Genomic DNA, 144,179 nt, shown 5'->3' on the forward strand with positions numbered 1-144,179 from the left:
TTCTCCAGGTAGTGCCCATCCTCCATGCTATTTTTGACACTCCCTTGCCTGTTTGCCCAGAAAATGGGCAATTTTAATTTGAGATATTTGGCTCCCATTGATTTTATTGAGTTTCAGGATCAGCATACTTCTTTGAAGTTTCAGGAACCCTGCTTGAACCGAACCCAGGACAGTGACAATTTGTCTCATCACTATATGACTGTAACATACTGTGATGAACATCAGATGGTGCTATAACAAGGTACTGTATGTGCAATCCTGAAATCCGCAGTTCTTGAATAGGGACAAGGCTGATGCTATTGTTGAATATGGAATACAGTTTGGATTAGGTAACCATATATCCTGTTTCCTGCCTCCAGATGTTAAGCACTTAAAGTACTATAGTAAAATATTATATGATCCCAAAAGCTTAATCAGAAGATCGGATTTCTGCAGTATGAACCGTAAATAAAAGATAATGGTAGCAGCCCTAAAAAAAATATGCTGACACATAACCACAAGTCAGGGACATGGAGAATCATGTCAAGATGTTCATTACTTACCACAAAATATACAATTATTATTTGAAGCAAAATTAGCCAGATTGGGGCAGTTACACATCTTATAACAAAAAACAAAATGACAGTGAGCCAACTGAACCATTACAGACCTGAAACTATCAACCAGAGAGTGAGCATTTACTGCTGTGGATTAAGATATGTGTAGCAGATTTTTTTTTAACTCTCTCAAAGTACAAGAGATAAAAATAATGAAGGTGCTGATCTTGCTTTAAACAAGCAGATTGGTATAGAAAGATCCCACACCACAAATAAATTAAATTCCTGAAGATTTTGTGTCTGAAAAAAAACTCTACTGTTTGTATCAACAGAATATGATTTAATATTACAGTATCTATGGGTTTCTACACACAAATTTCAGTCCTAAATACACACAGTAAAATGAACAGATTGAAAAATTGGTCAAAAGCTTTCAAGCATACCTTAGATATTTCACAGCTGAGTGGTTTACTTATATCACCCCCACTTTTTTATAGGAAAATGTTTGTCATTAATTATCATGAAATTAAACAAATAATCACTGTACTTTGGTGGTCAATGGAGAAATTCTCCCTTACAGTAATAGTAAAATTGCCTTTTAAAACTGATGGTAAATATGGTGCTCCTTTACATTAATGGCCAACAGAAAATTGCCCATTTACATTGGGTGACAGTAGAAAAGTCCCCCCTTAAATTGTTGGTCAATGTAGTGCTCCCTTACTTTGGTAGTAAGTGATACAATGTCACTTTATATTGGTAGTCAGTGGGAGAAGAAATTCTTTAAATGTATAGTCAGTGAGAAGAATGCACACTTACAAACAGGTATTGATTGTTGTCATCACAATATCATCCATTGGTGATACACTGTTGGCTCTGGCTGAGTATCATTGGCATAGAAGTACCTGCTATAATTGCAACACTCCATTTATCATAATCTCAGCAATAGAAAGAGAATAACTTAACAGCACCAAACATATTTCCTTTGTCTTGTCCTACAGTTGCACAGCACATAAAATACTGCATTACAAATTATTAAACATGCAAAGTTATATTTGACTTTCCATTGAAACTAAATACCAAATTTTAGTTTTGTAATGGCTACTGCACTAGGATAGAACTGGTATTTATTTTGGGGATATCTCATTACTAGAATGCCAGAGAAATGTAAAAAGCTGACATGTTATTCATTTTGCCAGGGACATTCGAAATCATATATACAGTATCACTTATTATTTGTAACCATTTTATTCCCACTACTATCTGATTTTTGTTTTATCTGGTAATATTGTGATAAGTGAATCAAGTTCAATTTATGGAGGATTCAGCTAAATCTGTTTGAAATTTGGTGAACTCGAACTTAGCAGTGCAATTTGCATAAAGCCTTGCCAGTGGAAATATCTTGAAATCCACAGATTAAAAACTTTGTTGGCTGCATTAAGCACTATTCCCCTCTACAGACCCTAACAAAATTTAAACACATCTACCATTGTAATAGGTCAGCCACAGGAACAATCTCTATTATAACTCCCTTTTAGAACAGCCCCCTATTACCTTTATATGTGGAAATGTTGGGAGAAAGACCCATTGTAGGCAATTTGGATCATATTTAGGAAATTGCTGCTCATTGCTCAATAAATGAATTAGCAATCAAATCTAATTACAAATGAATCATGTGCTGTTACATGCTCCCTCAGCATGCTGTTTTTTTATTGTTTTGATAAAAATGTTGTTTTTTTACAAAAGGCCAAGCCTGCGGCAGCAATTTCTATGCATTGTACAGATGTGCAACTTTGCAGGTAGTTTAAGGGGACCCCCCAGGCATGACATTTAAAGGAATTTTTCACTTTTTTTTTTTTTTACTTGAAGCAATGAAAAATTACTGCCCCTTTAAAAACGGTACTTTTTGAAATTTGTTTTTCACTGATTCGTGTCCCTCAGGGCTGTACCCAAGTCCACATACCTCTTTTATGCTCAATAACTTGCATATAAGCCTTCAAAATGGCACTTTTGTATTAACAAGTTCGAGTCCCATAGACTTGCATTAGTTTGACGTTCGCGTTCGAACGTTCATTAGGTTTGAACATTTGACTGCGAACCGAACACGGGGGTGTTCTGCCCATCAATAATGATAAGACACTAGAATGGTGTATATCAATTGGTCCATAAACCTCTGGAGAAAGGTATTCCAAAAAAACAAAAGGAGCTACAATAAGCCGGAAACCTACAGTCTATATAAATAATCATTTTCTAGTGAAATGTTTATTCATGGCAGCCAAACAAGTTCTAGCAAAAGCATAGTAGTCATATAACCTCTTCAATTGGCCAAGTGAAAGTAAATTGATTTCTCCTCAATGAGAAAATGGCAGCATCCGTCAAAACATTGTCTCTAAGATCAAACAGATTTGGATGCCCTAAGTTGGTCATTATACCCCATATGATTTTGATTGAACACTGTTGGAAATCTGATGAAGTAGTCATTAATCCCAACAAATAGGCAATAAGAACCCAACTCAAACTCCGTGCTCCTACATAATCTGTCTTTAACACTCCTTTCTAGAACCCTCTATACCTCCCAACTTTCTTCTATTATTTTACTTTGACTTACCACCAGGGGCTAACTGATAACTCATGGGGCCCCTGGGCAATAGGGGATCATGGGGCCCCTGTGTCCTCGCCCAAACTCAAAAAAGCCTATGAAATAGGTGCCAGGGGCATCTCATGGGGCCCCCTACTGACCCCAGAAATTCTGAAGGACCCTCTGCACACTGGTATATACCCTGTCAAGCAGACTATGTAATAAATAGGGATATTTAGTTCACACATATTGCAATACATGCTTAAGCTGGCCAACTGCGTCAAAGTAATCCCTCTATGGCCAGTCCTACTCTGCCTTGCCTATGCAAATGCTACTGTGGACACAATGCTAGCATAGGGGAAAAGACACAATGTGAAGAGCTACAAGGTTCAGGTCTGGCTACTGACCCAACAATACAACAAACAAGAGATCCCTGTGCTCAAATCCCAACAGCTAGTGCATGCATTTATCCATCAGGTGCCAAAGGAGTGTAACCACATATTAACACTAGAAATTCTGAAAGACCCTCTGCACACTGGTATATACCCTGTCAAGCAGACTATGCAATAAATAGGGATATTTAGTTCACACTAAATGTATTGCAATATGTGTGAACTAAATATCCCTATTTATTGCATAGTCTGCTTGACAGGGTATATACTAGTGTGCAGAGGGTCCTTCAGAATTTCTAGTGTTAATATGTGGTTACACCCCTTTGGCACCTGATGGATAAATGCATTACTAGCTGTTGGGATTTGAGCACAGGGATCTCTTGTTTGTTGTATTGTTGGGTCAGTAGCCATACCTGAACCTTGTAGCTCTCCCCATTGTGTCTTTTCCCCTATGCTAGCATTGTGTCCACAGTAGCATTTGCGTAGGCAAGGCAGAGTAGGACTGGCCATAGAGGGATTACTTTGATGCAGTTGGCCAGCTTAAGCATGTATTGCAATATGTGTGAACTAAATATCCCTATTTATTGCATAGTCTTCTTGACAGGGTATATAGCAGTGTGCAGAGGGTCCTTCAAAATTTCTAGTGTTAATATGTGGTTACACCCCTTTGGCACCTGATAGATAAATGCATGCACTAGCTGTTGGGATTTGAGCACAGGGATCTCTTGTTTGCCCTACTGACCCCAGGCCCTCAGGCAGTGCCCGAGTTTCCAAATGGTCAGTCCGCCCCTGCTTACCACTTAAAGCTACAAACAATTTCATATGGGGAATGGTAGATATCTATGAGCTTTCCCTCCCTCCTTCTTTTAGCTCCTTCAGGAACCTCTTTGATTAACTGATAGTTGAATACCATTATATACATCCTGTCAGGAATGGACTGGCCAGCAATAGTGGGACTCACCTGCCTTGTGAGCTGCAGTACCAGGGCTGGCCAGCGGGTGCTCCCAGCAATCAGAGACTCAACCTTGCAGCCAGTCAAACACCTGGAACTAATTATACTGGTGTATTTAAGGGACATTCAGAGCTGCAGACTCTGCCTTGGTGTGGTTTTCCTGGATCCTGTTTCCTGTTCCTGCTCCCTGTTCCTGTCTGATTCTCTGCTGACCCTGCTCTGATCCCTGGCTTTGTCTGACCATTCTCCTGCTCCTGATCCCTGGCTTGTCTGACCATCCCTCTGCCTGACCCTCTGTACCTCGCTGTCTGCTACCTGCTGAACCTGGCTTGTGACCCCGACCATTCTCCGCTTGCTCCCCCTGTACCTACCTGCCCAATTGATATTGACCCGGCCTGCCTGACCACGCTTGCATTGTATGTACTGTTATCTGTGGGTGGTTGGTTGGGTTTGTTTGCACTGTGTTATGTTTTGGTATTGCACTGCGTTTATGTTTGTATTGTTAGTGTTAATAAATTATATCGTTTATAACATATCTGAGGTCTGCGTTTCCCTGCGTCAGTCACATACCTCTGGTCATACCCGGGAGCCCTGACATTACACCAAGGCCAATCCTGACCAGAAGTGGCTGCACAGGGAAGCCATCTTGGTTTGTTGATGGGAAGGATGGATCTGGATGAGGTTGCGTATTTATATCTGCTAGTGTTTGATGACAGGGAGTATGCTTATCAGACTCTGAAGGAGTATACCCGGGATGAACTGCTAGAATGTATACGGCTCACTCATGTTCTAGTAGATCAGGGCACAGAGTTCTCTGAGGTGCAGCCATTGATTGAGGTTTGTGCTGAGTTGGTTTCGTCTGGTACCCCCGAATGCAGGGATGAATTTTTGCCACCATTTAGTGCAGACCAGGTAGAGTCCCTGATGTGGTTATTAGAGGATGATGTGGATTACTTTCTGGAGCGTTATTCCACATGTTCACCACAGATACTAAGAGATTGTATAAACGCAGTGCAGTCTTTGGTCAGACAGGCTTTGTGTAAGCTGAGCTTTGTTCAACCCATACTGCAGACATGGACAGATTTGTTGCACCCAGCCTCAGTCAGCTTACAAAGACCCAGTCCTGCTTCTAATCTATTTCCTCAAAGCTCTACTCCTGTATACCCAACAGCACCTCCAGTTACAGCCCAGTATACTTGGCTATCTACCGCATGTCAGTACCCTGTTCCCACTCGCTGCACCTATCCTGCCTTTAACCCTGTAAAGAAGCCCTCTGTAGCGACTGTTCCTTCCCCTGTTCCATCCTCCAGCTCTTCTCTGTCTCCAGCTGCTCCACTCGTTTGCAGACCTGCGTTTACTTGCAGTGCTCCAGTAGTTAAAACCAGAAAAAAGTGAAAATTCTTTCCAACCAATACCATCCTGCCAGTATCCAAACTGGTCAGCCTGCCGTCCGAGAACCTGCCTTCCGTGACTCAGCCTGATGCCTCTATTCAGCCTGATGCCTCTATTCAGCCTGATGCCTCTATTCAGCCTGATGCCTCTACTCAGCCTGATGCCTCTACTCAGCCTGATGCCTCTACTCAGCCTGAAGCCTCTATTCAGCCTGAAGCCTCTACTCAGCCTGAAGCCTCTACTCAGCCTGAAGCCTCTACTCAGCCTGAAGCCTCTACTCAGCCGGATGCTTCTACCCAGCATAATGAACTGATCCAGCCTGATGATCCTATTAGGCCAATTGACTCAGAGCCTGCTGTCGTACCTGGTGACTCGGTGCCCACTGCCTTGCCAGATGACGCGGTGCCCGCTGGTGAGCCAAATGACCTGATGCCTGGTGACCCAGTGCCCGCTGTAATACCTGGTGACCCGATGCCCGCTGTCGAGCCAGACGATCCAATGCCAGACGACTCGGTGCCCGCAGTCTTGCCAGACGACTCGGTGCCCGCAGTCTTGCCAGACGACTCGGTGCCCGCTGTTCCGCCATTTGACTCGGGGCCCGCAGTCTTGCCAGACGACTCGGTGCCCGCAGTCTTGCCAGACGACTCGGTGCCCGCAGTCTTGCCAGACGACTCGGTGCCCGCTGTTCCGCCAGTTGACTCGATGCCCGCTGTTCCGCCAGACGACTCGGTGCCCGCAGTCTTGCCAGACGACTCGGTGCCCGCTGTTCTGCCAGTTGACTCGGGGCCCGCAGTCTTGCCAGACAACTCGGGGCCCGCAGTCTTGCCAGACGACTCGGTGCCCGCAGTCTTGCCAGACGACTCGGTGCCCGCAGTCTTGCCAGACGACTCGGTGCCCGCAGCCTTGCCAGACGACTCGGTGCCCGCTGTTCCGCCAGTTGACTCGATGCCCGCTGTTCCGCCAGACGATTCGGTGCCCGCAGTCTTGCCAGACGACTCGGTGCCCGCAGTCTTGCCAGACGACTCGGTGCCCGCTGTTCTGCCAGTTGACTCGGTGCCCGCAGTCTTGCCAGACGACTCGGTGCCCGCAGTCTTGCCAGACAACTCGGTGCCCGCAGTCTTGCCAGACGACTCGGTGCCCGCAGTCTTGCCAGACAACTCGGTGCCCGCTGTTCCGCCAGTTGACTCGGGGCCCGCAGTCTTGCCAGGTGACTCGGTGCCCGCAGTCTTGCCAGACGACTCGAAGCCCGCTATTCCGCCAGTTGGCTCGGTGCCCGCAGTCTTGCCAGTTGACTCGGAGCCCACTGTCGTGCCTGGTGACTCGGTGCCCGCCGCTCCGCCTGGGGGCCCGAGACCTGTCGCTCCGCCGGGGGGCCCGATGCCTGTCGCCCTGCCTGGGGGCCCGATGCCTGTCGCCCCGCCTGGGGGCCCGAGACCTGTCGCTCCGCCGGGGGGCCCGATGCCTGTCGCCCTGCCTGGGGGTCCGATGCCTGTCGCCCCGCCTGGGGGCCCGACGACTGTCGCCCCGCCTGGGGGCCCGGTGCCTGCTACTCCACCAGGGGGCCCGGTGCCTGTCGCCCCGCCTGGGGGCCCGATGCCTGTCGCCCAGCCTGGGGGCCCGGTGCCTGCTGCTCCGCCCAGTGGCCCGGTGCCTGCTGCTCCACCTGGTGGCCCGCTGCCTGCTGCTCCGCCTGGTGGCCCGGTGCCTGCTGCTCCGCCTGGTGGCCCAGTGCCTGCTGCTCCGCCTGGTGGCCCGCTGCCTGCTGCTTCGCCTGGTAATCCGATGTGCCTCTGCCCAGAGTCCAGCCCGATGTGCCTCTGCCCAGAGTCCGGCCCGATGTGCCTCTGCCCGGAGTCCGGCCCGATGTGCCTCTGCCCGGAGTCCGGCCCGATGTGCCTCTGCCCGGAGTCCGGCCCGATGTGCCTCTGCCCGGAGTCCGGCCCGATGTGCCTCTGCCCGGAGTCCGGCCCGATGTGCCTCTGCCCGGAGTGCCTCTGCCCGGTGTGCCGCTGCCCGGAGTCCAGCCCGATGTGCCTCTGCCCGGAGTCCAGCCCGATGTGCCTCTGCCCGGAGTCCAGCCCGATGTGCCTCTGCCCGGAGTCCAGCCCGATGTGCCTCTGCCCGGAGTCCAGCCCGATGTGCCTCTGCCCGGAGTCCAGCCCGATGTGCCTTTGCCCGGAGTCCAGCCCGGTGTGCCTCTGCCCGGTGTGCCTCTGCCCGGAGTGCCACTGCCCGGAGTCCTGCCCGGTGTGCCAGTCTTTGATATCCCGCCAGTTACCAGACCCGGGCGGTGGAACATTTTGCCCAGCTAGGACTGTTTGGAGCGTCCTGAGGCCGCTCTTCGAGGGGGGGTACTGTCAGGAATGGACTGGCCAGCAATAGTGAGACTCACCTGCCTTGTGAGCTGCAGTACCAGGGCTGGCCAGCGGGTGCTCCCAGCAATCAGAGACTCAACCTTGCAGCCAGTCAAACACCTGGAACTAATTATACTGGTGTATTTAAGGGACATTCAGACCTGCAGACTCTGCCTTGGTGTTGTTTTCCTGGGCCCTGTTTCCTGTTCCTGCTCCCTGTTCCTGTCTGATTCTCTGCTGACCCTGCTCTGATCCCTGGCTTTGTCTGACCATTCTCCTGCTCCTGATCCCTGGCTTGTCTGACCATCCCTCTGCCTGACCCTCTGTACCTCGCTGTCTGCTACCTGCTGAACCTGGCTTGTGACCCCGACCATTCTCCGCTTGCTCCCCCTGTACCTACCTGCCCAATTGATATTGACCCGGCCTGCCTGACCACGCTTGCATTGTATGTACTGTTATCTGTGGGTGGTTGGTTGGGTTTGTTTGCACTGTGTTATGTTTTGGTATTGCACTGCGTTTATGTTTGTATTGTTAGTGTTAATAAATTATATCGTTTATAACATATCTGAGGTCTGCGTTTCCCTGCGTCAGTCACATACCTCTGGTCATACCCGGGAGCCCTGACACATCCATACATGACCAATGATCATTCATAATTGTTTTATTTTAAAAGTGGGTGAGTCTTGAAATCATTCTCAACAAGAATCCTGGGATAATGTATCACATGTGCTGCTCTATTTCATTGTATGTTTAAAATCTTCAATAAAAATTGTATTCAAACAAAGATATGCAAATTATTTAAATAACATACTTGGGGAAAACCTTTAACCTCCTTGGCGGTATGATTCCTTCTGATTTTTTGTGCTGAAAGCGGTACCATTTTTTCGCATGGAAATAGTTTTTTTATTGTAGGCTGTAATTTTTAGGAAAATTTCCCCACAAATCATTATCACTCAATTCTGCAAGTGGTTCTGATTTACTATCGCTGTTCTCTAGCCGGTCTAAAACCGCTTTTGACGTAAAGGGACGCTTTTTGGACGCCATGGACTTTTCTAAGTTTCCAGGCAGAAAGAACAGACAAAATGCAGGCAGGGCACAGGACAGAGCACTAGGGACAATATGTATGTGAAATGGGATGAAACAGCAATGTTTTACTATTTAAAATTGAAAAAAAAAATGACATTTTTTAAATTTTTTAAATTTCCCGCCGCCGGCGGCACCGGTACGTCCCGACGTCACGGGGACCGGAACACAGAAGCCGGATGCCGGCATCGGCCGGAGGAGATGGCCGGGGACGCTGCAGGGGACACATCGTGGGAACGAAGGACAAGGTAAGTGCTGCAGGGACCCCCAGAGTAGCGCCGCATGGTAAGCCCGAGTGTAGCTCGGGGTTACCGCTTGTGGTATAGAAATTTTACCCCGAGCTGCACTCGGGAAAACCGCCAGGGAGGTTAAGCTGTATCTGGTACTATGGATCAGTATGATTTTCACTGACAGTCTCAACAACAGCTTACATTATCAGAACGTTTGGTGTTGGAATTGATTTTTTTTTACAATTATTTTGGCTTATATATAACAGCAGCACTCCAATATGATTAATTTGACTGACAGATAAAAGTTCCTGATCTGACTGATGTTAAACTGTTCTGCCGCCGAACAATTTCTATCACGCTAAGAATTAGAAAGCCACAGATGATACAGTAGTGCAAAACTGGCCAGTAGCAAGACATTTTAATGAGGGAGAATTGGCCAAAATGAACTAGAGACAAAAAGTAAAGGTAAGGGTTTTAGTGCAAGCATTAAGAGACTTAGATGATAGAGCAGTGTAAAATAGGTCAGTAGTAGGAAAGTTTTTTTGAGGCATAATATGCCTAACCAATGTAAGCCTAACTTTTATTTTATCTATAGGAATAGCGGATTGTGAGATAATGTCAGTTTCGGTGCACACTGTTCTTGCACTGTTTATTTTTCTTTCAAATGATGAATCTGTGTACTGCAAACAAATGGCAGCTCTAAGAACATACACTGCTCAAAAAAATTAAAAGAAACATTTTTAATCAGAGTATAGCATCAAGTCAATTACACGCTAGGGATATTGATCTGGTCAATGGCAGTGGCAGAGGGGTTTGTTAATCAGTTTCAGCTGCTTTGGTGTTAATGACATTAACAACAGGTGCACTGGATGGGCAACAATGAGATGACTCCCAAAACAGGAATGGTTTTACAGGAGGAGGCCACTAACATTTTTTCTCTACTCATCTTTTCTGATTGTTTTATACTAGTTTTGCATTTGGCTAGGGTCAGTGTCACTACTGATAGCATGAGGCGATACCTGGACCCTACAGAGGTTGCACAGGCAGTCCAACTCCTCCAGGTTGGCATATCAATACATGCCATTGCCAGAAGGTTTACTGTGTCTCCCAGCACAGTCTCAAGAGCATGGAAGAGATTCCACGAGACAGGCAATTACTAGAAGAGCTGGACAGGGCCATAGAAGGTCCTTAACCCATTAGCAGGACTGGTATCTGAAAGGAGGAACATGATGAGCATTGCCAGAGCCCTACAAAACACTGGCCAAGAGCTCAGTGATGCCCTGGTCCAGATCTGGGAGGAAATGCCCCAGGACACCATCAGTCATCTCATTAGGAGTATGCCCCAATGTTGTCAGGCATGCATACAAGCATGTGGGGGCCATACAAACTACTGAGTACCATTTTGAGTTGCTGCAATGAAATTTCAACAAAATGGACTAGCCTGCTGTATCATTTTTCACTTTGATTTTTGGGGTGTCTTTGAATTCAGTCCTCTGTAGGTTGAAAATTTTTATTTCCATCGAACTATGGGGCATCCTTACATTCCTAACACATTACCCAGTCCATATCAGTATCCAGCATGATATTTTTCCTCATTGAGATCTGATGTGCTTTGAAAGTGTTCCTTTATTTTTTTGGAGCAGTGCTATGTTCAGTACAAAGTGGTACACTTTAAAAACCCCAAATTTATAAAAGACCCTACCAAATTAACATCAAAATCAAGAAAACTACTATAAATAAAACACCGTAAAACCCCTGAAACAAATCTCACTTTTTTTTTTAAGAAAATCTTTAAAAAAAGGAAGTTTAACCTAAAAAAATACTCATTAACATACAATTAAAAACATAACTCCAAAACAAATTAATAACCCATATAATACCCCTGGAAACAAAAGCCCATTTTCTTTAAGGGAAGCCTTGCTGCAAAAAAATGTGATTAAAACATAAAAATATATCCCCCCCATACAAAAGCCCATTTTCTTTCTAAAGGGCAGTCTTGTAGCAAAAGATTTGCTATGGACAGGAGAACAACTAAAAGTCACTAACCTCAAATGAACAACAAAATAAAAATTAAAGCTAAAAAACAAAAAATTTAATTAAAAAGGACAATTATAGGGTTGATTGTCCGAACTGCTAGCAATCAGAATCAAAGTATAGTTTTCTAACTGATCCCAGTATCTTCCTATGTAGATTGTCAACTTTCCATATCACAGCTTCTAAAACACACTCTAGCTGCTTTGTGTCTTCCTTTTATAGTGAGGGAACTGTCTAATCCAAAGGCTCCCTTATTGGCCCTTCTAAATTTGCTGGTCATAGTTCAAAGGCCATGCAGTACATTATAGTTTAAAAAATTCTTCTGTCTGAATTTGCACATAAATTAACCAGGACTGCAAATCTCAAATTTGCAGGATTTGCCTTAAACCCATACCCAAACCCAAACTATATTCTTAGGAAATATATTACTGTACTATATTTAATAAATTAGATATATCATTAAAAACTAATATTTTAATGCAATTTTTTACCTTTTACACAGCATGATACGGTGTTTTGGATACCAAAGTGTCCAGTAATGCTCAGTGAATAAGATAAAATTAGAGTTTTTAATTAAGGTTGCACAACAAACATTATTGTTATGATAAGTAAGCTGATGTAATAAACATTGATTTGTATAAGGATTAACAGTAAAATTAATTTTGATATAAAGATTTAGAAGAATCTTTTTATTATGAATTATGTTACCCAGCTATATCAATATTTAATTATAAAATTTAGCACTAAACCTTAATTGTACATGGAGCTACCTTTAGTCTATTTTTTTTAAATAACTGGCATTCTGAAAATATTCCATATTGCTATATTTTTAAGAACAAATTTGTAAAAAGTATTATAAGTAATTCAGTCTGGAATATACTATCATTTTGATCAAAACAGGAATTTTGCTATAGTACTAATGGCAAAAAAGATGTGGTGCTTTGGTGCACAATACTTTACATCACAAGTATGCAGTGATGTGCTTCCAAGAAAGGGCAGCACATTTCAGCAATAGGTGTACACTACAAATTACAAAAAAGGCCCTAACAAAGTAAATACTGCAAGTTATCAAATAAATTAATAAAATATATAGATTATATTTCAATTGTATACATATGCAAGTGTGAAACTGCAAACAAAATATAGGAGGAACTACAGAAAGCACCCGAGAGAGGATATATTAGCAATAAACTGTACTTAATTAGAAAGCTACACCACCCTAAGCCAATGAAAGGCCAGCACATGAAAGACTATACATATGCACTTTAGGTGGAACACCTGCAAGCTATAGGGGAAGAAATAAAAGACTTTCTTTTAGCAACACTTCTACTCATTTGTATTGCTCTCAATGGTGAACGTACAATGGAATATGTTAAAGGTAAGTTTGTGGATGAATATAAGTGAAAAACAGAAAATTCTCCTGCTGCAGAATCTGCACTAAGAACCAATGACTGCACTAAAAGTAATATGCATGAAACAGATGAATGTTTGAGTACAAAGGGGCCATGTAAAGGCAAACTACAGAATATGATGATCTAGAATAAATCAACAAAAGAGACAAGATAAACAACAAAAAGCAAAAAATAAGTTCACCTTTCTGAAAAAAAAAATAATAATAAAGATACATGCACACATTTTTGAAGGAAAAAAATACATTTGTTATGTTTGTAACAATTAAACAGTCCGTGATCAATGGACCGCAGGTGCAATGTCAGGCTCCTGCAGACACATCCTCCAGCTTTCTTGCTCGTTCCACTGTACTGACTTTCTGTTTGAAAGCTGAAGGAATTGCCAGTGGACTAAATGGGCACTCATCAGAGCCTTGGCAGTCTACTAAGAACTACAAGCCATGGTGGCAGACGGGACTGGTGGCGTCTTCATTCACAGATTCCTGTCACAGGGGTGGTTAGGAGGAGAGGAGGGTCTGCAAAAACATGTTTGATGTTATATATATATATATATATATATATATATATATATTATATTAGCACACAGGGAAAAGTCAATACTGTCCCAGCAGTCCCAGCAGCTGGAAAACTAAGCCCCGCTGGGCATATGAAAATACTGTATGTGCTAGTCTTGTTCTATATGTTAGATGTTACACCCTAAAGACAGGTGTAACAAGTAACATATTTAAAAGGTGAACATATCCCTAAATAAGAAAAAGAAACCACTTGAAATACTAAGTATGTCTTTTACCCCAAAGAGGGAGCTTCACTATTTTTCACCTGGTTCATTGACTTTGGAGCTACAAATCAAATGACCAATAGTAAAAAGTATTTTCTTAGCTGGATCAAAGCAAAACAGAAGGAATTACAACAGCTAACAGACAATATATGGTCTCAAAACAAATAGAGAAAGGTTATCTACCCTTCTCTCAGATAGATACCCATCAAATGTATACTATTTTTTTCTATTATTGAAAGTAACCTAATGTCAATGAAGAAGCTAAACCAAGCCATAAATTATAAAATGTTATTTCCTTCCACCAACGGTCAGTGTTGATGGGTGAATCCCTTCCACAGAGCTATTGTGTTCTGCCGGTAGGGTGCCTTCCCAGCCTGCAGAACACAACGATCACTGCTAGCGGCTATATCTTCTGCCAGTAATCACATGTATAAAATCTGATGGGCTGGTTGTACCCAAGTTGATAGATGGATAGACCAGCTTGCAACCAGCTTGCCCATAGATGGACTCTGCTGAACCGGCTGAGGTTCGATCCATGTACGGCTGGCTTTACCAAGCAAAGATATGTAGTTACATTCTGAGATAAGAGCTGTATTATCACAAAATGAAGAAACATATTAGCTAAAGGAAAACATTACAAACAAAGTAAATCAGCTGAAGTGTAATTAAGTGGTTAACTATGTCAAAGAGAAAAAACATTTGAACTGTATTCAAACCAGGCACTCTCATCTTGGACACAAGATGTAGATAGATAGATAGATAGATAGATAGATAGATAGATAGATAGATAGATAGATAGTACAAGCTGATTTACCAGAGCCATTTAGAAGCCATTTACCATGCCATTTTATTTTTTAAATCATATTTTCCAGTGCTGAAATGCAGAGCAACAAGTGGTGAAAGACATGCTAAATTTAAATGTGGAAGTCTGTCTGGTCATAGTACACAAAGAGCGTTTTTAAATGTTTAAAGTACATGATGAAACCTACAGTATGTCTTTGTGCATAAGGTATCAAATTACTTTTTCTGATCATGTAACTGGGCTAACAGGTACTGTAACTGTACCTGGTGCATCCATAATTGCAACTCATGGAAATTTAGGAGACCATTTATGGTCAATGATATCACTCAGTATGCTCCATGCTGTGTTTATTTTCCTGCAGTGCAGTACCTGGTCAGGACATTTTCTGTATGGAGTTTTCATGTTCTCCCTGTGCTTGTGTGGGATTGACATAATCATACATAAAAATTGCAACACCCAATGTTTTATTCTCTAGGGCCTCTGCTGTAAAAAACATATAATGTTTGGGGTTTCAAAGTTTTTTCATGTAAACAAAAAGTGTCAGAAAAGACTTCAAGTGGTTATAAAAGTGGGTGATGTGTGGCATTAGCTTCTAATGTTGGCCCTGACATTCCAGCATACTAGAAGCAACGCCCCAAATGACTTATTTTTCTAAAGTAGACACTCCATTGTATTTGTTAAGGGGCATGGTGAGTATTTTGCAGTTCTCATTTGTTGCCACAAGCTTTTGGAAAATGAAGAAAGAAAACAAAAATGTATTTTTTCTTTTCTTTTTTCAAAACTCTCATCGTGCCTCTTCTACCCTTCTCTCAGATAGATACCCATCAAATGTATACTATTTTTTTCTATTATTGAAAGTAACCTAATGTCAATGAAGAAGCTAAACCAAGCCATAAATTATAAAATGTTATTTCCTTCCACCAACGGTCAGTGTTGATGGGTGAATCCCTTCCACAGAGCTATTGTGTTCTGCCGGTAGGGTGCCTTCCCAGCCTGCAGAACACAACGATCACTGCTAGCGGCTATATCTTCTGCCAGTAATCACATGTATAAAATCTGATGGGCTGGTTGTACCCAAGTTGATAGATGGATAGACCAGCTTGCAACCAGCTTGCCCATAGATGGACTCTGCTGAACCGGCTGAGGTTCGATCCATGTACGGCTGGCTTTACCAAGCAAAGATATGTAGTTACATTCTGAGATAAGAGCTGTATTATCACAAAATGAAGAAACATATTAGCTAAAGGAAGACATTACAAACAAAGTAAATCAGCTGAAGTGTAATTAAGTGGTTAACTATGTCAAAGAGAAAAAACATTTGAACTGTATTCAAACCAGGCACTCTCATCTTGGACACAAGATGTAGATAGATAGATAGATAGATAGATAGATAGGTAGATAGATAGATAGATAGATAGTACAAGCTGATTTACCAGAGCCATTTAGAAGCCATTTACCATGCCATTTTATTTTTTAAATCATATTTTCCAGTGCTGAAATGCAGAGCAACAAGTGGTGAAAGACATGCTAAATTTAAATGTGGAAGTCTGTCTGGTCATAGTACACAAAGAGCGTTTTTAAATGTTTAAAGTACATGATGAAACCTACAGTATGTCTTTGTGCATAAGGTATCAAATTACTTTTTCTGATCATGTAACTGGGCTAACAGGTACTGTAACTGTACCTGGTGCATCCATAATTGCAACTCATGGAAATTTAGGAGACCATTTATGGTCAATGATATCACTCAGTATGCTCCATGCTGTGTTTATTTTCCTGCAGTGCAGTACCTGGTCAGGACATTTTCTGTATGGAGTTTTCATGTTCTCCCTGTGCTTGTGTGGGATTGACATAATCATACATAAAAATTGCAACACCCAATGTTTTATTCTCTAGGGCCTCTGCTGTAAAAAACATATAATGTTTGGGGTTTCAAAGTTTTTTCATGTAAACAAAAAGTGTCAGAAAAGACTTCAAGTGGTTATAAAAGTGGGTGATGTGTGGCATTAGCTTCTAATGTTGGCCCTGACATTCCAGCATACTAGAAGCAACGCCCCAAATGACTTATTTTTCTAAAGTAGACACTCCATTGTATTTGTTAAGGGGCATGGTGAGTATTTTGCAGTTCTCATTTGTTGCCACAAGCTTTTGGAAAATGAAGAAAGAAAACAAAAATGTATTTTTTCTTTTCTTTTTTCAAAACTCTCATCGTGCCTCTTCTCAAATTCTTCGGAGTATCTACTTTCTAAAAAGGGGTCATTTAAGGGCATATTTCCTCAGGTCACTTCCTCACTCCATTGTATTTGTTAAGGGGCATGATGAGTATTTTGCAGTTCTCATTTGTTGCCACAAGCTTTTGGAAAATAAATAAAGAAAACAAAAATGTATTTTTTGTTTTCTTTTTTCAAAACTCTCATTGTGCCTCTTATCAAATTCTTCAGAGTATCTACTTTCTAAAAAGGGGTCATTTAAGGAGGGGGGTGTTTGTATTATCCTGGCATTTTAGGGGCTCCGAAACTTTAGTGAGGAAGTGACCTGAGGAAATATGCCCTTTGAAAGCCTGAAGGTGGTCAGTGGATTTTGGGGACCTGTATGTGGCTAGTCTCTCACATGTGGTATCCCCATGCTCAGGAAAAGTATCAGAATGTGTTTTGGAGTGTCATTCCAAATATACACATGGTATGTGTGAGCAATCTATCATTTATGTGCAAACATTGTGTTAAACAAAATTGTTATTTTCCAAAAATGTGTGGCAAAAAAAAAAATCTTTCATGAAGTCAACACACCACTCAACAAATTCCCTTGGGTGTCTACTTTCCAAAAGAGTGTCATTGGAGGGGGGGGGGATGTTTGTATTGCCTGGCATTTTACCACCTCAGGAAATGTGATAGGCAGTCAGGAAGTAAAATCTGCATGAATTCCAATATATATATTATAGTTTGTAGACACTATAAAATTCACTCAAACCTATTAATATACGTGTATTGGGATTTATTTTACCAAAGACATGTACAAGAATACATTTTGGCCTACATATATGACTAAAATTGAGTTTATTGGATATTTTTTTATAACAGAAAGTAGAAAATATGTTTATTTTCAATGTTTTCATTTATATCACAAAAAATAAAAAACCCGGTGGTGATCAAATACTACCAAAAGAAATCTCTATTTACATGAAAAAAGTTACTCAAATTTTGTTTGGGTACATCATTACATGACCATGAAATTACCAGTTGAAACAGCGCTGTGCAGAGTAGCAAAAATGGTCTGGTAAGGAAAGGGGGAAAACCTTCCAGGGCTGAAGTTGTTAAAGCTTACTAGTTTATCTGTGAATTTCAGGGGCAATGGTACTTTTCATACCAGAAACCCTAATTTAACGATATAAGTGAAACAGCAAAATAAATTTGATGTGATGATTGTGATTGGTGGGATAAATCACTACCTTGATTGTGTTTCCTATTTTGCAGTGAAGTGTCATAATTAGTGACAGATGAGACAGTCACATATTGTAAAGATCCCATATTACTATTTTGTGCTTTTGTGCTTTTGTGATCAAACCTTTCATCTCCATTACTCATTGATCATTACATCAAATTTATTACATCATATTTTTTGAATTTCATCTAAATGCATAGTATTTTGATATCTGTGACATCAGCTGCTGGGTGTTGCTTAAGCCCCCTTCAGTCTCCCTGGAGATACATGTGTGTAGATGTGTGGTAATATACAGTATGTGAAGAATAAATTATAATACTATGATAATCTGTGGTATAGTATATAATATATACTAATGTGGTTTTTATATTATTTGTAGGTATTCTCCTATACTTTTCTGATGAAGCAGATTGTGTATCCAAACACCTACCTTCATTCCCCTTGTGATCGTTTTTGCATATTTAGAAGTATACAAAATAATTCCAGTAGATAGTTTCTTTACCCATTGTGGAAAATGAATTTCAAATGTGGTTTTACATTTTTTAACATTAAAGTGATGTATTTTCCCATCATCAGACTATTTACTCACATATAGGGGTTGATTTACTAAAAACAGATAGACTGTGCACTTTCCATTTCAACTTGCACTCATTTTCCCCAGAGCTCAGTGAATTTGCTGAAGCTTCACTTTGCAAAGAATACCCAATCATATGCAAGGAAAAAAAATAATAATGTTTTTCTTGAACATGATTGGATGATGAAAATCAGTAGAACTTCACCAAATTCACTAACCTCTGGAGAAAATTAGTGCAACTGCACTTTCAAAGTGCACTGTCTACTGTATTTTCTTTATTAAATTAACCCCAGAGTATTATGTGTCAATAACTACATTACTACCACTATTACTACATCATCACTGCTCAGACTTCTGCCCCACCTAGCATCCCTCACATGAAAACCCCCTCAATACTCCTCTCCCTTGACCTCGCCACTGTCCAGACCTCCACCCCACCCCACCCCACCCCACATTCCGCACACTAAAACCCCCTCAACACTCCACTCCTTGGACCCTGCTACCACTGAAGAGGTCACTAAGATCTTCTCTGAAGCTCACCTTACCACCTGCCCTATTGACCCTGTCCCCACACAACTCCTACGATCTCCCTCCTCCTCCATCCTACGCTCCCTCACTCACATCTTTAATCTCTCCCTCTCTACTGACACATTCCCCTCCCCCCTGAAGCACGTACACATCACTCCCATACTTAAAAACCCTCCCTGGATCCCACCGACCTAAACAACCTTAGACCCATCTCCCTGCTGCCATTCTCATCCAAACTCCTTGAGCGATTAGCCTATAATTGCCTAAGCTCCCACCTCACCGACAACAACCTCCTTGATCCCCTACAATCTGGCTTCCGTCCCCTACACTCCACCAAAACCGCCCTACTCAAACTCACCAATGACCTGCTAACCACCAAAGCCAATGGCCACTACTCAGTGCTACTACTCTTCGACCTCTCTGCGGCTTTCGACCACCCCCTCCTCCTCCTCAAAAAATGGTACTCTTTTGGCCTCAGAAACTCCGCTCTCTCCTGGCTCTCTTCACTGCCACCTCCCCCTCACTCCCCCTCTCTGTTGGGGTCCCCCAAGGTTCTGTCCTCGTGCCCCTTCTCTTCTCCATCAACACCTCCTCCCTTGGTCAACTGATACACTCCCACGGCTGACAAATTCATGCAGACTCCACCTCCGCAACATCTCCAAAATACGCACGTTCCTAACTCCTGAAACTACAAAGCAACTCATTCACTTCCTTATCATATCACGACTTGACTACTGTAACTCCCTCCTTGCCGGCCTACCCCAACACAGGATATCCCCGCTTCAGTCTATCCTGAATTCTGTGGCCAGACTCATCCACCTTACCAACCGCTCCGTATCCGCCACCCCCCTCTGCCAATCCCTCCACTGGTTTCCGATTGCCCAACGCATAAAATTACAAATATTAACATTGACGTACAAAGCTATTCATAACACTGCCCCAAACTATATCACTGACCTGGTTTTTATATTATTTGTAGGTATTCTCCTATACTTTTCTGATGAAGCAGATTGTGTATCCAAACACCTACCTTCATTCCCCTTGTGATCGTTTCTGCATATTTAGAATTACCGTATTTTCCGGCGTATAAGACGACTTTTCAACCCCTGAAAATCTTCTGAAAACTCGGGGGTCATCTTATACGCTTAGTCGTCTAAGTAAAAGTCGGGGATCGTCTTATATGTCAGGGCGGCACTTTTTCGAGGGGCGGCGCCGCGCCGCCCCCCCTCCTCCTCCAATGGACACTAAGTACAGGGGTGGGCAGAGGGGCTGCTGTACCTTACCTGGCTCCGGTCCCACGACGATCCGGTCCAGGAAGCGCGGCTGCTCCTTCTTTCAGTTCGGCCGCTCGATGGTCACGCGGCCGCTCGGCTCCGCCTCCTCACCGGTGATTGGGCGCCAGCACTGGAGAGGCACACAGGCGACCAATCACCGGCGAGGAGGCGGAGCCGAGCGGCCCCGCGAAAATCGAGCGGCCGAACTGGAAGAAGGAGCAGCCGCTCCTCTCCCCCACTGACACTAATGATAGGGCACTATTCCTCCTCCACACTGACACCAACGATGAGGCACTGTTCCTCCTCCACACTGACACCAACGATGAGGCACTATTTCTCCTCCACACTGACACCAACGATGAGGCACTATTCCTCTCCCACTGACACCAACGATGAGGCACTGTTCCTCCCCCACTGACACCAACGATGAGGCACTGTTCCTCCCCCACTGACACAAACGATGAGGCACTGTTCTCCCCACTGATACCAATGATGGGGCACTATTCCTCCTCCCCACTGATACCAACGATGGGGCACTATTCTCCCCACTGATACCAATGATGGGGCACTATTCCTCCTCCCCACTGACACCAATGATGGTGCACTATTCTCCCCACTGACACCAATGATGGGGCACTATTCTCCCCACTGACACCAATGATGGTGCACTATTCTCCCCACTGACACCAATGATGGTGCACTATTCTCCCCACTGACACCAATGATGGGGCACTATTCTCCCCACTGACACCAATGATGGGGCACTATTCCTCCTCCCCACTGACACCAATGATGGTGCACTATTCTCCCCACTGACACCAATGATGGGGCACTATTCTCCCCACTGACACCAATGATGGTGCACTATTCTCCCCACTGACACCAATGATGGGGCACTATTCTCCCCACTGACACCAATGATGGGGCACTATTCTCCCCACTGACACCAATGATGGGGCACTATTCTCCCCACTGACACCAATGATGGGGCACAATTCCTCCCACTGACACCAATGATGGGGCGCAATTCCTCCCACTGACACCAATGATGGGGCACAATTCCTGCCACTGATACCAATGATGGGGCGCTATTCCTCCCACTGACACCAATGATGGGGTGCTATTCCTCCCACTGACACCAATGATGAGGTGCTATTCCTCCCACTGATACCAATGATGGGGTGCTATTCCTCCCACTGATACCAATGATGGGCCACTATTCCTCCCACTGACACCAATGATGGAGCACTATTCCTCCCACTGACACCAATGATGGGACACTATTCCTCCCACTGACACTAATGATGGGACACTATTCCTCCCACTGACACCAATGATGGGGCACGATTCTTCCCACTGACACCAATGATGGGGCACGATTCTTCCCACTGACACCAATGATGGGGCACTATTCCTCGCACTGACTAATGATGGGGCACTATTCCTCACACACTGACACTAATGATGGGGCACCATCATTGGTGTCAGTGGGAGGAATAGTGTCCCATCATTGGTATCAGTGGGAGGAATAGTGCCCCATCATTGGTGTCAGTGGATGAAATAGTGCCCCATCATTGGTGTCAGTGGGAGGAGTAGTGCCTCATCATTGGTGTCAGTGGGAGGAATAGCACCCCATCATTGGAATACCATACTGAAATAGCATACCATATTGAAATCAAATCTGGTGTTTTTTCATTTTTATTTGGTGTGCGTTGGAAGAGGGGTAGTCTTATACGGCGAGTATAGCTCAAACCCTATATTTTAGCAGGAAAAGTAGGGGGTCGTCTTATACGCCCAGTCGTCTTATACGCCGGAAAATACGGTATACAAAATAATTCCAGTAGATAGTTTCTTTACCCATTGTGGAAAATGAATTTCAAATGTGGCCTACCCCAACACAGGATATCCCCGCTTCAGTCTATCCTGAATTCTGTGGCCAGACTCATCCACCTTACCAACCGCTCCGTATCCGCCACCCCCCTCTGCCAATCCCTCCACTGGTTTCCGATTGCCCAACGCATAAAATTCAAAATATTAACATTGACGTACAAAGCTATTCATAACACTGCCCCAAACTATATCACTGACCTGATATCCATCTACCACCCAAAATGCACTCTCTGCTCCTCACAAGACCTCCTACTCTCCAGTTCCCTGGTCTCCTCCTCCTATGCCCATCTCCAGGACTTCTCCAGGGCCCCCACCATCCTCTGGAACTCACTACTCCAATCCATCAGACTGTCACCTTCCCTCCTCACCTTTAGGCGCACCCTGAAAACCCATCTCTTCAGAGAAGCCTACCTCGCCCTCACCTAATTGCTGATCTCCTCCGCTCTTCCCACCACTCCATCCCCCACAGCTATTTCCTCCTGTACCACTATCCTCTCCCTCCTAGATGGTAAGCTCCAAGGAGCAGGGCCCTCGAACCCCTCGTGTATTGTATTGTATTGTTACTGTACTGTCTTGTGTCTCCCATTATTATGTACAGCGCTGAGCAAACCGTTGGCACTATATAAATACTGTATAATAATAATACTATCCCAGGAACTGCCCTGCTGAGTGCAATGGTGGGTTCAAACTTTTCCTCTCTGAGGCTGTTGAAGTACTTATTAGTTTTGTTTCATAGTTTTAATCTGCAAAGGATACTGTTGTCCTGCGTTGTATCCAAACATGTTTGTTAGGCAAAAACACATGGTTGTCATTCTCTAGGAAGAATCAATGGGTTCATCATGATTAAAAAGCAAAATGCAAACTCACAGAAATATAAAATCAAAAAGCTTATCTGCAGCCATGCCCCATTGGATGAAAGCCTTTTCCTGGAAGAGCCGCTTGTGACAGCAATGAAACCAAGTCCAATATTCTCAGAAGTGAGAGGAGCCGCTGTGGAACACAGGGCAGGAAGTGACATCACATCTGGGGTGGGCTGGTTGCTATGGTAACACATTTTGGAGCTCCTATTGACTACTTTCTCAAACCATTGGTTTCCTCAGCTGACATAGCCAATTCCCAGGTTTAATATACCTACTTCTCACTTTTACACCACTCCTCTTCTGTACCCTTTGACTATCAACTCCCACTCCTTCTATGCTCCCTAAACCTTCCTCTACCCCCTCCCATTTTTGCACACCCACCTCCTCTGAACCACCATCCTCAGCTGAACCCTCCTCCAACCACTTCACCCCCAAAAACAAAATCCCTACAGCCCTGTCTACAAACCTGATAACACTTTTTTTCAAATATATTTGTTTTTATGTGCATTATTTTCTCACTTGTACAATTTAATTTTAAAGAAAATAAATCACTTTCCACATTTGACAAACTTTCATGTTATCTCATTTGAACAGAAGTAGAAGGAGATCAAAGATTTTTTTGACTAAAGAAGTAAAGCATGTTCGGTTTTGCAGTTATTTTTTCACTTAATCTACTTATTTTGGTGAAACAAAGTAAAATAAAACACTAAAGTGCTAGCATATTATTGGATATTTGAAGTCAACACAAAATCACCTAATTCACTATACTAATTTTTCTTTGGTTTTTGAATAGGCAGAATTGGTGCTAACTTCAAACATAATCTTATACATGATTTGCATAGTTATATGTTCTTCTACGCATCATTCTCAAATAATAAAAATTAATTTACAAAGCAAATAATCTATTCCTTTAGTAAATTATTAGCAACCACAAATCATGGTGCCACAAAGCAGAATATTTTTGACCCACCCATCTTTGAGGCATCTGGCACTCTCAGTTAGGACAATAGTATAGTTGATCCTAAAATGTATGTCCACCCAATTTTCCTTCATTTGCAATTAGGTGGGTAAAAAAATAAAACCCCACTCTTTTTGACTACTTACTCAACCCATGGTCTAATAAGAGACAATCTAGCCATGTGTGGCTAGCTTAACCACTTTCCCTCAAGAGGATTTACCCCCCTACCTCACCAGGCCATTTTTTGAGATACAGCACTGCAACACTGCACCCAAATTAAATTTATGTCCTTTTTTCCCCACAAATGGAGCTTTATTTCGGAGGTACTTGATTGTCTCTGCATTTTTTAATTTTTAGAAACAAAAAAAGACTGACAATTTTGAGAAAAATTTTTTTTACCTTTTTTGCTAGTAAACATGTCCAGTGAAAAAAATTAAAAAAAAAAATCAAAGTTCGTCATACATTTAGGAAAAAATGTATTCTGCTACATATCTTTCTGAAAAAAATCTCAATACATGTAAATTAATTGGTTTACGTGAAAGTTATAGCGTGTACAAATGGGGGTATACAGTATACGCTAGATTTTTTTTATACTAGTAATGGCGAGGATCAGCGACTTACAGCGGGACTGCAGCGGGCATTCTCACACTGGGGGAGAACTGATTAACTGTCACTGATATCCCCAATGACACTAATACAGTGATCAGTGCTATTAAAACGCAATCAAAGGGTTAACTGTGTGCTGTTTTACTGTGTGTGGTTTACAGTGTAAGCACATTGCTTTGTATTGCTCTACTATGCAGAGCAATACAAAACAGTGTGCTGGAGCTGACAGGGGAGAGATCTGTATCGTTTACATACAGACCTCTCCCCCATCAGTGATACTCGGCTATCACCAGGTGCCAGCAGGGAATCACCAGCCGGGAACCGGTGATCAACAGCTGAAGCCGCCAATGGTGGCGCACCCTACTCTGAAATGCAAAATCATGTATATATACGTGATTTTGCGAAGCTCTGCTGCCCTGTAGCAGCATTTCTACTACGGGGCAGCAGGCAAGCAGTTAAAAGAGAAACAGATCTAAAACTGGCAAACAATAGAAATTTCCCCACAGGATCTCCAACTGTAGACTCTCTCCCCTGCCTCCTACAGCTGCCCTCAGGAGATGTCATGAGAAAAAATACAAAAGAAAAAATGAAGCTTGATATAATTTATAGCATACAGTTGAGAAAACAATAACACAGTAATTAAGTGTTTATGCATTCTGCAGTCACAATTATTAGGTACATTTTCAAAAAACAGTTGAATGAATGGCTAAGTAGACCAAGGTAAGTACTGTAGCTTCACTATAACTAAGATATTAGTTTCCCAGCTATAGTTACTAAATTATGCAATTCCATCCTCTTTGTTTTAGTGTCAGTATGTTGTGAAAATAGCTACATGTGATTTTCACAGGATAGGGACTAATGTATTTTTTCAAATGTAGTATTTTCATCACATTGCTGTTTTACAAAATGCACAAAATTGCTATCCACACATTTGGGATTGAACCTCTCATAGTTAGAAGACTGTCTCTATGCTACTTGATTGTACTCAGTGCCCCCTTGCCGATTATCCTGCACCTACACCCAACCTTCAAAAATATGAAAAAGTGAATTGATGTTCTATATTATCAGTCACCTCCTGTGATTCTGAGACATGGTTGGGACAGGAGTCTGGGAATCTCAAAGGCGAGGTCTTTGTAGAATATACCTAACTGACCTACTCAGCAATGTAATGATGTATAGCCTTCCTGTGGTCACGCAAAGGACTAGAATACACAAAAACTGGTAAAGGCTGACATTCCCACATTACATCAACTCAAAATACCATACAAACATTACAAATGAACAGCACTGTGCTAGTAAACTGTTTGTTACACTCAACTTTCTTGGGAAATAATGAGTCCTTTTTTACTAATTATAATGGTGCATTTTCATTAGTTGTAAGAAAATCATGTGGTCCTTTTTTAATTCCTCTTTTTCTATCACTTTTATTGTAATTATATACTGTAATTGTCTCTCTCTCTCTCATTCTCATATATATATTTTTTCATTGTAAAATATTTTGCAAGCTATGGTGGTGTTCTGGTCTTACCCCAAAAAATTCTCTAAACAAAGGAAGGTGATGCTAATATACATGGCAGACCTAGAAGAGAATGTTCTGCCACTGGGTGTTTTACGTATCACATTGGGTTTCCTGTTCTGTTGTAAAAATGGCATTATTCAGAATTATTTACTCTTTTAGTAGAGGAATATTCATACACTTTTTCTGTACTTGAAGGGAGAATGATTTTTGTTATTTAAAGTGGAGCTATACAGTACTTACCATCTCTCCAGCTCTGCAATGTCCTGGAGATCCCCATTGGCTGCTGATATCTACAGCCTGGCAGCTTCTGGGTATTCATTCCTGGCTGTTTCTATTGACCGGGCTGAGATGATGTCACTCTTATGCACATGTGCCAGTTAAGTAATCTCGGCACTGCTAAAATTCAACACTGAGCTCTGTCTGCAGTACGGTGTGGACAGGCAGGTAAGTAACTCTTGTTGAAGAGACATAGTATGTCTATTTTCCATTAAAAATACTTTGCTGTTCACATTTTTTTGTAAAATTCCATTTTAAGCTGTTTCAGCTTATCTCTAGCTCTGTGAAAGAGACATTGGATATATTAATTTCTGTTCTGGTGACAAATTTTTTGGTGGAATGGGTGAGGACAAGATAATGACCAACATGTCTCAATGTTACTTTTCTCCACTCCCCTGTTGTCATAATTCTTATTCAGAATGCGAACTGAAATATTTCCCAGTTCCAGTCAAAAGGGACATGGATGTTGGACAGGCAAGGGGTATATATCTACTGGATATGTTTGGTCCAGGGCCTTGTTATTCAGTAGTTTCTCTGAAACTGATTGCTTAAAAGGTATCTCTGATATGAGACCTTGTTTGTATATCTTAGACCACTTAGCAGGTCAATCAAGTCCAGTCCGAACTTGAATATCCATGTAGGTCATTGAGCTCTAGTATCATAATACAATATGTTCAACAGATATCTCAACACCCTGTGTATTGGTGGTATTTTTAGCACTTGCTAACAGACAAATAAATTATGCATTCCTGAAAGAAATTGTTGGTAATTCTAAAAAAAATTGCAAATAAATGTAGTTTTGAATGAAGTCATGCTGTTATTTTTTTTTTTTTTTTTTTTTTGCATTCCATGATTTTGTTTCTGTTTTCACTTACTCCATAGAGATGTAGAATTCTAAATGACCTCCTGTCTAATTCACTTATGCTGCAGACCATCCTGATTTATTTGCAAGACACATAATAGCAAGAATTCTTAGATCTCACATATAATAAACTCTCAAAACAACTAGGAGGTATTTTATAATTCAGTATATTCAAGTGAAAGTGCTTTACGTCACTTTTATTGTCTCAAGACAAATAAAATATGTAACAACAAAAGTAAGACTTTAAAAGAGAGATTTGTCATTTGAGAATTAAGTTTTCACAGGCCTGTTGAAAATGTCAGGTGTAATATCTATCACATATATTTTAGGTCACCTAATGTGAAAAATCAACAAATTAAGCTTACATGTACATTGGAGCAAACATATAGTACTTTTTTGTTTTGAGATGATAAATGTTTTCAACTAAGATGCTGGTATATATGGTTGTAGTTGAAAAAAAAAATAGTAAGTGGTCATATATCTGTATGTATAACATCCCTGTCTCCTGGACATCATTCTTCATGTTAGACATTTTTCACAGATTCATTCTTGGAAAAGTGTATCATCTTGTATTATCTAAGGCAGTTCGGCTAATTATAGTATTGTGTCTAATAATTAGTGTAATGGCATGTCCAGGGGCGGACTGACCATTTGGAAACTCTGGCACTGCCCGAGGGCCCGGGGTCAGTAGGGGTCCCATGAGATGCCCCTGCTACCTTTTTCATAGGTTTTTTTGAGTTTGGGCAAGGACACAGGGGCCCCATGATCCCCTATTGCCCGGGGGCCCCATGAGTTGCGAGTCCACCCCTGGGTATGTCATTACTTCCCTCTAAACCTAAAAGATGTATCAACCAATGTGTATACAGGGAAGATTATTTAATTTATTCCCTCTGTTACTGCCATCGTATCTTTCTTTTTCCATACCGCACTGAATGCTTTATTCATCCTTATCTGATTTCCTGACCAGAGTCTTTGCAGGGACATGGACACATACACTCTGCGTATCAATTAATATAAAGCAGACATCAGTGATTCACAAGAAGAATGCCTGCTACATGTGGCTTTTGATTGACAATTGGGTCCTAGAGGATTGTATTTGTCAAAGAAACTGCAAGGTCATAATTATCGGAGGAAGGAATATTTTGGATGTGAACCAGAAATAAAGTCAATGCCTTTAGGATTTCAAGATTGGAGTCCTATGTAGGAAAGCTTAACATACCTGTCAGCATATTTGAGTGCTAAAGTTGATCTACAAACAGAAAAATACACAGATAATGTACTTATAATGGCGATATTTTAGTATTCCTGTTAATCCAGTCCTGAGGTTTACACAGCTCTTTTGTAAAATCCTCTTCAATGGGACAGAAGACCTGATTTGCTTTTCTCTGTTGCAGCTAAGTAATACTTGCAGATCTTGTCCCTCCTCAAGGCTGTGGCTAGGCACTAAAAAGGTAAAAAAACTGATGAGCTCATTTATGTGTCAATCTGTTTTCTTCCCCTATCAGTATGTTTCATGTTGGCAAATAAGCACTGCAGCACAAATGATTGCTCCTTGTACTGCTGCTTCTTCTTGTATGAAATCTACTGTACGGGAACTGCAAGAGGCTTGTTCTAAATTAAATTCAGGTGTTTAAAATTCTAACATTTAAAAAATGTATGTTTAATGATGTATTCATAAATACAGAACTACAATATTTTTTTCCATGTCTGAAGCTCAGCTTTAACCAAGTTTGTTATCAAATAACCCTTGAATACTAGTTTCCAAAGAATCACCTGCAAGTTTTTAGTGAGACACTGTCCCTGATGACTCCTGGTAAACCCATAAATACATTGTTTTTTTATCTAAATTTTGGGGAGACGGAAGAGACTTCAAGAAAGAGGAACACATGGTTCATGAGATGTAAGCTATGAGTTTTTCGAGAAGATGCATATCTCTATATTCTGTTGTGTGTGCTTCAATAGTAAAAAATATAATGAAAAGACATAGGACTACGCAATATTATTCTGAAATAGCTATCAATGGAAAAATACTCATAGACTCCAGGTGTGAAAGAGATGCAAAGGTACTAACATCCCAAGAAATTTATCAGGATGCCATCATGTAATACACCATTCAGCTTCTAGGTTTTATTGTCAAGGTTCAATGGAGCAATCTGAAGTTAGAAGCTCATTGGTTACTATGCACAGCTGCACCAGATTATGTGTGCACCAGTTTTAGTAAAACCCTCCCAACTGTCTAAAATTGTATTTTCTATGAAGTTTAACCACCTCCCATCCGGCCGTTGTATATAAACGGCCGGACGGTGGCACTGCAGGGTCGGGTGGCCGTCTATAAACGGCCTCCCCGCACCCTGCTTGTGCGCGCTCCCTGGGAGCACGCAGCACCGCGATCTGGTGCCCGCTGTGTCCTCCGGACACAGTGAAACACCGATCATCGGACGGGACCTCTGTACGAGGTCCCGATCATGTGATCACTGATTGGCCAAACAGTGATCACATGCAAAGTAGTAAGCAAGATGTCACTTCTGACATCATTGCTTACTACGTGTGAAATCTGTGAATGATCACAGAGGTCACATGGTACAAGGCTATTCACAAAAGCCTTGTACCATGTGACAAGCTGTTACCAATAACAGCTCACTCAGTACTTCTCAATGAGTGCAAGAATGCACACAGAGAGAAAGAGAAATGATTGCTTTTACATTTTATATGGGTGTAAAAGCAATCAGTGTAAAAAAAAAAAAAAAATCTTCATCACCCCCCACAAGTAGTACAGTGTCACCATGGTGACACTGTACTGCTAGGGTGACAGTATGTAAAAAAAAAATTAAAAATAATAATATAAAAAAATAAAATAAAAATGTAAAAAAAAATGTTTAAAAATTATAATTTTTGCTTATAAACTAATTTGGATTTTTTTTTTTTACTAAAAAGATAACGGAATAAATTTTGGCTAATATTTATGATGAAATATTATTTATTTGCAAAATTTTATAAAAAAAACACTTTTTTTCAAAATTTTTGGACATTTCATTTATATAGCAAAAAAAATACAAATTCCAGTGGTGAATAAATACCACCAAAATAAAGCTTTATCTGTCTCAAAAAAATGGTAAAAAATTCATTTGGGTACAGTGTTGCATGACCGCGCAATTGTCATGCAAAGTGTGATAGCGCTAAAAGCTGAAAATTGCCCTGGACAGGAAGGGGGTAAAAGTGTCCGGTCTGGAAGTGGTTAAAAACCTTTAAATTCTGTTAACAGATATTTATTGGATCAGTTCATGTAACTAATTTTATAAATGGTATGCTAATGATTTTTTGTTTATGGAATAATTTTTCATGTAGTTTTTATTTTATATATCAGAGCAGAAGTTGTTTAGCAAGGGCATACATAGCATTTTAATAATTTAAGATATATGTTAGAAGGATAATTTTTAAATCTGTACACTGACAGAATAGCCAATGTATTATTGTGTGGTAGGCCAAAGGAGTAAAAATCCTTCTAACACTATGAGGGACAGTATGCTTGCTGAAATTTACAAGGCTGGATGAGATAACCTGATAAGATATAAAACACAAACCATGTAAAAATGTATACTATATACAAAAATTGCTTTCAGAGAGATGTTAAGTTGATAATTAAATGTGTACCGTATTTTTCGCACCATAAGACGCACTTTTTTCCCCCCAAAAAAGGGGGGAAAATGTCAGTGCGTCTTATGGAGCGAATATGGAGCGGCCGGTCCGGTATTTCCACTGCCGCCGTGTCAGAATACCGGGCCGGCCGCTCAGCTCTACAGCGGGACCTTATAGAGATGACTGCTGACCTTTGGGGAGGGGGGGGGGAGCGGGTACCTGAATTTGACAGATACCCGCTCCCACTTCCGTGGAGTTGTTCTTTCATCTTACCCGTTCCTCTATCCAGCGGCGCGGTCTTCCCGGCTTCTGTAGTGTGGGCATGACAGCCGGGTGGCAAGTGCGCATGCGCAGGAAGCGGTGCTTTTTGTGAATGGTAAGGAGGCACCTGGGACACATGACAGATCCCAGAAGCCGCCGGACCAATCACAAAGCGCAAGTGCTTCTCGCTCATGCGCACTGGGCACCCGGCTGTCATGCCGAGCGCCATTACAGAAGCCGGGAAGACAGCGCGCGGCTGGATAGAGGAACAGGTAAGATGAAAGAACAACTCCGCGGAAGTGGGAGCGGGTATCTGTCAAATTCAGGTACCCGCTCCCCCCCCTCCCCAAAGGTCAGCAGTCATCCCCTGTACTATCCACAGTCTCTGGTCATCCCTGTGCTGTCCGCAGTCTCTGGTCATCCCTGTGCTGTCCGCAGTCTCTGGTCATCCCTGTGCTGTCCGCAGTCTCTGGTCATCCCTGTACTGTGTCCGCAGTCTCTGGTCATCCCTGTGCTGTCCGCAGTCTCTGGTCATCTCCTGTACTGTGTCCGCAGTCTCTGGTCATCTCCTGTACTGTGTCCGCAGTCTCTGGTCATCTCCTGTACTGTGTCCGCAGTCTCTGGTCATCTCCTGTACTGTGGCCTCAGTCTCTGGTCATCCCCTGAACTGTGTCCGCAGTCTCTGGTCATCTCCTGTACTGTGTCCGCAGTCTCTGGTCATCTCCTGTACTGTGTCCGCAGTCTCTGGTCATCTCCTGTACTGTGTCCGCAGTCTCTGGTCATCTCCTGTACTGTGGCCGCAGTCTCTGGTCATCCCCTGAACTGTGTCCGCAGTCTCTGGTCATCTCCTGTACTGTGTCCGCAGTCTCTGGTCATCTCCTGTACTATGTCTGCAGTCCATTAGTTCAGAATTTTTTTTTCCTGTTTTCTGCCTCTAAAACCTAGGTGCGTCTTATGGTCAGGTGCGTCTTATGGAGCGAAAAATACGGTACTTACTAAAATGTATTCTATTTTCCCATTAAAGAAAATCTGTATCACTTAGAAACATACTGAAATAAACACAGCACTGAATGATAGGTATTATAAGGTGACTGCATGAAAATGCCTCTTCCAGTTTAACCATAGACTCTCCAAATACCTGGAGGTGTAAGAAAAGGGAAAAAATATGTCCCTATCAAAGGGGTGTGCCTAAGCCTAAACTTTTAAAAAGCAAGAGTTTAGAAAGAATTTGCAGGACCTAGATTCATTACAAAGGGCAAAATAAATTATGTTATGGTGCCCATTATTCATCACAGTTTTCATCTTAAAAGTTTCATACCAATAGAGGTTAACTTTAAGTATACTAGGAGTAGTATTAACAGAATTTCGTAAGAGAGAAAAATGACCAGTGAGTATTTTGCTGGACAAGAAGTTGAATGTAAACCTCCAGTTTGCTGGTAAAAACCCTGTCACAGGTAAACAATATAAATTATGAGGATTTTATCAGACATTTTGTAGATCTTTCAAAAAACAAATCTGGTTCATCCTTATATCCCTTTCACATTAATATAATGGCAACTATGCATTTTTCCAGATTAAGACCCACACCCAGTCTTCCAGCAGCCTAAAATTAAACATAGAAATATATGGCCATAGGATTATTACCCTAATGCCTTGATACACAGCTTTCAAGAGCCAACCACTACAGTTCAGACAAAATTGTCTGAAGGAAACATTTTTCTTTACAGATAACACATCTAACGATAATCGTACGATTAGTACGGTGTTTGTATGACAATAGTCAAGGGACGAACACTGTTCATGATCGCAAACAAAAGAATAAACAGAGAGAAAACATAGGCAATGTAAACAAATATCATTTAGTATTAAAAAAATGTAATATAGAAAGAAAAATTACATTATTTGCCTAGAGAAATCCCTTGTCATGTATCATAAAATTGTGGATCAATATTTTTAGCAATCAGGAAATCTTATCTATGTCAAGATTCCTTCTAGCATAGAAAATAGGAATTTGTATGTTGTATGTATGTGTGTTGTATGTGATGTGTATTGTGCAGAAACCATTAACACCTTAATAGCCCTGAATACACAAATATGAGACAGATGTGTAAAATGTATATTTTCAAAATACATAAGTGAAGGTGAGTATACATTGGAAATAATAATTACAAAAGTGGATAAGTAAAAATAATTAAAGAGAAGACAGTATACATTTCATGAAATGCAATGTAATACTAAACTTTCACATATTGCATCCAAAAAAGAACAACAGATTTCAATGGATATAATTGAATATAGTGTATAAGTGCAGAACATGTTAACTAAAGTGCAATGAACCAAAGAACCATTTGAGCAATGAAAGGGGATTTGGATAAAAAAAAAACAAATAAAGAACAATGGGTACTTTACCACCCCCCACCCTAAAAAAAATGTAAAGGAGCAGTTAATTGAACTCGCAGGCCTATTGAGAACAATGGCGTTCAACTGGTGGGTAATGCCACTGTGCTGCCTGGTGTGATTGCTGGGGTTGTGAAGACTACATTGGTTGTGAAGGTGCAGGGTGTTGTTCCTCTGTCAAATTTGTCTTCCTTGTCAGTTTTTTCCTGACCCCTTCTGCAGCACTTCCAAGGGTAAGCTCTCTGCCAACTCCTTCTGTTCATAATTCAATTTTCTGTGCTTGTTGGCAGTCAGAACTCCAAAGAGATCTGAATCATCTGCCTTCCTCTGCAGTGCAGCTGTAGCCTTACTGAGAAATGAAGAAGTAGCATCCTCAATGTTTTTTTATTTTTTTTTCCCTTCTGAGTATTGGAGGTACTGGCCTGGAGATCACAATATCCTCACTGTGTTCTGGGTCCTGTGACTGGAATAGGAAAGAAATGATTACATCAATGACTGAACTTTTCCTCATATTGGCCTGCCAATGCAACTTAGCTTTGTTCATGTACATTTAAGAGACAAAACACATTTATAATGCATACCAATTATATGTAGAAAAGCATCTAAATACAAAATAACACAGTTCTCCTACTACATGCAAACCCAAGAGGACATGTATTCACTAACCTACGACGTATCCTGAGGTATATCCTCAGGAGTGTCATGTTCCAGATCAGGTGACATGGACTCTAGTGATGCAGCTGATGTTGATGAAAGTGTGCAGAGTGAAGTTCTTGCATCCACCTGTTCAGTGAGGAATCTTAAACTCTCAAAATACCTAAGACGTGGAACATAAATGTCAACAGTTCCTGCACCAGACTTCTGGGATTCCCCTATTTTGTTCAGCTCCTTCCTAAAAACAGTCCTTAAATTGGCAATCTTATTCCAAATGTAGGATTCGGCAGACAGCTTTGGACAGTTCCATTAGTTTAGGTAAGGGTCTCATCCCTCTTATTCCTATTTGAGTATTCCTAGGATATAATTTTGCACAGACAGGGCATCTGCCTATAAATTTCAATGAACTCAAGCAGAAAATCTGGGCAGGAAAACCTGTCCAGCATGATTCCAGCAAAATGAAATGCAACTTTTAAAAATAAATTAAATGTTGTTATATCCTTTTTATCACAAATTAATTTATGTTATTAGTTCATCCTGCTATCACAATAAAATATTCCATTGCAAGTGCAAGGATATGACCAAAGACAAAATATATGGTGAAATAAAAGTTACCTTAGTTTCGGGAAGAAATATCATTTGTGGGCTGTGTAACTTTGTGCTCTTAAAGGTCTTTCATGCAGGAAAGCTCCAACAACACTCAGTCACTCATTTGTTTATTGGCCATGTGTTCATTGCCCTGTCCCTTTCTGATGAGTCACATTACAGTGTGAACATTCAACCTAGCCAACACTTGTGACACAAACATGAGTCTTCAGATGCAGCACAGAGGAAATGGCAGATGTGGAGGGTGGCACATCAAAAGAAGCACAGAGTTAAAGCTGCAAGGAAAATGAAAGCAAGTGCAATGTCAAGGATAGACATAGTTTATCTCCTGGAGAAACACAATTATGATGGGAATCTGGAGAACTACAAGAGGCCCAAAAGAAGGAAGGACATCATCTTAGGCAAAATAATAGAAGTCTTAAAGAAAAAGTATGAAGTTGAAGGATACATGGATCAGCTGAGGAAACGGTGGACCAACCTAAAACACTGGGAGCAAGAACAACTTCAACACATTTATCAAGCTATTACAGTGTTTTTGCTAAAGTTTACTTATGGGAATATAAAATCATTTACTACCCTGAAACTGAATGCAATTTATGTTTTCTTTACAGGGAAAAAAATTAAAATGAGACAGAGGAAATGACATCGACAAAGATGGTTTTCAGAAAACACAAATAGTCAGACAATCTTTCATCCTATTTTCACATTGTGTGAACTAGGCATTAGTCAAATATTCCTTTAAAGGGATGGAACAAGTAGAAAGACAGCTATTTGTTTTATTATTTACATATTTACAAATTATGTTTATACGTTTAATTTCAGTTTTTTGTATTTACTCATAAAGCCATTCCTACTCTGGTAAAGCAAACACATGCAGGGATGTCAATGCAAACTGGGGGAGATACTTTTAGAAAAAGGAAGTCCCAGACATAAACCCCACCTTGTCCTTATGCAAAAATAAAAAATAAGTAAGGCTGCCAGCTCAGATACTGGTTTCACAGCGGTGATGGCTACAAGGAATACCCCTAGTAGGAGAGAGTTGAGAGAGGAATGTCCCTACTGTTAAGAAGGCAATCTTTGAATTGCAGGCCAAAGGTCTCTGAAGCAAGATATAAAAGGCAGAACCATGACTTTTGATAGTGCTAAGAGATAGACTTGTTTTTTATTTTAGTTTTTCCTCATAAGGCTGTACCTGCCATGGCTAAGAAAACAAGATGGGCAGGGCTGGAAAGCAAAATGCTTACAATCAGTCATATCCATGGAATCTGAAATGTCAAAATGTACCACTGGTTGGAGGTATGGGCTTGCGATACTACCCTCCCTCCTGCATATGTCATGCCACATAATTTCTTTAGCATAGTGGGGGGAATTTGTGACTGAGGAGCTGAAATTCATTAAACTTTTTACTTTTTGTTTTCAAAGATTGCAGTGAGGCAGCTCTTGAATAGACCTTCAGCAACACTTGCTTGATGTACTCTAATCACTTTAACCTAAAAGTTATAATGCAAAGAAAATGGCCACCAGCAGGGCAATTTCAAATAGCAATTTAGGCCCAAATTTATTATAGTCAATGAGAACAGGTAGAGGTTTTATTACAAGAATTAAGATGTTGCAGAAAATATAGCAGTGTAAAATTTTACAACTGCCTGACACTTTTATATAGCAATTTTAGGCCCAAAGTTATTATAGACAAATAGCATAAGCAAGGGTTTTTCTACAAGAGGGAACACAGTGGATACAGCAGTTTAAAATTGACCCAGATTTACTACAAATAACACAGATAGGGGTTTTAGTACAAGAATTTAGTGACCACAGAAAATACAGCAGTATGAAAATTGCAAGGCAGAAAGACAATTTTAAAAGGCAATTTTAGGCTTAAATTTGCTACCAACAAAGGGAACTTAAAGATGAACAGTGGTTAACATGTTTAAAGTTTTTACCTTGCTGTCAAATGCCCTGAGATTGATCTACGCCTATACAGTTCATTCTGATTATGTATATTGTGCTGGTAAGATAAAAATCTTTCTCTGCATTACTGGACCATAATGTTTATAAACAACTGTTTGCACCTTAAATAAAGAATGTATTTAAAAAAATGCACGTCACAGCAGTATACCAGTCAAAAACAAGACAATTTTAAATTGCAAGTCTAGACTCGATTTACTATAAACAAAGAGCAAAGGTGTGGGCTTTACTACAAGAATGAAAATGGATGCAGCAGTGTAAACCTGGCCAGCAGCATGACATGTTTCTTCAGGGATAATAAACTTAACCACTGTATTCCTACATATTAGGCATACTACATATTTATCTTTAAGTACAAGTGGGGTGCAGTGAATGTAAGTAATATAATGTGAGGTGGTTTAGGTGTACAGATATTGCTTCTTTAACCGTTTCAATACCGTGCAATTTTACACCTTCCTGCCCAGGCCATTTTTCAGGTTTCAGCGCTCTCACACTTTGAATGACAATTGCGCAGTCATACAACATTGTACCCAAACTAAAATTTTATCATTTTCTTCACACAACTAGAGCTTTCTTTTGGTGGTATTTAATCACCGCTGGGGTTTTTATTTTTTGCTAAATTAACAAAAAAAGACCAAAAATTTTGAAAAAAAAACACATTTTTCTTTGTTTCTGTTATAAAAGTTTACAAATAAATAATTGTTCTTCATAAATTTAGGCCGAGATGTATTCTGCTACATGTCTTTGGTGAAAATAACCCAAATTAGGATGTATTATTTAGTTTGTAGGAAAGTTATAGAGTTCACAAACTATGGTATAGATCTGAATATTGATCAATCCTGAAGTACTGACAGCCAATCTAATTTCTTGAGGTCCAAGAATGTCAGAATAGTACAGATATCCCCAAATGACCCCTTTTTGCTGAGTAGACAGTCCGACGTACTTCATAAGAGGCATGGCGAGTTTTTTGAAGTTGTATTTTTTTGTCATAATTTTTCCGAAAATGAAAAAATGAAAAATATTATTTTCACTATTTTTTTTTTTACATACTGTCACCAGTGCAGTACAGCGTCATCATATAACTGGCATGGCGGTGAACAGGGACACTGACTGGTGACAGTATGAAAAAAAAAAAAATTATATTTTTTTTTAATTTTTTTTTATTTTTTTATTATATTTAATTTTTTATTACATTTTTTTTATTTTTTTTAAGATTTTTTTTCATATTTTACTATGACCAAAATAGTACAATGTTACCATAGTAACATTGTACTACTTTGGGGAAGTGATCAGTATTTTTTTTTTTTTTTTTTTTTACACAATTTGCTTATAGCAAAGAATTACTTTGCTATAAGCAAGCATTTAGCTGAATGAAATCGATTCATTCAGCTTTTTTTTTTTTTTTTTTTTTTTTTTTGTGCTTAGCTGTGATTTGGTCACAGCTAATCACATGACATGTGCATGTGATTAGCTGTGACCATTCACAGCTAGGCACTAGTATACAATGGATGGCATCATGAATGAAGCCATCCATTGTATACAACTGTCATGTGACCTGCTGTGATTGGTCGCGGCAGGTCACATGGTACCGGCAACGGGAGCCGGTACTCGGATCTGTCATCGGCCGTGTCCGAGGTGCACGGGCGGTGACAGATCCCGCTGCTGCGCCGCTCTGCAATAGCGCAAACGGCGCATGTGCGGGAGCACGCCAAATGGCGTGGACCCGGAAAGCTGCAGCGCTTTTCAAGCCGCCAAACGGCTATTGGCCGGGCGGCTAATGGTTAACATATTTCTGCTGTGCAAATCTGTGCACACAGGTAAGGCACATAAGAAAATTATGATTATTATTATTATTATAATACATAATTTATATAGCATTTTTATACAGTACTTTAAAAAATTAGGGCAGACAGTACAGTTACAATATAATACAATACAAGAGGAATTTGACGGCCTTGCTTGTTCGAGCTTGCAATCTAAGGAGATGGGTCAAGTGATACAAAAGGTAATAACTGTGGGGGTTGAGCTGATGGAGAAAGTAAAAGTACAGCTTATTAGTTAGAAGCAGGATAGGCATCTCTAAACATTTGGGTTATCACAAATCACCTAAAGATGGATAGAGTTAGAGATAGTTGGACAGACTGGGGTAAGGAGTTCCAGAGGATGGCAGGCAAGCATGGGAAGAGCTGACAAAGAAGCTAGAGAGCAGGAGGCAATAGGAGGACCAAATAGAGTGGTTTGTTTGGTATTTTGACAAGGTTAGTAATGTAGCTGGGGCAGAATTTTATTTGTTGGGTGAACAGAAGCTAGTGGAGAAATCAAGATAGAGGGGGTGCAGACACTGAACTGATGGTAAGGTGGTTGAAGCTGACAGTAGCATTCTTGATGGGCTGAAGGGGGGATAGCCTATGTAAGGTCAGCCAGTAAGGATAACGTTACAGAAGTGAGATACCAAGGGAACAAATTATGAGCTTTGTGGTCTGGATTAATCCTCTAAAACTAAGCCCTAGTGGGTGAGTCAAACCACATCAGGGGGTGTGGTTTGGGGAGTAGCATTGGCTAAGGCCACCTAACACTTATACTACATCTGGGTTGGGCTGGGAGAGGGGCATCACCAATGCTTAGAGGCTTTGTGGTATTGTTAGTTAAGAAGGGGCATATTTGGAGATATTGTGAAGGTTGAGGTGGCAAGACTTGGACAGTGGTTGGATGTTGTCAAGGATCTGGATATGACCAGAGATGTGTGGACTGACACAGGGAATAGTAGGCTTCAGGAGTAATGTAATAATATAGTTTATTTGTGTGACACACCAATATACAAATGCACTGTGCAAGTAAAAACCAAATAATTAGAAACCTTCAACCAATATATACAGAACAAAAGAGTAGTCAGGGCTGGCCGGGGTCATACACAGTTGATCAAGCATGGGGTACAGAGAGAGAGACAGGACACAGAGCAGATCACAGGAATAGGGAGCAGGGAGCAGGTTCAGGAAAACAGGTTATCGCTGGCACATGGGAACAAACACCAAGACACTGATTGCAGGCCTGGTTACTTCTTAAATACACCTCCTGCAATCAGCCTCAGGTGATGGCTTGATTGCAGGAGGTGAGATCCTGGCTGCTGAAAAGCACTCGCTGGTAAGTACTGGTACTGCAGCCCATAGAGCAGGCGAGCCCCATCACCAACAACGGTTACACATATCACCCCGGCATGTGGGCACAGATTGATAGTTGTGTCATTAATCTAGACAGAAGAGGTAGAGGTTAGAAGAGTCAGGTGCTCAGTTTTGGATAGAGTAGATTTGAAGAAGTTGGTTGACATCCATAGTGACATGTCTGTTAGCAAATTAGTGATGCATGAAGAGACTGAGGGGTGAACTGAGGAGCAGAAAGATAGATTTGTATGTTAGCATAATGGGTGGGGGGGGGGCTGGTGGGCAATGGGTGGTAGGGGGCTGGGGTGGTGGGTGGCAGATTTTTTTGTGTTGCCTAGGGCAGCACCCCAAATTCTAAATGCACTCCTGGCTGTGGAGAGGAGAAGAGGGGTGAAGTAAAGAGATTTTAAGGAAAGAGGACACAACTGTGAGAAGGAAAGTTAGGAAGCACATGTTTCAGAGTGCAGAGTCTTAGCTGAAGTGTAGTGTGGAAGTGCAATTTTTAATCCAAGATTAATACTTTATCCAAGATGATAATTGCCAGTGCCACCCCTGCCTGTGCTTCCCCATAAAGATGGTCTAAATGTATACTGAGATAGATGGAGGTAGTACTTGTCAATTATTGACTTTGGAGTTCATAACATGCATGTGGCTAAGAGAGCAAACTTCGCACACCAAAGCCACAAGAGAGCAGGATGGCAGAGTTGTAAAGATTAAGATCCGTTCATAATTTAGGTGAGAGAATAAGAGAACAAAGCAAATATCACAATAATATGGACAGGGCTACAGATGTTGAAAGCAGCCTAGGTTACCACAAAGCAGATTGATAATAATGAGTCAAATTCAGTTAGATGTGGATGTTGAAAGCAGCATATGTTACCTTGAAGCACATTGATAGTAATGAGTCAAATTCAGTTATGGATGGATGTTAAAAGCAGCATAGTTTACCATGAAGCACATTGATCGTAATGAGTCAAATTCAGTTACAGGTGTCTGTTGAAAGCAGCAGAAGATACCTGTGAAAGATAGAGAAGAGATGTTCAGATGATGCAATGCAGGAGTGCAATACTAAATCCAAGATTAATACTTTAACCAAGATCATAATCACCAGTGCCACCCCTGCCTGTTCCTCCCCATAAAGATGGTCCCAGAAAATAATCAAAAATGAAGTGTAGTTTTTTAAAGTAGATACTGTATAAACCGAACAATTAAAATTTCATATAAGTTTTAACAGCTGGCGATACTCATATATTGTTTGGACTTGTTGGCATTATGGGGTCACAATGCCATGTATATGGAAAAGCTGTAAAGAAGCTGCAGGATACTTATCAGCAGTATTAAGATGTAAAAAAAGAAATTCAGTAAAGCTGGCCATGCAAGGTTAGTTTTTTCATTCAGCCAGAAAAGATTCCTCCACCCACATATATGAGTCGGATGGAGGAATCCACCACTCCTCACCAGGACATTGTATCCTTATAGCAGCACCTACCACTATCAGAATGCACTGATGACTAATGGTTCCAGTTGATTGTTTGCAGCCTCTGATCATCAGTTCAATCAGTGTAATGCCAACTTAAGAATTGAAATCTACTTTAAGAGACCCATGCCTACAAGCTCTATTAAATACATTATTATAAGCCAGACTTTTAAAGTAGGGGGCTAGTTCATAACAAAACCCCCATTACTCACAGTCCTATATAATTTGTGGCTGTGGCAGTGATGGCCAAATTAGTGTGTTGTTTTCTGCAAAATGGGTTGGGTTCTCCTCAAACTTAACCTTGACCCAAATCTGATCCCTATTCTATAGATATTGAGATAGGTTATGTCAGTGTACTTACTACATAAAAACTGCGTTAAGCAGCAGTGTATGTCTATTATGATTACATGAGTAGAATCTTTTTATAAAAAGAAACCTTTCAATCCCTTGTCATCTCTCTACACAAGTTTCTTAAATTTATTCAAATGACAATCTTAGTTTAGTTTTAATCTTATTTTAGCACTCCAATTAAAATCTATATTTTACTCCCCAGGTTTCTAAGAATAGTTAGACAGCTCAAAAGAACTTCTTGATCTTTGTAAATGCTTCATTACAGTGCATTGCTCTGCAGACTAGTGTCTAAAAGGTAAGATTTAAAAGACTGTATTGGGCATTAGGGCAGCACATTGTTGAAAATGCCTGTGATCTGACCTCAAACGCTGTGGAGGAAAGCAATGAGTTACTAAGGAAAGAATGAGAATTTTGGTAACATTAGGAGAAATGCAAAATGAGTAATTTTGGCATGATTGCATTTTTGAAAATTGTGACTCGCTATAGGTTAAAATTAATAAACAAATAAAATGTTTAGTACAAAGAACAAACAGCTGAAGAATTTGTATACATGGTCTGTTTATTAAATTTTAACACCCTCCTATGCCAAAATGCTGCAATCCACCTAGGAAAAAAATGTTCACAAAACTAATAATAACTTACACTGCCTTCTCAGTGCTAACTTCATGATTCTAGTGACATCCTGGGAAGACCACACAGATCCCAAATATAACAGAAAGATGCTCCTGTATCATGATATGGCTTGTTTTCAGTTGATTGGGCATACTCAGCATTCTCAGGATCTCAAGTAAAGAAATGTGATCCTCTGTTGTGTGAAAGCTGGGTGTAGGATAACTGTGTTTTTCAACTTTTCTCTGCAGTGGATGACTGCTCTGTGTCCCTTGGGATTTTCCACAAAGAGGTGTTGCAATAGACAAGAAGTGCGGGAAATTTCCTCAGTTAGGACACAGAACATAATACATGGTTTTAGAAAAATTGGGAAGGGTAAGAACTTCTTTTGTGTATTTATTGCTGCCTGGGTCCCAATTGAGATTTTTTCCTCAGTTCAAATCTGGCCAATGGGAATCAGAAAGTACTGAGGGAAAACCTATTTAACAAGCACATGAACAACAATAAAGACCCTGGAAACTTATTTTTTAGGATTCTAATAGAGTGAAGAATTAGGGCTGCCCAAGCCTCCTGAGAGTAGAGATTAGGCAAACCCCCTTGTCCTATCACACAATACAATATTACCCAAGCCTTGTGATTGAGCCACCTGTCAACAGTCCCAGGTATTGTCATGTAGGGGCATGCATATCTATGTTCAGAGACTCTGCAATCTCTGGGGTAAACATTTTGCACAAACATATGCATTGATGTATTATGCTAGCAGCTACGTGCTAGTGGTGATACATGCTGTTTAATTTAGCCACTGTTACTTTAACAAGAATGACTAATTTATAATTTTTTTAGATATACATGTAAAAGAGATCAATTGGTTTTAAAAAAACTGTATCTATGTGTGTTAATATTTTGTGTATTCCCTGGCCAAATCAGATCTCAATGCCTTTTCAAGCATCCCCCCAGCTATCTTGATAATTTGCTATCTACTTTTTGCCTCTCTTACTTTCCTCATTATTTAATCAGGTTCCTTTTCTCTCTTTCTTCTCTCCATGGTCATCTACTTTCTGACTTCTGTCTCTCTCCCTAATAATTGGTTCAACTCAAAATTTTCCTCTTCTCCCTTAGCTTCTTAGTCAGCTCCTGCTCTGTTTGCTCTGCCCCTGCCAGTGTTCTAAGATCAGCCATTGCTGCTCTCACCCATTCACTCTCTACAATGATCAGCTTCTATTTAACTTTCTCTATGTGCTCTTGTCTAACAGTCAGCCTCTATTCTTTTTCCTATAGCTCCATTTCCTCCAATAATTAAACTGCATCTGGAAATGTACACAAATACAAAAATATAATGTGCTGCAGCTTTCCAGTCCTTAGGTGGGTGTCTGCATTAGTTTATTATTTTTAGGCCTCTTCCCAATTATTTTGTATTTCAATGTTTTTATTAATTTATTAACAGTTTAAGAAGACAGGAGCAACAAAACACGCCCAAGCAGGGGCCATCAATTGCACATAAAAAAATTAAGAAAAAAGTGCTCTAACACCAACAAAGCAAAAGATGCGTCCACGCAGGGGCTATTAATGGCACATAAATGACAAAAAACAGTGTAATAACACCAACAGTAACTAAAACCAAAGGCAGCTATCCACTGCCACACCAAAAACAAACAAAAAAAAAGAAAAGGAAGGAGGAGTACAAAAGGAAAAAGATGACAAGACCAAGATTAGGGGTCAGAGAACGCCAATACCGAGCAACACCACAACCCCAGACTAGCCAGGGGGAACATGGGAAAGGCATATTGCATCCACGGCTCCCATATTTTCAAGAATATAAATTGGGAGTCATAACAGATACTCGACATCTGTTCACTGAGCATCATAGTGGTCATACGGTCCCGCACCCCTGAAGAGGGACAAACGGCTCTTCCTCGTCTGAGCAATTGTTCTAGTGACCAACAAATAAGAAGCCAACTTCTGCTGGTGAGCCAAGAGGCCAGGTATGGGACAATGAAGCAAAGCATACCGAGCATCCTGGCATATGGAGAGATGGAACACGGTGAAAAGAAGGCCAAACACACGAGACCAAAAACGAAACAGTCTGGAGTATGACCACCAGATATGCAATACATCAGCACGATAGCCACAACCTCGAAAGAATCGATCACTGCAGGCAGGGTTCGTCTGGGCCAAACGAGCCGGAACCCAATACCAACAAAACAATACCTTGTATTCCGCCTCCATCGTGGTAATATTAAATGAACATTTAGCTAAAAGCGACCAGGCCTTATTCCAGTCCTCCATATCCAACGACTGCCCACAGGTAGTGCTCACACAGAGCGACATATGAGAGAGAAGTATGCGTCGAGCGTCTGTTCAAAGCTGCATAAAGAAGGGAAATAAGGCCCACGGAGCCTGGACGCTGTTGGCAAAACAGTACAAAGGCAGATTTCTGGTACGGGAAAGCAGAATTGCCCCGAAGTGAGGTCAGCCAATGCCGCAATTGAAGATAACGGAAAAATTCCGCCAGAGGGACATCCTGTGACTCCCGAAGAGAATTCAAAGTGGGGAAGGACCGAGAAGTCAAAAAGCATCACACCTGCAAAAAACCATTGGCCACCCACCAAGAAAACGCCCTTGGTTGATAAAAACCTGGTGGGAAGAGAGGGTTGTTAATAATTGGGAGCAAAGGTAGGAAAGGTGACATCAGGCCACTGGAGTAACATACCGAGTCCCACACTTGTAAGCCATGGAGCAAAATCGGACTCAGTGCCATAGGGTGTAGGGCAGGGGGAAGCCATAGAAGGGTCAGTGTTGCAATAGGGGCACAATTAGGTAGTTCCAGCAGGACCCAGAGAGGAATGTCCGAGGAAGCGTGCAACAGAAACAGGCAATCTGGCTCACCTGATAATATTTAGTTACATTAGACACCCTAAGACCACCCTGGAGTCTATGAACAAAAAATTTCTGGAGACTCTGGGGCGCTTATCGACCCAGATAAAATGCACAATCTTCACCTGAATCAACCGATGGAAATTAGGAGGAACCCGCACTGGGAGGGTGCAAAAATAGTATACCAATTTTGGCAAAATGGTCATTTTCACTGAATTAGCCCATCTTATCCAAGACAGGTGCAGAAATTGCCAGGAGTGCATAAGAAAGGACACAGAGTGAAGCAATGGATAATAATTTGCAGCAAACAATGAGCCATAGGTAGGGTCAAGCAAATGCCTAGGTATTCAAGAAAAGAGGAAGCCCATTTGTAAGGAAAGTGGGACTGTAGGCGCGAAACCAAATCTGAGGCCAAAGTAATATTGAGAGTGACAGTCTTATCCAAATTAATATGGAGACCTGAAATCAAGGAGAAGCGCCCAAGAACCTATTGCAAATTTGGAAGCATCATCAGGGGATTAGTGAGAGTCAAGAGGGTACCGTCCGCAAAAAGGTTCAACTTGAACTCCTGTCCCGCATATGGAACACCTGATATATTACAAACGGCCGGAGCGTTAAAGCCAGCGGCTCAAGCGCCAGGACAAAGAGCACCTGGGACAGGGGGCAGCCCTGTCTCATCCCTCGCCAAATAGGAAAGGGTTCTGAGAAATACCCAGCATATTAGACAGATGCCGGGGAAGAATACAAGGCTTGAATCGAAGAAAGAATAGAATCCCCAAAATACCAATGATTCCCAATTATTTTTACCTGGTAACACACTAGACAGGAATGATAACACTGTGTAGGATTTCAATGCAGCGCAAGTAGAGAGCACACTAAGTTAGAAGCTCACTGGATTTCTAGCAGGGCCAACCTGAGTTTTCTTGCATTGCAGTTTTAGGGGAAATCATGGGGAAATTTGCATATGTTGAATAGATGCCCTGAATGTTTTTTTTTTCTTTAATTTATGTTTTCCCTCGACATACATTACGGAGTTTAGTAGCTAGTATTTTTATTTGTAATGCTAAAAATAAATCTTTTTTTAAGCCAAGAAATTCCTTTTTACTACAACACTACATTACAGCTACTCACAAGTATTAAATGATTTAGTTTGTATTGTTGTTTGTATCCTTGTTTATTGTCCCTTAATCATTATTCAGTAAATGGACAATTTTCTAGAACAAAATATTTTATTATACTTGTAATATACATTTTGTATAACATCTTGCCGACCTGCCACAGTACATATACTGCGGTGGGGCAGCAGCTACAGACACAGCAACATTCTGATATGTTGCTGCTTGTTTCCAGGCTGGGGCATGCGCCCCCCGCCTGCCTACTTTACTGGTATTTGACTAATGACTGCCAATGATTCATGGTCGGGATCTGCTTTATCAGCTGTGTTGGATCACAGACTAGAGCCCTGTGTTGATAAACAACACAAGGCTCTATACAGAGGGAATGATCACTTTGTTACTTTTCCCTCGTAAGCAGGGAAAATAAACAATTTGATGTTTAGTGAAAAGCAGCACATAATACACAAATTAACACTTTTTAGGCACACAATTAACTCCTTGATTGACCCATCCCATCTTCTTCCCCAGAATTCCCCCTGCCTTGCATATTTCACACTTGTACATATTTGTATGTTTAGTTAGTAGTTTAGGTTTCTGCATTTTGGTTGTTCAGTTTGATTTCCATGTATTTTCATGTTTGCCGCTGTTGGTGTTTGTTTATTGTTCACTGTAAATAAATCTCAACCCCTTCTGTGCAGCCCCATTGAAGAAATACTGCTATACGTGATTTTGCAGTTCCACCATTCTCAGCCTCGACTGTCAATCACCGGGTCCTGGCTGGTGATTTCTTGCCGGCACCTGGCGATCTTCAAGGATTTCTGACGGGGAAGAGACCTGTATATAAACAATACAGATCTCTCCTCTGTCAGCTCCTGCACACTGTTTTGCATGGCTCCACATAGCAGAACCATACAAAGCAGTGTGCTTACAGTGAAACACACACACAGCACACAGTAAAACAGCATACAGTTAACCCTTTGATTGCCCCTCATGTTAACCCTTTCCTGCCCAGTGCCATTAGTACAGTGACAGTGCTTTTTATTAGTACTGATCATTGTATTGGTGTCACTGGGGATGTCAGTGACACCAAGTCAGTTCCCCCCTGTGTCAGAATGCCCTACGCAGTCTTGCTATAAGTTGCTGATTGCTGACATTACTAATTAAAAAAAAATTCCAGTATATATACCGCCATTTGTAAATGCTATAATTTTCCCGTACACCAATTAAATGTTTAAAAGCAAAAAGTCAAAAATATATATTTTTTTCAAAATTGTTGGTCTTTTTTTGTTTATAGCGCAAAAAATAAAAACCACACAGGCAATCAAATACCACCAAATGAAATCTCTATTTGAGGGAAAAAAAGGACGTAAATTTCATTTGGGTGCTGCATTGCAAGACCAAGTAATTGTAATGCAAGTAAATTAATGCAGTGCCATATCGCAAAAAATGGCCTGGTCAGGAAGGGGGGTAAATCCTCTGGAGGGCAAGTGGTTAAAGATATATACATATGGCCTGGTCCCAGTTTCTGTGTGTAGCTACATGCATCTGGTCATCTCCTGTGCGGACTCCTGACACATTAGTACAGCGACAGTGTATATTATTAGCATTAATTACTGCATTAGTGTCACTGGCGATGTCAGTGTTATTCAGTTCCCATAAAGTGTCATGTAGTGTCAGATTGCTTACTGCACTATCACAGTTCCACTATAAGTCAATAACTGCCATTACATGTATAAAAAAAATAAATAAATACAAATTCCAGTATATAGACCATTGTTTGTAGATGCTCTAAATTCCATGCAAACCAATTAATATATAGTTTTTGGGATTTTTTTTTAGCAAAATATGTAGCAGAATACATTGTGGCCTAAATGTATGAATACATTGGATTTTTTTTTAAATTGAATATGTTTTATAGCAGAAAGTATTTTTTTTTTCAAAATGTAGTCTTTTTGTTTATTTAATAAAAAATAAAAAACACAGTGGTGATAAAATACCACCAGAAGAAAGCTTTATTTGTGTGAACAAAATTATATAAATTTCATTTGGGTACACTGTTCCATGACCTTGCACTTGTCAGTTAAAATAGCATAGTGCTGAATAGCAAAAAAATGGCCTGGTCATGATGGGGGTAAAATCTTCCGGAGCTGAAGTGGATCATTTGTATTTTTTGCTAAAATTGTAATATTTTTATTCACATACAGGTGTATCTCTTTCTAGGCAAGTATTTTTTTTATAAATACATCTCTAATATTGAACACTACTGCTTAAGATTTTTTTCTATTGTAGTGTGCTGGGCAGATATATCATTTCCCAAATTTATATGATGCTATTATTACAGATGACTTCACATTTGGCTTCATTGCTTTGGAATACTAAGCTCTCCGAAGTATTAAAATTACTTAGCTTGTATTATTGTTTAATATCCCCTAATCATTTTTCAATAAATTGTCATGTTTCTTTAAAAGCCAATCTTTTATAATACTTGTGATATAGATAAATGCTGAAACATTTTGTGTAATTTGCATTTTTTGTTAAAATTAATTATTTTTATTTACATACTGCTTATCTCCTCCTGGGTAATTAATTACCCAGGAGGAGACTGTATGTTCCCTGAAATAATCAGGGAACATACAGTAAGTTGAGTAGTCTTGTTTCAAAGTATTTCTTAGTAATTTCTGACACGGTGAGAGTTTTATTTTAGTGTAATGTTTCTTATGAGCTTTCATAATACTGAAATATTACCACTTGCCCTCCAGAGGATTTATCCCCCTTCCTGCTCAGGCCATTTTTTGCGATAGAGCACTGCATTACTTTAACTGACAATTGCGTGGTCATTTTCTTTCAGTGGTATTTGATCACCTCTGCAGTTTTTATTTTTTGTGCTTTAACCACTTGCCTACCAGGCACTTATACCCCCTTCCTTACCAGGCCAATTTTCAGCTTTCAGCGCTGCCGCACTTTGATTGACAATTGCGCGGTCATGCAACATTGTACCCATATGAAATTTTGATCATTTTTTTCTCACAAATAGAGCTTTCTTTTGGTGGTATTTAATCGCCACTGGGCGCTTTACTTTTTGCGCTATAAATTAAAAATGTGCAAAAAATTTGAAAAAAAAAAGTTTATTTGTTTCTTTTATAAAATTTTTCAAACAGGTATTTTTTCTCCTTCACTGATTTGCGTTGATGAGGCGGCACTGATGGGCACTGATAGGCGGCACTGATGGGCACTGATAGGCAGCACTAAAGGGCACTGATAGGCAGTACTAATGAGGTGGCACGGATAGGCGGCACTGATAGACAGCACTAATTAGGGGTCACGGATAGGCGGCACTGATATGCAGCACTGATAGGCGGCACTGATAGGTGACACTGATGATGGGTACTGATAGACGGCACTGACTGGCATCACTTCTGGGCACTGACTGGTGGCACTGACTGGCACAACCCCTGGGCACTGACTGGTGGCACTGACTGGCAGCACTGGTGGGTGGCACTGGTGGGTGGCACTGGTGGACAGCACTGGTGGGTGGGCACAGGTGGGTGGCGCTGGTGGGCACAGGTGGGTGGGCACAGGTGGGTGGCACTGCTGGGCACAGGTAGGTGGCACTGCTGGGCACAGGTAGGTGGCACTGCAGAGTGGCACAGGTGGGGGCACTGCTGGGCACAGGTGGGGGCACTGCTGGGCACAGGTGGGGGCACTGCTGGGCACAGGTGGGGGCACTGCTGGGAATGGGTGGGCGGGGCTAGTGGGCGCACAGCTGATCGGAACTTGCGGGGGTCACTGCTGGGCACCGATCATCAGGGCACTGATCATCAGTGCCCTGATGATCGGTGCCGATCCCCGCTCTGACAACTGCCGGTTCTCGGCAGTACTTTCCTCACGATCTGACAGCGTGAGGAAAGTGCAGCCGAGAACCGGCACTTGCATTTTCCTGTGATCAGCGTGTCATTGGACACCGCTGATCACGTGGTAAAAGGCCGGTGGGATCGGCCTTTCACCACATCTCGTGATCAGCTGTGTCCGTAGGACACAGCGATCACGGAGATCGCCGGGTGCGCGCCCCCTGGGGCGCGCAGGAGAGCGCGTTCTGGGAGGACGTCATATGACGTCCACTCAGAACTGGCCGGCCGCGGTGAAGCCGTCATTCGGCTATGCGCGGTCGGCAAGTGGTTAAACAAAAAAAGACCGACAATTTTGCAAAACAAAGTTGACTTTTTGCTAAAAAAGCATATCCAGTGAAAAAATTTTAAAAATCAAATTTTGGCACAAAATTTAGGACAAAGTGTATTCTGCTACATGTCTTTGCTAGAAAAAACCCAATACAGCAAATAAAGGGGACTTATTCTCAATATATATAGGAATATAAGACTGGCCGTGATATACTTTCACAGCCCGCACTACCTCTGGACACCACTAGAGGGAGAGTCCACTCTAATCCAGCTGGCTGACCACACACACAGGCAGACACGAATCTTATATACAATCTGGTGCACACTAAGGGTTGAGGAGCAGCCTAGCAATTGCACACCCTTCTAGGATTCCTCCAGCGCTATCCTACAAGCTAGAACCCCGGTGTAAATCACACTTCCACTGTCCACACACCCCCACACCAGACACACCACAAATGGTAGCTTGCCATCACCCAACAGTTTTACTGGCCTGCTGGGCCACCACACACACACACAGATCTCTGTCTGGCAGACCTGTTACCTTTACAATCTGCATGCAATCTGCCAACATGCAGTGCAATTGCATACAGATAGGCAATGAACTTGACCGAGCATATAACATACAGATATGCAATGAATTTGACCGAGCATATAAAGACACTGCAATACAATACAATACAATACAATACAATCTCTCTAGAGATATGAGCCCGAGCTTAAGTACACAGAAGTCACTTATTAATTTTATGATTTAATATCCCGAAAGTGGGCAGTGCATAAAATATGTACAAAGTGTAACAATTTACAGAAAATACAAGAAGACACACAATTGGCTATTGACTATAAAATAAAAGGGAAATAAAAACAGAAATAAAACTTTTACCAAGAGTTATCCTGCGACTGGAGCAAGTCAGAGAAAGTCCGCAATCCGTCAGTCGATAGAACTGGCTCCATACAAATCACACCGTCCATATCTCAGGTCCTCAATTTATGGGAATATGGACATAGGCTGGATATTAGCCGTTAGCCAATCAACTCTGGGGTGTGTTCCTGTACCAGCCCACAGGATGTTCTGGGTACTGAAATGCCCAAAGTCGATTGGACCAGGAACAGTTTGAATGATGGGGTGCTGTTTCTGCATGAGTGCTGTTTTTGATAGAGTGCTAAGAAGCAGTTGAACACAGCAGTTTAACTAAAGCAGGATAACTAGAGCAGCAGGAAGATACAACAACAGCAAGAAACTTTAATGCACGCTGGACGGACTGCAAGCAAACACCCTGGGAGTCTGAGTCCCACTCCATGTACCTTTTAATATGTCCCCTCTACTCCTCCTTTTCATATTACTATCCTGTGTTCCCAAAATCTCACTTCTTTACCCCTCTGCTCCACCCCAAAACTTGTACATCTCACCCTCACTGCTACCATCTCCCTACTACTGCTCTCATCACCTTCTGCTGATACTTTAATCTCCTGCTGACCAAAACACCAGGACTGGAAGGCATGTACACTCGTGTACATCCCAATCCCATCTTACTTTCCTCACCCTTCTTCTTCTCCTAACCTCTGGGGATATCTCCCCAAACCCTGGTCCTCCAGTATCTCACCCCCACACCAGGCAACCTCTTTCTTCCGGGAATAGCCGCAATCCCCTCAATTTAATATCAGTCCCCGTGCTCCCAAAAACCACCCTCCCTTTTTCATGTGTGCTTTGGAATGCCCGCTCTGTCTGTAATAAGCTCACCTCTGTCCATGATCTTTATGTGTCCCGCTCCCTTAACCTACTAGCAATTACAGAAACCTGGCTTCAAGCAGCAGATTCTGCTTCTCCCGCAGCAGTTTCCTATGGAGGCCTTCTCTGGACCCACTCACCCAGGCCCAGTGGTCGGAAATGTGGTGGAGTTGGTTTGCTTCTTTCCCCACTGAGCATCTTTCAAGTCCTCCCTAACCCTCTCTCTCTATGCTTCTCTTCTTTAAAGACTCATTGCATCCGGCTGTTTTCTCCCATTTCTCTGAGGATTGCAGTGATCTATCGGCCTCCTCGGACAGTGTCCCGTTTTCTTGATGATTTCTCCACCTGGCTACCCTACTTTCTCTCCTCTGAACTACCCACTATCATTCTCTGAGATTTTAACATCCCTCTTAATGTCAACAACCCGGCTATATCCCAACTCTTCAACATAAACTCATCTTTTGCATTAGCACAATGTATACAGTCCTCCACTCACTCTGATGGGAATACATTAGACCTTGTTTTCTCCCATCTTTGCACTCTGTACAACTTCACAAACACCCCCTTTCCTCTCCCTGATCACAATCTCATCACCTTCACAGTGTCCTTGTCTTCAAACACCTATCCCTCAAAGCAGCAAACGATTACCCGCAGAAACCTTCACAACTTGAACCCTGCTCCTTTCCACTCTGCAACTGACCAACTCTATGACAGATTCTCTCCCCTGTCCTGCCCTGACCTGGCCACTGCTGTCTACAACAGTTCGTTTTCATCCACATTAGCTCCTCTAACAACACGAAGCATCAGGCCCCGACCATTACAACTAGAGATGAGCGAATCGAACTAGGCGAACCGGAATTCGAGTCGAATTTCAGGAAATATTCGATTCGTGTCGAAACCGAAATTTTGCCTACTTCGGGTGCGCGAATCGAACATTTCCCCATCAGCCGGCAAAAGTGTCCCTGCAGTGAGCTCCGCTATTTCTGACAGTTCTCTGACAGAAGGAACACATGTTTAGCGGTTGAAACATTGTATCTATTAGTTTACATTTAGGATACAGATGTTTCAACCACTGTACATGTGAAGAAGTTGTGAGAGAACTGTCAGAAATAGAGGAACTCTGCACATACACTTTTTGCCGGCTTGGAATTATTCTTCTTTTCATCCTACTTCTTCTTCTTCTTCATCCTCAGAAGAAGAGGATGAGGATGAGGATGAAGAAGAAGAAGAAGAAGAAGAAGAAGAAGAAGAAGAAGTAGGATGAAAAGAAGAATAATTCCAAGCCGGCAAAAAGTGTATGTGCAGAGTTCCTCTATTTCTGACAGTTCTCTCACAGCTTCTTCACATGTACAGCGGTTGAAACATCTGTATCCTAAATGGAAACTAATAGATACAATTTGTATCTATTAGTTTCCATTTAGGATACAGATATTTCAACCGCTGTACATGTGAAGAAGCTGTGAGAGAACTGTCAGAAATAGAGGAACTCTGCACATACACTTTTTGCCGGCTTGGAATTATTCTTCTTTTCATTCTTCTTCTTCTTCCTCATCCTCATCCTCATCCTCTTCTTCTGAGGATGAGGATGAAGAAGAAGAAGAAGAAGAAGTAGGATGAAAAGAAGAATAATTCCAAGCCGGCAAAAAGTGTATGTGCAGAGTTCCTCTATTCTGCAGATACACTTAGAGGAGCTCTGCAGATACACTTAGAGGAGCTCTGCACATACACTTTTTGCCGGCTTGGAATTAATCTTATTTTCATCCTACTTCTTCTTCTTCTTCTTCTTCTTCTTCATCCTCATCCTCAGAAGAAGAAGAGGATGAGGATGAGGATGAAGAAGAAGAAGAAGAAGTAGGATGAAAATAAGAATAATTCCAAACCGGAAAAAAGTGTATGTGCAGAGCTCCTCTAAGTGTATCTGCAGAGCTCCTCTAAGTGTATCTGCAGAATAGAGGAACTCTGCACATACACTTTTTGCCGGAAACCGCTGTATGGAGTGAATGTCCCAGAACTGTCAGAAATAGACTATTTATGACAGTTCTGGGACATTCACTGCATACAGCTGTTTTAACCGCTGTATGGAGGGAATGTCATGGAACTGTCAGAAATAGACTATTAATGACAGTTCTGGGACTGTCCTTCAATGCAGCGGTTGAAACATTGTATGTATTTGTTTCCATAAATGGATCCATTTATGGAAACAAATACATACAATGTTTCAACCGCTGTATGGAAGGACAGTCCCACAACTGTCATTAATAGTCTATTTCTGACAGTTCCATGACATTCCCTCCATACAGCGGTTAAAACAGCTGTATGGAGTGAATGTCCCAGATCTATCAGAAATAGACTATTTATGACAGTTCTGGGACATTCACTGCATACAGCTGTTTTAACCGCTGTATGGAGGGAATGTCATGGAACTGTCAGAAATAGACTATTAATGACAGTTCTGGGACTGTCCTTCAATGCAGCGGTTGAAACATTGTATGTATTTGTTTCCATAAATGGATCCATTTATGGAAACAAATACATACAATGTTTCAACCGCTGCATGGAAGGACAGTCCCAGAACTGTCATTAATAGTCTATTTCTGACAGTTCCATGACATTCCCTCCATACAGCGGTTAAAACAGCTGTATGGAGTGAATGTCCCAGATCTATCAGAAATAGACTATTTATGACAGTTCTGGGACATTCACTGCATACAGCTGTTTTAACCGCTGTATGGAGGGAATGTCATGGAACTGTCAGAAATAGACTATTAATGACAGTTCTGGGACTGTCCTTCCATGCAGCGGTTGAAACATTGTATGTATTTGTTTCCATAAATGGATCCATTTATGGAAACAAATACATACAATGTTTCAACCGCTGTATGGAAGGACAGTCCCACAACTGTCATTAATAGTCTATTTCTGACAGTTCCATGACATTCCCTCCATACAGCGGTTAAAACAGCTGTATGGAGTGAATGTCCCAGATCTATCAGAAATAGACTATTTATGACAGTTCTGGGACATTCACTGCATACAGCTGTTTTAACCGCTGTATGGAGGGAATGTCATGGAACTGTCAGAAATAGACTATTAATGACAGTTCTGGGACTGTCCTTCAATGCAGCGGTTGAAACATTGTATGTATTTGTTTCCATAAATGGATCCATTTATGGAAACAAATACATACAATGTTTCAACCGCTGCATGGAAGGACAGTCCCAGAACTGTCATTAATAGTCTATTTCTGACAGTTCCATGACATTCCCTCCATACAGCGGTTAAAACAGCTGTATGGAGTGAATGTCCCAGATCTATCAGAAATAGACTATTTATGACAGTTCTGGGACATTCACTGCATACAGCTGTTTTAACCGCTGTATGGAGGGAATGTCATGGAACTGTCAGAAATAGACTATTAATGACAGTTCTGGGACTGTCCTTCAATGCAGCGGTTGAAACATTGTATGTATTTGTTTCCATAAATGGATCCATTTATGGAAACAAATACATACAATGTTTCAACCGCTGCATGGAAGGACAGTCCCAGAACTGTCATTAATAGTCTATTTCTGACAGTTCCATGACATTCCCTCCATACAGCGGTTAAAACAGCTGTATGGAGTGAATGTCCCAGATCTATCAGAAATAGACTATTTATGACAGTTCTGGGACATTCACTGCATACAGCTGTTTTAACCGCTGTATGGAGGGAATGTCATGGAACTGTCAGAAATAGACTATTAATGACAGTTCTGGGACTGTCCTTCCATGCAGCGGTTGAAACATTGTATGTATTTGTTTCCATAAATGGATCCATTTATGGAAACAAATACATACAATGTTTCAACCGCTGCATGGAAGGACAGTCCCAGAACTGTCATTAATAGTCTATTTCTGACAGTTCTATGACATTCCCTCCATACAGCGGTTGAAACCGCTGTATGGAGTGAATGTCCCAGAACTGTCAGAAATAGACAGAAACTGTCACAGAACTGTCCTTCTTCTCATCCTTCTCCTTCTTCTCATCCTTCTTCTCATCCTTCTTCTCATCCTTCTCCTTCTTCTCATCCTTCTCCTTCTTCTCATCCTTCTCCTTCTGCTCATCCTTCTTCTCATCCTTCTCCTTCTTCTCATCCTTCTCCTTCTCCTTCTTCTCATCCTTCTCCTTCTCCTTCTTCTCATCCTTCTCCTTCTCATCCTTCTCCTTCTCCTTCTCATCCTTCTCCTTCTTCTCATCCTTCTCCTTCTTCTCATCCTTCTCCTTCTCCTTCTTCTCATCCTTCTCCTTCTCCTTCTCATCCTTCTCCTTCTTCTCATCCTTCTCCTTCTCCTCATCCTTTTTCTTCTCATCCTTCTCCTTCTCCTTCTTCTCATCCTTCTCCTTCTTCTCATCCTTCTCCTTCTTCTCATCCTTCTCCTTCTTCTCATCCTTCTCCTTCTTCTCCTTCTTCTCATCATTCTCCTTCTTCTCATCCTTCTCCTTCTTCTCATCCTTCTCATCCTTCTTCTCATCCTTCTTCTTCTCATCCTTCTCCTTCTTCTCATCCTTCTCCTTCTCCTTCTTCTCATCCTTCTCCTTCTTCTCATCCTTCTCCTTCTTCTCATCCTTCTCCTTCTCATCCTTCTCCTTCTCCTTCTTCTCTTCCTTCTCCTTCTTCTCATCCTTCTCCTTCTTCTCATCCTTCTTCTTCTCATCCTTCTCCTCCTTCTTCTCATCCTTCTTCTCATCCTTCTTCTTCTCATCCTTCTCCTTCTTCTCATCCTTCTCCTTCTCCTTCTTCTCATCCTTCTCCTTCTTCTCATCCTTCTCCTTCTTCTCATCCTTCTCCTTCTTCTCATCCTTCTCCTTCTTCTCATCCTTCTCCTTCTTCTCATCCTTCTCCTTCTCCTTCTTCTCTTCCTTCTCCTTCTTATCATCCTTCTCCTTCTTCTCATCATTCTCCTTCTTCTCATCCTTCTCCTTCTTCTCATCCTTCTTCTTCTCATCCTTTTCCTTCTTCTCATCCTTCTTCTTCTCATCCTTCTTCTTCTCATCCTTCTCCTTCTCATCCTTCTCTTTCTTCTCATCCTTCTCCTTCTCCTTCTTCTCATCCTTCTCCTTCTTCTCATCCTTCTCCTTCTCCTTCTTCTCATCCTTCTCCTTATTCTCAGCCTTCTTCTTCTCATCCTTCTCCTTCTCATCCTTCTCCTTCTCATCCTTCTCCTTCTTCTCATCCTTCTCCTTCTTCTCATCCTTCTCCTTCTTCTCATCCTTCTCCTTCTCCTTCTTCTCATCCTTCTCCTTCTCCTTCTTCTCATCCTTCTCCTTCTTCTCATCCTTCTCCTTCTTCTCATCCTTCTCCTTCTTCTCATCCTTCTCCTTCTCCTTCTTCTCATCCTTCTCCTTCTCCTTCTCCTTCCTCATCTCCAAGGGCATTTAAATTAAAGGTACAGTGTTCTGCACTAATTTAAAGGCTCTCTGAAGCCTAGAAACCCTTTAAATAAGTCATCTTCGTAGCGGAGAAATTCGCATCGAATCGAATTTCACACTGGAATTCGCCGAATCAGCCGAATCGAATTTTTCATTTCTTCGCTCATCTCTAATTACAACCTTGGCAGACTGACGACACCAGAAATCTTAAACGACATAGTCGTGCGCTGGAGCGATTGTGGCATAAAACCAAATCTCAACAAGCATTCACCCTATATAAATCTGCTTTCTTAACATACAATTCCTCCCTTCATGCTGCCAAACAAGCCTACTTTATCACTCTTATTAATACCTTGTCATCTAATCCTCGTCGTCTCTTCTCTACTTTTAACTCTCTACTTTCTCCACCACCACAAGTACCTCACTCACTGCTCACGAGATTGCAAATCATTTCAAAAACAAGATTGATGCAATTCGTAGGGGCTTCGTCACTGCACAGACATCCATCCAACTTAGCATACCTTATACTAAACCTCCCTCAACCCTTTTGTCTTTTGACCTTGCTACTACCATCCTGTACCCTCACAACTACTACGGTCACCCTCTTCTTCCATCCTATGCTCCCTCACTCACATCTTCAATCTTTCCCTCTCTACTGGTGCCTTCCCCTCCCCTCTAAAGCATGCACACATCACTCCCATACTCAAAAAGCCCTCCCTGGACCCCACCATCCTGAACAACTTAAGACCCATCTCCCTGCTGCCATTTACCTCTAAACTCCTAGAACGCTTAGTCTACAATCGCCTGAGCTCGTACCTCACTGACAACAACCTTCTTGACCCTTTACAGTCTGGCTTTCGCTCACTCCACTCCACTGAAACTGCCCTACTAAAACTCACGAATGATCTACTAACAGCTAAAACCAATGGCCACTACTCCATACTCTTACTTCTTGACCTCTCTGCGGCTTTTGATATGGTTGGCCATCCCCTCCTCCTCAAAAAACACCACACTCTTTGGCCTCAGAGGCTCTGCTCTCTCCTGGTTCTCCTCCTACCTATCGCAGTGCTCCTTCAGCGTTACCTATAATGCTGCCTTCTCCTCTTCACTCCCTCTTTACGTAGGGGTCCCTCAAGGTTCTTTCCTTGGACCCCTTCTCTTCTCCATCTACACCTCCTCCCTTGGTCACTTGATAAACTCCCATGGCTTTAGTACCATCTCTATGCTGATGACTGTCAGGGAGCGAGGAGCTAGACACACAAGGAGGTGCAAAAAAAGGTAGGTTTATTGTACAAAAACAAGACAGAGTCTATGCAAGTACAACAGCAACAGCGGATGACTGGGTAGGACAGTAGCCAGGAAGGATGTTCGCCAGAGCCGGGGTCAGAAGCCAGGAAGGATGATCGCCAGAGCCGAGGTCAGAAGCCAGGAAGGATGATCGCCAGAGCCGAGGTCAGAAGCCAGGAAGGATGGTCGCCAGAGCCGGGGTCAGAAGCCAGGAAGGATGGTTGCCAGAGCCGGGGTCAGAAGTCAGGAAGGAGTCTTGCCAAAACCAAGTCGATATCCAGGAGAGCACTGAGACACTAACAGGAGCTTGTTGCAATTCAACAGACAGGACACGAATGCAAAGAGCAGCTGCAGACAGCAGGCTTAAATGTGATAAGCCACCACCTCCTGGAGGAGGAGCCGTAGAGGCTTGAAAGCTTAAAGAATCCCAAAATGCTTTGCAGAAACCTAAGATGGATGCCAGCACATGGAGCAGCACAAGCTCTGAGGAAAGGTAGGACCTTGACAATGACACACAAATCTATCTTTCTACCTCTCACTTCACCCCTTCAGTCTCCTCTCTCATTACTATCCTACTAAGTGACATATCGGCATGGATGTCACTCCACTTCCTCAAACTCAATCTTTCCAAAACTGAGCTCTTAGTATTCCCCCCAGCCTGTGCCCCCTCCCCTGACTTCCCCATCAAGAACAATAACACAATCATCAGTCCTTCCCCTCATGCCAGGGTACTAGGTGTAATCCTGGACTCACATCTGTTCTTTCAGTCCCAAATTCATTCACTGTCCAAATCTTGTAGACTTCACCTCCATAACATCTCCAAGATACACCCGTTCTTAAACTCGGAAACCACAGGCAAATTATTCACTCCCTTGATATATCTCGCCTTGACTATTGTAACTCCCTCCTCCTTGGCCTACCTCAACGCAGGCTATCCCCTCTTCATTCTATCATGAATGCTGCTGCCAGACTCATCCACCTTACTAACCGTTCTGTATCTGCCTGTCAAGGTCCTACCTTTTCCCAGAGACTGTGCGGCTTCATGTACTGGCATCCATCTTGGTTTTCTGCAGAGCATGGTGGGAGTCTTTTATGCCTTCAGGTCTCTGAGGTCCATCCCCCAGAGGGGTGTGGCTGAGTACATATAAGCCTGTGATCCGCACATGCTCTTTGCACTTGTGTCTTGTGTCTTTGTCTTGCTACAACTCTGTGTATACTCTCGTGACTCTTCTGGTATCTGACTCGGCTTGTGACTAGACCATTCTCTGTGTTTTCCTTCGATCTGACCTTCCGTTGCTGAACCCGGCCCAAGACCTGTGATTCTCTGTCTATTGTTCTGTACCGTTTTGTCCCGTTGTTGTCGACCCGGCCTGCCTGACTACGCTATTGTCATTCTTACCAGCTACACGCCATTGGCGGCGGCCATTGCCACAGCCGGGGTGTCTCGGGGGTCGCGACCTGGTTCCTGGTTGCATCAAGTCCATCCCCACAATCAGGGGCCCTGGTGAAGGGCAGCCTGGGACTTAGACTCCGCTCCCTGAGGGACTTCGGTCTGTTGGTGGTGGTTGTCATCAGTCAGTGCGTTACCCTGCCACTAGGCCTACCTGTCCATTTCACAGCCCTGCCCTGACACTGCCACCCCTCTCTGCCAATCCCTCCACTGGCTTCCCATTGCCCAACGGATAAAATTCAAAACATTAACAATAACGTATGAAGCCATTTATAACTCTGCCCCAAATTACATCACCGATATTATCTCTAAATATCACCCAAACTGTACACTCCTCTCCTTGCAAGACCTCCTACACTCTAGCTCCCATGTCTCCTCTTCCCTTGCTCATCTCCAGGACTTCTCCAGAGCTTCCCCCATCCTCTGGAACTCTCTACCCCAATTTATCAGACTATTGCCTACTCTGCTCACTTTTAGGCAATCTCTGAAAACCTATCTCTTCAGGGAAGCCTATCCTGCCCTCAGCTAATAATGGAATCTTCTACTCTTCCAACCAGTCCATCCCCCACAGTTACTACTTTTTGTACCACTAGCTCCTCCCTCCTAGATTGTAAGCTCCAAGGAGCAGGGCCCTCCTATCCCTCTTGTATTGAACCGTATTTTTGCTGTATTGTCTCCCGTTATATTGTAAAGCACTGAGCAAACTGTTGGCGCTATATAAATCCTGTATAATTAAAATAATACATGTAAATTAATTGGTTTACATGAAAGTTATAGCGTCTACAAATGGCTGTATATATACTGGAATTTAAAAAAAAATTTATGCTAGTATCAGACTTATAGCGGGACTGCATGACTCTGGTGGGCATTCTGACACTGGGGAAGAACTGACTAACTGCTGTGCAGAGCAATACAAAGCAGCCTGTTTATACTGACAGGGGAGAGATCTGTGTTGTTTACACACAGACCTTTCCCCCGTCAATGATACTCTGCGATCGCCAGGTGTCGGAGGGGAATCACCAACCGGGAACCGGTGATCGACAGCTGTAGCCACCAATGGCAGTGCGGGTAGGGCGGCGTGAGCGCCCCCTACCTGGGAATGCAAAATCACGTATATATACTGTACGTGATTCTGCGCAGCCCTGCCACCCTGTAGCAGTAGTTCTGCTACAGGGCAGTCGGGAAGCAGTTAACATAATGATGTCCTGATAAGCCCTAACCATTACACTTGAGTTAAACACTGACAAAAGGGAACTATAACAGACGCACTGGTGGCCATGATACTATGACCATAGATGACAAAGACCTGTTGGCTTCTCTGCTGTGGAATACAGAGCTAGGCATAAATATTAAAGTGACTTACTTTAAAAGAAAACAGAAGCCTTGGATTCTTTTGTTGCTTTACTCCAAATCATTATCCAATAGATTACTAGCATTCTGAATATTAGAGCATTAGTATTTGATATTATTTATGACATACTGTACATAATAATTGGAGCATTATTTTGTATAACTTGTGTTTTGCTAAAAAATATCATTAATAACAGGATGTCCAAGATAAAATGTTCTCATTAATACATGCAGGAAACAACCAAGATACAAAATACCTCTTACAAGTCATACATACAGCTAATATTTTTCTATTCTGTTTTGTATTGCAAAAATATCAGCATTTCATTTTGAGGTCATAGAAGTCAAGGCTAGCAGAAGAGCAGAGACATCCAGCAGTGATGATGGGTCAATCAGACACCTCTTGTCTCAGCATGAGGCTCCGGTTGCACGAAGGTAAAATATACTTTATATTCCTGGGAAATTTCCAAGCAAGAAATGCATTCTGTGTACTGTTTTATTTTTTATTTTGTAATTAATCCTCTGTGGTCTAAATCTTAGTTCAAAATGGTTAATTGTGTTTTCTTGTAATAGAGGATAAAAGATTAAAGAGTGTGCAAATGTAGAGCACAAAAGACACCTAAGCCTGTAAGTAAGATTACTTATCCAATAATGTAGTCACTTTCATTTAATGCTACTTTAACAAGACCCATGACATTGCAATGTATAGTAAGTGTATAGCAATATATTTAACTTTTTCCTTTGCTTTGTACTTTAAGGAGTCAAATAAATGGTGTTAAGACATAAAAAAATCTCTCAGAGCTAAATGATAGCTGTGAGCGAATTGGTTTGTCAAAGTGTATTTTCAGAGCAGGAAAGTGAGGCTCAGGAGTCTGAGGATATAAACAGAATTTTAAACCGTATAGCAGCCAAACTGTTATTCTAAGTACATGCATGTATTTTATGTATACTGCTCAAAAACATTAAAGGAATACTTTTTAATTAGAGTATAGCATCATGTCAATTAAACTCCTGGGATATTGATCTTGTCAGTTAAGTAGCAGAGGGGGTTGTTAATCAGTTTCAGCTGCTATGGTGTTAATGAAATTAACAACAGGTGCACTATATGGGCAACAATGAGATGGCCCCCTAAACAGGAATGGTTTTACAGGTGGAGGACACTGACATTTTTTCACCTACTCATCTTTTCTGACTATTTTTCATTAATTTTGCATTTGGCTAGGGTCGGTGTCACTACTGGTAGCATGAGGCGATACCTGGACCCTACAAAGGTTGCAAAGGCAGTCCAGCTTCTCCAGAATGGCACATCAACATGTGCCATTGCCAGAAGGTTTGCTGTGTCTCCTAGCACAGTCTCAAGAACATGGCAGATATTCCAGGAGACACGAAGTTACTCTAGAAGAGCTGTAAAGGGTCCTAGAAGGTCCTTAACCAATCAGCAGGACCGGTATCTTCTGCATTGTGCAAGGAGGAACAGGATGAGCACTACCAGAGCCCTAGAAAATTACCTCCAGCAGGCCACTGGTGTGAATGTCTCTGACAAAACAATCAGAAATAGACTTCATGAAGGTGGCTTGAGGGTCTGACATCCTCTAGTGGGCTCTGTGCTCACTGTCCAGCACCATAGAGCTTGATTGGTATGTGCCATTGAGCACCAGAATTGGCAAGTCTGCCACTGGTGCCCTGTGCTTTTCCCAGATGAAAGCAGGTTCACCCTGAGCACATGTGACAGACGTGAAAGGGTTTGGAGAAGCTGTGGAGAATGTAATGCGGCCTGTAACATTGTTCAGCATGACCATTTTGGTGGTGGGTCAGTGATGGTCTAGGGAGGCATATCCATGGAGGGATGCACAGACCTCTACAAGCTAAACAATGGTACCCTGACTGTTATTAGGTATCAGGATGAAATCCTTGGACCCATTGTCAGACCCTACGTTGGTGAAGTGGGTCCTGGGTTCCTCCTGGTGCACGACAATGCCCGGCCTCATGTGGCGAGAGTATGTAGGCAGTTCCTGGAGGATGAAGGAATTTATACCATTGAATAGCCCCCACGCTCTCCTGACCTAAATCCTATAGAACACCTCTGGAATATCATGTATCAGTCTATCTGACACCACCAGGTTGCATCTCAGACTTTCCAGGAGCTCAGTGATGCCCTGATCCAGATCTGGCAGGAAATTCCCCAGGACATCATCTGTCTTCTCATTAGGAGCATGCCTTGACATTGTCAGGCTTGCATACAAGCATGTGGGGACCATACAGTTTACTACCATTTAGAGTACCATTAGAGTACCATATTTTTTTTCACTTTGATTTTCGGGGTGTCTTTGAATTCAGTCCTCTGTAGATTGTTCATTTTCATTTCCATCAAACGATGGGGCATCGTTCCCAACACATTACCCAGTCCATATCAGTATAGATATCCAGCATGATATTTTTCCCCATTGAGATCTGATGTGTTTTCAAAGTGTTCCTTTAATTATTTTGAGCAGTGTATATAGTTATTCAGAAGGAGCAATTTGACACTAAGGAGTTTATTTACTAAAGCTGGAGAGTGCAAAATCAGGCTCACTTCTGCATAGAAACCAATCGGCTTTTAACCTCAGCTTGTTCAATTAAGCTTTGACACTAAAACCTTTAAGCTGATTGGTTTCTATGCAGAAGTGAGCCTGATTTTGCACTCTCCAGCTTTAATAAATGAACCCTTGAGAGTCATTTAATTACCCCATTCTGGGTGAAAGGCCAAGCTTTTTTTTAAATATTTGAATAAGATGCTATGTGTTGTTGTATTCTGGGCATATAAAGTATCTCACAATAACAATAATTGGTACATACTACATTTTGTTTTAAATAAATATTTCCTTAGAAATGTTTCACATATTGGGGTTGATTTACTAAAGGTAAATAAACTGTGCACTTTGCACGTGCAATGGCACTCTGTAAGTGCAGCTGCTCCAGAGCTTATCATGTGTAAGCAGAAATGCTGTTTTTTTTTTTTCATTTTCCTTGCATGTAATTGGGTATTCTTTGCAAGGTGAAGCGTCAACTCATTTTCTAAGCTCTGGAGCAACTGCACTTGCAGAGTGCAACTACACTATCAAAGTGCACAGTCTATTTGCCTTTAGCAAATTAACCCCTAGAGATTTCAATCCAACCTAATCCCTAAACTAGGTGCAAGGGATCTCAGTGAAGCATGATTTTAGAAAACTGTAGGTTTTAAAGACTACAGATAATCAAAGCAAAATTTTGGGTTTTAGATGAATGTTAACATTCACATTTTAGATGAATGTTCAAATTAAAAATTTCACTTGATTTTGAAATCACATTCAGACACCAGAAATTAGATTTATGCCCCCATTTGGTTGGGCTTTCCCAGTCATTCATTGTTGAATCCTGATGATACCAAAAATTATATTTTATATTTCCTAAGGGCTAATGGTAAGGCTAGCTAATTTCACTTCTGCATATGTCCACAGTTCTTGTGGGTGGGTAAAGCCATGTGCGCTATACCATACCAGGACACTTACACTGTTAGACTAAGTAACATGTACAGTACTGGTTTGTTATAGTCAGATATAATTTTTTGGGACCAATAAGAATGAAATATTGTTTAAAAATACTCTCTGTTCTTGTTTTGACAGCAGAATGGCTCTAGGCTGATTTTCACATGTTTACAGATTCTCCTTGTCCCATTGATAAACAAGCTTTTTGCTTCCACTGCAGCTCAAGCTTCAAATTACACAAAATTACACAAAAAGTGAATAAATCAGAGAATTGAATTGTCCCTTTGTGGACAGCTTTGTCTGAGGATTCAAACAAAACCTGTAAAGAAGAATTATCACTACAGCATAAAAATCATTTTTGAATTATCCATTTCACCAAGTGCACATTCTTCTATGTTTGTTCAGGCTATAGTTCCACCTTAATTTGAAGTTCAATTTATTGGTGTCTGCACAGTATATAACACAGTACAGCACACAAGTACAGTGCACCGATTTTGTACTTCTTGTATGTATTCTAGATTACTTGATGACAGGCACAATGTAATATTGAATATTGTAATTCAGGTAATCCTATTGTTCTGGCTTACCTGATCATAGACACATAGGAGAGTCAAATAGTCCAGAACACATACAAGAAATACAATATACAAGAAATACAGTGCAGACTGGTGCACTGAACTTGTATACTGGACTGTGCTATGTACTATGCAGGTGCCTATTTTGTTCTGGTTTGCTCCTTCTGCCTATGTACAGTATCACCTAAGTGCCAGCTTCTCTCTGCCCTGCTGCTCATTTACTTTGTTATCCCTCACTGAGTCTCCCCCTTGCACTGTCTCTTTACTGCTCTATCTCTCAAACATGCTTCACATTTGGGAGGACATCACCCCCATGCCTTCTCCAATCAGCTGCAGCTAACACGAGTTAATGAGCAGCACAGTAAGGAACTACAAGTTCCAGTGTTTCTCATTTACTTTCTTGGTCACAGGCAGGGGGGTAATTTCTTGTATACAAATAATCTTGTGCTGACATGCTGTCCTCCCCCTGCTATGGTGGATGACAGCATTGGTCTCCAGAGTTCCCCTGCTGCCAGAAACCAGAGATCTCACTAATAATTATATATAATTGTCTCCTTGTTAGCAATGTGGTCAGGCAGCAGTTTGTGGGGGGGCAGAACAATGTCCGACCATAATGCTAACCAACCGCAATGGAATGGAATGACACCAAATGCTATGTTCATTGGACATTTATGGTAGAAAACAATGCACTCCTTGTGTGAGTTCAAAAATGATTTTTAATTGAAAGTGGCACTACTTTCTTAAAAACCTCCTCCTGTCTGGCCGATGTAGATTAAAAGCCACATGGCAGCAACATCGATGTGGGTGGACCTACCTGTATGTTCTCCCACATCAGAGGCTCATATGTGGCTCCTAGTACATGCACTGGTCAGCCAGTGATTACTTCATCCCTTGGACACAGTGGATCACATGAACAAGTACAGGACCAATTAAATTGACCATTACCATGTGACTGCTGTGCTCAATCACAGCAATTACCGATTTAAGGAAGATCTGCATGCATGCAGTTTTTGAGTCATTTCCTGTCCCAGCGGCTCTGAGAGGGAACTGAATGCTTCCTACAGTCATCAGAAGGTCATTGTGTAAAAAAAATATAAAAAACATAATCACCGTCTCCAAGCAGTACAGTATTGATTTGAGACATTGGCTGCTACACTGATGACTATGTATACCAGTGCAGCAGCCATTGCCACTGATCAATAGTAGCCACAGCAGTACAATGTCATTATAAGGGATACCGAGTGCAGGTATCTAACAGCAGCAGGGATGACCAGTTCAGTATAGCTGTACTTAGCAAACTGGAATCATATTTAGTATGATTAAAATAAAGTTTTATAATGCACACAACACCTATCAAATGCCAACAAACCATAAGCAAAGCAAGAGAAAAATAAATGTGACAGGGAAACAAAGCCAAACCAACAACCTAACTGTAATACACTATAGGCAAATGGAGGGAAATTGGCATAAACAGGGCATGGCCAGGACTGTGGCTGGAAACAAGAGAAGCAGATAATAGGTAACAGCTAACAGGACATTAGATGCAAGGTACAGAATATGGCAAGGATCAGGATAATCAGCAAGCAGGTATATGGCTAACAGGCAAACACTGATGCAAATCAAGGCAGAGGTTATATACCTTCCTACCCACTGGTTACCTCCAGAACTGTGGCCTTCAGCTCTGGAAACCACAATGCCACCAGAATGTGATCTTAGCCCTGACATTCATCATAGTGACACTGCACTGCTCTGCTGACAGTAATATTGTATATATTATTTTATATATACTGTATACATACACATATATACTGTATATAGATTTATTTATTTCTGTCATCAGAGCAAGCACAGTGTCCCTATGGTGGTGACCATGTACAATGGCTGGCTGCTCTGATGACACCACATGTCAGTATAGCCAGCCAATGTTTCTGATCACCACTATAGCAGTACAATGTCACCATAGAGCCTGAAGGTGCTCTGTGGACTGTGGGCCTCTCTATGTGGCTAGGCTGTGAAAAAATCCTGCATATGTGAGATCCCCATGAGGAGTATTATGGGGTGTAATGCTATGTATTCCTATGCTGTGTGTTATAAATATCTTGTTAACTGATAAATACAGTGGGGATCGAAAGTTTGGGCACCCCAGCTAAAAATTTGTATTAATGCGCATAAAGAAGCGAAGGAAAGATGGAAAAATCTCCAAAAGGCATCAAATTACAGATTAGACATTCTTATAATATGTCAACAAAAGTTAGATTTTATTTCCATCATTTACACTTTCAAAATAACAGAAAACAAAAAAATGGCGTCTGCAAAAGTTTGGGCACCCTGCAGAATTTATAGCATGCACTGCCCCCTTTGCAAAGCTGGGACCTGCCAGTGTCATGGATTGTTCTCAATCATCGTCTGGGAAGACCAGGTGATGTCAATCTCAAAGGTTTTAAATGCCCAGACTCATCTGACCTTGCCCCAACAATCAGCACCATTGGTTCTTCTAAGCAGTTGTCTAGAAAACTGAAACTGAAAATAGTTGACGCTCACAAAGTTGGAGAAAGCTATAAGAAGATAGTTTTCAGATGTCAATATCCTCTGTTCGGAATGTAATTAAGAAATGGCAGTCATCAGGAACAGTGGAAGTTAAAGCAAGATCTGGAAGAACAAGAAAAATATCAGACAGAACAGCTCGCAGGATTGTGAGAAAAACAATTCAAAACCCACGTTTGACTGCACGATCCCTCCAGAAAGATCTGGCAGACACTGGAGTTGTGGTACACTATTCCACTATAAAGAGATACTTGTACAAATATGGTCTTCATGGAAGAGTCATCAGAAGAAAACCTCTTCTACGTTCTCAGCACAAAAATCATCGTTTGAACTTTGCAAATGAACATATAGACAAGCCTGATGCATTTTGGAAACAAGTTCTGTGGACCGATGAGGTTAAAATTGAACTTTTTGGCCGGAATGAGCAAAGGTACGTTTGGAGAAGAAGGGGCACAGAATTTAATGAAAAGAACCTCTGTCCAACTGTTAAGCATGGGGTTGGATCAATCATGCTTTGGGGCTGTGTTGCAGCCAGTGGCACAGGGAACATCTCACAAGTAGAAGGAAAAATGGATTCAATAAAATTTCAGCAAATTTTGGATGGTAACTTGATGCCATCTGTAAAAAAGCTGAAGTTAAAGAGAGGATGGCTTCTACAAATGGATAATGATCCTAAACACACCTCGAAATCCACGGGGGATTACATCAAGAGGCGTAAACTGAAGGTTTTGCCATGGCCTTCACAATCTCCTGACCTCAACATAATTGAAAATCTATGGATAGACCTTAAAAGAGCAGTGCTTGACAGACAGCCCAGAAATCTCAAAGAACTGGAAGACTTTTGTAAGGAAGAATGGGCAAAGATACCTCAAACAAGAATTGAAAGACTCTTGGCTGGCTACCAAAAGCGTTTACAAGCTGTGATACTTGCCAAAGGGGGCAGTACAAGATATTAACTCTGCAGGGTGCCCAAACTTTTGAAGACGCCATTTTTTTGTTTTCGGTTATTTTGAAAGTGTAAATGATGGAAATAAAATCTAACTTTTGTTGACATATTATAAGAATGTCTAATCTGTAATTTGATGCCTTTTGGAGATTTTTCCATCTTTCCTTGGCTTCTTTATGCACATTAATACAAATTTTTAGCTGGGGTGCCCAAACTTTCGATCCCCACTGTATGTGTAAAAAATACATTTTTATTTCTTTTCTGTATTTTCCAGAAACCTGTGGCAAAAAATAAAATTTTTAAAAGACTCATTATGCCTTTCTCAAAATACATTGGGGTGTTTGCTTTCTAAAATGTGGTGATTTTGTGGGTGTTTCTCCTGTCCCGGCACTTCAGGAACTCAAGAAATGTGATATAGTCAGGAAATTGGATAAGTAATTCATGCTCCTTGAAACCCCAAAGGTGCTCCTTGAATTTTGGGCTCCTCTATGTGTCTAGACTTTGAAAAAGTATCACATATGTGATATCCTCATACCTAGGAGGAGTAGCAGAATTCGGGGTGTTTTGGGGTGGAACTGTAAGTATGCCTATGCTGTGTTAGAAAAATAACTTGTTTAAATTACAACTTGATGTAAAAAATGTAATTCAATTTCTTAATTATCCAAAACACTGAGACAAAAAATTACAACTTCAAAAAGCTCACCATGCCTTTTACTAAATACTTCAAACTGTCATTTGGGGGTTTTATTTTGACTGTTCTGGCATTTTATGGTCTCAAGAAATGAGATAGTAAGTACTGTATTTTTCGCTCCATAAGACGCACATGACCATAAGATGCGCCTAGGTTTTAGAGGAGAAAAACAAGAAAAAAAATATTCTGAACCAATGGACTGCAGACACAGTACAGGAGATGGACCAGAGACTGTGGACACAGTACAGGAGATGGACCAGAGACTGCAGACACAGTACAGGAGATGACCAGAGACTGTGGAAACAGTACAGGAGATGACCACAGACTGAGGACACAGTAGAGGAAATGACCAGAGCCTGAGGACACAGTACAGGAGATGACCAGAGCCTGCGGACACAGTACAGGAGATGATCAGAGACTTGCGGACACAGTACAGGGGATGACCAGAGACTGTGGACACAGTACAGGGGATGACCAGAGACTGCGGACACAGTACAGGGGATGACCAGAGACTGCGGACACAGTACAGGGGATGACCAGAGACTGCGGACACAGTACAGGAGATGACCAGAGACTGCGGACACAGTACAGGGGATGACCAGAGACTTGCGGACACAGTACAGGGGATGACCAGAGACTGTGGACACAGCACAGGGGATGACCAGAGACTGAGGACAAAGTATAGGGGATGACCAGAGCCTGCGGACACAGTACAGGAGATGACCAGAGACTGCGGAAACAGTACAGGAGATGACAACAGACTGTGGACACAGTATAGGAAATGACCAGAGCCTGCGGACACAGTACAGGAGATGACCAGAGACTGCGGACACAGTACAGGGAATGACCAGAGACTGCGGACGGTACAGGGGATGATCAAGAGACTGCAGATAGTACAGGGGATGATCAAGAGACTGCAGACAGTACAGGAGATGACCAGAGACTGCCGACAGTACAGGGGATGACCAGAGACTGCAGACAGTACAGGGGATGACCAAGAGACTGCAGACAGTACAGGGAATGACCAGAGACTGCGGACGGTACAGGGGATGATCAAGAGACTGCAGACGGTACAGGGGATGGCCATGAGACTGCAGATAGTACAGGGGATGATCAAGAGACTGCAGACAGTACAGGAGATGACCAGAGACTGCAGACAGTACAGGAGATGACCAGAGACTGCAGACAGCACAGGGGATGACCATGAGACTGCAGACAGTACAGGGAATGACCAGAGACTGCGAACGGTACAGGGGATGATCAAGAGACTGCAGACGGTACAGGGGATGATCAAGAGACTGCAGATAGTACAGGGGATGACCAAGAGACTGCAGACAGTACAGGGGATGACCAGAGACTGCAGACGGTACAGGGGATGACCAGAGACTGCGGACGGTACAGGGGATGATCAAGAGACTGCAGACGGTACAGGGGATGACCAGAGACTGCGGACAGTACAGGGGATGACCAGAGACTGCAGACAGTACAGGGGATGACCAGAGACTGCGGACCTTTAGGGAGGAAGGGGGAGCGGGTACCTGAATTTGACAGGTAAACGCTCCCACTTCCGCAGCGTTTTCCTTCCTTTACTTTGGGCACCCGGCTGTGACAGCCGGGTGCCCACTGCGCATGCGTGAGAATTACTGGACTTTGTGAATTGCCCGGCGTCTTCTGGGACCTGTCATGTGTCGGACCATTCACAAAGTGCAGCGCTTCTTGCGCATGCGCAGTGGGCACCTGGCTGCCTGAGATGCCAGCGCGGGAAGACTGCGCAGCGTTGGACCGAGGAACAGGTAAGGTCCTGCAGCACAGAACAGCTGAGCGGCCGGCCCGGTATTCTGACATGGTGGCGGCAGAAATACCGGACCGACCGCTTTATATTCGCTCCATAAGACGCACTGACATTTCCTCCCCTTTTTTTGGGGGAAAAAAGTGCGTCTTATGGAGCGAAAAATACGGTACATTAGAATTTATCAATTTTCCAAAATATATACTATAGTTTGCAAACTCTATAACTCTCACACAGACTAAATAATATACACCGATTTAGTTTTTCCCCAAAGAAATGTAGCATAATATATTTTGGCCTAAATGTATGAAAAAATATTATTTATTCACAAAATGTTATAACAGAAACTAAGATTTTTTTTTTCATTTTGGTTTTTATCAGTGTTGTTTTTTAGGCACAGTGTTGCATGACTAGTATTTGTTATTCAAAGTATTGCAACACAGAACAGTGAAAGATGGTCTGGACTGGAAGGGGTTGAATAGTCCAGACGTCAAATGAGTAAATCAGGTGGCTACCTTAGATAACTAGTAGTGAGAAACTTATGTATGTTTATTCGTCAAACAAAGATTTGTATATGTAGTAAAACAGATATGAAACTTGCTTTTAAAAACCTATAAACTTATTTTTTTAAGTTTATACATTTTTAAACTGATGATTTATGTTTTTTTACTTTATGTATACAGTACATTTATTCTCTTCTATTCCTTGCTAAATGAGAAATTAATTCTGAAGCTTTTCAAGGTTCAGGAAAATCAATTTATGATGCATTAACACCAGAATTTAAAATAGTATATTACAATTGAGTTGACTGTTACCTGCTACTGAATAAATGCATCGGTAGCTATATTTTACAAACAATGATTTACTGTATTAAGGAGATATTGGAGATATTTACATAGGATTTAGTCACTACTAACACAACATAGTATAGCACGACAAATAGTAAACCTTAAAGCAATTCTAAAGGTTATTCTTTTTTTGGGGGGATAACAAACATGTTATACTTACCTGTTGTGTACAGTGATTTTCCAACTTGAGCTTTTACAACCTCTTTAACTGTTAGAAAAAAGTACAGCCATAGGAAGTTATTTTAGGAAATTATTATTATTTCTTTTATTAAACATTGCTTTATCTTAATACTATGCCATGACAAGCTTTTGTTTCTTTTTTACATGCACTCTAACATCCTGAGGCGGTTTATTGAAGTATAACATTCATGTTATAAACTGTGGAGCTGCCTTTTGGTGGAGAAGCCTTATAGTTCTACAGTATATTTCCATCTTTATCTTGCGGCCACTATTTTGGAGTACAACTTCTGTGGTGTGAGCATGGAGGTGCCTCTAAGTGGAGAAGATATATGGTTCTATCCTTCCATTTGACTGTCTGTATAAGCTGTTAGACTGCATGACCTGTGGTCTTACCCTCTGGTAAGAGGCTGTGTATGGTGCTGGTGGAGGATTTCTTCTCTCCCTCTTTGGGACAACTCATCGCCCCTTTTCCAGTTTTGTGATTTATGGAAGATTCAGTCACAATTTAAGGACGTTATTCTTTTAAGACTTTCTTTTGGTTTTATTACATTTATACTAATTGTGAGAGATTAAGCCCTACATTCTGTTTTTTTATTTTCACCATTGTTGCTGGCAATTTTATGTTAGCTGCTATATTTTCTCTCTATTAAGGCACTTAGCGCAGAATTCTTTTGTAATATAATTATGTACCATGAGTTAGTCTAATTTCAAACCTCTCATTCTGTATTTGTAGTGTCTAATTTCAAACCTTTCATTCTGTATTTGTAGTGTATTTAGCAATATTATGAATCATTAACAAGATTAATAAGCCTGTTTTAATGGCGTGTACGATGCACTACGCTTAAAACCCAGAAACTGGCCATTGTGGACATATGATAGTGGATAATACATGAAAAAACATTCTGCCATAACATGCATCCATTCAAAGAACAGCAACGAACAAGGCATGCTACAAAAAATCCTTAGCTTGCATTTGTTTTGAAACCATCGCTGCTAATATGGCCTTGTCCAAATGTGCAGTGTGCATTCAAAGGTCATTTTGTGCTGTCAGTGAATAAGATTGGGAAGATCTCTCCTGATAACACATATGAAATAACATACTAGCGTGCTCTAGGAAAACACGCTAACAAACTGATATCAACAAAGGCCTGAGATAATCCAGATGTCAGTCTTTAATTCCTGACACCAGCATTAATGTTTATAAAATGTTGATTTGACAGCAATGGCAGCAGCAACAGCAATGACAGACAGATAGGTACTTCAGATAGTTTAGACCAAAGTATAGCTATAATTGACTACAAAAAAAAATTAAATACAGAAATAAAGACATTAAAGGGAAAGCATGATATATTTTTGTTGGCTGTTGAATTTGCAGAGCTGCTTAAAGACAAATGAAGTAAAGGTAGTAGTCCCATTTTGTGTTTATTTTTTTTCACTATGTGAATTATAGATTTAATAGTATGTAATATATAAAAAATCAGGCTGGGAGGTGCGCATGTGCGGCAGCCGGTACTCATGTCCCGGTGATCAGCTCTGCATCCTCCTGGCATATTTAGAGCCAGTTAGCAGGAACCGGACCTCACTCGAGCCCCCTCCAAGCACCAGAGCTAACCAGGCATTACAGGGCTCTTTCCTTATGTTGGGTCGTGCGGCGGGGAGGAGTCGAAGTGGCTCACAACATCCGATCCCTGTGGCAGGCAGAGGAGGCAAGATGGCAGCCAGCTCTGGTCCGAAGGCCTTCAACTCATCCCTGAAGACTAATCCTCTCCCTCAGAGGTCCAAGGCTGGCAATCTTGGTGCAGAGGATCATGACATGGGCACTGTGGCTTCTACTAAGGGGGTGAATGAGCTACTACAATCCCCCACCCCCTCACTAGTCCTGCTGCTTCTCCATCACAGGCTTCGGCCTGTTCCCTAGGCCATGACTCTCATGCCTCCTCTATCCTGGATAAAGAAATGGCTGATATATTCCTGAGCCAAAGTAGCAGCATAGACCCTGACCTAGACAGCCGTGAGGAATCTCCGGAACTTCCGCCTGTTCCACCGCAGTATCCACCTTATCGCTTGCTTTGCTGACCTGCAACAATGAGAATTAGATAAGGCTACTACTAAATTGGCGGCGGACCTAAAGCAAGACTTCCAGGAATTGGGCCAACATCTAGATAGTATTAAATCTAAAGTAGCCGCAACTGTCCATAATGTGTCCAAAAATTCTAATATAATTACCGAATTACAAGATCGACTGGATAAAGCTTACTCTAAAATAGATGACCTGGAAAATCGATCCTGATACTATAATTTTCTTATTCAGGGGCTCCCAGAATCGGTGAAAGAGCTCACTAACCTTGCCCAGTCCCTTATGCGACCTGCGATATCTGAGATTGATGATCTTCACACAGAGATTGACCGTATTCACAAGGCACTGATTCCCCCCAGACTGAAGGGACCTCCTAGAGACGTTATTGTCACATTTTTTCCGGGTCAAGGAAGTGGTCATGAAATATGGTAGAGAAAATCCAGACATGGAACTTGCGAGGCATAAAATCCAAATCTTTGCAGACATCTCTCCGATTACTATCCAGAAACGGAGATCTTTCAAACCACTACTCTTCTTCTTGGTACAGCAGGATATTCGTTATAGGTGGGCTTATCCTTTTTGGTTTCAGATTACCTACAACGGAAAACCTTATACTTTCTCGATAATTCAAGAAGGTGAAAAATCCAGCTCCAATTGGGTATCATGTCCCATAGTCCTTCATCTCACGCCCAACCGAGATCCAACGCTCAAACTCTGCCACTCTGGTCTACCATAACATCCAGGAAGATGAAGTCATATCATAAGACTACTTGAGACTTCTTTATTGCAGTGTTTTGGACTTTTTTGTGTGGTGGCTTCTCCATGGTTTCCTTTGGGAACATTAGCTGCTACTGTTAGTTTGTTTCCATGTATATTTTAATACGCAACTTACTGGTATATGTTTGTGACTGCTTTATTGAGGTTCTTATATTCCTGCTGATCTTTGCTCTTGCAGAGTTTTTGGTTTCCATTGATGTTTTATATTGCGCTTTTTTAATTTTTTTGTGCCGAGAGGTGTCTATGGGCCCTCTCCCCAGAGATTGTTCCTTGGGTGGACCCCTTCCTTCCCAGGGCTATAGCCCTGGAATAGTTGGTTACATTTTTTTTCTGTTACTCTGTAACACCAGATTTTTTTTGTTTACACGAGGTTCTGCGTACTCCACTTGTCTTACTTCTCTTCTTTTTCTATGTTTCTTTCTTTTTTTCTCTTTTTTTTCCTGAGGGTCGACCATATTTTTTTATTGGTCACTCCTGATCCCTAGTATACTATGGGAATAGGTAAGTTTAGCTGATTATAATCCACTGGTCATGTCTCCCCAACGATCTGATAGAGGTGTTATTTGCCTGCTTTCACATAATGTCCAGGGATTTGGCTCTCCCTCTAAACATATTAAAGCCTTTAATCATTACCACTCTTTAGGCACGGATATTGTAGCCCTCCAAGAGATGCATTTCCCCCCTTCTTTTACTCCACGATATGTACACCAAGATTATCCTCTATGCTACTTTGCTAGGGAGAAAAAAGAGGGGGTGGCGTTTTTTTATCCCAACGTTTATCTTTTACTGAATCTAAAATTATTAAAGATCTGGAGGGATGCTATCTTTCTGTGAAAAGACATTTATTAGAAACTTTGGTCACTTTCCTGGTTTATTATGCTCCACATGCCAATCAGGTGGGGTTCTTTCAGTCCCTACTCAATTCCTTGGCTACGGAATTTGAGGGCAATGTTATTTTGGCTGTAGACTCTAATTTAACATTGGACCAGCTGTTGGACAGATCCCATAACATCATTCTTAGATCCCCTTCCAGACAGAGCCGTAAGTTTGCCCAGCTTCTATTTTGCTATGATTTAATTGATGCCTGGAAAGAAGCTAATCCAAATTCCAGAGATTATTGTCATTTCTCCAGAGCTCATAACTGTTATTCCCACATCGATCATACATTTCTCCACACGAGATTACTTTCTAAACTAATTACGGCCAAAATTGTCTCTGCGTCTTGGTCTGGTCATGATCCGGCCCTCTTAACGCTTTCTACTTGAAAATGAAGGATGAATAAGACGGCTAACCCTCATTGACGTCTTAACGAATCCCTCTTGGGCAATTCTTCTTGTTGTCTTGATATTTCAACACATCTGGAATTTTACTTTGAAACTAATAAGGTGGAAGACACGAATCCTGCTATAAATAGGGTGGCCCATAAACCCACGGTATGGGGCTTTCTTATTCAATTATCCTCACGACTCAAACAGGCTTGTGACAATCCTTTTTACTAGCTAAACTTGACCTAGCCCGATTGGAACTTAACTTATGCCTCACTACTATGGCAGATTAACAATTACGTTGGGCAAACCACAAATATTTCATATGGCGAGATAGACCAGGCACCTTGTTGGCGCGTAAATTGTCTCCTAGACACTCCCATATAGCTCTTCCTAAAATTAGACCAGTATTATGTCCCAGGACCCTGGTAAAATCCTACAAGAATTCCATTCTTTTTATACTGGTCTTTATTGCCCACCTCAAGATGACACCTCCCCATATGTTAACGCCTTTTCCGATTTCCTTGACTCTTCCTTCTCTTTAAGAAACCCATAGAGATCTAATGGACCAGCCTATCACCTGTGAGGAAATACAGAACGCCGCAAAAACCTTAGCTCAACATAAGCCACCAGGATCAGATGGTCTTCCTCATACTTATTATAAAGCTTTCTCTGACCTTTTGATCCCAAATATGGCTCATTATTTAAATTATCTATGGGATAGAGGTGCGGTGCCATCTGATGAGAACAAAGAGTATATTAGTGTCATTCCCAAGCCTAATAAAGATACCACTGTCGTTCCTAATTATCATCCTATTTCTTTGATCAATTGTGATCTTAAGATTCTCACTAAAGTCTTGGCTTTATGCCTTATTACGTTCTTGGCTCATTACATTCATGAGGATCAGTCTGGGTTTATTAGAGGCTGTCAAACATTTGATCAAATCCGTTGAATCTTGGCACTACTATCCGCTGTACGATTTAATTGGGAATATTCCCTGCCAAGGGAAATATTTCTGCTGTCACTAGATCTCCGCAAAGCGTTTGACAGTCTAACCTGGGACTATTTGTTTCAGACGTTGGGTGTATATGGGTTTGGCTCCTCCTTTCTGACTCTTTTACAGGCCTTATATTGTAATCCTTCAGCTCAGATTTCTATTCACGGGTACAAATCAGCTCCTCTTCCTATTAGGAGAGGTACCAGACAGGGTTGCCCTCTCTCCCCCTTACTTTTTGCATTAGCAATATCACCTCTTGCTATTGCTTTCTGCTCTGACCCTGCCATCTCAGGTATCCATTGCGGTCAACGGGATCACAAATGTGCACTGTTTGCTGATGATGTCCTAATGTATGTTTTCAATCCTCGAATGTCCTTTCCTAATTTGCTGACTTTACTTCGTTGATTCTCTATAGCTTCAGGTCTCAGTCTAGATTCTTCTAAAACAAACGCATTAAATATCTCCTTACTCCCTTCGGAGGTTCAGTTTCATCGAGACAACTCTGATTTTCAATGGGCTCCCCTCTCTTTTCCCTATTTGGGGATTCATCTTACACGTTCTATTTCAACATTACATCATGCCAAATATCCCCCTTTTTTTAAATGACTCAAGGACGATTTGTGTAGTTGGGCGGACTACCCTTTATCTTGGTTTGGTAGAATCAATTCTATCAAGATGACCCTTCTACCAAGATTGCTTTATTATTTTCGGACTTTACCAATTGAAGTCTCCAGAGAAGTCTTGCGCTAACAATCCAACATCTCTTGATTCGTTTGGGGCAATAAACGTCCTCGGATAACTAATTAGACTTTATATTCCCAGAAAAAGCATGGTGGTTTGGGACCAGATAATGCAGCTCTCTTACACTACAGCCGAGGGATATGTACCTCAATGGGTTAACATTGAGGCCTTATCTTGTCATCCTTATGGCTCTCTTATGTGGCTCCCCAACCGATTGCGTCCTCCCATCCTTTGCCCTATGTTATCCTACTCGTTAGCAATATGGGACAGGTGGCGTACCCGTAAATCCCTATTTTCCCCTCATACCCCCTGGCCCCAGTATTTTGTAATCCCGAATTTGTACCTGGTTTAACACCATCTGTGTTTGTGTGTTGTGTTGGTGGATCAATAAGGGCTTTTTACATTTTGGGGATTATTTAGATGGGCATCGTCCATACTATTTACAATATTCCCAAACAAAATACCAATTACCTCTTAGGGAATTGTTTTGTTATAATCAAATAGTGTCCTTTATCCATTACAAGCTTAAATCACTGATGGAACCCCTTACACCCACCTCTCTCGAAATGTCTTGTCGAGCTTCTGGTGCAGTGAAAGGTCGCATATCTATTATATATACTTCCCTTATTGATCGAAACATTAAACTTTTTATATGATACAATGGGAAAAGGATTTAAATATTTCCTTAGAGTTAGATACTTGCCTGGAAATAGCTAATGCTTTACAGTATCTACTGTAATATCTCAATTAATACCACACTTATTTAACCTAACTATAAAACACTCCTTCGTTGGTAACTATTCCCTACGCGTCTTGCTAAAATGTACCCAACCGCATCAACCTTCCTGTTTTCAACAATGTGGACAGAAGGGCACTATGTACCATATTTGGTGGTGGTGCCCTGCGGTGACTAGATTTTGGATCCGTTTATTTAATTTCCTTTATTCGGTGTCAGGAGTCAGCGTTCATAGGTCTCCTGAGGTGTCCCTATTTCAACAATTGCCCACAGATATTCCCAAGAAATCAGTTAAATTGATTCTTTACATTCTTTTAGTGGCGAGAATTACAATAGCCAAACACTTGAAGCAGTCAGCAATACCGCTTGGCTTTGTCAAAAATAAACTCAATTGGATCATGATTAATGATAAGCTTACTAGTATCTTTAATAATAATACCTTTAAATTTGATAGTGCTCGGGATCCATGGATTTGATATCTGTTACTTAGCAGACTCCTGGCTGACCCTCCTTTACTTTATTTTACTCGTCCTTTTCCTTATTTTCCTTCCTTTTTATTTCTGATTTTTTTCTGTTTTTTGTAGTGTTGCTTAAGCCATCCCACTGGTTGCACTATATGTTGATATCTGACTTAAACTTGAATACGTTTAGCAATGCTTTATTTTCACTGCATATTTTAGGTTGAACTATTACTGCCTGAGGACTTGGCTTGGACTCTACCATGCACTCGAGGGATTGTTTGATTTTACTCTTGAATACCCTAGTCTGTTCCTTAACTTTGTTATTTTATTGTTTGAATCATTCTTTAATGTATAGATGTATTGTTTGGAATTCTGCAGCCCACAATTGTGGGCTGTATTCTTTTGTATGAGGTTTCTAAAATTAATAAAAAACATTGAAATAAAAAAAAATCAGGCTAAGAAAAAATGTATATATACATATACATTTTTTTTAATGGAGAGGATGCTCAAAAGTGCAACAAAGCACGCAAAGTAAATTGTAAAATATGTGCAACCGAGTGTATAAGAATATAAACAAAAGTCAACATTACAATTTTACTTTCAAAAATTAAAGGCAAACAGTTCAACCTCTGAATGAATTAATCCATATTGTAGATCCATAAACATAGTTTTAATAAAATTTCTCACTCATTGATCTTGGAACTTTTTTTCTTTGGTCCCATAATTGGACCCTTGGAAGCTGCTCTGAATTTCCTTATAGTGGTCATAGATGGGGTGTCTTTTTCCCACACATGATACTATACAGTATATACTGTATGGCCTTTCATTCTCACCCTGAACGCCCTTTTTGTTCGGCGTATTTTTTGTTTACCTTATGGACATTGGATACAGTAGATTATTCCTCTGATTGTAGAAGTTAAATATTTTATAATATTATGTTTTGCTTTAGTGCTTGTATAACTAAAGGTTCTCCTCTTTTCTCCTTCCCACCTTTGTCTTTGTGCACTTGCACACCATACACCCAGCACAATGAGGTTGATTTACTAAAAGGCCTTTCTATATAACTGTCATTAATATACCTGCCTTACTCCTGTGTAATCCTTTTATTACCCTCTATATGCCTGTGGATGTTATACCACAAGACCTTTCTATATCTCCAGTATGTAACACAACACCCTTTCCCCAAACCATCACATAGTGCATGATGCTGCTTTACCCCCTAGCAATGTGGTCTCTAAGGTACCAATAAAATACCTAGCGTTGTAATATATGTATGGATGTGAGTTAGGGACCTTAGATTGTATGCTCCTTGAGGGTTAGGAACTGATGTGAATGTACAATATATATGTAAAGTGTTGCATAAATTTACAGTGCTATAAAAGTACCTGAAATAAAATAAAATAAATAATAATGTTAAATGTGCAGTATCCAAGCTGAACCCCTGCCATACTGGTCTTACATGGCACAGCAATAACTGCATACAGATTTTTCAGGCTTTTGACACCAATCAGTGCAGTGTATTGAAGCAGTGGTTTCTATGTAATAGTACATGAGACCCAACAATACAATATAATCGTACACGCTATATTAATTAAAGCAATAAAAAAGCCCTCATTCTAATCAGTGGGTAGCACAATAAAGCCTTCTTAAAACAGAAGTATTTACACATCTCATACTATCACATTTGCCAAAAATAACATTTCAAGATCTATAGCATTAGGTTAGCATTAGGCTATATTTGCACTATACATCAGCAGTTCTGGATGCATAGCTGGTCAGAGGGAAAAACAGAAATAATTTTCAAAGATCTACTTACTAGTCTACACACCCCTGTAAAAATGTCAGGTTTCTGTGATGTAAAAAAATGATACAAAGATAAACTATTTCAGAACTTTTTTCACCTTTGATGTGACTTATAAACTGCACAACTTAATTGAAAAACAAACTGAAATATTTAAGGGGGGGAATAAACATAAAAAACTAAAATAATGTGGTTGCATAAGTGTGCACACCCTCTTATAACTGGGGATGTAGCTGTGTTCTAAGCAATCACATTCAAAATCATGTTAAATAGGAGTTAGTACACACCTGTCATCATTTAAAGTGCCTCAGATTAACCCCAAATAAAGTTCAGCTGTTCTAGAAGGTCTTTCCTGACATGTTCTTAGTCGCATCCTACAGCAAGAGCCATGGTCCGAAGAGAGCTTCCAAAGCATCAGAGGGAAATCATTGTTAAAAGGTATCAGTCAGGAGAAGGGTGCAAAAGAATTTCCAAGGCATAAGATATACCATGGAACACAGTGAAGACAGTCATCATCAAGTGGAGAAAATATTGCGCAACAGTGACATTACTAAGAACTGGACGTCCCTCCAAAATTGATGAAAAGACGAGAAAAAAACTGGTCTTTGAGACTGCCAAGAGGCCTACAGCAACATTAAAGGAGCTGCAGGAATATCTGGCAATTACTGGCTGTGTGGTACATGTGACAACAATCTCACGTATTCTTCATATGTCTGGACTATGGGATAGAGTGGCAAGACGGAAGCCTTTTCTTACAAAGATAAAACATCCAAGCCCAGCTAAATGTTGTAAAAACACATGTGAAGTCTCCCAAAAGCATATGAAAAAATGTGTTATGGTCTGATGAAACCAAGGTTGAACTTTTTGGTCACAATTCCAAAAGATATGTTTAGCACAAAAACAACACTGCACATCACCAAAAGAACACCATACCCACAGTGAAGCATGGTGGTGGCAACATCATGCTTTAGGACTGTTTTTCTTTAGCTTTAACTGGGGCCTTAGTCAAGGTAGAGGGAATTATGAACAGTTCCAAATACCAGTCAATATTGGCACAAAGCCTTCAGGCTTCTGCTAGAAAGCTGAACATGAAGAGTAACTTCATCTTTCAGCATTACAACGACCTAAAGCATGCCTCCAAGTCAACAAAGAAATGGCTTCACCAGAAGATTAAAGTTTTGAAATGGCCCAGCTAGAGCCCAGACCTGGATCCCATGGAAAATTTGTGGGGTGATCTGAAGAGGGCTGTGCACAGGAGATGCCCTCACAATCTGACAGATTTGGAGTGTTTTTGCAAGGAAGAGTGGGCAAATATTGCCAAGTCAAGATGTGCTATGCTGATAGACTCATACCCAAAAAGACTGAGTGCTGAAATAATATAAATAGGTGCTTCAAAAAAGTATTAGTTTAAGGGTGTGCACACTTTTACAACCATATTATTTTAGTTTTTTATTTTTACTACCCTCCACCTAAGATATTTCAGTTTGTTGTTCAACTGAGATGTACAGTTTATAGGTTACATTAAAGGTGGAAAAAGTTCTGAAATGATTTATCTTTGTCTCCTTTTTTTCCATCACAGAAACCTGACATTTTTACAGGGGTGTGTAGACTTTTTATATCTACTGTAGTTTACATACACTGCACTGAAGATGGTGAAATAGCCTGAAACAGCTCTATGCAGTTTTGATTAAAACACTCTAAAATATAAGGCTATATTTGCACTATACACAGACAGTTCTGGATGTGCATCTGGCCAGATGGATGAAATGCATTGGTTTGCTTTGCTCCACCCACTGTTCTGAAGTGAAGAATAATCCACTTGTTTTGGGGATATGTGATGAAATGAGACACGTGAATACTTGCTGTTTTAAGAAGGATTTATGTGTTACACACTGATTAGAGTTGAGCACATTTTTATTCTATTAGTTCTCACTCACCATGACTTGTATGGTTATACTGTAACTTTTGAGTAAGATAGTGCACCAGTTCAGTTAGTGCAACTGATTTAGGGACTCCATGGATTTTTTTTAATTATTTCTGTGGAATCTATCTTCTAAGGACACAATCTGAAACAGTAAAGAAAATCCTCAAAATATTTCAGATGATCTTTCAGATTTTGGAATTAATTTTATTTTCACGCATTCTGGCATTCTGTTGTCACTTCTGCACTGGTGTGTGTATACATATATTGATGTTTATCTTTTTACCACCCATGCAACACAAATGTGCAGCAGCAAACAAGTCAACTTTGACGCCCACAAGCTTTAAACATACACCACTGGATAGCTGATGTTTCTGTGCCGACAGTGCTTTCACTATACGCTCCCAACACAGAGTCTACACTGTCGAAGATAGCTCTCAGTCCCAACTAATGATGGCATAGCCATCACATGATTGACGATACTTCTCATTACCCAGGCATTCAGAACCTTTTAAAGGGACACTAAAGACGGCGGGACAGGGTTAAGAACACCTAGTTCTGTGAACTTTCACCTGTGTCCTGGTATATTGTACCCTGATCTGTTAGATTTCCTCTTGTGACACAGCGTGACTAAACTTGTCCCTTGAGCTATCCCCGTCTTAGCTTCCTTGTCTTAATGTTCAGCTCTTGATCTTATTTTCTGGTGTCACCTCTGACCTCTCTTTGTTAGTGGGCTGTGCCTTCTTGTCTGTGACAAACTCTAATTTGTATTTTACCTAGTTTTGGCCACCAGCTTAGATTGCCCTGTCTTACCACATTCTATTGGGGATGGTATAATGCATTTATCATTTGAAAATTACTAATTTCCTCTAGAGTCCTAATGCAGCTATAAACAACTGTATCCTTCCATGCTAACACAAAGTAGTCATTACTGCTACTCCTAACAAGGTATAAAATAATACACTAAGCACATTTAATTAGGTGGCTGTACTTAAGTTTATTATAAATGTTCAAAGAGAATTACACTCAAAAACAAAACTTTGTAAAGCAAAATTCTGAAAGTAACATGTATGTGCAAGTGTAAGTGTAAGTCAAAGTCCAAAATCAAGTATTTAACTTGATTCATCCAAAATCAAGTATTTAACAAATTTAAAATGCCAACTCAAACAGTAATATATTATGCAAAAACAATTATTATTATACCTAGTAGTAGCAGTAATAGTAGTAGTAAAAGAAACACAAGGGGGCACCTCTAAGTGGAGTATTAAAATATATTTTAATAATCCATATATGGAACACTCACATGTATGAAGAAATTAAAAAGCCTTAAATAACATGGACCATCGCCTCTCTGCCTGGGGGCCCAGCCGCTCCGCCTGGGGGCCCGGTGCCTGCCGCTCCGCCTGGGGGCCCGGTGCCCGCCGCTCCGCCTGGGGGCCCGGTGCCCGCCGCCCCGCCTGGGGGCCCTGTGCCTGCCGCTCCTCCTGGGGGCCCGGCGCCCACCGCTCCGCCTGCGGGCCCGGCGCCTGGGGTCCCGGTGCCTGTCGCTCCGCCTGGGGGCCTGGTGCCTGCTGCTCCGCCTGGTGATCAGGTGCCTGCTGCTCCGCCTGGTGATCCCGTGTCCAGCCCGATGTGCCTCTGCCCGGTGTCCAGCCCGATGTGCCTCTGTCGGGACGCTGCGGCTCTACGCTGACGCGTTTCGTGTGCAAACACGTAGTCATAGGGATCTGCCAGCGATCCCTTCGACTACGTGTTTGCACACGAAACGCGTCAGTAGAGCCGCAGCGTCCGAACATCATACTACCGAGGCCCATGCAGGTCTTGTGATTCTATTGGATTTCTTTGGCATGGTCAGTACTGCTGTCATATATACTTTGTTGTGCTTTATGCAAATAAAATTATTAGCAGTAGTACTCTATTCTGGCATCCTTTTTTGGGGGGCTCTTGTTTTGAGTCCCACTACCCACAGCTTATCCATCCGTATGAGGACTGTAAGGTGCCAGTGATGATCCAGTAGCGGGTCCTTATCTTGGGATTGGTGCATTCCATGATGATCCAGCTGACTTCATGAGCTATATATCTTTTCATGCACTGTAAAATTGCGCATCTGGTGAGTGCGTGATTTTATCATTTGTGTCACACCAGAAGAATTCTGCATGATCACCTGGCTTATGAGTTTCACATTTATAAAAGGACGTTTTCACCTATACGCACCTGTGATCACTTTAATATAAGTTTTTTGTATACCTGAATGCACATTGTCACTTTGTATTAACACTTTTTATTTATAAGTTCACTATATGAACCACTGATTTATGTATACATGTTGATCATATCCCCCTAATCTCCTCTTCTCAAAAGGGAATAAATTCAGTTTCTCTAATTTTTCCTCATACCTGAGCTCCTTCATGCTTCTTATCAGTTTGGTTGCCCTTCTCTGTACTTTCTTCAGTTCCCCAAAGTTCTTTTTGTGAATTGGTGCCCAAAATTGAACTGCATATTCCAGATGAGGTTTTATTAATGATTTATACAGGGGTAAAATGATCTCTCTCTCTCTGGAGTCTATAACTCTTTTAATACAAGAGAAGATTTTGCATTAATCCAACGAAAACAGAGATCCTGAATATTAATATATCAAAGAATGAAAAAGAAAAACTACAAAAAGAATTTCCCTTTATATGGAGAGAAGAAGAGATAAAATACCTAGGAATAAAACTCACTGCCTCATCTAAGCATTTGTATAGATTAAACTATATCTCTTTGATAAATGAGATCAGGGAAGATTTAAAAAGACTAGAAGGAGGAAACCCATCCTGGATAGGACGTATAAACCTAGTCAAAATGGTAATTATGCCTAAAATACTGTATAGATTTCAAATGGTACCAATTAAAATTCCAGAGGCCTTCTTTAAGATAATGAAAAAAATGTTAACAAGATACATATGGAAGAATAAAAAAACCTAGAATAGCATATGAAACATTGAGTAGGACTAAAGAGAAAGGGGGATTGGGTCTTCCAGATGTCAAGAGATATTATAAAGCAGTGATCTTAGCAAGAATATATGACTGGACATTTAACCATGGGGGTAAAAGCTGGGTGACAATTGAAAACGATCTTAGTGGTATTAGACTGAGTCAGATGATATGGGTTCCACCACAGTTTAGAGGAATTAAAGAAAGCACAAGTATCTACACTTTAAATGTGTTAAGGGTATGAGACAATTTACACAAAAACATGAAATGGGAATTTAATTCTATATTAATGCCTCTCACAAACACTGAGTACTTTCCTCCGGGAAAGAATAAGATATCAGGGAGATGGTTTAGAAAGGAGGATACCCAACTGAGAGATGTTTTGGTGGAGGGGGAATTGAGATCACTTAAAGATTTAATAGAGAAGAAGGGAGATATTTTTATTAGAATAGATGAGTGGAAATATCATCAATTGAAATGTTTTATTGGAAATCTACCGAAACCCCTGAGATTAAAACAAGAGTGGAATATGTTTGAAAGGTTGTTAGAAACAAGAAGGGATGGGAAGCACGGCATTTCAAAGGTGTATAGAATACTCACAGAATTAGACACAAACACAAAGTTAATTTTTGTAACAAAATGGGAAAGGGATATGGGAGTTGGGTTTGATGAGGATAAACAGAGAAAGATGTTTAGATTGATACACGATAATGTTAGTAGGAGAGAGGTAGAGATTAATTAAGTGTGTGACACGATGGCACATTACAGTGTAGAGCACAAGATGAATGGGGAAAATTCAAATATGTGTTGGAGAGGATGTGGAGAGATAGGCACGGTGTTTCACATCTGGTGGGAATGTCCAAAAATCCAGGTTTTCTGGAAGATAATAGTCAAATTGATTGAGGAAATAACTGAAATTGACATGGGGTTAGACCCAACGACGTGTTTCCTACACAATGTGGAGACATCTGTAAATAAATATAAAGACTCAGGTATATGGTACTTTTTGAATGCGGAGAAGGGGTTGATACCCACGTTTTGCGCGGAGATCTGAGGTGCCGAAGGTGGAAGACTGGATTAATAGAGTAAACCAGATAGGCAGAATGGAAAGATCATACCATATGCAGGAAGATAGGATGAGAGTTTATTATAGGAGATGGGAAAAGTGGGAAAGAGCTGGATTGAAAGAGAAATATAGGAAAATATGAACTAGGATGTTAGCAAAAAATTAATAAGCCTTGAGAGATTAGAATGGACTAGAGTCTGCAGAGGGGGAGGAGGGGGGATGAGGGGCGGGAAGGGGGGGTAGTGGGATGGGAAAGAAAAGAGTTTTTAGTAGGGGAAAGATAGAAATGTTATAAATGTCTATCTGTATGCGAATTATTCCCCTTTTTGGGTTTTTGTATTAACATGAAAAAATTTAATAAATATTTAAATAAAAAAAAAAAAGAAGATTTTGCTCGCTTTGGAAACCACAGCTTGGCAAAGAAATCAGATTTGTTTGACAACTTCTGCCTTTCATGAATCCATGTTGTCTGTTGCTTAAAATATTTTTTTCCAGAAATAACTTATCTATGTGGTCTTTTATTAAACTCTCCAGTATCTTCCCAACTATAGAAGTTAAACTAACAGGTCTATAATTACTTGGTAAAGATTGTGACCCTTTTTTAAATATAGGCACCACATTGGCCTTACCCCAATCCAGTGGTACTATGCCAGTCATTAAACAGTCCCTAAAAATGAGAAAAAATGTCTTTGAAATGACAAAGCTCAATTTTTTAAGGATGTATGCCATCCGGTCCAAGTGCTTTATTCACCTTTATTCTATCTAAATATTTCTGGATCATATCAATTGTGAGCCAATGTGGATCATCTGGAGCTGTGTCAATACCATGCCCATTATGGGCAAGAGCTCCCTCATGCTCCTTTGTATACACAGAGCTGAAGAAGGTATTTAATAAATGTTCCTTCTTTTAGTCCCCAGTTTCCCACTCTAGATTATTTTGTAAAGGGCCTACATGCTCAGACCTGAGCTTTTTGCTATTAATATATTTGAAGAATTTTGGGGGGTTTCTCCTGCTATTTTTTTCAGTCTGTTGTTTGTTTTCAATTTTTGCGGCATTTATTTCCTTTTTGCATATTCTGTTATATTCTTTGTAATGTTTAAATGATGATAGCGTTCCTTCGTTTTTCTATTTAATAAAAACTCTTTTCTTATTATATATAGCTTTTTTAACTTTGGCCGTAGGTTTGATTTTTAGCCTTTTAAACTTGTTGCCCATGGGAATATATTTTGCAGTGTGTTCACATACAGTCTTTTTGAAAAACTCCCATTTCTGTGTTGTGCTCATCGATGACTATATTTCCTCCAAGTCTAAGTCTTGGAAAGCAGCTCTCAGCCTTGGAAAATTATCTCTCTTAAAATTGAGCGGTTTTGTTTTTTCCCGTATGTGCTTAATGTTTACAGCTAACAAATGAAATCATGTTATGGTCACTGCTGCCCAGATGTTCTTTTATATGGACATTTGTAATAAGCTCTGCATGGTTTTTAGATTACCAGGTCCAGCAGAGCCTCATTCCTAGTTGGGGCCTCTATGAACTGTACCATAAAATTGTCCTGTAGTAGGTTTATACTGTAATTTTTTGCCCTTTAACTGTTCCTGTAGTACCATTACTCCAGTCGATTTCCAGGTAGTTAAAAGCTCCCATTATTATCACTGTCCCAGCCCTTGCAGCCCTTTCGATCTGTGCAAGGAGTAGAGTCTCCACCTCCTCATTAACACTGGGTGGCCTATAACAAATTCCTATGACTACCTTTGTAGTACCTACCCCCATGTGCAGTTCCACCCATAATGCTTCAGCCTCATCACACTCTCCATCAACTAGGTCCGCTTTCACACTCGTTCTGAGAGAGCACAGATACCACCACCCTTCCTTTTAACCCTGTCTCTCCGAAAGAGAACATATCCAGGAATATTAATGGCCCAGTCATGTGAAGAATGAAGCCAAGATTCAGCAATACCAATTAAATCATAATTCTGTTTATGCACCAAAGCTTCCAACTCACCTATTTTTCTTGGCAGACTTCTGTCATTGGTGAACAAACACTTTAATTAATTGTCACCTTGTGCACTCATATTTTACATATTTTTTATTTTCATACAAATAGCACCAATTCCAATGGTTGGTTGTCCTTTTATTTCTCAGTCAGTGAAAGCAAATCAGATATTTCAGTTTTAGACAGTTAGAATTAACTTAGTCATTCAAGGTAGCATGATCCTTTCAAGACTGAAAAAAACTATTCAGGAAAAAATGCATAGGTAGGCATAGAACAAAGCAGGATTAAGTTGATTAACCACTTTCTATCCACCATATGTATATCTACTCCATCTTGGTTATCACTGCAACAATGATTGAGATATATTTTTTAGTGCTGGTGATCCTCTGAAATGTAAAAGGGATCTGAACAGCTATAAAGTCGTTCACTTTTACAGGCAGAGAAAGATGGCCCTCTCCCTCATGCTGCTCACCACCTTTAGCAGGCTCTCCTTGCCCCATCTAGGAGCACAGACATAATGTGATCAGTTAGATTCAATGCCCAAGATACCATAAAGAGGACCTGTCACAACCCACGCTATCGCATGGGATGTTGTTAATCCCTTGTGATAGCAAGAAAGTTCAACAAAAATAAAAGTAAAGTGAATTTTTTTTCTATAAAATAAATAATAAAATTAAGAAATTAAAACACCCTGTCCCCCCCAAGCTCACACACAAATGCAAATGCCACATAGGTCCTGCATGCATATGCAAACGGTGATTGCACCACACATTTGGTTTGTGTTAACTAAAATTCATTAAAGTGTATTTGTTCCTGAAAATTTGCATTTGATAAACTGCTGAGCAAATAGCATGTAATATTAACAAAATTTAAACAACAGCCTTTTTATTCTTTCCAGCCTCTGCTTAAAAAATGTATAATATTTGCAGGCAAGTAATTTTCTAGCAAAAAAAAAAGGTAATTTTTACATGTATGAGAGAAATTTCAGAGTTGATCCATACTGGAGGTGGTTATATAGTATAGGCAACAAAAAATGCCCCAAAATGCCCATTAGAAAAATATTTGGACTGCTCATCTTGTATCTTTCTTCAAATGGAGGTCTTGGAACCTCTAATTTCACATCATTTATAACATTTGTTCGTTTGTTTAATGCAAAAATTACTGTATTTTCTGTCTTACCAGCAGAGTTACATATTATCTATTTCAGGCAATACTCTAATTCAGAAGACAGTACTAGGCAGAAATCACTATACATGCTGTTTAACTCTGCAATCAGATAATATGGGAATGATTTACTGCAGTAAATAAACAAGATCAGGGATAAATCATGCTACATTTGCATTGCAAGCTCTTATACACTATGAATATCTGTTAGCACAGTGTTTGCAATCCCTGAAGCGAAGTAGCTGATTGTGAGGTTCTGGTTTCTGTGTACAAAAAACTTTGCTTTTTGCCTTTTATTTTTTGTGTTCATTTGCAAATGTGCAACATTTTACTTTAAAATAATTTCCAATTAAAAAAAACACTAATGCGACCAACTTGCTAAGGAAGGATGCAAATTCACCAAGAAAAATGCCATATCAAAAAATCATGTATGCTATGCTTTCATAGAAAAAGGACAGTTAATAAAATCCGAGCACTTGATGAAGTTTTATTCCAACAAGTTCTGAGAATTTTGAAATGGTAACAGTGGATAGATAGACCCAAAAACCCTAGAGAAAATCTTGTTTTTATTTAAGACAGGCCATGGCATACATGATCAGAATATCGTACAAAAATGCCGCTTGTAAAGCGATCATATGATAATCTGATCGTTAGTACACAGCAATCATCCGAAAAAAATAGATGGGACAAACACAGAAATTTTTTACAGTACGATACCGGACCGTACGATTTTCATTTAACCAGTACAGTAGTCATCCAAAAATACAATACAAATGCATTACATTCTTTGGAATTTTTATTTGGTTGTTAAAGAATTTTCATAAGTTTAGTAACCTCTTCACTTTTGATTTGAGACAAGCATGCAGAACAAAACAGACTATCATCCGTCCAGTATTCTAAACCTGTATATGGAGCTTTAGTGGCCATACATTTCAATGCTAGAGCATGCATTTCATAGCAAGCCACATCTGTTAGGAAATTCCACTTGTATACATTGTAGCCTGTTAGAACACATCATCAAGCATCACTGGTGCATAGTAAACCCTGTAAGCATACAATCGCATTGTACTTGCATGACTAATGCATCAATGTATGCACATAAACTTTAGAAAATCAGGCCCAAAGTCTCCTTATAAGATAAGGCATGGAGGGTCCTTAATCAAATTTTCAGTGGCACTTTACTTGTCAAAATGAGAGACGTGTTTTTAAATACCATGCAGTAAAGACAACCTAATTTTATTTACTAAGTGAACATCCACATTTTGAACTTAGCATTTTCTTCTAATCCGGTATATGAGGATTCATTGTTAATACAACTATGTCAGATGGACAAACAGTAGAGTTATCAGGCGTAATATGTTGTGAAATCTGAAAATGATGTTTGTCAGGAATTAGTAAGGCAAAAGTAATTGGTTTATACATGGTATAATTAATCTTATCCTAAAGGGTTAACCTGTGGTATATCATTTAAAAGTTAGTACTGTCAAATCTTCCTCTCTCATTCAGTTATTAAATTTCTTTTTAGCATGCGTTCATGCGTTTCTTGCTTTGACCTGGTGTAGAACAGAAATGTTGGTTAATGCAATTTTCTACTTTTGTGTTAATTCAAGGCTAACTTGTTGGAGTACATTTTATTTTAAGGGAGAAAATTAACATTCAAAATCATTATATATCCATTAGTGACACCTGCCAAAGCCATCACTTTTGTTTTCTGCATGAATACCTTTTCATTTCTTAACGTTCTTATTTTCTTGCTTTGCCACTTGCAGGTATAAATACAAAACCAGCAAAAGAAACAGCTGATAGGGGAAAATAAAGCTTCACCAATATCTACAATAACTAAATTACCAATGATCTACTGTAAACTACATTTTATCTAGTCTGAAGCTGCTTCTTTTTTTGTACTTGCAGTTAATACTGTAAGTTGGTGCCATCTTAGTACTTGTCATGTTATTTTTTGTGTTTTTTTTTCAACAGTACCCCCAACACCCCTGCATTGGAGTGCACTGCAATATGTGGTAATACACTGCAATGTGTTGAAGTTCATTATAAAAAATGCTGAAGGTCCTATTTTAACCTGATGTAGTGTGTTAGGCAGCCCACTCAAATAGGCTGCCTTAATGCAATGTTTGTCAACTTTAAATCCACTGAAACTCTAGTGTTAAAGTAGTTATAAATCCTCAAGGTTTTTTACCTGAATGCATTCTATGTACTCAGGTAAAAAGCCTTCTGTGTCACATACCCCCTCACCCCCCATACTTACCTGAGCCCCATTACGATCCAGTAGTGTGCATGAGAGCTGCGGCTTTCCTGACTTTGTCCCTCCTTCCTGGGCAAATCGATAGCAGCAGGAGCCAATGGCTCCCGCTCCTGTCAATCAACTCCAGTGATGAGGGAGCGAAAGCGGGGCTTAGTCCCTCTGTCTGGGTCAATGGATGCAGCAGTGGGACTCGGGAGTGAGCCTATATGAGTGCCCCATTGGGAAATGGCTTTCTGTTGGGGCACTGAACAAAGGGGAGGAGCCAGGAGTGCTGGTGGGGGACCTGAGATGATTGGGTCAATTCTATTGCACAGAGCAGGTAAGTATAGACTGTTATTTTTTTTTTAAATCCCTGTGCATCCACTCTAATTTTTCTAAGGGGTTGTTTGAAGCTGCCCTTTTTGATGCACATGGTTTTTATGCCTTACTATGAGTCATCCTAGTGTCATTCTATGAATGAAATAGGATCTATGAATGTAAGGGGCAAAAATTCATCAAAGCTGTAGCACTATTTTTATGAATGGCAGAGCTGGGCAGAAGGACAGGCATATTTGGGCTGTCTTATTGAGCCTTTGACAGCCCATTACGTCAATGGCCCCCACCATGCAGGAAGATTACAGAAGCAGGGGTTGGGGGGAGATGGTTAAAGTGGAGCTCCAGGCTCTGACCAAAAAATTTAAAGTCAACAGCTACAAATCTTGCAGCTGGTGACTTTAATTTAAGGACACTTACCTGTCCAGTGATGTCCTAACCTGAGCTGGTTCCTCAATCTGCTTCAGGTTCAGGGGCTGGCATCTCAACTAAGGGAAACCGGCAGTGAAGCCTTATGTTTCCTAATGCACATTCAGGAAGGCTGCTGTGCTTTGTGAATGGACCCACATTCTTTTGGGACATGTGAAATGTCCCAGAAGGCTGCAAGGAAGGGGGGAAGACTTCGGCTCAGATTGCCACAGCGCTTTTGATGGAAGTGGAAGCGGGTACCTGTCAAAACCAGGTACCCACTCCCCCCCCTAAAAGTGCCAAATGTGGTAGTGGAGGGGGAGGATACAAACAAATGGAACTTACCCTTTTGGGTGAAGTTCCGCTTTAGCCACTTGCCTACTGGGCACTTATACCCCCTTCTGTGCCAGGCCAATTTTCAGCTTTCAGCACTGTTGCACTTTGAATGACGAATGCACGGTCATGACAACATTGTATCCATATGAAATTTTTTGAATTTTTTTCACACAAATAGAGCTTCCTTTTGTTGGTATTTATTTGCCACTGGGTGTTTTATTGTTTGCGCTATAAACAAAAAAAGAAAATTTGAAAAAAAAAGTTTTTAATTGTTTCTATTGGAAAATTTTGCAAACAGGTAATTTTTCTCCTTCACTGATGGGCACTGATAGGCAGCACTGATGGGCACTGATAGGTGGCACTGACAGGCACTAATAGGCAGCACTGTTGAGGTGGCATGGATAGACAGCACTGATGGGTGGCACTGACTGACAGCACTGACTGGTGGCACTGATGGGTAGCACTGCTGGGCAGCACTGATGGGTGGCACTGATGGGTGGCACTAATGGGCACTGATCATCAGTGCCCCTGATGATCAGTGTCAATCTCTTTTCTGACAATTGCTGGTTCTCAGCAGTACTTTCCTCATGCTGTGACAGCGTGAGGAAAGTGCAGCCAACAACCGACAACTGCATTGGACACAGCTAATCACATGGTAAAAGGCCACTGTGATTGACCTTTTACCATATCAGATGATCAGTAGCTGTGTCCTTAGGACTGAGCGGTCACAGAGATTGCCAAGTGCACGCCACTGGGGTCACACGGGAGGGTGTGTTCTGGGAGGACGTCCTTTGACTGCACAGCGGTTTTAATGGATAAGCGAAACTAAACACCTGAAAATACTCACCTCCACCTTCCAGCGATGCAAGAGGTTTTCAACCTCTTGATTGGCTGGTGAGGACTGACATCATCCTGCACAGGAATCATTCTGGCTTGGCCAGACTGTGGGGAATGCATGCTGGGCTGCATGATTTCACATAATTTAAATAACATCAGTCAATACACATTCTACCCTTCCAGCCACTTAAAGTGTATCTATGTCCAAAAAGGAGTGTTCCTTTTAACTGAAAAATGTAGTAGAGCAAGCATTTTTTTCCCCTTGCTAGTAGTAAAATCATATACAAACCTGATGATCCTGCCAGTTTCTGTTGTTTCTATAGTCTTCTTGTGACAACACTAATCACTGGCTTCCAATGCAGCAGCAGCGTTGTCATCCTTCCATATGCCCTCCTGCTAGTGAACTATATACAGCTGTGCCAACACAGAGGTTCCTGAAGGCACACAGCATTCTATTGTTCAGCTGGACATTGTGGTCTGCAAAAAAGCAGAAAAGTTTATGACATCCTAAACCTGACAAATTACTGCTGAGATAAAAATAAAAAGTAGATTATTTATAGTGATACATACACTGTATGCCTATAGTGTATGACACTGCAATGCCCTGCATGTTTTTATGTAGTGATAAATACACTATGCTAATATTGTATATCAGCACAGTGTCCTGTCTTTTAACCACTTTAATACAACATAGAGTGGATTTCATTTTTGGTGCAATAAAATTATAGGATTAACCTACAGTTAGGAGGAGAGACCACTATTTGATACATGTGACAATCATGGTTGATATTCATTATTATTAATTTGTTTTTTTTATTTTAGGCATGTTTTCTACAAACATCCATGTGCATACGCTCTTTTAGATGGGTATTTAGAAATATATTGCTTAGTATTCTAAAAATAAAACATAGTGACTCTGTGTAACTAAATATGTTATTTTCAGTTATGTCCTTATTAAACTATGCAATTAATCTCTAAACACAAGAAGTATCTCTAATTAACAACTGGAAATGTAGCACATTAACTTCATGACCAGTGTTGTATCTGCTGTTGAGCTTATCAGCGGAAAATGCATCTTCTCCTAAATAGACTAATGTGGAAATCCCCAGGGGTTTAATTTACTTTCAACATCTTTACTAGTGTTGCTGGAAGCAGATGCTGCCTTATCCCCTATGACATAGTTGTACCTAGTCAGCCTTAGGAGATGCCATCTGACATACATATATCTTAAAAACATCATGAAGACATTTTGACTTCCATGGGACCATTTATTTCAGCATGAATGAAAGTACATATCCTAAAAAGGGCATATGAGTTCAAATGAGTAATTAAAATTTCCTCCCTAACCCCATACCTTCCAAAATAAATGTAGAGCAAGACTGTATGTATGTTAAACCAGCATGGTCAGCTGGAAATAAAATATCTGAATTTAAATAATATTTTGAAATTCTATATATGAATTTAAGACTCAGCCTCATTACTCATATATGCCTAGCCATTACATTTGTTTTATAGTACATATACACATTTTGGGGAGTTTACCATCATGTTTGCTGCACAATTTCAATATATATTTAACAAGAAACAGGATTATCCTGGCACCCTAAAAAATATATTTACAGCCAGGGAAGCAGCTGATCAAGCATGACATATGCTTGATCAGCTGCTGTGGAGGGCACAGGAGACCTTGGGGGTCTAATAGACCCACAATTCGCCAAAAAGGGTACCTGTCACTGCCCAAAGCTGACACATAGAGGGCTTGTTAGCCCCCTTGTGATAGCAATAAATTAAATGAAAAAATAAAAAGTGTAATAAAAGTTTGAATAAAATAAATAAAAAAGCAACCCCTCCCCATGTGCATACACGCAAATGAAAATGAGAGCATAGGTCCTGCATGCATATGTAAAGAGTGATTGCACAACACGTGAGGCATTGCCATGAACATCAGAATAAGAGCAGTAATTCTAGTGCCATCATTCATGATTGATAACCTTTAAGGGCTTTTAACACATCAACACAAATTTCAAGTACCGTAGTTTGTTACCATTTCTTAGGTGCGCAGAACGTAAGGTCTTGACATGTTTAATATCTTAACTAATTAAATACAAATATTCTTGAGCTCACAAAAAATCAATAATAGTGAAAAAGAATCAATAAAAAGTGAAAAAGAATCTTGGAAAAACACAAGTGTGGTTTACCTAAAAAGTCTGTTTCCAAAAAGTAGAGGCATCAAAGCAGAAAAATAAAATAAAAACAGAAAATAAATCCTTCACACTGGGTGGCTAACTACATTTACTGTATCCTAACTTCCTGTCCTTGAGCAACCTACTGCTGCCTAGACACCTGACTGTCACACAAAATAAATCATAGTCCTTAGTCACACTGACTTATGCATACATGGGTTAAATTCTGAATGAATTTCTTTAGAAAATTGGAAACTTTGTGTTTTTTCCGATGGTGCCACTATTGATTTCGAAATTCGACCAACCAAGCCTTCAATTTCATCTCTTGCTGCTATAGAAAATAATTTTCATGGATGAGAATTTTTTTTTTCATTACAGGTCACAGCTCATTCTCATTTCTTTTTCAATTGTATTTCTTGCATAATTTTCACATTATTGACTAGAAATGTTTTTGCATTTAAAAAAAAAAAAACATTTTTAATTTTTTTCATTTTTCAACATGCCCAATTACTCAAATGTAATGGCTGCACAAAAATCAGCCAATGCTGAAACCCACTAATGGAACACAAGTAGAAAGAAAATTCTTAGTTATGATTTTCAAAACAAAAATTATTTCAGTATTCGACCCATGTATGGCCTGTATAAATCTCACTACACAATCAAATTGCTGCTTCCCAGTTTGTCCTGGACAGAGATCTATTTCCAGGATGGAGCATCCTCCTTAACCCAGAGTACTCAGACCTGCTTCAGCTGAGCTCATTAACTCCCCAGTGAGCCATGCAAGCTCACCACACATCACAAAAAGAAAAATAATCTGTATATTGCTTGAATCTGGGACAAATATATCTCCCACACTGGATACAACCAGTTTTCCAGGCTGCCTGTCACATTTAAAACACAGTTTCAAATAGTGCCCAATACAATAATCCGTGCAGAAAACTTTGTGAAATTGATTAGAGCAGTAATAGAAAGCAAATCAAAAACAAAACTACAATGTCAGAATTAATTATTACATGATATTAAGTGAAATCCATTATGCAGTTCAATAGGGTATCATTTTCTCCAAAATCATTGAAAACGATTCTATGGGACATTTGTGAAAAATGTATCTCCCAAGTTCAATTCCACCTCTAGTTTTAAGTGTGAATGAGGAACACACCACCAATAAGTGCAAAAAAGCCACTCACCTTTAATAATAAAGACATATTAGCATGTGCTCCCTTTAATGCCAGGATCAGCTAAAACAAGTGCACACTATGTTGTTTCTCTTCTTCCCAGGACCAGCTCCAGGGTAAATAATTTCTATACAGGACATAGATGGATTTAAAAGGAAATACCACTAGTGCCCTCTGTGTAAAAGTATAAAGGTTTAATTTAGTCATTTAAACACACTCACAAAATTAGTAAACAAAACAGTGCATGGATATGAAATCTCAGAGAGGGTGAAAGCCTGCTGCTCAATGCTCCACAGAACTTCATGGCTGACAGCTCTGATCAGTACACAGAATGGGTTGTAGCTGATGGAAAGAAGACACCACTGCTCAGGACTCTTATGGATGGAGCCTTCTTTTATACAGATCATACAGAGGGTCCTTTTATCTGTGTGCAGATTGGAGCTGTCAGCCTGTCAACCTTGTACATCAGGGCAACTATGTTCTCCCTTATTGTTAGCAGAGGATTCCAGGTTCTGATAATCCCTCCACATGCAGACTCCCCACAGCCACTGGACCAGGTTTGTGAGGAAGAGTCACTTATCCTTCTCTTGGTGATAAGATGATTTTCCAGGCCTGTAAAGGTACCTCCCTATGTTGAGGGTATGGCACCTGATATAATTCAAGAAACCCCTGTTTTCTGGCTGGCCAGGCTGCATGCTTAGATAATGGTCTGGTAATAATGTTTTGGGGGACCCCACACTTTTCATTTCTTGATTTTTAAATTAGGTTTCCCCTTAAAATCCACATTTGACCTGTATATATCTCATGTGTTGTATTCATGGAAACAATTTAAGACTTTAAGACACATGCATATTTCATTTGTTTAGTGTAGGTCAGTGAATAAAAGGGCAAGGATGCCTGATGTTTCTTGATTATTCTTTAATAGAAACAAATAGCTTTCCCCTTTGTGCTGTAGCCCCTTATATTTTGTGTATTTGTTTTGAGGAAACACATTTTTATGCGTAAGATTACTATTTTTACCTGTTAGTGCTGTCCACACATTAAGGCAGGCCATACAGTTGTGACCAAAATTATTCAACCCCCACTGAAATTGAGTGTTTTGGCCAGTTTGACATTGCTTTTGATCATTCAGTCATCTTGCTTACATTTACATTAAAGAGGCACTTGTAGGTCAGACAAATATAACATAACAGTTATAATGAAATAACCACAAATGTCTTTTCTGTGCTCACAGCATTATCAGTTTTATTCAACCCCCAAGTGACATTCAATCTTAGTACTTAGTACAGCATCCTTTTACAGTTATAACAGCTTTTAAACGTGAAGCATAGCTTGACACAAGTGTCTTGCAGCGATCTACGGGTATCTTCGCCCATTCTTCATGGGCAAAGGCCTCCAGTTCAGTCACATTCTTAGGCTTGCGCACTGCAACTGCTTTCTTTAAGTCCCACCAGAGGTTCTCAATCGGATTTAAGTCTGGTGACTGCGATGGCCACTCCAAAATGTTCCAGCCTTTCCTCTGCAACCATGCTCTAGTGGACTTGGAGGTATGCTTGGGATCATTGTCCTGTTGAAAGGTCCAACGTCTCCCAAGCCTCAGGTGTGTGACGGACTGCATCACGTTTCCATCCAATATCTCCTGGTACTGAAGAGAATTCATGGTACCTTGCACACGCTGAAGCTTCCCTGTACCTGCAGAAGCAAAACAGCCCCAAAGCATGATTGACCCTCCACCATGCTTCACAGTAGGCAAGGTGTTCTTTTCATCATAGGCCTTGTTCTTCCTCCTCCAAACATAGCGTTGATCCATGGGCCCAAACAGTTCTAATTTTGTTTCATCAGTCCACAGAACACTATCCCACAACTTTTGTGGTTTGTCCACATGGCTTTTGGCATACTGCAGTCGACTCTTCTTATTCTTTGGAGACAGCAAGGGGGTACGCCTGGGAGTTCTGGCACGGAGGCCTTCATTACGCAGTGTGCGTCTTATTGTCTGGGCTGAAACTTCTGTACCCACATCTGACAAATCTTTTCTCAGTTCCTCAGCAGTCACACGGGGACTTCTCTCCACTCTACGCTTCAGGTAGCGCACAGCAGTCGAAGTCAGCATCTTCTTTCTGCCACGACCAGATAGCGTTTCAACAGTGCCCTTTGCCTTGAATTTGCGAATGATGCTTCCTAAGGTGTCTCTTGGTATGTTTAACATCTTTGCAATCTTCTTATAGCCATTGCCCTTCCTGTGAAGAGAAATCACCTCTTCTCTTGTCTTCCTGGACCATTCTCTTGCCTTCACCATGTTTGTAACCACACCAGTAAATGTCTAGAAGGAGCTGAGTATCACAGTCATTTTAAAGCTGCCTAATTGGTGCTTATTATGCTTGATTGCTGCTCGGTGACATCCACAGGTGTTTTCAATACCTGATGGAAAGCACCTGTATGAACCTCTGTTCTTCAGAGTGGTAGTCTTTAAGGGGTTGAATAATTGTGGCAATGAAGAAACCACATAAGAACCATTTACTACTGTATTACATAAACAATTGATGTCATTTTAGTTGCATTTGGGTAGTTACAACGTCCTTGTAGGATTTGATTCTGAATACAATTCCAAATGTACACTATAGTCCCTAAACCCCTTTACAGCATTGGGGGTTGAATAATTTTGGTCACAACTGTAGATGCAGTGATTTTCTTTCCTGCAACCACGGGTTGAAAGAAAGAAAATGGCTTGATTCCTGCATCAACATAGTAAGTGTTGATGGGGGATCCCTCCCGCAGAGCTATTGTGTTCTCATTGTGGGGGGGGTGGCAAATTGAATGTAAGCAAATTAAATCAGGTCTTTAGATATCAAATCTGTTTATGTTTAGTGCGGACAAAAACTGACCCATACCTAAAAGCTGTGTTACTACCTATTAAATTTGATGCTTGATATCTTTTGAGGGCTATCTTATTGTCTTGCTGGCCCATCCCTATCTCTAAAGACAGAATCGTAGGTATGGCACCTGTGTTATTAAGCATGAAAGGACTATTCAATAGTGTATTAAGTTTTGTTTCTGTGTGTGTGTATACCACACACAAAATCCAGTAAGCTGAAGTATGCTCCAGTAAGCTCACATTTACATTTGAGTATTTTTCAGTTCATTTACACACACCTGACTATGCTCAGCATACAAAAGTCCATTCTTTCTAATTCACACTTGTATGTCCAGTCACTCTATGCCCTATACCTTTTGAGTATATTCAGATATTTTTGACCCATAGACTTCAACGTGAGTGCCTGTAAAAGCATATGATGTGTGTTTCCATACACTTTTGTAGTTGTTTTGTGGCTGAAGAATTCATCCTCTCCCCTTCCCCAACCCAGCCCAACTCAGGAAACAAATACCCGAAGCCTAATACATGTGCAAACATGCTTGAACAAAACTTGTAAAAATCTTTTAAAGTGTCTGAAAAAAAGTTTTAAAATCTCCAGAATACTCTCTGCTCAGGTGTGAATGCAGATACAATTTACCCATTGTGACAGATACATTCCAGTGTACTTTATCACTAGTTGTTTACCTTTTAGTTTTACTATTAGTTTACCCTTCTCCTTTGTACCTTTTCTGCCCTTACAAGTTCCTTTTTCTCCTAGCTGCTGGACCTGTGAAAATTGAGAGACAGATGTGTCAGATAGTTCATCATTCAAATAACCATTTAAGTCCAACTGTTTATCCATCTTTGTTTTGGGCTGGTCCACCAATATATTCATCCCTGGCAAAATGTAATTCTATCTCTAGAAAACTTATTTTGTGCTAGAAATTAGAACTTTGATAAATTTTGCTAGGTGTTTTTGAATTATTTATGCTTCCTATTTTTATCTCTATTAGATCCATATACGAAATCAAATGACATAAGAGCATTACAAGTGCAATAAATACAACGATAAGACAATGGACACCAGGTGAATCACATAGATAAAGATTCATAATTTCACCTACTATCCAAGGTAAGCACAAAAACCATTTGTAGGGCGTCATTGCATAGTAGGCACATATGATCATCTGAAAGTTGCATTACACAAGAGGATTTTTCAACATGAGATCATAAAACAAAAATGCAAATATAAAGATACATAGGGAAGATAGAATGCAATATAACAGGGACAGAGAGCGATTGAAAGAAGAAAAATGGGGGGGGGGGGGGCAGGAGGGTTGACAAGGTTAGCGCCCTGGGTGTGTGGTCTTTGCAACACCTCCTTAATAGGCAAGTCAAAATAATCACATATCAGAACCAGCCCCTCTGGGGAGGCAAAACAATTACTGAGAAACAAAACATCCCAATAAAACCACACTTTCAGAAGCTGCTTCTCCTTCTATTTTAGATCCTCTATAAGGTTTTCTATTTGTTGCTTCTCATTAACCACATATATCCACTGTCCCACCATTCAGTTGAGTGTATTTACTTATGTGTGGGATACAGACCCTTGCTGCACTCATCAGTGTCTTTTTATACCAATGCTTAGGAATTGGATGAGATGTAATAAAAATGCTTTTGGACAATTTCCTATTTGTACATCCATGTTTTCAGTCACAATTCTTTGAATATCTTCCCATAAAGGTTTGATCAATGTGCATGTCCAAATTAAATGCAGAAAGGTCCCCTTGTCATGGTGGCAATGCCAGCATGTGGGTGGGGTGGCTGAAAACATCTTGTGCCAGAGACACACAATACCACCTGGTCATCAATTTGTACCGAGCATCCTAGAACAAGCTGGATATAGTAGACTTATGTGCAAAGAATAAAACATTCACTGAGAAAAGGAGGAATAAACCTTTCTCAAGGACACAAGGAGAGGTCATAAGAAACAGATAACACATTGTGCAGTGGTGAAATGTCTAAGCAGAGAGTTTCAAAATTAGAACATGTCAGCTCGCTGGCAACAGGGGGTTTGATAGTAGATAGAAATGTTTGATTTGTAGAGCCTGCCAACATTTAAGCAGAGGATCTAACATTGTTTGTATGTCAGAGATTGACTTCCACTTACCGTCCCATAAGAAATACTTCACCCTAAATTGAATGGATATCAGAACAGATCCAAACAGGGTTGTCCACGTTCCCAGCTGGGAAAGCCACAGAGCCCATAACCAGATCTGGAAACAATTGCAAGAGTATTACCTATAAATGGATAGAGTCTGACTGTGGTTAGTAATAGAGAATGCTGCCATGGTAAAGTCTGGGGGGGGAATATTGCAGCCAATTGTTCCAAATCCACCCATCTCTTGAATGGTGCATGTTTGACCCAATCTAAAACTCTAGTCATATGGATTGATGGTATTTGAAGGGATCAGAAACCCTATACCACTCCTCTTTTTAGACAAAGAAAGAACTCAATACAAAATTCTCTTGGATTTACAAGCCCCGAGAAAATGAAGGAATTCAGCTTTCACTGATCTGAGGAAGGCCTTAGGAATGTGGATTGGAAGAGTTTGCAAAAGATATTCTAGTTGTGGGAGAACGGTAATTTTCAATATGCCATTTCTGCACACATATTTTGCACCACATATGAGTACTCAGATTTCATTGTTTCAGAACCTAATCATTGACAATAAAGGGGGAAATTTTTCTTTGACCACTTGACCTCCAGAAGATTTACCTCCCTTCATGACCAGGCCATTTTTTACTATACGGTGCTGCGTTACTTTAACTGTTAATTGAATTGTCATGCAACAATGTACCCAAGTGATATGTATATTTTCTTTTCACACAAATAGAGCTTTCAATCACTGACAGAGCACGGCTGCAGTGTTTACACTGCACTTCTGCTTTCTGTCAGCTCCTGACATGCTGATTTGGAGAGAAGAGTTTCTCTCTCCGGATCAGCGTTTTCCCGTGCAGTACACACCCCCTCCCCCTAGTAAAACACTCCCCTCACACAGTTAACCCTTTCAGTGAATAAAAATGTTAACCCATTCATCCCCAGTGCCATTAGTACAGTGTCAGTGTTTTTTTTTATAGCAAAAAGTCCAAAATATTGTTTTTTTTCTCAAAATTGTCAGACTTTTTTCTTTATAGCGCAAAAAATAAAAACCGCACAGGCGATCAAATACCACCAAAAGAAAGCTACATTTGTGGGAAAAAAGGACGTAAATTTAATTTGGGTGCAGTGTTGCATGACCGCGCAATTGTCAGTTAAAGTAATGCAGCGCCGTAACACAAACCTCTTCTGTAACCGCTTCCTGACCACCCTATAGCAGAAATACTGCTACAGGGCGGCATGGGTGCGCAAACTCACATATATATATATATATATATACACACACACACATGATTTGTGCTCCCATGGTTTTCACGCCCCTCCCAGATAGCATCAGATTGCCCGTCAGTACACCAGTCATCACATCTAACCCCTTGATTGCCAGGAGCACGCTCATGTACAATAAACCTCCATTGCTAGTATAGTGTCTGAACGGGTCAATATCACCACTATACCAGCATTCACATTAGTATAGCGTCCCCAAAAACACAGCGTTAGCGGGATCAGCCCCGGCACCTGCCAGCACCTGCGTTTAGCCCCTACGGTTACCCCCCCTTCCCCCACCAGCAAGTGCAGTGTCAGTAGGTCCCTGTCACTTGATACATTGCACACAAAACTGCAGTGTTCGCAGAATCAGGCCTGATCTCTGTTAGCACTTGCCGGTAAATTTTGATGACTCTCATATGCAGCAGAGTGCCAGTACTAGTGCCGCTCTACCTTTTGGTGAACTGGAGAGTACCAGCGGTCTAGTACATCTTGGTCTTTCACATACCTCTTTGATTTTTGGAGCTGTTTTTCACGGAATATCTGTATGTGTTGATTGTGGATCAAAGCAATTTATATGCACAACAATTTATCGCTGCCAACCCAAATTCAAATCTTGCCAGTCGCGTGGAAACTCATTACGGTTTTCGAATTTACATTTTTTTGGGGCCTAACTCTCAACATGGGCATTACTGAAAAAAATTAATTGCGGTTGTATTGGTCCGCAGACCCGATTCATCATATGCCGTGTTCTCTGCTGCCATGGCCATGCATAGATATGAGAGTATAATGTGTTTTATGAATTTCAGCAACAATACACTCTGTCATCCTCGGGGTAACCCTGCATTTGACCGGCTCCACAAAATTCAGCCCCTCGCAAATCACCTTAACCAAAAATTTGCAGATGTCTATACTCCCCAGCAAAACATCTGCGTTGATGAGTCCCTTATTAATTTTTCTGGCAGCCTTGCATTCAAACAATTTCTCCCCAGCAAGCGTGCCAGATATGGGGTCAAGATGTAGAAGACCTGTGAGAGGGCAACAGGTTATACTTATAGGTTTTGGATTTATGAGGGAAAAGATAGTCACGTGGAGCCCCCTGGATGCCCAGATTACATGGGGAGCAGTGGCAAGATAGTTTGGGACTTGGTGTCATCCTTTTTCCATATGGGGTACCACTTATACGTGGACAATTTTTATTCAAGCGTGCCACTGTTTAGACATTTGTTCAATCTTAGAACTGGCGCTTGTGGCAAAGTGTGACCTAATGTGTGCCCACCATTAGAAGTGGGTGGATGCAGGGCGGTATATTCTAATGGTGGGCGTACCACACACTTTTTCTGGCAGAAATTTCTTCTCATTTTTGTCATTCAGTCCACAGGCTGCATACAAAAAAAAAAGAACATACAGTAGTATATATAACCAACAAGGACCAGTGACATACTGGTACATCACTGGACTTTGAATGGTTACACCAGGATGATGCATACAGCTGCAGGCATCATCCTGGTATCGCTTTTTTCAGACGGCAGTCGGCTTTCATGTAAAAGCAATCCTAGTGGCTAATTAGCTGCAGGATTGCTTTTACAAGCATTGGGAGATGATGCCCCCCTCCCCTGCTGCCTTCCAAGGCCTTCTCGGGCAGTCTCGAGCCTTCGGGGGAACCTGAGAATGCAGCCGGTGTGTCTCCCAGCTGACTATAGAGCTGATTGGAGACCAGAGTGGTGCCAATCATCTCTATAGCCTAAGAATTCGGAAGCTACAAGCATTTCATCACTTCAGTTTCGCAGGATATAAACAGCGCCATTTGTAAATTGGGAAACATCTGATTGGTTTGATTAGATAATGTAAGGGCAGAGGAGATATCTAGAGCCTGACAGACCCCAGATTTCTCAAAAAAGAATATATGACAATGTCCATTGAAGTTATAGGGGATATTTGCATTCCCTGTTATAGCATTAAAAGTGATAAAAAAAAAATGAAAGGTACAAATGTAAAAATAATAACAAAGAATCAAAATAACTAAAAAAAAAAAAATCGCTCCTCCCATGTGTGCACAAGCCTTGACCCTGTGCCGGTATGTAAACAGCGGTTGCACCATACATGCCGTGAACATCAAATCAAGGGCAGTAATTCTAACACTAGACCTCCTCTGTAATCTAAAATGGTAGCTTTTAAAGGCTTTTAAAGCATTGCCTATGGATATTAAAAATATTTGCAGTTTGTCGCCATTGCATGGGGCATGCACAGTTTTAAAGCATGTCATGTTTGGTATCTATTCACTCGGCATACCATTATCTTTTATATTTTACGAACTAATTGGCCAATATATTGTGTTTTTATGCATTAAAAGTAAAAAAAGTGTATTTTTAAAAATAATTTTCATTTGAAAAATCGCTGCACGAGTACTATGTGCCATAAAAAATTGAAGTACCCACCATTTTATTCACTAGAGTGTCTGCTTTAAAAAAAATATATACTATTTGGGGGTTTAAATTAATTTCCTATCAAAATTTTTTTCATGTGAACAAAAAGTGTCAGAAAAGGTTTGGTCTTCAGGTGGTTAGAAGAGTGAGTAATGTGTGGTATAAACTTCTAATGCTGGGTATAAAACACCCCCCCCCCACAACGACCCTTTTTTGGAAAGTAGACACCCCAAACTATTTGCTGAGAGGCATGTTGAATCAATTTTTACCACACATTTTTGGAAAATGACAAAAAAAATGTTTTTTTTTTTACACAACATTGTCACTTAAATGATTTACTGCTCACACATGCCATGGGTATATGTGGAATTACTCACCAAAATACATTCTTCTACTTCTCCCAAGTATGGGGGTACCACATGTGAGAGACGTTTTGGCAGTCTAGCCATGCACAGGACCCCAAAATCCAATAAGCACCTTCAGGCTTTTAAAGGGCTTTATTTCCTCATTACACTTCCAGACTACCTATCACAGTTTCGGAGGCCCTGAAATGCCAGGATAGCACCTAACCCCCCCAAATGACCCCTTTTTGGAAAGTAGACACCCCAAGGAATTTTATAAAAAGCACGGTAAACATTTTGCAGATCTCATTTGTTGCCACAAGTTTTTAGAAAATGAAGAAAAGAAACAAACACATATTTTTTCTATTCTTTTTTTATAAAAAAGAGAAAAAATGAGATCTGCAAAATACTCACCATGCCTCTTTTTAAATTCCTTGGGGTGTCTACTTTCCAGAAAGGGGTCATTGGGGGGGTTGGTGCTATTCTGGCATGTCAGGGCCTTCGAAACTGTGATAGGTAGTGAGGAAGTGTAATGAGGAAGTTACGCACCTTCAGGCTTTCAAAGTGGTCATTGGATTTCAGGCTCCTGTATGTGGCTAGGCTCCCAAAAAGTCCCACACACGTGGTATCCCCATACTCAGTAGAAGTAGCAGAATGTATTTTGGGGTGTAATTCCACATATACCCATGGCTTGTGCGAGAAATAAATAATTTAAATGACAACTTTGTGTAAAAAAAAATGTTTTGTCATTTTCCAGAAACTTTTGGAAAAAAATAAATCTTCCATGGACTCAATATGACTCTCAGCAGATATCTTAGGGTGTCTACTTTCCGAAAAAGGGTCATTTGAGGGTGTTTGTACTATCCTGGTATTTTAGCACCTCAAGAAATGTGATAAGCAGTCAGAAAGTAAAAGCTGTGTAAATTCCATCATGTATACCATATTTTGTAGATGCTATAACTTTCACACAATCAATATACACTTATTGGGAATTTTTTAACATGGTCTATTTTCGCTGCCCTGATCACGCTCCTACATTTCTTATTGCATTCCTTCTAGTTATGATACTTTGACAGTGACCCCTCAGCCTTTTATTTTTTAAAAGATCATTGTTTCTGTTAAGTAAACCTTTGTATGCTCAAATTTAGCCACCAAGGTTTGACTTTGTTGCCCAATGGAATTACTGGCTGATGTCCTTAAATATTATGTTCTTAAAGCATCTTCACTTTTTCCATGGTTTTGTGTCTAGAATATCCTCCCATTTAATGTCATAAAGTATGGAGTGCAAGTTGGTAATGTTGGATCATTATTACCCAAGTTATCCCTTTCTTTCATGTCTGCAATACGCTCTGTGTTGTCTGTAGTTAGTAGGTCAAGCAGAGCTGTATTTCAAGCTGGGGCATCAACCAACTGACACATGAAATTCTTCTGTAAGATGTTCAAACACTGACGTCATGTAAGACATTCAAGAAATTATGAGCATTAGATGACTGATGCACTGATGCACAAATTTGTTTGCACAATCAATACCTGCATAATTGAAGTCCCCCATGATAATAACATTGCCCTGTCTCACCACCATTTATAACTGTGAAAGGAGATCAGTCTCCTCTTCATTCTTCAGGTTAGGGGGCCTGTAGCATACACCCACTATTAATTTCCATTTCTTGTTTTTTCTATTTGAAGCTCCAGCCACAAGGATTTCGCCTCCTTCTTTTGCCTTATTAGTAATGTTATCCTTTGTAGCTACTATTAGAAATGTGCATGAAGGAAAAATGTGTTTTATTTATTTTATTTCATTTCAGATTAATTTGTTAAGCTTGTCATTTTGTTTTGTCATATTCCTTCCTTTTTTCATATTCCATATGTTTCTTTTATTTGGGTTTGTTTTGGATGTTTGATATTGTTTTATATATTTGTTGTTCTGAATTGATTTGCATTTTCAGAAGTTATTTCTGAAGATTGGCTGTATTAATTTAACATGTTAATTTGTTATTTCAGGATATTACTTATGCACTCTGAGTTATCCATGCTAGTCCAACTCACAAAGAGAAATGGATTGAGCTGATTGGACATTATCAACTGGAACCATATGAATCTGAAAGAACAAATGCAAATATATTAATTTCTGATTCATTTCTTATGTTATGTTTCAGAGATTCTGAAGGATCCACCTTTATCCAATCCAAACACAGTAAGTAGGAATCATGATCTTATTTCACTTTTATACCTTAGTTTATTTATAGAAATATGTTTCTGTTTCATATATCATGCATTTTTTATAATAATGAAAAATGTTAACGCAAAAAAAACCTAAATGGATGCGAATCAATTTAGATCATTCGATATGTCATTACATTATTTCAGATGCTTCAAGCATTAACAAAGGCCCAAACTATTGCATCATGTCATCCAAATGAAATGAATACAAATTAATTTGTTGTTTCTTTATGATTTATTTAGGCTTAGTTGAAATGTGTTACTATTGTGGTTTGGTGATTCAGATACATCCAAATCTTTGAATAACAAAAATAAAAGCTAAATGAATCCAAATCAATTTGGATCATTTGATATGTCATTACATTATTTCATATGCTTCAATCAATAACAAAGGCTCAAACTATTGCATTCTGCCATCCGAATGAAACAAATACAAATTAATTTGTTGTTTCTTTATAATTTATTTCAGATTAGTTGAAATGTGTTATGATAGGATCAATTTCTCTCTATCTGTAGCCTGAGCTGTCCTCACTTATCTCTTCCACTGGATCCAGGAGAAATAAAGCTCCAGACACTGAAATGTAAAAGCAGTATTTCTAAAAGTTTAATACACAACAAGAGATGCTATACAGCAGTTATCACTAAATAGTGGACCGTGGTCTAAATACAGACCGAGTGACTGTCCTGTGTGGACCACGGCCACACCACTTAGCAGCCTGAGTGGACTCCTCTCCTCCCACCGCTGCAGCTGTTAGTAATCGAGAGGAATGGCAGCGTGGACTCCTGTTCTGTATGTACTTTTCTGCTGTCATCGCCGCTGCTGACGATTTCAAGCTGGGAAGAGGGCATGGAAGGAAGGACTTTGAATGTACCGGCTTGTTTCCGCTGAACTCAGAGCAGGGAGAAGGGTGGGAAACACTGCAGGTCTACAGGGGATCGGGGAAGGGGAGCAAACCTTTCATGCGGATCACTCGCTTTTTACCAGGAAGAGTTGGGCAGCTCTCACCCTCAGTGGAAACCTTCCATGCCTTCCTTCTTCCCACCTGCTCTGAGTTGAGCAGCGGCAAGCCGGTACATTCAGAGAAGGAGTCCTTCCTTCCATTCCTCCCACCCTCCTCCCTGCTCTGAGTTCAAGGGTGGTGATGGCAAGGCAGTGCATTCAGAAGAGAAGCCCTTCCTTCCATTCCTCTTGTCCTCTTCCCTACTGTGACTTCAACAGCAGAGGCGATGATGGTGGTGGCAGATGAGTACATACAGAACAGGAGTTAACCCCACCATTCCTCCAGCACTCCACAATGCATTAAGGTATGGGGAAAATTATGGGGTAGAGGGGGATGTGATATCAGAGGGGGATCTGTGATATGGGGGGCTGTGAGATCAGGGAACTGTGATATGGGGGTGTTGTTCGAGGGGGGCTGTAAATGAGAGGGGGAGCTGTGAAATGGGGGGCTGTGATAAGAGGGAGTTGTGATGTGAGAGGGGGGAGCTGCAATACTGGGGGGCTGTGATGTGAGAAAAGCTGTGATATGGGGGGCTGTGATGTGAGGAGAGCTGTGATATGGGGGAACTATGATGTTAGAGGGGAGCTGTGATATGGGGGGCTGTGGTATGAGAGGAGGGAGCTGTGATATGAAGGGTCTGTGATGTCAGGAGACCGGGGAGCTGTGATGGGGGGGGTTGTGATTGTAAGAGGGACTGAGATGTTGAGGAAAGACTGTGATGTGAAGGGGGGATGTGAGGTAAGTGGGGCTATAATATTTTGGGGCTCTGATGTGAAAGGGAATTGTGATGTATGGGGGACCGAGGACATTAAAATGGAGTTCCATTCACTCTGTAAAAAAATAAGTCAGCAGCTACAAAAACTGTAGCTGCTGACTTAAAAAAAACAGCCTGTCCCACGATCCCGTGGTGCCCCCTGCTGCAGCCCATTTCACTGGCTGTCCTGTGTTCCAGGTGCCAGCATCTTCAGTGTGGGCACCTGGCTGTGACAGCCTGCAGCTTCACAGCCGGGTGGCCACTGCGCATGCGCGAGTAGCGCTGTGCTCCCTGAATTGCCCTGTTGTCTGGTGCCAATCCTTAATGGGGAGCGGGGGACCAGTCTTTAACTTTCCCTTTTGGGTGGAACTTCACTTTAATGTAAAGGGGGCTGTGATGTGAAAGGCCTGAGTAATAGAAGAAAAATGAGTTTCAGACCTCTGCAGAAAGAAAATATTACCAACCTGACCTCCATGAATTTTAATTCCTGTTATACAGAACCTCAACAGGCTTTTCCAAGTCAGGATAACCAATGAAACGTCACACTGCTATCAGTATAGATATGTGAAGAACAGAAACTACAAATGGCTGAAGGGTACCATACAGTATAAGTTGAATCCGTTTACAGAGAAATGAAAGTAATTCCTGAGAAACAAAACTAAAGCTGTTATATTTCCAAATGGAGGCACTATACAAAATGGATGCCAGTTTAAAGATATATCTCCTTACATGTTACTATTGTGGTTTGGTGATTCGGGTACATTCAATTCTTGGAATAACAAAAATTTAGTCAAAATTTCAGTTCGTAACAAGACAAATCGCACATGTCTAGTTACTCTCAAATCACTCTTGACATACATGCACACCCCTTCCCCTCTTCTATCTATTCTTGATGAAAAGGGGACAAATCACAATGGCCCTTTAAAATATCAACCTTTGTCCTAATTTTTTTTGTACCTGTCTTATAATTAGCAGATATAATTTTATTTTAAAGACAAATATATCTTTTACTATATGTATCAAAAATCAGGTAAAGTACTGTTGAAATGCTAGAAGTGCAAAAGTGTAATGTATATACCTGACGGATTAGGAGCATGACTAAAACTTTGCCTCAGGTTCATAACTGAACTGAAACATATTTGGCTGACAACAAATTTCTTCACTGTTCTTAATCTAATTATGGTAAATATAGCTATTACTTGTCAGCATTTTACTTATGCATATCATAGCAACCAAATTGGCACTTTTCAGTAATTTTTACTGTGCGAATTTATACTTACATTTTCAATATTAATTTTTACTGTGACAGTCACCCCAAGAAATTAGACTAATGCTATATATATATATATATATATATATAATATATATATATATAGAGAGAGAGAGAGCAGAATGACAGCATGCAGCAATGCTGCAATGCTTCAGGTATTCCTGCCTTTACTCAAGTTGATTAGAATATAGTGGCTAAACATCTATAAAGCTGAATACTGGAAATTACATCCACAGAAGTGTCCATTGGTTGTGTGAAAATACACAGAAATATTAAACAACAAAATAATCATATGTGTATACAATAGCATTTATTTAGAGTATTGCATGATATGTATATTCCTCACCAGGCTTCTCTGGAGCCCAAGTATGTTCAGAATTGCATTTTGAGTGACAAATACCTCCCATCCACTACCTTTTGTGCCATTTTAGTTGAGTAGATGAGGCTTTTTATAGAATATATGTATATATATATATATTACGGATGCACTGATACCACTTTTTTAAGACTGAGTACGAGTACTGATACTTTTCCTCAAGTAGTCACTGATTCCAATTATGATACTTATCTTTAGTGTCATGTGAAAGTTTCTTTTGACTAATGAAAAATTATTACCATTTCTTTCTAATTATAAAGAACTGTAACTTAAAAGACAGTATAAAACAAATATAGCATTTGTATTTGCTTATCACAAAGTGAAACAGAACATGTTTAAATTATAAAACAATGTGTACATGATTAAGGTGGTGCTGTCACCATAAACAGCAAGAGACATTTAACAGGACTCAGTGCCAGAAGTACAGCAAGAGACATGTACTAGGATTCACTTCCAGAGGTGCAGCATGAGACATGTAACAGGACTCACTGCCAGAAGTATAGCAAGAGACATGTACTAGGATTCACTTCCAGAAGTACAGCAAGAGACATGTACTAGGATTCACTTCCACAAGTACAGCAAGAGACGTACTAGGATTCACTTCCAGAAGTACAGCATGAGACATGTAACAGGACTCACTGCCAGAAGTACAGCAAGGGACATGTAACAGGATTCAGTGTCAGAAGTACAGCATGAGACATGTAACAGGACTCACTGCCAAAAGTACAGCATGAGACATGTAACAGGATTCGGTGTCAGAAGTACAGCAAGAGACATGTAACAGGACTCACTGCAAGAAGTACAGCATGAGACATGTACTAGGATTCACTTCCAGAAGTACAGCATGAGACATGTACTAGGATTCACTTCCAGAAGTACAGCAAGAGACATGTACTAGGATTCACTTCCAGAAGTACAGCAAGAGACATGTAACAGGACTCACTGCCAGAAGTACAGCATGAGACATGTACTAGGATTCACTTCCAGAAGTACAGCATGAGACATGTACTAGGATTCACTTCCACAAGTACAGCATGAGACATGTAACAGGATTCAGTGTCAGAAGTACAGCAAGAGACATGTAACAGGATTGACTGCCAGAAGTACAGCAAGGGACATGTAACAGGACTCACCAACAGAAGTACAGCAAGGGACATGTAACAGGACTCACTGCCAAAAGTACAGCAAGGGACATGTAACAGGACTCAGTGGCAGCAGTACACAGCAGTAGGATTCACTTCCAGAAGTACAGCAAGAGACGTACTAGGATTCACTTCCAGAAGTACAGCATGAGACATGTAACAGGACTCACTGCCAGAAGTACAGCAAGGGACATGTAACAGGATTCAGTGTCAGAAGTACAGCATGAGACATGTAACAGGACTCACTGCCAAAAGTACAGCATGAGACATGTAACAGGATTCGGTGTCAGAAGTACAGCAAGAGACATGTAACAGGACTCACTGCAAGAAGTACAGCATGAGACATGTACTAGGATTCACTTCCAGAAGTACAGCATGAGACATGTACTAGGATTCACTTCCAGAAGTACAGCAAGAGACATGTACTAGGATTCACTTCCAGAAGTACAGCATGAGACATGTAACAGGACTCACTGCCAGAATTACAGCATGAGACATGTACTAGGATTCACTTCCAGAAGTACAGCATGAGACATGTACTAGGATTCACTTCCAGAAGTACAGCATGAGACATGTACTAGGATTCACTTCCACAAGTACAGCAAGAGACATGTAACAGGATTGACTGCCAGAAGTACAGCAAGGGACATGTAACAGGACTCACCAACAGAAGTACAGCAAGGGACATGTAACAGGACTCACTGCCAAAGTACAGCAAGGGACATGTAACAGGACTCAGTGGCAGCAGTACAACAAAGGACATGTAACAGGATTCACGGCCAGAAGTACAGTAAGGGACATGTAACAGGACTGCCAGAAGTACAGCAAGGCATAGCACTCTCCACCAGAAGTACAGCAGTCAGCTAGGGACATGTACAGCAGTCAGTGAGGGACATGTAAAGCAGTCAGCTAAGGACATGTAAGCACTCACCGGCACCATGTGGGGAACATATCCCTCTCCACCTCCACGCTGATGTCACTTCCTGGAGTTTGTTCTCCATCACTATGCATTCACTTTCAATGGGTCCCACTACCTCCTGGTGCAAGGGGTAGTGATAGGGACATGTTGTGCCCCGTCCTATGCCAACCTGTACCTGAAAGACTGGGAGTGGATGTTTATGTCTGATGAGGGACTACGGATATATATGGACCACATTTGTATGTGGAGCCGATAGATCAATGATATTTTGCTTGTGTGTGATGGATCTGAGGATCTATTATGTAAATGTATGGAAAGAATGAATAGGAATGAATTTAATCTTACATTTACTATGACCTCTGACCCCAAGTGCAGAATGATGGTAGTTAGGCCAGCAAATTAATTTGTAAATTGACAGCTGGCAAAACCATTCTGCACGCCTCTAGCTTTCATCCCTAATCATTGATTTAATCAATTCCTTACAGCCAATATTTGATAATAAGGAGGAACTTCTTGGATGAGCAAGCATTTAAGGAGGATGCTGATGCCCTGCAGGCTAGACTTTTAGAGAGGGGGTACACCAAGTCCTCTTTAAAAAAAGCTTATAAACGTGCAACTTTGAATACTAGGAGTGATCTATTGTATAAGGATACTAGAAAGAAGGAATCACACCAATGTATAAGAACTATATTGAAATACTCCAGCCAACATAGCCAAGTCAGAAACATAATTCAAAAATATTGGCTCTTACTCACTATAGATCCAATAATAGGAAAATGTTTTCCCCCAGCCCCTCAAATTACATTCAGAAGGGCCACATCTTTAAAAGATCTGATAACACAGAGTGAATATAGAGGAAATGCCTGAAGAGACCCATGTAAACTCAAAGGTACCTTTATCTGTGGTGCTTGCAATTGCTGTAAATATATGCACATTGAAGCAAAACCTAGACTACCCAAAGGTGTCGTCTTTAAACTGCAACATTTTGCAAATTGTAAAACCTTTGGGATTATTTTTATTTTTGTTATGCAAATGTGGATGTTTTTATGATTGTAAGACTAAGCTGGAGTTTTGGGGACAAGCTTACAGATACTGTATATCAAAAGTATGAGAACTTGTGACCCTGATTTACCTCCAGGGCACCACACCACATTGGTACATGGTGGTAACTTTCCTAAAATCCAATTTCTCATTCTTGATTGGATACACCCAGGCCATAGGGGAGGGGATTGGAACAAATCTTTGTTACAGTTGGAACATCCCTTCCTGGCTTGAATGAATACATCGATTTCAAACCTTTTTTACAGGGGTTTTCATCTGGTGGAATGAAAAAATAATATCTTTAATGCTACCTCATCTCTCTCACCTCAATGTCTTGCCTACATTAATTTCCAATAAAAGAATGTAGAATGAAGTTAATATCATGGGAAATGGTTTGGTTCCGCTTTTATATGTTGAACATTTGGCATATATTATAGAGTGACTTATTTGCTGTTCTATTTAGATGTATCTTTGTAGTTTTGTGTCCCAAATGGTTTGGGATGAATTTGGTGGCTTTTTGGTGGAGAGGTTATGTAAATAATACCATTGTCCTGTGTATACTGTAGAATTGTGATTTCCCTCTCTGATGCTTTTCTGCATAACTATATTACTATGTATGCCTATGTATTGGTGTGGGTTGTGGTTTGCTGTCCCTCCTCTGTTTGCATAATGGTGGTGATTGAACCCAGCTGTTGTTGGGTCCTTTCATGGAGCGCCCACCATGTGCTTTTGCTCAGTTAATGTAGCCTATATAGTTGGCCCCTGTAGCTTTAAGATGCTTTCCATTGCGGGAGGTACTGTTATATCTCCTTGCTCAGTGGCCATCTTGTTTGCGTGTTAGCGGTTTGCCAATGTGTGATGTCATCCCATACTACGTGACAAGGCAATGCCATGCACCAATGTATCGGAGCAGAGCCTGATGTCCAGACATGAATGGATGGGAGCTGACTGGTGTTTGGCACCATTTTAGACATGTGGGCTGCGGCCTATTGAGTTGGAGTTATTTGTGTACCTATTTATAGACCCTGCGGACCATATCCCAGATTTCTCTTTGTTTGCTGGTGGACAATTTTCATTCTTGATAGTGCGGCCTTTTAGCCGGAAACTGCTCCAGGTAAGCCAGCTCTTCCTTTTTCCCTTTGCACAGATACACCCGATCGGGGACATATACATTGTTATATTTATATTTAACTAATTTTTATACGGAGTTTCTTTGATATTATTGTTCCAGGGTCTACCTGGGCATCTTTTCCCCCAAAAAATGTGGAGAATTACTCTGTGCATCAAGCTGTTCTTTTGCACCTGTAGTTGAAGAATATTTACTAAGACATCATTTTCATATCAATATCTTTAACAGTGGGTGCCAGTTGGACCTATTGGCTATTTCACACAAGAATCAATATATTTTTTTTCTTGTTAAATATGGGTGTATGTTTTTTTGTTAGTTGGTTCCCTCTGTGGCAATCAGTATAACCTCATTGTCTGCTTTTAGGGGCTCTGTCTGGTCGGTGGCCTCAGGAGTGTGGGCTGGGGAGGAGCTGTGGATCCAACTACACACTATGTTTTTAAATGTGGCGGAAACCTGTGTGGTTCCAACTGTATGATAGTGTGAGTATCATATATTTAGGTGTATAAACCATGTTATATACAGTTACTGTTGGAATTGTTATATATATGTTCTAAATGAATGTGTTTCAGCCTTTATAGATTATATCACTGGTGTGCAGAGCTTTATCACTGAAGAAGGAGTAGACTTACTCTGAAACGTGTTGGATGCTTTTCAAAAAATCTGTACTGTTAAAACACTGTTTAATGGTGATACAATTGATTGTATTGATCTTCAAAAATAGCCACCTATACATATTTTATATTTGATAACTTATATGCCTGTTACTGAATAAAGACTGATGTTTATTTTTTAACTTATGTATGGATGCCTTTAAAGACCCAACAATCGGGGTTTTCTTCTGTATAGTATCATTAGTATCATTATATCTAGCTTACAAAAGATGTCTAGGTGTTGGAAGCTCCATTTTTTCCTCTCTAAAATATGACCCATGCTTTGGATTTTTTACATTCTTAGCAGCTTTGTTTCTGCTGCCTAACATCTTCTTGGCTATTTCAAAATATTTTCTTACTCTATGTTTTGTACCTCAAATTTTTTCAGTAAAAATGTATTAAAAATGAAATCCTGTCCCTGACTTTCTGAGTTGTCTTACCCACATAAAAGGGGTTCAACGGGCACTATATTAAGTAGATGGCCTGTGTGATATGACATATAAGATGTTGTTTAACCCCTTTTACGCTTAGAGTCATCAGAGTTGGTGAAAGTGTTACCTTTAACAGCTTCCCCACCACCTCCGGTGATTACTGAGCATCTCTGATGGGGAGGAAGACTTTTTTGTTTACAAGCAGTCTTACTCCCTGTCGGGTCGGAAACACACTGTTCTGGATGGCTGTGCACAGCACAGCCGTCCAGAGCAGTGTGCTCACAGTGAAGCACACACACCCCGCCCCCTAGTAAAACACTCCCTACACATAGTTAACCCTTTGATCATCCCTCATATTAACCCCTTCCAGTCCAGTGCCATTAGTACAGTGTCAGTGCTTTTTTGATCACTGTATTGGTGTCACTGGGGATGTCAGTGACACCAAGTCAATTTCCCCCCAGTGTCAGAATGTCCACCGTAGTCCCACTAAAAGTCGCTGATCGCTGTCATTGCTAGTAGAAAAAAAATTCCCAGTATCTATACCGCCATTTGTAAACGCTTTCACATAAACCAATTAATTCACATGTATTGGGATTTTTTTTAGCAAAGACATGTCGCAGAATACATTTTGGCTTACATTTGTGATGAAATTTGATTTTTTTACTGGGCATGTTTAATAGCAAAAAAGTCAAAAATATTGTTTATTCTCAAAATTGTCAGCCTTTTTTTTATAGCGCAAAAAAAAAAATGCATAGGTGATCAAATACCACTGAAAGAAATCTCAATTTGTGGGAAAAAAGGATGTAAATTTTATTTGGGTGCAGTGTTGCATGACCGCACTATTGTTAGTTAAAGTAATGCAGAGCCCTAACGCAAAAAATGGGCTGGTCAGGAAGGGGGGTAAATCAAATATAGGAATGAACCAATCATTGCAGCATCTAGAAAAGTGAGGAGAGTCTTGAGTCTAGGTTGTGCCACTTATACAATCCTATTCCAGATGGTGGATTTGCATCTTAATGTCTGTATAGGTACTATATGCGCTTAAATTCTTCTACATCAGGGTATGCTGTACAAAGTATATGCCAAAGCAAGTTTAATGCAAGAAAATACACTTGGAGAAAATCCATGATAATGACATGCAAATGGTATCCCCCTTTTCTTTACTATCTTCCACACAGCATCCTTTGAAGGCAAACTAGCCTGGACTCTTTTCAAATGGGGCAAAGGGCAGCTCCTGCTTGAAAATGTCTTTTCCATTTCTTGTTTCCTTACATCTACTTAGTTAGGGGCATCCACAATTCTCTCCAGTATCATAAACTGGATTTTCACAATCAACTCAAATTTAGTGGATGGATGAAAGCTGTCAAAGACTAATAATTGGTTACAGTCCATGGGTTTCACATACAGAGCAGTAACCAATTGAGAGCCTATTCTAACCACTTGGTATCCAAAAGAGATATGCAATCCTGTTTATATGCAATGTTAAATTTAATCTAGGGATGAGCCCCATTAATTTGTTCAACAAAGGCTAATAAGAATTTAATGATGTCCAGACACACAGCTAACACACCATTGATGTAGTACTAATTTGCCATATAATGTGTAGCATAGTAAACAAAGTGCAGCTCTTCACTTACTTTACTTTGTCACTTTATAGGTTTACTGCGATTACCTTTAGTGCTTTAGCCGCTGACACAGGAGCGCTCACTTTTTATTCTATTATTTTAATGTGTAGCATAGACCACATTCCTCTGTTTATGAATGCGCCAGTGTATTTCAAGGCAACTCTGGATCCCATAGCAGTGCCCCTTCACCAACCAATAGCCGATACACATGGGTAATAGATATGCAGTATATAAACTGGCTATATATGAACTTACTAAAACGCCTCCAAATCTCTCTAGGATAGAGAGTAAATCTATTGTATCCCTGATATATGCTTTATTTTGCTATAGCACAGGTGACAACACCGTATTGGATAAAGTAGCTGCTAGGGCAAGAAAAGATCCAACCCCCACCACTACTGACCTACCTGGCAGGAAAGTTGGATGTTTATGTTTTATACTTTTAAATACCCTTGGAGATGACACCCTTCTTTAGCTCTTCACCTAAAATACATCTTAATATTTTCTTTAGGCTTAATACAGGGTCACCCAATAATTTCTGATGCACATCTAAATCAGATAATTGTCACATGATCTCACTTTCATAATACGCAGTGTCCAAAAGAAAAATTGAACCATCCTTATCAGCTGGCTTCAGTGTTAAATCTCTCCTTGCTGCTAATGATGTACCTTTCTCTTCAACGGTTAAATTGTCAGGGATATGATCCCTTACTCCCTTATTAAGATGGGATGTACAGTTAGGTCCACATATATTTGGACACAGGCACAATTTTCATACTTTTGGCTCTGTATGCCACTAGAATACATTTTAAATGAAACCAAATGAATTTGAAGTGCATACTTTCAGCTTTAATTCAAGGGGTTGAACATAAATATTAAGTACAAGTTTTAAGAACTGCAACCATTTTTATACACAATCTCTCCATTTTCAGGTGCTCAAATGTAATTGGACAAATGAATATAATCATAAATAAAATGTTCAGTTTTAATATTTTGTTGAGAATCCTTTACTGGCAATGACTGCCTGAAGTCTGGAACCCGTGGACATTACCAAAGACTGGGTTTCCTCCTTTCTGATGCTTTGCCAGTCACTCACTGCAGCTGTATTCAGTTGTTCTTTGTTTGTTTGTCTTCCTGCCTTTAGTTTTCTCTTCAGCAAGTGAAATGCATGCTCAATTGGGCTGAGATCAGGTGATTGACTTGGCCATTGCAGAATATTCCACTTATTTTCCTTCAAAAGCTCCTGGTTTGTTTTTGCGGTGTGTTTTAGATCACTGTCCATCTGTACTGTGAAGCGCCATCCAATGAACTTTGCTGCATTGGGCTGAATCTGGGCTGACAGTATATCTCTAAACACTGCAGAATTCATCCGGATGCTTCTGTCTTCTGTCACATCATCCATAAACACCTATAATCCAGTGACACCACACTGTATGCCCATGCCATCACACCATGTATTACAGATAATGTTGTGTGCTTTGGATCATGAGCTGTTCCAAGCCTTCTCCACACTTTTTTCTTCTTGTCATTCTGGTACAGATTCATCTTAGTTTCATCCATTCAAAGAATGCTTTTCCAGAACTGGTCTGGCTTTTTTTGATGTTTTTTGGCAAAGTCTAATCTGGCTTTTCTATTCTTCAGGCTTATGAATGGTTTGCACCTTGTGGTGAAACCTCTGTATTTGCTCCCGTGAAGTCTCCTCTTGATTGTAGACTTTAACAATGATACGCCCGCCACCTGGAGAGTGTCCTTCACTTGTCTGGATGTTGTGAATGGGTTTTTCTTTACCATAGAGAGGATCTTGCAATCATCCACCACTGTTGTCTTCCATGGAAGTGCATGCCTTTTTATATTGCTGAGCTCACCAGTGGGTTCTTCTTTCCTCAGAATGTACCAAACTGTTGATTTGGCCACTGTTAATGTTGCTGCTATCTCTCTGATTGTGAACTCCAAGGAGCAGGGCCCTCTAATCTCTCTTGTATTGAACTGTATTGTTACTGTACTGTCTCCCTCCATAATGTAAAGCGCTGAGCAAACTGTTGGCGCTATATAAGTCCTGTATAATAATAATAATTTGTTATAAGATACTCTTATTCTGTTGCTGGCTACCCATATAAATTGGGCATGTAGAAGGCCCTAGCTGGCTATCTTTCCCTTCATAAATGTGGAAGTCATATGTGTACCCTGTGGCCCTCTCACAAAGTTTATATAACTTCACTTTGTATCTGGCTCCTTTACTGGGGAGATATTGTTTGATACTAAATATGCCTGTAAAATATATAAGCGACTGATCAATTCAGATATTTTTATTGGGAGTATACATTTTGGATTTTTTCTTTTGGTGGAGGGGGAGGGGGGTAATTGATAAGTGATCTAATTTTGTAAAGCTTATAGTATTCAGGGTGATTTTAGGAAGGACACAGAGAATTTACATTAAAATGCAGGAATATCATAATTACTTTACAGTGTGTCCTGGTCATAACTGAAGAATGCAAAGGTGAATGGGACATGTAGACCAATTTTGTTTTGTGAGCCCAATATTTAAAGTAAGGCCAAGAATGATTTTACATTCTTATGCTGTAATTGGCTTCCACTCAAATGGACAGGCATAATCAGAATTGGGATTACTGGTATACTACTGGGCAAAAAGATTACTTTGGTCCACAACTAAATAAGTCTTTGGTGAAAAAATGTTAAACTGAATGGGTGTACATTTTTCTGTTTCTACCTGACTGCTAGCTTGCATCCTAAATGGGGGAGTGATAGGTGCTGCTGAAGTAGAAGGTAGCCATAAAGGATTTAAAAGTGCCTCTGGGACACTAGTATAGGCCCTAATCTTACTATATTTTTCAACACACACATTTTTTTGATGCACAGTGCCTCCAAAGGTCAATGGAACAAGACTGTAGTATAAAAGACCGTCTATAAACTTTTATCCAACACTAGTATACTTATTTTACTCAGTTTGAGAACTATCTAAATATACAAAGACTATACCTCTTATTTTTGGAACCAAAGCCTATCTTTCCAAAAAGAAAATGATATATATACAGATATATAGAAACATAAAGGGAAAGGACCAGTAGATAGGTGAATATAGCTTAGATTCACTTAATGGGATTTTATGATTCCAGAAACACTTGTAGATTGCATTCAGTATTAAGGCCTCGTGGAACCAGAGTACCTAGCCTGAAAATCCACATTCTCTTTCTACAGTAGGACTTATTGAAGTCCCCGCGTATTAATGATAAATGAAGCAAGAAAATTCCTTTTTACTTTTAGGCCATCTGGATTTCCTTTATGGCATCCAGAAAAATGCATCACTATTGGACTTTCCTCCTCCTTATTTTTATTCTTTTTTATATTCCTAATGCTACGGATGTGTTCACCAATACATATCCAGAGTTGTTGTTTAGTCTTTCCAATGTAATATTTTTTACATGGGCACTCCAACATGTGGATTAAACGTGATGTCAAACAGTTTACAAACTCTTTGATCTTATACTGTCTTGATTGATCCCAGTTGGTAAATACATCTATCCTATCCACAAGTTTACAAATCTGGCAGTGGCCATAGGCATACATGCCTTTTAGAGAAGGTGTTCTATTTATCCAGGTACAGTATTCAGTGATTTTTTACTAAATTCCGAATGGACTAGAGAGTCTCTCAGGTTTCTTGCACGTCGTGCCAATAATTGGGAATAGGTACCAACTATTTCAGCAATAGCTGGAGCTTTAGTAAGTATATTCCAGTGCTTTGTCTAGATACCTCTCACTTGTTTCCATTGTGCTCCATATTTCATAATGATTCTTACTGGGGCCTTTTGATCATTTTCTGTTACCGTGAGGGGGGGGGGGGATTAATCAGATTGTGTCGACTTTTGGACTATGCATTCTTTTTGGCCTTTCTGATAACTTTATGTGAGTAGCCTCTTTCTCTAAACGTGTCACACATTTTAGCTGCTTCATACCTAAAATCATTATCCTTGGTACAGTTTCTACACACTTGCAGAAACTGACCAACCAGAATTCCCATAAGTAGTGACATAGGATGATGGCTGTCTGCTCTCAATAATGTATTGGCAGCAGTACTTTTCCGGAAGGTACCGGTGACAATCTTACCTTCCAAAATAGAAATCCAAAGATCGAGAAAGGAGATAGTAGTATAATCAGCTACAAATGTCAATTTAATATTCCTATTATTGCTGTTAAGTATATCAAGGAACTGACACAATTCATTCATATCTCCTCTCCAGATCATGAACACATCATCAATGTACCTCAGCCAGGTGGCAACATGGCTGAGGTACATCGGCAGTCTATATGCTTCCTCCTCCCAAAGACTTAAATGACATGCATTTGCTGGGGCCCATGGGGATCCATAGAAGTCCATACCATTTGTTGGTAGCATTTTCCCAGAAATTGAAATAAATTGTTCTGAAGTGCAATTTCCAAGAGGTCCAGTATGAATTTGTTCTGGGCCCCAAATTGAGGGAAGTGAATATCAAGGAAATACGCTACCCCCCTGCGGCCCCAGACATGTGGAATGATAGTATATAGTGAGTCCACATCAAAACTAACAAATAGGGTCCCAGGGGGGTCCTGGGACCCTAAAATAAATGTGTGTGTTGAAAGGCATCTGGGTGACATCTAGTTGCCAAATTAGCAATTGCTACACCAGTGGGTATAATAGATCTCTGGTTACTGGCCCCACCTATCCCTCACCTATAGTGACACGCTTACCCAGCCAATGCTGCACATCCATCTATTCCCATGTATGTATGTATGCATGTGTGCAGTTGGATAAGCATCTGCCTGGGTGACTAGACAATATTGTCTTTTTATTTTATTAAAGTGTCGGTGATGGTTGTTTACCTTGCATGTTATCTGTGCCACTTTTTTACAACTTTTCTAATAAAAGCAAATTTTTTATACAGCTGCATGGTCCCTTATGAAACTTTCTTTTGGGGTATTTTCTATTTTCCCTCTTTTACTTTTTAATGAATAATTAGCTTCATATGTATTTGAATTCTTGTTAATTGGGAGTTTGTTGTCTAAAATTAAGCTTTGCTCCTAAGACTTTCTTTGTGTTGTATTAATTTTTGCAACATGTCTTGAATGAATTTGTTAGGAAAAATACTTTTTTGTATGTGCAAATTAACAAGTCTTGTTTGCAATCAATGGCCCTCATTTGTAGGAGTATTTTGTAGTATAGTGTCCCTTAGAAAATGTTGATTCTGAAAGGAAAGTATAAGTTTCCTGACAAATCTGTTCGGGTGTACTCATTTATGTTGAGCACTGTATAAGGAAGCTCCCACCCAGCCGTTTATGTGCAAAGGCCAAACAGGAAGTGGTTAACAAAGCAAAATATGTAAGCATACCATACAGAAGACAGAGCATCCTTTTGATGTCACTTTAAGAGTGACATTGAAAAAAAATTGCAAGCTTGGGAGAAACAGTACAAATTTCATGGAAACCCTCAAAACCAAATCTGTATTCTTGCATCACATATTTTGAATGTGTAATTTATTTTTTAAGCTTTACATTTAGCTTGGCCTAAATACAGCAGCAGCATCCAAATCTACATGTAAAGGGATATCAATGCTGCAAGCCTACATGAAAATTCAGTACTTGTCTGTTAATTCACCAGATTTATATATATATATATATATATATATATATATATATATATATATATATATTAAATGTTTTATTTAAATATATAATTTATATATATATATAAATAAATCCAGGTGAATTAACAGACAAGTACCGAAAATTCTTCACCTCAGGCACTCAGGGTGCTGAACAATGGAAGCCAAATCATGCTCCACAGACTCAGCAGTACATTCCACACCAATTATATGTGATCAACATTTTATAAAGTTGGACAAAACACGCTGCAGCTCCACCTAAAACTTCTTCTCTCTCAACCTTTCACCCAATGCAGGCTTGATCACAGAGGCTTTAATTAAGTTATATGTGATTTGACATCATTGTGTGTGACTTTCTACTTTCCTGCTGAACATCCTAATATAATTCATTTCAAAACCTTTTTAAGAAGACTTTCCAAAATGTGCTGTGCTAATCAATCAAAACAAACAATTACATTTGTCACATAATCCATAATGAAATAACAAAAATATGGTGAACAAATCCTAACCCTGCCAATAAAATGTCACACAAACCAACCATGCTGTGCAAGTAGCATTCCAGAGTGACATTAAACAGTGCAAAGTCCATGCACATAAAAGTCCAATGCTTTGACTGTCGCTGTAACTGCTTAAAAAGGTGTGAACTAAAGTTTGACTTCAATTTGTTAGTGTATCTAAATCTGCTAATGTGTCTAACACTCCCCTCACCCTAGAATAATAATGCTGCTGTCCAAAGTTGTCTCTGTTGCACCTTCATCCAGAGTGTAGGCACCCTAAGACAAGAAGAGTGTTATTGTCCAGATCACAACGTGAAAACAGAGGGGAGAAAAGCCTGGAAAGCACACAAATGTAGTCACCATATCTAAGGATTGGTAATCTGCAATATGTCAATTTTTTTAGTTTTGGGTTTAATACCACTTTAATTCTGTCATGTAAATCACAGTATACATAATACAGAGACTGTAATGTTTACATAGCATATAGAGTGCACTGACCAGGATTATGTAGCATACAACAAAGCCTATAGGGTTGAGTGGTTAGGAGTATGCAAATTACAACATAGTGTAAAAAATCTAGTAACCAGTAGTATGTTAAGTCCAACACAGTGTATAGTGTGCAATGGTCAGGAGTGGTTTATATACAACATAGCCTGTAAGTGGTAGGGAGTGGATAACATACCACATAGCCTAAAGAGCGCAATTTTATTGTAAAGCGCTGAGCAAACTGTTGGCGCTATATAAATCCTAAATAATAATAATAATAATATCCAGGAGTACGAAACATAAATATTAACATATAGAATGTAACAGTCAGAATGTAATATACAGCACAGTGTATGCAGTGGTCAAGATCATGTAACGTACAATATAACATATAGAGTGTAATGGTTAGTAGTATGCAAAATACATCATAGTGTTTAAGTTGCAGTGGTCAAGACTATATAATATTTCTTGAACTGCTTTACAGCTTCAGGATAAAGTATGCTGATTACATACCACTGCTGGACCAGAACTAAAATGTTAAATATTGGGATCTTTTCTATGTTAGATTGCTAAAGCGTTAGAGTATGCAGAGTCTATTGTCAAAACTACTTTGTATACCAGTCTGCTTCAGGCTTGTTGTTTTCTAGATGAAGGAAACAAGGACAAAGCCCATTTATCAAGACACAATTTCATCACTATGTCCTGGGAATTTCCACTAGCTGCATGAATATTTAGAATCAACTTTGGGTTAAAACCTACCAGCTAGCTATGACAAGATATTTTTCTACTTGTTTTTGCAAAAAAAAAAAAGTATATACTTCATTCAGAATATAAATTCTCCACAAGACATCCATTTGGTGGAAGGAAATAAATGCAAACTGTACCTAGCTGTTGTTTCAAATGATACTTACAAACAGAGAATACTTGATGCAGAATATAATGTTAGTCTCATCGTAGGATTACATAGAAATAAGTATTTACCTTACCCCATAGTTCAAAGGCAGCCAGTGGTATGTTCCTTTGCTCCCTAGTGCCAAAACTTTGGCACCAATGTATATTTGGCACTATACTTTCCGTGCCAAAGACTTATTGTAGGAAAGCACCTTGTCCTCTTGTTGGTGAGGACAAGGATCCTTTTCCCCACATCTCTTGCCCTGGTGGTTGTGGGAGCCTACGGGAAGCGTATTAGAATTTGGAAGCCCTCTTTAATAATAAGGGCCCCCCATTTACTGCCTCCCCTGTGGCAAACTTGCTCATCCTTGTTTGAGTGGAGTCCCCCTTCAACTCCCTTTTTCCTGTTCTGTCTGTTTATTTGAGGCATTCCTTAGCCTCATTCCTACCCTCCTCCCTTCCTGAGAGGCAAAGTATCTTCTGGCAGATGGTGTGGGGGTCAACCAGGTTAAGACATCCTGCGTCCAGCAGTCGATAAAGGTTGTAAAGTGTACTTCCTCCCCCATCTTAATCAAGATAAGATAATTGCACATTCCTCAGGTGAACTGTATGTTTCATATCAAGGGGGATGAGTTGTAGTTAGTTTAGAGTTCCCCAATGACCACTCCCAAAACGTGTAGTCAGAGCCCCCCCCCCTTCCCTTGAAAGGGACTTTCAAGAGAGTTAGAGTTGACACACGACACACACACACAGAGATCTCTGAGGTAACATCGTAACAGAGGAGATCAAAGAACCTTTCTGCTCTGCATCTTGAATTAGCTAAAACCAGGCAAGGCAAGTAACTTACCCTGTAATTTCCTCGCTATTCTATGTTTGCTGTATCTTTATATACATATATATATATATTTTTGTGACGTCTCTTCGTAAATATTTATTTGCATCTGTGTGACGCTTTTGGTAATAAATCTTTCTTTCTGAAAGTGTTAAACTGTTTCTAAGCGTTTACTTGCAATTCACGAAGCCCTGCCTTTGAAGAGACGTTACGGGTTGGTTATATCTTTGTATAGTAGGTCCGCGGGCCGTGCTATATAGATCAATATTTCAATCATTATAGTGTATATTTGATACCGGGAGTTTCCCAGTCACCGACAAAAGTGGTGGTGGCAGTAGAGGGTTAGTTGCGTAACTAACCCGACCCAGTAACAAGCGCATTCAGGCTGCAGGCACCGATTGTATTCCATTAGCTGGGCAATCGCTGTGTAGGGTGCAGCTGGGTGGGGCCTTGTTACGCGCGTCACACCGCGGTTTTGGATCGGCCGGCCCTTCGGTCACGAGTTTGGTGAGAAGGTCTGGGGTCTGACGCCGTGGGCGTGACGTATTACTGTTAGTCGCGGCTGTGCGATTGTCGCCTGTTGGTGGCGGCGGCCGCGGTTCGTGACATCCCCCACATGTGAATGAGTATGAATAGGACAAGCCCTTTTTAACCACTTCAGCTCCAGAAAAGTTCAGCTCCTTCATGACCCGGCCATTTTTTGCAGTTCAGCACTGCTGTAATTTAACTGGTAATTGTGCAGTCATGCAATGCTGTACACAAACAAAATGTATGTAATTCTTTCACACAAATAGAGCTTTCTTTTGGTGGTATTTGATCACCACTGAGTTTTTTTATTTTTTGGAATATAAACAAAAAAAGACCCAACCCAAAAATTTGAAACCCCCCCCCCCAATATTGTCTACTTTCTGCTATAAAACATATCCAATAAAAAAATAAAAAATTAAATTTTTTCATAAATTTTGGCCAAAATTTATTCTGCTACATGTCGTTGGTAAAAAAAATCCCAATAAGTATATATTGATGGTTTGCATGAAAGTTATAGCATCTACAAACTATCTAACAGGATACTGGATTTTTTATATATTTATTTTATACTAGTAATGGTGACACTCTAACTAACTGATGCTGAGGGAAACTGACTAACTGCCACTGACATCTCCAGTGACACTAACACAGTGATCAGTGCTAAAAATATTCACTGTTTCTATACTAATGACACTGGCTGGGAAGGGGTTAACATCTAGGGTGATCAAGGGGTTAAAAATGTTTAGTGTGTTTATTGTGTGCTGTTTTACTATGAAATGTGCCAGTTTTTACTCCTTGCTTTGCAGGAAGAAAAAAAAAGCAAGCTGCTGCTGTCTGAAGAGAGCTCTGTGTTGCTTACCAATACAGACCTCTCTCCTGTCATTCCCTGAGCTGATCAGTGGGTTCCAGCCATAAATAATTGGCCGGGACCCGCAAATTGGCTTGTGCTGCAGTGAATGACAGCACTTTCTTCCCAGTCCGTTCCTCAACGCATAGGTACGTGATTGTGCCTGTACAAGTCGACCTGTTGCAGTAAATGTACTGCAGCAGGTTGGCAAGCGGTTAAAAAAATAAAAATCTCACCAATATTATGTTTATCTTCTGATACGTCATTTCTTTTCCTCCAAAGCCCCTTCTTTGACTCTTGCGAAGCCTACCCCCTTTGAACATATCTGTATTCAAGGCCCATTCCAATGGGGCATAGTTTCCTCTATGTATAAGCTGCTTTTAGACGCCTGCCCCCTTTCTATTGATACCCACCTTTATATATGTAAATGGCCCCCAATCCTCCAATGTGACATTGCCCTGGATCAATGGAGCAGGATTTGGGAGGCTGCCTCCAGATATTCTATATGTGTAGTATATAAAGAAAACACGTATAAGATTCTGATGTTTTGGTATAGGACTTCTGAGGTTCTCCATGCTTGTAATCCGAACGTTTCTTCTGTCTGTTGGTGATGTGGCAAAGAAACTGGCACTCTCATCCACGTTTTTTGGGCTTGCCAGTACATTGCACCCTTTTGGAGAGAGGTCCTAAACCTTCTACGGCTACTTTTGCAGGCTCCTATTTCATTTGAGCCCATCCACTTTTTGTTGGGCCTACCTTTTTCGGGCCTCTCCAAATTTTCACGGAAACTTTCCTCCCACATTTGCTTTGCATGCTAACTCTGTTCCCACTTTTGAAGCAGTTTGGGAACCATGGGATACTTCCAATTCTGATTTGTCTTCTCAATTGTCTGAAATTGATAGCAGTGAATTAGCTATGTAATGACATTGTATGTATCTAAGTACCTCTCATCGATGAGCCTATTTCTTTGTTCTTTTGCTGCTCTGTGTTTGTTATCTCATGTTTCTATGCAACTCTGTTTGTTTTAAATGTTTCAAAATCAATAAAAAAGTAAATTATAAAAAAATAAATAAATAAAAATCTCCACAAAAGTCTGTCATTGTAAATCCTTAATCAAGACTGATGATCAGCTGCACACGACAGATCCACAACAGTAACACTTAAGAATGAATGCAACCTGAGCTGTCACTGGATATAACAATAAAGGGGTAGGGATAGAGGTGACATCATTGACATTGTTTTTGAAATATGGTCAGTTAATAATAAAGTCATCCATAGTTGTGAGTGTTTTTTATTAGATTTTTATTAAATGTTGTTTTAAGGCCTGGTTCACACTAGTGTGATTTCATATGTCACACAAGTCACACAGAATTGCATGACAATGGAAATCAAATAGTTTTCAATGGTGTCCGTTCGCGTCAATGTGACTCAGCACACAGTGATTTTGGAACAGATTGCTGTACTACTTTGGTGCAATTCAAGCATAATTTTGGGCCCATAGAACCAAATCCAAGTAGCATTCTAGTAGAATCCAAACAGCACTACATATTTGCACTGAAAGTTGGATAAAAATCAAGCAGCATTGTGAACATAGCCTAAACTACTATACTATAAGCCTGTTGTGCTGCTTCTTTGTGTATGCCAATATAGAAACATATCAGGCAAGTTCATTTATTGATGTATATTCTGACAGCCACTGAAAGAGACAGCTTAACCCAAATTGCTCATTTGCATTTAACAAACTGGAGAAATGTGATTATATTAGCATCATATACTTGTCCTGGATCTTTAGTATTAACTATTTTCAAATACTTTAAGGAGAACACCAAAGAAAAAAAGATGCTTAGGAAAATTATGATGCAAAGCTCCAATGTTTAAAGCTGAAGTTTAGCTAAAAAAAATTCCGCCAGCTTTAGTCTTATCCCTTACCTGTGATGGCACAATGTGTAGGCAGCAGGTTTCTGGAGAAATCTTCACTACATGGATGCATGTCTTCATTCTGTCTCTCACCATCAGCGACTACATAGGTTAAGAGCTTCAGGCCTTCAGGCAGAACAGTAGTACAGATGGTCCAAAGAGGACATGTACCTTCCTTCCTCCTTCTCCATTGAAAAAAGTTCTTTAATTGATTACACTGTTTATAACATGATTTGTCAATAGGGGAAAGTCTTATCTGTCACATGATTCTCTCCCCCATTTACAGATCATGTTAACAGTGTAATCAATGAAATAACTTTTCTCAATGGAGAAGGAGACAGGACTCATAAATAGGACAAACTTTCCCAGCCCTGAGAATTTGACTGTGAAGGACCAGGTATACAGATAGACTCTTGCTGTAGCCAGATCCTTATCTACTATCTGTTAGGAATGGACTGGCCAGCAATGGTGGGACTCACCTGCCTTTTGATCTGCAGTACCAGGGCTGGCCAGCGGGTGCTCCCAGCAATCAGAGACTCAACCTTTCAGCCAGCTAACACCTGGAACTGATGATGCTGGGGTATTTAAGGGATGGCCAGACCCACAGACTCTGCCTTGGTGTTGTGTTTGTCCTGGGCCCTGTATCTGTCCTGCATCCTGTTTCTGTTCCTTTGCTGACTTCTCCTGCTCTGATCCTGGCTTGTGACCCTGACCATCCCTCTGTCTGACCCTCTGTACTACGCTGCTTGCTACCTGTTCTGATCCCTGGCTTGTGACCCGGACCATCCCTCTGCCTGACCCTCTGTACTATGCTGCTTGCTACCTGCTGAACCTGGCCTGTGACCCCGACCATTCTCCGCTTGCTCCCCCTGTACCTACCTGCCCAATTGATATTGACCCGGCCTGCCTGACGACGCTTGCTTGTATATACTGTTATCTGTGGGTGGTTTGGTTTGGTTTGTTTGCACCGTATTATGTTTTAGTATTGCACTGCGTTTATGTTTGTACTGTTAGTGTTAATAAATTATATTGTTTATAACATATCTGAGGTCTGCGTTTCCCTGCTTCAGTCACACACCTCTGGTCATACCTGGGAGCCCTGACATTACACCAAGGCCAATCCTGACCAGAAGTGGCTGCACAGGGAAGCCATCTTGGCTTGTTGATGGGAAGGATGGATCTTGAGGAGGTTGAGTATTTATATCTGCTAGTGTTTGATGACAGGGAGTATGCTTATCAAACTCTGAAGGAGTATACCCGGGATGAACTGCTAGAATGTATACGGCTCGCTCATGTTCTAGTAGATCAGGGCACAGTGTTCTCTGAGGTGCAGCCATTGATTGAGGTTTGTGCTGAGTTGGTTTCATCTGGTTCCCCCGAATGCAGGGATGAATTTTTGCCACCATTTAGTGCAGACCAGGTAGAGTCCCTGGTGTGGTTATTAGAGGATGATGTGGGTTACTTTCTGGAGCGTTATTCCACATGTTCACCACAGACACTGAGAGATTGTATAAACGCAGTGCAGTCATTGACCAGACAGACTTTGTGTAAGCTCAGCTTTGTTCAACCCCTACTGCAGACATGGACAGATTTGTTGCACCCAGCCTCAGTCAGCTTACAAAGACCCAGTCCTGCTTCTAACTCTACTCCTGTATTCCCACCAGCTCCTCCAGTTACAGCCCAGTATACTTGGCTATCTACCGCATGTCAGTACCCTGTTCCCACTCGCTGCACCTATCCTGCCTTTAACCCTGTAAAAAAGCCCTCTGTAGCAACTGCTCCCTCTCCTGTTCCATCCTCCAGTTCTTCTCTGTCTCCAGCTGCTCCATTCGTTTGCAGACCTGCGTTTACTTGCAGTGCTCCAGTAGTTAAAACCAGAAAAAAGCGAAAATTCTTTCCAACCAATACCATCCTGCCAGTATCCAAACCGGTGAGCCTGCCTTCCGTGGTTCAGACTGATGCCTGTACGCAGCCTGATGCCTCTACTCGGCCTGAAGCCTCTACTCGGCCTGAAGCCTCTCCTCGGCCTGAAGCCTCTCCTCGGCCTGAAGCCTCTCCTCGGCCTGATGCCTGTACTCGGCCTGATGCCTGTACTCGGCCTGATGCCTGTACTCGGCCTGATGCCTGTACTCGGCCTGATGCCTGTACTCGGCCTGAAGCCTCTCCTCAGCCTGAAGCCTCTACGCGGCCTGATGCCTCTACTCGGCCTGATGCCTCTACTCGGCCTGATGCCTCTACGCGGCCTGATGCCTGTACTCGGCCTGATGCCTGTACTCGGCCTGATGCCTCTCTTCAGCCTGAAGCCTCTACTCGGCCTGAAGCCTCTACTCGGCCTGAAGCCTCTACTCGGCCTGATGCCTCTACTCGGCCTGATGCCTCTACTCGGCCTGATGCCTCTACTCGGCCTGAAGCCTCTACTCGGCCTAATGCCTCTACCCAGCATGATGAACTGATCCAGCCTGACGATCCTATTAGGCCAGTTGACTCGATGCCCGCTGTTGATCCAGATGATCCGGTACCTGATCCGGTGCCCGCTGTCGTGCCAATTGACTCAGAGCCCGCTGTCGTACCTGGTGACTCGGTGCCCACTGCCTTGCCAGATGACGCGGTGCCCGCTGGCAAGCCAAATGACCTGATGCCTGGTGACCTAGTGTCCGCTGTCATACCTGATGACCCGATGCCCGCTGTCGAGCCAGACAATCCGGTACCTGATGACCCGGTGCCCACTGTCGTGCCTGTTGACTCGGAGACCACTGCCTTGCCAGATGACGCGGTGCCCGCGGTCGAGCCAAATGACCTGATGCCTGGTGACCCGATGCCCGCTGTCCAGTCAGACGATCCAATGTCTGACCCAGTGCCCGCGGTCATACCAGTTGACTCGGAGCCCACTGCCTTGCCAGATGACGCGGTGCCCGCGGTCGAGCCAAATGACCTGATGCCTGGTGACCCGATGCCCGCTGTCCAGCCAGACGATTCAATGTCTGCCCCGGTGCCCGCGGTCATGCCAGTTGACTCGGAGCCCACTGCCTTGCCAGATGACGCGGTGCTCGCTGTCGAGCCAAATGACTTGATGCCTGGTGACCCGATGCCCGCTGTCCGGTCAGACGATCCAATGTCTGACCCAGTGCCCGCGGTCATACCAGTTGACTCGGAGCCCACTGCCTTGCCAGATGACGCGGTGCCCGCTTTCGAGCCAAATGACCTGATGCCTGGTGACCCGATGCCCGCTGTCCAGCCAGACCATCCAATGTCTGACCCAGTGCCTGCGGTCATACCAGTTGACTCGGAGCCCACTGTCGTGCCTGGTGTCTCGGTGCCCGCCGCTCCGCCTGGGGGCCCGAGACCTGTTGCTCCGCTTGGGGGTCCAGCGCCCGCCGCTCCGCCTGGGGATCTGGCGCCCGCCGCCCCGCCTGGGGGCCTGAGACCTGTCACTCCATCTGGGGGTCCGGCGCCCGCCGCTCCGCCTGAGGGCCCGAGACCTGTCGCTCCTCCTGGGGGTCTGGCGCCCGCCGCTCCGCCTGAGGGCCCGAGACCTGTCGCTCCGCCTGGGGGTCCGGCGCCTGCCGCTCCGCCTGAGGGCCCGAGACCTGTCGCTCCACCTGGGGGTCCGGCGCCCGCCGCTCCGCCTGAGGGCCCGAGACCTGTCGCTCCATCTGGGGGTCCGGCGCCCGCCGCTCCGCCTGAGGGCCCGAGACCTGTCGCTCCTCCTGGGGGTCCGGCGCCCGCCGCTCCGCCTGAGGGCCCGAGACCTGTCGCTCCGCCTGGGGGTCCGGCGCCTGCCGCTCCGCCTGAGGGCCCGAGACCTGTCGCTCCTCCTGGGGGTCCGGCGCCCGCCGCTCCGCCTGAGGGCCCGAGACCTGTCGCTCCGCCTGAGGGCCCGAGACCTGTCGCTCCACCTGGGGGTCCGGCGCCCGCCGCTCCGCCTGGGGGCACGATGCCTGTCGCCCCGCCTGGGGGCACGATGCCCGTCGCCCCGCCTGGGGGCACGATGCCCGTCGCCCCGCCTGGGGGCCCGGTGCCCGTCGCCCCGCCTGGGGGCCCGGTGCCCGTCGCCCCGCCCGGGGGCCCGGTGCCCGTCGCCCCGCCCGGGGGCCCGGTGCCCGTCGCCCCGCCCGGGGGCCCGGTGCCCGTCGCCCCGCCCGGGGGCCCGGTGCCTGCCGCCCCGCCCGGGGGCCCGGTGCCTGCCGCTCCGCCCGGGGGCCCGGTGCCTGCTGCTCCGCCTGGTGGCCCGCTGCCTGCTGCTTCGCCTGGTAATCCGATGTGCCTCTGCCCGGAGTCCTGCCCGATGTGCCTCTGCCCGGAGTCCTGCCCGGAGTCCTGCCCGATGTGCCTCTGCCCGGAGTCCTGCCCGATGTGCCTCTGCCTGGAGTCCTGCCTGATGTGCCTCTGCCCGGTGTGCCTCTGCCCGGAGTCCTGCCCGATGTGCCTCTGCCCGGAGTCCTGCCCGATGTGCCTCTGCCCGATGTGCCTCTGCCCGGAGTCCTTCCCGATGTGCCTCTGCCCGGTGTGCCTCTGCCCGGTGTGCCTCTGCTCGATGTGCCTCTGCCCGGAGTCCAGCCTGGTGTGCCGCTGCCCGGAGTCCTGCCCGGTGTGCCAGTCTTTGATATCCCGCCAGTTGCCAGACCCGGGCGGTGGAACATTTTGCCCAGCTAGGACTGTTTGGAGCGTCCTGAGGCCGCTCCTTGAGGGGGGGGTACTGTTAGGAATGGACTGGCCAGCAATGGTGGGACTCACCTGCCTTTTGATCTGCAGTACCAGGGCTGGCCAGCGGGTGCTCCCAGCAATCAGAGACTCAACCTTTCAGCCAGCTAACACCTGGAACTGATGATGCTGGGGTATTTAAGGGATGGCCAGACCCACAGACTCTGCCTTGGTGTTGTGTTTGTCCTGGGCCCTGTATCTGTCCTGCATCCTGTTTCTGTTCCTTTGCTGACTTCTCCTGCTCTGATCCTGGCTTGTGACCCTGACCATCCCTCTGTCTGACCCTCTGTACTACGCTGCTTGCTACCTGTTCTGATCCCTGGCTTGTGACCCGGACCATCCCTCTGCCTGACCCTCTGTACTATGCTGCTTGCTACCTGCTGAACCTGGCCTGTGACCCCGACCATTCTCCGCTTGCTCCCCCTGTACCTACCTGCCCAATTGATATTGACCCGGCCTGCCTGACGACGCTTGCTTGTATATACTGTTATCTGTGGGTGGTTTGGTTTGGTTTGTTTGCACCGTATTATGTTTTAGTATTGCACTGCGTTTATGTTTGTACTGTTAGTGTTAATAAATTATATTGTTTATAACATATCTGAGGTCTGCGTTTCCCTGCTTCAGTCACACACCTCTGGTCATACCTGGGAGCCCTGACACTATCCTAGATGACTTCACATATGAGATAGTAGATTTCAACACTCCTCTAGGAAAGGTTTTCATGGCATCCCAAAGGGACCTATTAACACCAAAGGGACCTATTACTATGGGCCTTCAAAACACACTCAATTGGTATGGCAAGTTGTCAAGGCGGTCTTATCACGTCAAGCCAAAAAAAGGTGTATTTTCCACAAGGCCTAGGCCTAGGCCATGTATCGCCAGATGTGCCAGCATCAAATATTGACCCGACACCCTTCTAGCAGAGGTAATAAAATCAAAAGTAAATATTATTTATTTTGCAGCTTACCAATTCTTAGGCTCCGTGCACACTGGGCGTTTTAATAGCGCTGGTAGCATTAGCTGTGTAAAGTCATTAAAAATTCAAGTTTTTCAGCGTTTTTTAGCATTTTTGCATTCGCGTTTAGCCAAGTTTTGCTGTGTTTTTCCACTTTTGCTTTTTTTAGCATTTTTTTACCCCCCAAATTTTTTTCCCCTCAAAAAAGTAAAAAAAATGCTGGTTTGCAGCGTTTTACCATGTTTTACAGCATTTTACTGTGTTTTTCAACGTTAGAGCGTTTTTACAGCTAAAAAAACCACTAGTCCTGGGGGTTTTTTTCCTGCCAAAAATGCTGATTACAGCCTATGTGTGCATGGACACATAGGATAACATGGTGGGGAGTTTACTGGCTGTAGAAAACAATGTCAAAAGCCAAAATCAGCAGCTGTAAAAACGTCCAGTGTGCATGAGGACTTAGATGTGATGGCTGCATTTATTTTTAGGATTACTTTCTTTTATTTTCACTAGGTGATCCAGCCAGTAAGTCTGCTATTTTTCAAAAGAACAAAATGCACTCAGATGTAGCAGTTAGAGGGTTGAGACACACAATTTAATACTGACAGGGGTGCTTACAATGATCATTTTTTTTTCTTGTTTATTTATGAAAAACCGTAATCGCAAGTGAAAAAAAAACCTGTTGCTTTATCTGCTTATAGCGTGTTAGTTGGAGTTTGGCTTCAATTTTTAGTGTCTTTTGATATCTGCTAGTACATCTAACACTAACCTCCTCCCGTATTAACAGCGATGCTGTCTAAAGGTGCATCTATGTTCCTTCATCCAGAGTGTAGGCACTCCAATACAGGAGGTGTGTTACTGTCCTGATTACCAGTGAAAACAGAGTGAAAAATGGCTAAAAAATGAAACTAATGTAACCACCACAGCTAATGATTGGTAAGCTGCAATATATTACATTTTCAGTTTTGGCTTTAACAAAGCTTTAATATAGATTAACTGGGTCAGAACTCTGTCATTAGCCAAAATTAAATCTATACAAGAAAAGCTACCCTGGCTGGGAGCAGACCCCTAGTTAATTTAGTAAGGGGCATCATCGACCAGACCATTCTACACTAGCTGGATTAAAACTATCTACCAAAGTCATGTAAATACCAGTATTTTAACAGAGTATATTTACCAGGGGCAGACTGACAATTCATGGGGCCCCCGGGCAATAAGGGATCATGGGACCCCTGTGTCCTTGCCCAAACTCAAAAAAGCCTATGAAAAAGGTACCAGAGGCATCTCATGGGGCCCCCTACTGACCCCGGGCCCTCGGGCAGTGCCCGAGTTTCCAAATGGTTTGTCCGCCCCTGGTATTTACATATATAAACTGATTGCAATTGGTTACTAACTTAAATATTTTTGTCCATGATATGCTTTGTTCAGAATTATCTTCAGTAATGTCAGAGTTATATTACAGTTTTATTTCTCATGTTTTTAAATCATTGAAGAGTTTTAATTATGGAATTTTAGCTCACTAGATTCAAGAAGTTGAATCCTCCAGTGCAGAAGTGAACCTAAAAGTCAAATTGCATTGTTCATTATGGAACTGCTTTCTCAACAATTAAGGCCATAAAGAAAGAATAATTATGAAATCTTTAAAGCCCCATATCTTATATTTCCAAATCACAAACACAACCATCAAGTGTCCTACATGCAGTAAAGGTTAATTAAAACAGTACAGATTATGGCTATATTTTTCAGTAAAATTGTCTAATTCTCCATTAAATTATTCATTCTTCAGCTATTATAGAACACATTAAGCAGTTGCTTAGAATTAAGTGTTTTTTTTCAGTCATTAGGCTGAATTACCTGGTCTCTGTCATCATAATGGAAAGTCCTTCACAAAATTTGAGGACAGATTTGACATTTATGTAATATGGTATGAGAAAGCTTAGAGGAAACAACAACGATTTAATATTATGTTACTATGTTAAAAGACAAATATCAAACATAAAACACTCATAAAATAATTTTTGTTTAATATACTATTCCGCTTAGTAAAAAACAAAAACACTTGTTGGATGTCATGGTTGCATTAATTTTCTTTTTTTATAACATAAAAACAATCCTGTCGATCCTACTAAAATTTCATTGACCTTGTAATTTCTTGTGCACTGAACTAATGTCTCAGGCGATGTTATTTTCTTCCCCAGCTATATTCTGTGAACTCAGAATACCTTATTCTTTGATATAGAACACCATTGAGCACCTGCATAGATACTGTACAATGAGTGACACAAACAGTAATTTCTCCACTCACTGAGATTTCCAAACAAAAAAAAAAACCTCAAATAACAAAAAATGCAAAAAGCTGCTGTACATGTAACTAACTTGTAACATCAACACACATATAATAAAACAGTACTTAAAGTAAAACTTTAGGTTAACAGTAAAAAATGGCCAGACAGACAGGATTTTTATGCTTTGTCTCTTCTGCAATAAAGCTACATACCTGCTTGTCCACCCCAGTGGTGACACAACTTCTGGCGTGTTGACTCAACTTCCAGGGCGGACGCCATCTTAGAACTCCTATTGAGGTCCAAAGCTTATAATTTCAAGTTAAACGTGAGTGGAATTTGATACGTTTTTAACCATTTTGAGTCATTAAATGTTAATACACTATGGGAGCACTTTGCATTCTCTTTCTGGGCCAACGAGGAGCTATCACTTCTAGGACCACTGAGAGGAGGCTGTATGCAGGAACATGGCCATCAGAGAGGGAACTGACACGGCGGTGGACCTGACATCCGTTGGAGGGAGTCCAGGTTCCAGACCGGTGGTATTTGATTGTCTAAGGCGTTTTGACCATGCAGGGTCACCGCATGGAGGTGAAGGGCCATTGCACCTAGAATGGGATTCATAGTATCCTGTTGCACAGTTTGGTGATCACAGGACTACAGTACACCTCCACCATTTCGATGGTTCTGGACACTTTTTTAGATTGGACATTTATTTATTTATTTACTTTTTCACTTTTTAGAACACGATAATTTTTTGCAATTTTTGGTTTTTGTTTATGTTGGTGGGTGGATTATCCACTGTTGATTTATGTTTTTGGATATACGGAAAGTGTGAAGTACTGTTTGAAGTCACTTATTTTCACGCTTATTCAGAACACCCATTTGGGGTTACGAATCACATCAGTATCTATAGGCATTTAGCCTATTTTTTTGGTGTTCACTTATCCCCAGTAGGGGGTCACTATTGTTTATTTAAGTGATTGTTAATGATTTACAGGCGATGAGCCTGATTTTCTCTTTCTTTCACAATTACCACCATTTGTGGTTTCACGGATCCACTGTATTTATCCCATAGTGGGATCACTGGCATTGTTTAGATTCACAAATCATTTTGAGCATATACATGCGTTTACCTTTTTGATTATTTTCCTTTTTTTTTTCCTCATGTTTACCACAAGGAGTGGTTTCACTGATTCACTCTGATTTTTATCCCCTAGTGGGATCACTATTATTTCTTTCAAGCTGCTTATCCAGGGCATGTAAAGTTTACATGCGTTTATGTCACTTTATTTATTCACTGGTGTTGCCGTTCAGGAGTTCATTCGGCATTACGGCATTCAATATATGTGTATAATTATTGTGTATGTATGTGTGGAATATTTTGTTTATGTACTCAGTAGAGGTGGTGTAGAGGTATATTTTGGGGTATATGTCATATTTTGATTTAATTGATTTATAAGGGGATATTGTTTACCCATTCACTGAATATCACGTATTGGGGGTTCACATATAGTTTATTAGTGCAGCACCACAATTTGCACATATAATAAAACAGTGCTTAAAGTGAAACTTTAGGTAAAAAGTAAAAAATGGGCAGACGGACAGGATTTTTAATGCAGAAGAGACATGCTTTGTCTCTTCTTCAATAAAGCTACCTACCTGCCTGCCCACCCCAGTACAGTGAGCCGAATTGGCGCAGTTCACTGTACAAATTCAGCAGTGCCGAATTTGACAAAACTCTTGCACATGCGCAGGTGTGACGTCGTCCCTACCAGGAAAATTACAGCAGCTGGCATTAAGGACCCGGAAGCCAGCCACCCGAAGATGCCAGTTGTCAGACGAGGTACTCCGGGACAGCTCATCGCCCGATCGGAGGTGAATGTTGTTCTGCTTTAAATTACCTCTATTATGAAAAAAAATTCTATGCATATCATCTACCAAACCCTCAGTATGTTCTCATATAGTAGAAAAAAAGTCTATAGTCCACAGTCTTCTAATGTCAAGTGAAATCATTCCCCCTTCTGAATTACTTAATGGTCTCAGCATCTCCACCATAGTGATAATTCCAATCTCTTGTTCTCCCACAGTGTTTCCTTCCTCTACTTTCAGAAAAACACTCTCATCAGATAAGACAGACCTACTTTTTGGAAAGTAGATAGTCTGACGTAATTAGTAAATGACACGGTGAGTTTTTTTAAGTTGTATTTTTTGTCAGTTTTTAAAAATGAAGAAATTAAATAAAATGTTTTTTTTCACAGACTGTCACCACAGCAGTACAGAGTCATCATATGACCAGTGTGGTGTTGATTAGGGATACTGACTGGAGACAGTAAGTTAAAAAAATAACAATAAGCATTTTTTTTTATTTTCTAAAAAATGTTTCCTTTTCTAAATACTATGACTAGAGCAGTGCAATGCTACCATACTACTGTACTATGTTTTTTCACTACAGTTCCTTAAAACAGTGATGATCAATCACTTTTATCAATAGCATCCATTCATTGGCATTGTGTACTAATATATATGCAACTGTCCATAATTATCACATGATACAGATGAGTTGTGATTAGCTTTGTCTGTACCAAGTGATCACTGTGGCCAATCACAGAGATCATCACAATAGTACACAATGAATGACTATGAATGAAAGCCACTCATTGTGTAAAACTGTCATGTGATTGCTGTGATTGGTCACAGAGATCACATGATACCAGGGCCGGCCTGGTACTAAGATCAGTAAAACAGATTGCATTGCAGTATGGTCCCTATTGTGTATGCAAAACATGACTTGGAGGACATCATTTCATGTCCTCCCAGATCCACAGTGCTTCAGTTTGGCCGTCATCTGTCTATAGGCCGGTGGGAGGTGGTTAAACATGAAAGACACAAGAAATCAAGCTAGCGTTTTATTGTCAAAATACAGCCACTTCATAAAAAAGTATGTAAAGTACACTCAATGTCACATTTATAAAGTAATCTATGCACTATGATAATTAACCAGTTCCTGCTTGGTCTATGGTCAAATGATGGCCAGGCATGACATTCACTGCTCAGGGTGGATGTCTTATGATGTCCACCAGGAATGTGCCTCACTGCAGCACAATCTGTCACCCACTGTGTTCACTGGACACAGTAGATGACAGATCAGTGTACTGGTCACTACCGGTACCATGTGATTGCTGTGGCCAATCACAGCACATCAAATGACAATTGTACAAAATGGATGGCTTTCATTTATGCCATCTATTGTGTATTAATGTGTTGATCTCTGTGATTGGTCACAGTCATAACATAGTACAGAGAGGGCTAATCACAGCCCATCTGTACCATGTGTTTAGCTGTGGCCAATCACAGCTAACCACAATAGTAAACAATGAATGAATGAATTTCATTCGGTAAAAATGGTTGCTTATAACAATGATATTCACTGGTATAAGCAATCATAATGTGTAAAAATAAAAAAATATTGATCACTTCTCCAGATTAGTACAATGGTACTATGGTAACATTAAATTGCTCTGGTCACAATGTGCTAAAAGAAATTGTAAAAAAAAGAAAACAGTAATACAAAAAAAAAAATAAAACTGAAAAAAAATATTCAAACAATTTTTTTTTTTACATACTTCCACCAGTCAATGTCCCTGATCACAGCCATACCAGTTATACGATGACCCTGGTGACAGTATGTAAAAAAAAAAAGGGGGAAAAAATGTTTATTCTCTTCATTTTCCAAAAAAAGTGACAAAAACGTACAAGTTCAAAAAAACTCACCATGCATACTAATAAATACCTTGGACTGTCTGCATTCCAAAAAGGGGTCATTTGGGGGATATTTGTATGCTCCTGGCATTTTTGGGCATCAAGAAATTAGATAGGCCGTTAATACATCAGGACTGATCGATTTTCAAATATACAGTATATACCATAGTTTGTGGACTCTATAACTTTAGGACAGACTAAATAATAAGCACTGATTTGGGTTATTTTCACAAAGAAATGTAGCAGAATACAGTTTGGCCTAAAGTTATGAAGAAAGATTATTAATTTGCAAAATTTTATAACAGTAACAAAGAAAAATGCAGTCTTTTTTAATTTATTTACCAAAAAAATAAAAACCCAGTGGTGATTAAATACCACCAAAAGAAAGCTCTATTTTTGTGAAAAAAAATTATAAAAATTTAATATGGGTACAGTGTTGCATGAATGCGCAATTATCATTCAAATTGCAACAGCAATGAAAGTTGAACATTGGCCTGGGCAGGAAGGAGGTGAAAGTACCCAGTATTGAGGTGGTTAACAGTAGCTGCATATAGGTCACTAGAATGGTTTGTCACTAGAGATGAGCGAATCGAACCTGGCGAAGTGGAATTCGTTTCGAATATCAGGAAAAATTCGATTCGCATTGAATCCGAATTTTAGCAAACTTCGGGTGCACGAATCGAATTTTTCCCGATCAGCCGGCAAAAGTGTCACTGCAGAGAGCTCCGCTATTTCTGACAGTTCTGACAGTTCATTTACAGCGGTTGAAACATTGCATCTATTTGTTTCCATTTAGGATACAGATGTTTTTATTCGGAAATAAATAGATACAATGTTTCAACCGC

Source organism: Staurois parvus, unplaced genomic scaffold (genome assembly GCF_062004578.1).
Source record: "Staurois parvus isolate SC_StPar_1 unplaced genomic scaffold, SC_StPar_1.0 ptg000045l, whole genome shotgun sequence".
NCBI lineage: Eukaryota > Metazoa > Chordata > Amphibia > Anura > Ranidae > Staurois > Staurois parvus.